This window comes from Manihot esculenta, chromosome 12, assembly GCF_001659605.2.
Source record: "Manihot esculenta cultivar AM560-2 chromosome 12, M.esculenta_v8, whole genome shotgun sequence".
NCBI lineage: Eukaryota > Viridiplantae > Streptophyta > Magnoliopsida > Malpighiales > Euphorbiaceae > Manihot > Manihot esculenta.
In genome coordinates, this window is record NC_035172.2 from 215,453 (window position 1) to 331,619 (window position 116,167).

The 116,167-nt window shown below is 40.6% G+C and overlaps 3 protein-coding genes and 1 long non-coding RNA gene across 12 annotated transcripts; 3 read left to right on the plus strand and 1 right to left on the minus strand.

Annotated features, from left to right (window-relative positions):
- Positions 1-883: 883 nt before the first annotated feature.
- On the plus strand, positions 884-9,491 carry LOC110628117 (type II inositol polyphosphate 5-phosphatase 15). 2 transcript variants are annotated; one of them, XM_021774617.2, is made up of 11 exons: positions 885-1,753; positions 2,304-2,556; positions 3,080-3,887; positions 5,173-5,297; positions 5,977-6,061; positions 6,257-6,422; positions 6,525-6,565; positions 6,878-7,145; positions 7,517-7,649; positions 7,892-8,252; positions 8,719-9,491. In XM_021774617.2, exons 1-11 carry the CDS (start codon positions 1,009-1,011, stop codon positions 9,076-9,078), a joined length of 3,345 nt encoding a protein of 1,114 aa, XP_021630309.1. In that variant the 5' UTR covers positions 885-1,008; the 3' UTR covers positions 9,079-9,491. The 2 variants fall into 2 exon arrangements, with proteins under 2 accessions (XP_021630308.1, XP_021630309.1); XM_021774616.2 differs by having other exon boundaries at positions 884-1,753; positions 6,257-6,565.
- Positions 9,492-25,056: 15,565 nt separating this feature from the next.
- LOC110627279 (acetolactate synthase small subunit 1, chloroplastic) lies at positions 25,057-48,795 on the minus strand. Of its 7 annotated transcripts, XM_043948890.1 has the most exons (12): positions 48,429-48,791; positions 47,743-47,956; positions 47,519-47,602; positions 46,717-46,785; positions 46,310-46,393; positions 40,434-40,610; positions 40,160-40,246; positions 39,181-39,285; positions 38,971-39,093; positions 38,261-38,413; positions 26,358-26,423; positions 25,057-25,980 (listed from the first exon to the last, which is right to left on the minus strand). In XM_043948890.1, exons 1-12 carry the CDS (start codon positions 48,656-48,658, stop codon positions 25,897-25,899), a joined length of 1,476 nt encoding a protein of 491 aa, XP_043804825.1. In that variant the 5' UTR covers positions 48,659-48,791; the 3' UTR covers positions 25,057-25,896. The 7 variants fall into 7 exon arrangements, with proteins under 7 accessions (XP_043804825.1, XP_021629225.1, XP_043804827.1 ...); XM_021773533.2 differs by lacking the exon at positions 26,358-26,423 and having other exon boundaries at positions 48,429-48,792; XM_043948892.1 differs by lacking the exon at positions 40,434-40,610.
- Positions 48,796-66,301: 17,506 nt separating this feature from the next.
- On the plus strand, positions 66,302-88,793 carry LOC110628224 (LETM1 domain-containing protein YLH47, mitochondrial). 2 transcript variants are annotated; one of them, XM_021774775.2, is made up of 16 exons: positions 66,306-66,502; positions 67,327-67,575; positions 67,672-68,100; positions 68,181-68,493; positions 69,135-69,281; positions 69,371-69,459; positions 69,564-69,656; positions 71,528-71,654; positions 72,170-72,234; positions 72,318-72,492; positions 72,991-73,185; positions 73,298-73,345; positions 75,808-75,954; positions 76,088-76,170; positions 87,797-87,912; positions 88,384-88,793. In XM_021774775.2, the coding sequence occupies exons 2-16, from the start codon at positions 67,394-67,396 to the stop codon at positions 88,476-88,478; spliced, it is 2,304 nt and encodes a 767-aa protein (XP_021630467.1). In that variant the 5' UTR covers positions 66,306-66,502; positions 67,327-67,393; the 3' UTR covers positions 88,479-88,793. The 2 variants fall into 2 exon arrangements, with proteins under 2 accessions (XP_021630470.1, XP_021630467.1); XM_021774778.2 differs by lacking the exons at positions 76,088-76,170; positions 87,797-87,912; positions 88,384-88,793 and adding an exon at positions 75,188-75,295 and having other exon boundaries at positions 66,302-66,502; positions 75,808-75,940.
- On the plus strand, positions 76,177-77,071 carry LOC122721356. Its single transcript, XR_006348000.1, has 2 exons — positions 76,177-76,349; positions 76,441-77,071. It is a non-coding gene; the product is annotated as an uncharacterized LOC122721356 (long non-coding RNA).
- Positions 88,794-116,167: the final 27,374 nt, after the last annotated feature.

Consider the following 116,167-nt stretch of genomic DNA (forward strand, 5'->3'; position numbering starts at 1 on the left):
ATTTATAAACAGTTAAAATATTTATGAGTAAACATTAAAATGTTATTTATTTATAATTAAATTAAGAGATTCAATTGTAGATTTGATTAAATTTTAGGGATTTTATTGTGAGATGAAAAATATATTAAAAAACATTTTAATCATCTTTATTAAAATTAATGTCTAAGTTAACTGTGATTCTAATGGAAGATATTAATTTCCAGATTATTTTGAATATTAAGAACACAATTATAAAATTTTAAAAGTTTGGACTATATTTAACATTTCACCAAATTGCTGAGATTAAGCTGTAGTTCAGCCAAAATTCAAACGTGTAAGACGTTCAGAAAAAAAAAAAAATTTAAAAATGAGGGGGCAGATTTGAACTTACCTTAAACAAATCCCAGTAAATTTTTATATTTTTATTAAAATATTAAATTTTATTAAGTATTAAAAATATTTTAAATATTAAATATAATTATATAATAAAATTATAAAATAAATGAAGTATTATTTTTTAATAATAAAATATTATTTTTTATAATTTTAAATATAAAAATTAGTATTTTAATTAATATAAAAATTTTAAAATATATAGAAATGATAAATTATTTTAAAATTATTATTAAAAAATATATTAATGGTTTGTTTGAAATAAAAATTTTATAAAAATTCAATTTAATTAATTTTTTATAAAATTTTTATTTGAAATAAAAAAATTTAAAATTTTTAATTTAAAAAATTTATAAGAATAAAATTATTTATAAAAATTTATTTTAATCTTTTTTTAAATCATTAATAATGCAAATAAGGGTGATTGAATTGATGAAAAAAAATTTAATTTTAAGCTTATTTGGTCTTTTGAGAAAAAATAATGGGGTTTAATTGTAGTTATAGCCGTTTACAGTTACAGGAAAAAGAAAGACTAGCTTTGAGCACCCTCAATTTCTCCTGGCTAGATTCTCTCATTATTTTCGGCCGTTCTGCTTTTGTTTGTTTTTAATAGCAGTAACTACAAATTAGTCGCAAATGGAACCACGGATGGACCTTAACGACGAATTATTGACCTCCGACGGTCACCACCGCCCCGATGATTCATCCGTCCATACGCCTAAAGTCTTCGATCGATACTTCTCCTCATCGTCGTCTTCTTCTGACGACGAATCTCAACTTTCCAATTCTTCCATGGCAGCCACAAGCAAACGCCTTGATTACATGATCCAATTCTTGGACCGCAAGCTCTCCACTTCGTCATACAGTAACCGCAATAATAGTGTTGCCGATCCTGCAGATAATGACGATTATAACTCTAACAGAAACAAGTCTTCTGCTTTGCCAGAATTCATAGGGAAAGGAGGCGGAACTGGAATTTTTAGACTTCCTGTTCGAGGAGCTGTCCACCCCGGCCGCCCACCTTGTCTCGAGGTTCGACCCCATCCCTTGAGGGAATCCCAAATCGGTTGTTCTTTGAGAACCCTTACAACTACGGAGACCCAATTATGGACCGGGAGCGACAACGGGGCCGTTCAGGTGTGGCAATTCAAGGATTTATACGGAGGATGTGGAGACTCTGCGCCGCATAAGGAATCTGTGGCGCTTGGGTCGGGGGTAATGTGTGTGGTCGGGGACGAGGGTAGTAGGGTGGTTTGGAGCGGGCACAGAGACGGGAAGGTTAGGTGCTGGAAGATGGATTTCTGTTCGGATCGATTCAGGGAAGTCTTGTCTTGGGTTGCTCATAGTGGGCCTATTCTGACCATGATCATCACTAAATATGGTTAGTCCATTCTCTTCCCATTTGCTGCTTCACTCGGATTTCTTCATTCTTTCGCCACTGCGGACTGTTTAATTGCAACTTTTTTTAATTCAGTCAATCCATCTCATCCATAAAAAACTCTGGTTCTGTTATGGAGGCAGGGATTACTTGATGCATATTAACTCTAATTTATAATTTATCAATCTTGTTATATCCGATGTTAAATTTTGAAAATCAAAATTCAAAACCTTGTCATCTCTTCAAATTTCGGTGAACTTCCTCGTGCCCTTCGAGGGAAATTGCTTGTTGCTATTATCTTTATGGTATGTATGTACGCTTTCATTTCTCCTCAGCAATCTCTTCAGACCTACAAGTAGTAGTTCATGGCTCTTCCTCTTTTTTAAATTTGTCATTTCCAATGACTACGGGCACTACCTCCCCAAGGTGTGTGAACCTCTAGGATTTTGGCAATTCAAACCGAACCAGGAACCAGATGAGATAATACTATATTCATTTGTTTGCTTTATATCACTGCCCTTGTTTGCCTCTCACTTTGTTCTTTCTGGACCAGGGGATTTATGGTCAGGTGCAGAAGGTGGTGCCCTCAAGATATGGCCATGGGAAGCTATTGAGAAATCTTTTTCTTTTACAGAGGAAGAAAGACACATGGCTGCCTTGTTAGTAGAGAGGTCATATGTCGACCCTAGAAGCCAAGTCACTGTAAACGGCTTCTGCAACTTGCCAAATTCTGATATTAGATACTTGCTATCTGATAATTCCAGAGCAAAAGTATGGAGTGCTGGTTATTTGTCATTTGCATTGTGGTATGTCTTCAATCTAACTACACTGTTTTAAGCTTAATAATATGTTGTATTGCATTGGTTGTTGAGGTACATGCATTGGTTGTTGGAAGATTTGTACTTCAAACTTACCACAATAACTGCAAGCATCTGACTAGAAACTGTAACAAGTTTGTCTACTCTCAGACCCAATTACCATTCTTTTACAAGGAAATGAAAATTGAAGCAAATAAAATCTCCTGATATATATTTTGATTTCATCCATGTTTATCTTAATAAACATAATCCCGATCACCCTTGCTTTTTTGGTAGTTTGGATGGGAGAAAGTATAAGGGCTTTCAAGAGAGGAAAACCCTTTTCCTGTTCTTATAGATAGTTGGACTAAAACTTTTACAATTCAAAGTACTTTGTTGATGTTCCTGCAGTATTAAATTTTGTATATTTCATATCTTTATAACTTTGCACTCTCCTGGTGCTTTGATGAATTCTCAATATTCGCAAGAAACAATAGAAGGATGGTATTATGCTGAGGGTTCTATTTTCCAGGGATGCTCATACACGGGAGTTGCTGAAAGTATTTAATATAGATGGTCAGATTGAAAGAATGGACATGTCATTAGGGCACGACTTTACCTTTGAAGACGAGGTCAAGATGAAAATTGTTGCTGGTCCAAAGAAGGACAAGATTCAAAGTTCTTTTGGTTTCTTTCAACGTTCACGTAATGCTATAATGGGAGCAGCTGATGCTGTTCGTCGAGTTGCTGCAAAAGGTGGATTTGTAGATGATAGCCGGAGAACTGAGGCATTGATTGTAACCATTGATGGAATGATTTGGACTGGTTGTGCAAATGGCTTACTTGTGCAGTGGGATGGAAATGGTAATCGTTTGCAAGATTTCCGGTACCACTCTTCTGCTGTTCAATGCTTTTGTACGTTTGGCTTGCGTATATGGGTGGGTTATGCTAGCGGTACCATCCAGGTCTTGGACTTGGAGGGTAACTTAGTTGGAGGTTGGGTGGCTCACAGCAGTCCCATAATAAAGATGGCTGTTGGGGATGGTTATGTTTTCACCCTGGCTAACCATGGTGGTATACGTGGATGGAGTGTCTTGTCTCCTGGACCTGTGGACAATGTGTTGCGTTCGGAACTAGCTGGCAAAGATTTTGTGTATACAAGGATAGAGAACCTGAAAATATTAGCTGGTACATGGAATGTAGCTCAAGGAAGAACATCTCGTGACTCACTTATTTCTTGGCTAGGTTCTGCTGCTGGGGATGTTGGTATTGTTGTTGTTGGGTTGCAAGAAGTTGAAATGGGTGCTGGTGTTCTAGCAATGTCTGCAGCAAAAGAAACTGTAAGTCTTCTTGATAAAATTTCTTGTAAAATTTTGTCATTGTTGTTTGAGCCTTCTAATAACGATTGCCTTTTTGGTGTGTACTACACAGAAAAGAGAGTTAACAGTATTTAATTCCTAGGCTAAAGTTTCCATAACTTGGAATAGAGTAATATTCTTATTCTCCAACCTTCAGCTGCAATGCAATTGGAGTTGAAAGTTGGTGTTGCTAAGTACCCCTTCATGCCAAATAATTGCCTGATGTTAGCTTCAAAATAGTCTGTAAATGTGATTAGAGAGTTATTAAATGAAGTTATTGTGGTTGTTTTGATGCGAGACGCTTTGAATTTCATCAACCAAGGAATTGTAAAAATTAATGAATAATGCAGTGATAAAACTATACTAAATGATGGTGAATCTGAGTTGAATGAGCAGTGATGTGCTATGCTGATGGATGATTAATGAATAACACCCACTAGAAGTAAATTATAGTAGCTTGACATTTTCACTGCTGTAGAATTGAAAGACCATGTGCAATTCTCTGATAAATGTAAAACTTGGAAAGAATTTTTTTTCTGGAAGAGAAACAGGTTTGCTTTTGTTGTGGGTGGTGGCTTGGTGAGGACTTGATGTCTAACAGAGCATGCCTATTTGTAGTTGTTCACGTTGTATAGATGCCGGTTTATCATATGTGTAGCCCTCAAATGTGTGGTTATGTGTTATAGGCGTTATGATCACATTAAATCTTTTCAGAACAATAACATTGTTAAATCTAAATTCTTGGCCGAGGAATTATTCAGGATAACTGAAAACAGCTCTTCTCTTACAGTGCAGCTGAAAGAACGGTGAAATGTTTTATGTAATTTTTCATGATTTGAAGATCTTTAAGAGCTGAACAACTTTTACATGAAACAATGACGCTGGGAAATAAACCCAGAATGGGCCTAAGAAATGTTTTGGGAAGAACAGACTGTCTGCTTTAATTATGATAGTTGGGCTCTGAATAAAATAGATCATAATCTAATTGTAAACCTCAAACCCAGATAAGGATTTTGCATGACTATGTGCCCTGCAGTCCATCTCAATATTCCAAAATTTTCTCATTGTCTGTAAATTGTTTTAAATATCTTTGTTGCACCTAATCTTTGCTTAAATGATAAAAAGAAAGATAAATAAATGGAAAGCAATGTGTTAAACATCTTATATCAACTTCATGTTAATGTCTTGTCAATTTTTCATGTTTATTAGCCCTCTATTTTTTTTCCCGCTACTTAGTTCCGTTTATAAGTTCTCTTCTTAAATTTAGGTAGGACTTGAGGGTAGTTCAGTTGGGCAGTGGTGGCTGGATATGATTGACAAAACGTTGGATGAAGGGTCAACATTTGATCGTGTTGGTTCTCGGCAGTTAGCTGGGTTACTCATCGCTGTATGGTTAGTATCTATGATGGTCGCTGTTGTTTTAACAGTTTTGATTTAGGTCTATCTTTTTCTGTTAGTCAGACTTTTATATGGCTGAATAAATTGAAAATTTTGATTGGTTACAACTCATATTTGAGATGCTTTTGTATTATTCACATTAAATCAGCAGTTCTACCTTTGTTAGACAATTGCCATTTGACACGTGACTAGTGCATAACATGCTTTCTTGTTAAGTTTATTCTTTTGAGAGCTTAATATAATCCTTGGTCACAAGTCGATAAATTTCAATCAGTAGCACTTGACTTCAAGTTTTCACATGAAAATTATTCACCTCTCCTTTGTGTTTCAGGAAGTTATTATAAATTTAAGATAAACTTAGCCATAGAGCTTTCAGATTTCATCTCTATATCAGAAATTCAGTGACTTGAATTAGTAACAGTGAACTTATTAAAAACACAACTAAAGTTGAAAGATTTTTTTGTGACAAATTGGAGTGAAAAATTCAGCAACCGTGGATGAAACAGTCCAGTTTTTATGTAAAAGGGGCTCAATGATGTTCAAGTTCCCTAATTGGTTCCTATGGATCACCTGTTTTCTAGTTGCATACAATATTCTGCTTCCCTTACACTTTTTATCTTATAGAATATAATAATCATTTGGATCTCATTACTTCTGATGGTTGAATATTCAGGGTTAGAAACAATCTTAAAGCTCACGTTGGTGATGTTGATGCTGCTGCAGTTCCATGTGGCTTTGGGCGTGCAATAGGTAATAAGGTATGCTCAACTTTGTTCTTTCTGTAATTTTCCCTTGTGTTATTTTGGGAAGTATATGTCTATTTTTGTAGGTTTTGTTTTATCCTTAGATTAAGCTCCAACTGTGACACAAAGCTCTTCTGAATGATATGCAGCTTGGTATATACTTATTCTGATTGTACTTATTGTTGGTATGGATAAATGTTGCGTGTGCAGGGAGCTGTTGGTTTGAGGATCAGAGTATATAATCGGATAATGTGCTTCGTAAATTGCCACTTTGCAGCACATTTGGAGGCAGTTAATCGTCGTAATGCTGACTTTGACCATGTATATCGAACGATGACTTTTGGTCGACCTTCTAATCTCTTCAATGCTGCAGCTGGTATGGTGCCATACCTGTTCTTGTCTTGTTCACTTGCCTGCTCATTGTATATATGTTGGCTTGTTTATAGATCTGGCTTGCCATTGCTCCTTTGTATTGCAGCTGGTTCTTCATCAGTAGTCCAGATGCTTCGTACTACAAATGTATGTACATGTTTACCTGTATTATGGAAGCTATCTTGATCTCAAGTTGCCATCTACATTTGTTCCATATTTATTTACCGTTTGTTTCGCACGATTCATTTTGCAAAAAAAGAATTTAAATGCATTCTTGCAAAATCATGCAAGAATTCAATTTTTTTTAAATTGAAAATTTTTTAAAGCTAATAAGAATTAAATTTTTTTTTCATTCCAAACAAGAGAATTTTTAGAAAAGAAATCAATTGAATTGAATTCTCATAAAATTCTTGCTTCCAAATAGAGGGTTAATGCGACAAATTGTTGATGAATGTACAGGTTATGGGTGCCAATACGGCAGAAGGAATGCCGGAGTTATCTGAGGCAGACATGGTCATATTTCTTGGTGACTTCAATTATCGGCTTGATGGTATATCTTATGATGAAGCAAGGGACTTCATTTCTCAAAGATGCTTTGATTGGCTTAGAGAAAGGGATCAGCTGCGTGCAGAAATGGAAGCTGGGAATGTCTTCCAAGGAATGCGGGAAGCGGTTATTAGATTTCCTCCGACATACAAGTTTGACAAGCATCAACCCGGTTTAGCTGGTATGTAACTGAATTGTATTAATTGGAAGAAAACTAGGTGCTAATTGAACTCTTTTGCAGGCTTTGATGACTGCATGATTTGTGTCAGTGTTATGACCCATGACTTGATGAGCGAGGCTACTGTTGTAGAACCTATTCTGAAAATAAAAGAGAAAAGAGAAAACTGATAATTAACTAATTCGCATCTGCAGTCTGACTTGCATAAAATTATTCTACTGTTTATGGAGCCATTTCTAATAGAAGAAAGAAATAAAAAAAAAAGTAAAAGGTCTTGAATGTGATAGGCAGTACAGTATCTTTTGCTGAGTTTTAATGCTATTGGATGCACAGGAGTTGCAGAACTTCAACTATTATGAATTATCTTTCTGCAGGTTATGATTCAGGTGAAAAAAAGCGTGTTCCGGCATGGTGTGATAGAATACTTTACCGGGATAGCCAGACCAACTCGTCATCTCTGGGGTCAGAATGCAATTTAGAATGTCCTGTTGTCTCTCTGATATCACAGTAAGGTTTTATTGTTTTCTGGCATAAGCAGAGCAGAGATGCCTGCAAAAGAAATAACTTGTTCCTGTCAATATGTTGAGTCTCATCTTGTGCCAAGACTATGTTTACTTGGATATAAGCTCACCAATCCATTTTGTGCTCAAGAACACTGTAATTTAATTCCCGTGTTTTTGTATACATGCATTTTCACTGCTGCACATATGCAAGCATATGCAACGGCTAACTTCTTGCTCATTCAATAGGTATGATGCTTGTATGGATGTCACTGATAGTGATCACAAGCCTGTGCGTTGCATATTTAGTGTTGATATTGCACGAGTTGATGAGTCAGTTAGGAGACGAGAGTTTGGGGACATAATGAAATCAAACGAGGAAATTAGACACAGGCTCAAAGAGCAATCTGAGATTCCAGAAACTATTGTCAGCACAAACAATATAATCCTTCAAAACCAGGATACAACCATTTTGCGTATCACAAATAAATGTGGGAAAAATAATGCTCTATTTGAAATCATCTGTGAAGGTCAATCTACAATTAATGAAGATGGACAAGCATCGGATCATCATCCAAGAGGTTCCTTTGGCTTTCCACGATGGCTTCAGGTAAATTTCCTTCTCATACAAAAAAAATTATGTATATATATAAATGCAACTCTAACAAAATAACACTGTTCAATTCACCTGTTGGCCTAGTTGTTCTTCAGATGATATTGCATCTGCTTTATTTTTTAGAATGTTAGACTTGGAAGAAAGAAATTCAGTTATTCTATTAACTACTATCTGAAATTATATTAACAAAAAAGATTGACCATGTGCACAAGCAATGGCAAACTTGTGGGCTCTAGGGAGGGTTGACCACAGCCTTTCCTTGCTTCGCAGAGGGGCTCTAATTTGAGGCTTGAAAACATGACCTCAGATCACAAGTGGAGTCGCATTACTGTGATATTAATAAGCCTGGCAAACCAAATTTTCATTTTATCTTAGAAGCACTATATTATCAATATTTGATGAGTTAACTTCACCAATTTGGGCGTTTTTGCATTTGAAAAACATGTGCAACTTGAACCAGGTCATTCCAGCAGCTGGTGTAATTAAACCAGATCATGTTGCAGAGATATCTGTTCGTCTTGAAGATTTTCCTACCATTGAAGAGTTTGTTGATGGTGTTGCTCAAAATTCATGGTGTGAGGACACCAGAGACAAGGAAGCTATATTGGTGATCAAAGTGTATGGAACAAACAACACAACTGACTCAAGAAATCATCGCATCCGTGTGCGCCACTGCTGTTCATCGCGGACAGTAAGGATGTACCCAAAAGGCAACCACTCTAGGCAAGTCCAAGGAAATCTTCTCCACCGATCTGATTATCAACAACTAAGTAGTTCCTATGATGTGGTTGACCACCTGCATAATTTGCGTAGTCCTTGATTCAAAAAACGACATGGAGTGGTTTGATGGTAAACACTGCGTGAAAAATTATGTTATCCCTACTCAACCATAGGGATTATAACAATGGACTGTCGAACAAGCATCTTGATTCAAGAGAGGAGCCATGTTGTGCCATTTGCTTTCACTGAGTTCAGTATTTTGTAACTGTTCCTTCAGTTTATAGTGATTATTTATGCACACGACCAGTCTGTCAAGTGAATGTGTCCAACCGTGTACAGAAAAGGGATTATAGCAAGCAACTCTGTACCCTTTGAAGGGTGCTCTTTAAAGCCACTGTTTTCTATTTAAATCTCCCAAATGCTGGGCATAGTCAACAAGTCGATGCTTATAGATATTTAAGCCTCTTGTATTATCTATTGTTTATTATTGTTACTATTTTTTTTTAAGACAAACATGATGAGTATCAATTAATTTGAAATTAAGGTTTAGTTGTTGCAAGGCCTAAACGAGGGTAAGCTATTCCACTGATGTCGTGAAGACGAAAAGGCAGGAGAAGGGCTGTGGAAAACTTGAAAATAAAAAGCGAAATTAGCCGTACTGGAAATGAAAATTATGCAACGTTTATTGCCGATACTTTTGCGGAGATGCAAATTTTTTGCGTGTGAAAATTTCAAGAGAAATTTAGTATTTATTTTTTAGGTTTTATTTCTAACAATTTGATCTTTATATTTTGCAAATTACACTATTTATTTCCTCCTTTTTGTTGTCCTTGCATAGCACTTTTTTTTCAGTTTTTTAGAAAATTAAAAAAATAAAAACTGGAAAAACATGTGTTGATATATATACTAGTTTTCGAAATTGAGAACGAGAAGGTCAATTTTCTAATTTTTCAATATTTAATTAAAATTATAAAGCAATTTTAATGTTTCACTTTTTTTATAAATTATAATAAAAAAAAACTTTTTGTAACAAGAAATATATTATAATATTTTTTATTTTATTTCTGAAATTTCTATGTACTAATAATTATTTTTAATTATAAAAATTATGAGTATTTCTTATTATTTTCAATTACCAAATGATTTTCTTATTATTGACACATGAACACCTCTAGTTTTCAATTTTTTTCATAGATTATAGAAAATGATTTTGTTCAGAAATATGTTTTTCATAAATAAACACACCCCTAATTTTTTTTTCATGCATTTTGATGATACTTTTTGATCACCACTGGGCTTTGGCAAGGTCAAACCTTAAAAGAAAAACGCAAGCCCAAGACCTACCAGGCCTTTCTCAAAACCAACTAATCCCACGTGGTGCGCTTCAGCCCTGCAACGAGAAGCAGGCCAGACAGGTCACACGCGCGGGCCCATCTGAAGAGAGTCTAGACCGGTGACGTGACAAGAAGTAGGGGAGTAGTCCAGTCACCTCGCAGTCCTGCCCGCATGCGCGCCAGGGAGAATTAAATGGCCGCCTAGCTTGGAGTGGGGCTCTGACACATCCGTACGTAAAGAGTTGAGTGACAGGGACAGGTGGCACTGTAGCAAAAAGACAGTTATATGTTACTAGCAGAGAGGGGGGTCTCTCTTTTCTTTCTTTTTTCTCGGCTCTAGATATTTTTTTCTCTCTACAGATCTTGCCTACTACACTAGTTCATGCACCTGACTTGAACGTCGGAGAGTCTCCACCGGGGGCATCTCCGGTAGATCCCTGACCATCTTTCCTTATTTTGCAGGTCCTTTCATCAAATCGAACATTGAGAGACCCATATGATGGAGCAAAAAGAAAACCAGATCTATCATGGAGTAAGAGGAAAATCAAATTTATCAAGTGGTGACGTTTGTGGGAACGAAAGAGATTTTTTGTAATATCCGGCTAGATTCCGGCATCGGAATCCCTACCTTCCGGCGGAGTTTCCGTTGAAATCTGGAATTCCGAAGATGCCAGAGTCTTCTAGAGGGGTAAAATGTGTTTTGTAAAATGTTTTTATATGATTTTAAGGTTTTGAATGCAAAGAATTTGAGTTTTGAAGAGAAAAGACCAAGGAGGCATTTGCCAGGTTCGGCCGCCGAAAGTGAAGTTCGGCCGCCGAACATTGCATGGTTTTGCTGCCTCCGAAGTCCATGTTCGGCCGCCGAACGTAGTAAAGGTTTGCATGCAGCTTTGGCCCCCGAAGGAGATGCGGTTGGCCACCTATAAAAGCCCCGTTGACCGACAATGGAGTGTGCATTCACTCTCTTTTCATGCAAGGGTAGGCTCATGCTCTCCTTTGGTTGTTTTCATGATGTTTCTTCAAATCTTTCAAAGTTTTCATGAGTTTTCTCCTTGTTTTGAAGAGTTGTGAGCTTTGAGCAAGGTTTTGAAGTTTGAAGACGTTGGAGCTTGGATTCTCCATATCTTCAAGTTTGAGATCGCACCAACTCTTGTTCTTCAAGAGGTAAGTGTAGATCCTTAGCTTTTATGAGATTTTAAATGAGTTTTATGAAGGGTTAAGAGGGTTTTTATGCATGAGTTGCATGGTATGCATGTTTAGGGTTTTGATACCCTTTGTGATAAAAGTATGTTAGTGTATGTTATGTGAGTTTTGTTGGGGGTTTAGGCTAGTTTGAGACCCCTATATGGTTGTTGTATGAGTTATGCATGTTTTGGAGAGGTTTGAGGCATGTTTTGGGAGTTTGGAAGGTTTGGGAGGCTTGAATGCATAAGAGGCTGAGTTCTGAATGAACTCAGGTTCGGCCGCCGAACATGCCTTTAAATGCTTGGTTTGGCCGCCTAACCTTGCCCCCGAAAGTGGACTTTCGGCTCTGGAAGGGACTTTCGGCCGCCGAAGGTGCCGCCGAAAGTGCCTGGCTTTCGTCTCTGGAGGAGACTTTCGGCCGCCGAACCTGCCTCCGAAAGTGCCTGACTTTTGGATCTGTGGGAGCATTCGGCCGCCGAATGTGCCGCCGAAGGTGCCCTGTCCAGCCTTCCTTTACCTGTTTTACATGCATATTTTGAGGTGTTTTAGAGGGGTTTTTGGGGAGATGTTTAGTATTATGTTAGAGTTGTTTGGTCCCTCATTTGAGTCCACCTGTGTAGGATCAGACCTGGGGAACCGAGGTGGTCAGCAGAGTTAGCTGCTTCAGAGGTAGTTGGTCCTGAGTTAGCCCAGCAGTTGCTAAAGGTGAGTAGAATACAACTTCTTTATTTTAAAGCAAATAAATTTTGGAGCATGATCCATGCATCATAAAATGCCATGATATGTATTAGGTTGTTTTGCATTAGAATTCACGAATATGATGCATTGCATAATATGTTGTTGATGTGGATGAATATTGGATGATCCTTAGCCCTTGATATGAGATGAGATGACATGATATGAGATATGACATGAGATAGAAAGACCAGGTCGCCCCTGGCACTATGATATATATAAGAGAAGTCCAGGTGAGGCCATATCGCCCCTGACGTAGTTGGACATGTTATGATATGAGTTATATAAGAGAAGTCCAGGTGAGGCCATATCGCCCCTGGCGTAGTTGGACATATTACGATATGTAGAGGGCTATTGGTGACAATTTCATCCTTGATGTGATATGTTTGTGATGTGATGCATTTCATGAGAGCATATGTTTTAAATGGATTTGTATTACTGTTCTGCTCACTGGGCTTTAGTAGCTCATCCCTCTCCAGAATTCCCAGTTTTGCAGGGCCAGTCAAAGTTAGCACGGGATAGCAGCTAGGGTGAAGTGTATGTAATAGATAGTAGTAGACATGATGTAATTCAAAGTTATGTATTGTAAAATGATATGATGTAATGTGTACAGAGTTATAGTATTGTGCTTGGCCCGAGTTGGATAATCCCTTTGTACATGAGTTTTATGTTATGTTTTTTATTGCTTTATGTGTTGGACCGAGTTTGACATAGGGTATGCTAACCCTAGGGGTTCTATGTGCTTGCACAGGTCAAGCTTGGTAAAGGAAAAGTTTTAATGTTTTATGGAAATGTTTGATCATGTATGGGATTATACCAGCTATACAGGATGCATAGCAGGCTTGCTACGTGTAATACCCGGCTAGACTCCGGTATCGGGATTCCTACCGTCCGGTGGAATCTCGGGTGTCGGAGACCTCTAGAAGGGTAAAACTATGTTTTCATAAAATGTTTTAATGTGTTTTATGTTTTAAGCATGAAAGAAAATGAGTTTTTGCATGAAAACAACCTTGGAGGAAAACTCAGGTTCGGCCGCCGAACCTCAAGTTCGGCCGCCGAACATGCATGCGTTTTGGGTGTGCCTTAGGCCCCCGAAAGCATAAGTGAGGGAAACCAGGTTCGGCCGCCGAACATGGCATGCATGCGGAGGCACTTTCGGCTCCCGAACGTGGCCTGGCCAGCCACCTATAAAGGGGTCCCTTAGCCGAAAACGGGCGAGCTTTTCTCCCCATTTTCGGCCAAGGTGAGCTCTCCGCCATCCCTCGCCGGTTTTGGGTTCCTTCCTTCAAATCTTTCTCGATTTTCATTAGTTTTACCCTTATTTTGAAGATTTTGAGCATTTGAGCAAGTTTTGGAGCTTGGAGGTTCAAGGAACTCTCTCTCTCTCTCCCATTTTCTGAGCTAGGGTCGTTCTCCTCTCGATCTTCAAGAGGTAAGGGCCGATCTTGAGCTTATGGCATGTTTTAAGTAAGTTTTAAGTAGATCTATGGGGTAGAATGCATGTTTAGCTTATGATTAGGTTTATAGGTTTATGTTATGTTTTTGGACAAGGTGGATGTTTGATGTGTTGTAGATGGGGTCTAAGATAGTTTGGAGCCCCTAGGAACTTGTATGCTTGAGTATGTATGTTGTAGATTAGGAAAAATGCATGTTTGGATGGATTTGGGAGGCAAATGTGCATGAGGAGCCAAGTTTCTGCCCTTTGGCAGAAACCAGGTTCGGCAGCCGAAGGACTTTCGGCCGCCGAACCTGCCTGGGAGGTCAACCTTTCGGCTGCCGAAGCCTGCCCCCGAAAGAGGACTTTCGTCTCTGGAGGGCAGTTTCGGCCGCCGAAAGTGCCGCCGAACCTGCCTGACTTTCGGCTCTGGAGGGACTTTCGGCCGCCGAACCTGCCGCCGAAAGTGCCTTGTCCAGCCCTCCTTTGCATGTTTTTCTATGATTGTTTCATGATGTTCTAGGGGGGTTTTGGGGAGTAGTTTAGAGTTATGTTCATGTATGTTTGGTCCCTCATTTGAGTCCACCTGTGTAGGTTCGGACCCGAGGAACCGAGGACCCCAGCAGTGAGTCAGCTGCTCCAGTGTCTGGTCAGAGCTATCCAGAGGTGAGTGGAATAACTCTTATGCTTTAAAATAAATAAACCAGTTTTAGCATGATTCACGCATCATGAATGCCATGAGATATACTAGGTTGTTTGCATTAGAATTCACGAATATGTTGCATTGCATACTTTATTGTTGTTGATGTGGATGAACGTTGGATGATCCATAGCCCTCGATCTATGATGTGACGATGTGATATGTACGGTACGGAATGTAAGACCAGTGGGACCCATTCTATGTTCGCTGGCACTATGTAAGAGAAAGACCAGGACCCATTCTACGTTCTGGCACATTGGAATGTTATGTTATGCTATGTAAGAGAAAGACCAGGACCCATTCTACGTTCTGGCACTATTGGATATGTAGAGGGCTACTGGTGACAAGTTCATCCTTGATGTGATATGTTTGTGATGTGATGCATTCCATGAAAGCATGAAATGTTAATATAATATTTTTATTATTCTGCTCACTGGGCTCTAGTAGCTCACCCCTCTCCCTTAACCCCCAGGTTTGCAGGTACAGGGTAGACCAGGAGGTCAGCAAGAGTATTGAAGTCTTGTCTATGTAATAGATAGTGTGGACATGATAAATGATTATGATGTTATGTAAAAGTACAGTATTGACTTGTAATGTAATGATGTTCATGGATGATAGAGGTGTGCTTGACCATAGAATGTTGTTATCCCTTTTAATACATAATCTTAGATGTTTTATGATGTTTATGTAAACCAACTCAACATATGTGATATCGCCCATTGGGGCACTGATGAGATCCCACAGAGGGGTCAATGTTTATGATTATGACGATGTATAGTGCATGCACAGGTTGAGTTTGATGAATGAATGTAAGCTAAAGTTTTAAAATTTTTATGTATGGTGTTGATCATGTATGGGATTTTACAGGTTGTATGTCAGGCTTGCTACGGGTCCCAGCGGCCTTAAGTCGACCTGGATCCTAGCGCCGGTAGCAGTCCGATTTTCGGGTCGTTACACTACGGGTCCCGGCGGCCTTAAGCCGATCTAGATCCTAGCGCCGAAAACCGATTTGTTAAAATTTATAAAACCGAAAAAACCGATTATGAAGGTATAATCGAATCGAACCGATAAAAATCGGTTCGGTTCGGTTCAAATCGAAATCTGTATTTTTTTTTTAATTTTTTATTTCTAATTTCAACAAAATAATTTAATAAACATTCTATTAAAAACCACGGCCTCAGGATTCAAAAGCGTTAAAAAAAGGGTGAAGGAATAACAAACCTCGCAGGCTGCAGTGGCTAATTGATTGAGGAAAAAACGAAGAAAAGAAAAAGACCCAGAAGTCGTAACAGAGATATGAATCAAAACCCAGATGAGAGAAACTCGCAAAAAGAGTAAAGATTGCAAATTTCAGAGGTTAATAAGCAAGTTCAGCTTTTAGCTGTAAAACAGAGGCGGCTGTGGCTTTTTCAGGTCTGTCTATATTATTAAATTTAATTTAAAAAAATAAAATTATACGAGGAAGCCGAAGAGGAGTCAAAGAGGAAACGAAGAGTGTTTTGCCAGTCCTCAGCCGCTGTGCAGATTTGCCTAGTTATCCATGATCCGTTTAATATCAGGCGGCTAAGGTTCTTCGCCATGTTGATCGGATTCATGGGACGCTCTGCAATCTGCTTGAATAGAAGGGTTTCTGCTAGGGCTTTTGCGGTACTACTGGAATTGAACTCAACCAAACGCAAAAAGTAACACAAATTGCCAAAAGCGGTAGTACCTCTACTCTCAAGAGATCAGTCCTCGGTCTTCGGTGTCCACGGTCTTCGGCGAAACTCAGCAAATCGACGGGAAAGAGGTTGATGGTCGACGGTCGGCGGTCGACGAGAAAAAGATTGACGATCGACGTGAAAGAGAAAGAGATTAATGGGATTTGATGATTGATTTGTTAAGGATTCAGATTCGACTATGAGAGTGTGGAGAGCCCAGGGGGAGGAATCGAGATTCGGGAGAATAGGGGTTTGGGGGGAATCGGGAGATTGGAGAATGTGGAAAATGGGATGGAGGGGTTCGGCGAAAGGTATGGAGGGGGTTGGGGTGCTGGCCTGCTGGGTTGGGTTGGGTTGGGTTGGGTACGATAGGCCAGCACCCCAACCCCCTGGGTTGTGTTGGGTTCGGTTTTTCGGTTTGATCGGTTATTTAACATGTTTAAACCGAACCGAACTGAAAACCGAATAATTTTAAATCTATTAACTGAACCAAACCGATCTTTCCGACTAACCGAACCGATAAACCGAATTTAATCGGTTCAGTTCGGTTTTTCAGTTTAGACCGAGAATTGCTCAGCCCTAGCTTCAGACATAGTGGCTCAGCCAGGAGCTCTAGCCATGGCGCAGGGCAGAGGCAGAGGGAGAGGGATAGCTTCCTCTTCAGCAGGTTCCCCAAGTGAAGGTCCATCAGCTCCAGCACGGATCTTCACCATGGTGCAGCAGGAGGCTGACACATCGAACATGGCGGTGACAGGTAATGTTCACTCCCTTATGTTTTGATGTGTATGCTTTTATGAACCCTGATGTTTCTCTTTCCTTATTGCTTTGAGAGCCGTAGAGAGTATGGGTTTGATAGCTTCTGGGATTAGAGTGTCCTCTTTGGGTCAATGGACCCAAGTGTGATTCATCAGTGGCAGAGTCAGTCTGCCAGTAGAGTTCAGTGTTTGTTGTGAGTAGGTGCCTTCCAGCTGACCTAGTGGTTCTAGAGTGACTGTTTGATGTCATTCTAGGGGTGGATTGGCTATCTGCTCATAGTGCTGCCTTGGATAGCAGAGGCAGGGTAGTCATGTTCAGAGATCAGGATGGATCAAAGGTAGTCTTTTGAGGGGACAGTGTAGAGATGCCTAGAGGTTTGATATCAGCCCTATAGGCTCGTAGGCTGTTCAGGAGAGATTGTCAGGGGTTTCTTGCTCGTGTCAGAGAGCATAGCAGTCAGTCAGATCGGGGGGGAACCAGTTTCAGTGCCCGTAGTCAGAGAATTCTTGGATGTTTTCCCAGACAAGCTGCCAGGTTTACCACCTGCTAGGGAGATAGAGTTTGGAGATTAAAGTAATGATGGGAACCAGACCCGTCTTTACCACTTCCTACAGGATGGCACCTGCAGAGTTAAAGAAGTAGAAAGAGTAGTTGCAAGAGTTGGTAGACAAGGGTTTCATCCGACCGAGTACCTCACTTTGGAGTGCTCTAGAGTTGTTAATAAGAATAAAGGATGAATCCTTAAGGCTTTGTATCGACTACAGGTCGTTGGACAAAGTCACTACCAAGAGTAAGTATCTGTTACCATAGATCGACGATCTATTTTAGACCAGCTAGTAGTAGCCGGTTGTCTTTCCAAGATAGATCTGAAATCCAGGTACTATCAGTTAAGAATGAGAGTAGAAGATGAACTGAAGATAGCGTACAGGATGAGATATGGGCACTATGGGTTCTTAGTAATGCCGTTCAGGCTAATAAATGCCCCTATAGCATTCGTAGATCTCATAAGCAGAGTTTTTAGTGGGATTCTGAATCACTCCGGTATTGACAATACCGTGGTGAGTTCCAGAGACACAGAGGAGAGTGCCCATTATCAGAAGATAGTGTTGCAGACCTTGAAGGAACATGGCTTGTATGCCAAGTTCTTCAGGTGTGAGTTCTGGTTGAGGAGTATTTCATTCTTGGGGTGCGATGTATCAGAAAAAGGAATCGAAGTGGACCCCAAGAAGGTGGAAGCTGTAGCTAACTGGCCTAGACCCACTACAGTAACAGAGATCAAGAGCTTTTTGGGTTTGGCAGGTTACTATAGGAGGTTCGTTTAGGACTTCTCTAAGATTGTAGCTCCTCTGACCAGATTGACCAAGAAGGACCAGAAGTTGTGTGGTCTGATCAGTGTGAAAAGAATTTTGAAAAGCTGAAGAAAAGGTGACGTCAGCACCGGTGGTAGCTCTTCCCACCAGTAATAAGGATTTCAAAGTGTTCTGTGATGCGTCCCTTATGGGACTAGATTGTGTGTTAATGCAAAGTGGCAGGGTAATTACTTATGTTTCTAGGCAGCTGAAGAAGCATGAGTTGAATTATCCTACATATGATCTAGAGATGCCAGTTGTAGCCTTTGCACTCGAGATGTGGAGGCAATACCCGTATGGGGTAAGATGTGAGATCTTTATAGATCAAAGGAGCTTGCGGTACATCTTGAGTCAAAAAGAGATGAATCTGAGGCAGAGGTAATGGGTAGAACTGCTTAGCGACTCTGATTTCAAGATTCAGTATCTTCTGGGTGAGGCAAATGAGATGTTAGCTGCCCTCAGTCGGAATTCGCTTGACAGTTTATCCTGTATTACAGTAGAGACAAGGTCGGTGGTCAGGGAAACAATCAGAACTGCTGTGAGTCAGCAGAAGTGTTAGGTAGATGTTCGCAGGAAGTGTGTAAAGTTCCAGAAGGGAGAAAAGTTTTATCAGAGTGCGCAGCAGAAGTTCGTTAAGGTTCAAGGGAAGGTTGTGGTATTGCTGGAGGTGTCTCCTAAAGAGAGGGTGCTCCGTTATGGGAAGAAGGGTAAATTAGCTCTAAGATACATTGGATCCTTTGAAATCCTGCAAAGGATTGGGAATGTATTCTACAAGCTAGATTTACCTACTTCAATGGAAGCGCTCCATTCGGTTTTCCATGTTCCTAAGTTATGTGAGTTCGTGTCGAATCCGAGTGAGGTTCTTGTGGAACCAGAGGTAGAGATCGCAAGGAGATCTCACCTATGTTGAGCAGTTAGTACGGATCACAGACACACAGATTAGAGAGTAGAGGAACAAGGATATCCCGATGGTGAAAGTCCCTTGGAATCACCTCAGTATGAAAAGTGCGTCTGGGAGACCGGAAGTTCGTACTCCAGTGGTACCGTGTTTCTTTTTAGGCTAGAGTTTATGAGTTTTTATATGTATGCATGTGTTAGTTGAGGAACATTCGGGGACGAACATTCTTAAGGGGGGAAGAATGTAATACCCGGCTAGATTCCGGCATCGGAATCCCTACCTTCCGGCGGAGTTTCCGTTGGAATCTGGAATTTCGAAGATGCCAGAGTCTTCTAGAGGGGTAAAATGTGTTTTCTAAAATGTTTTTATATGATTTTAAGGTTTTGAATGCAAAGGATTTGTGTTTTGAAGAGAAAAGACCAAGGAGGCATTTGCCAAGTTCGACCGCCGAAAGTGAAGTTCGGCCGCCAAACATTGCATGGTTTTGCTGCCACCTTTACTATGTTCGGCCGCCGAACGTAGTAAAGGTTTGCATGCAGCTTTGGCCGCCGAAGGAGATGCGGTTGGCCACCTATAAAAGCCCCGTTGACCGACAATGGAGTGTGCATTCACTCTCTTTTCGTGCAAGGGTAGGCTCATGCTCTCCTTTGGTTGTTTTCATGATGTTTCTTCAAATCTTTCAAAGTTTTCATGAGTTTTCTCCTTGTTTTAAAGAGTTGTGAGCTTTGAGCAAGGCTTTGAAGTTTGAAGACGTTGGAGCTTGGATTCTCCATATCTTCAAGTTTGAGGTCGCACCAACTCTTGTTCTTCAAGAGGTAAGTGTAGATCCTTAGCTTTTATGAGATTTTAAATGAGTTTTATGAAGGGTTAAGAGGGTTTTTATGCATGAGTTGCATGGTATGCATGTTTAGGGTTTTGATACCCTTTGTGATAAAAGTATGTTAGTGTATGTTATGTGAGTTTTGTTGGGGGTTTAGGCTAGTTTGAGACCCCTATATACTTGTTGTATGAGTTATGCATGTTTTGGAGAGGTTTGAGGCATGTTTTGGGAGTTTGAAAGGTTTTGGAGAGGTTTGAGGCATGTTTCCGGGTCATTACATTTTTACTATCTCTAAAGTTCCTAAATTCACCCATTGATATCCACATGAAAGTATGAAAGTTTATACAAAAAGAAAGCTGGAGGTTTACAATAACTGAGCTGAAAAGAAAAATTCATTATGTTCAGAAATATTTTGATAGTCTTTCAGATAGTTTGTTTTAATATTTATTGAATTTTATTACTACTAACTTTTTCTTTGAAACCTGGTGAAGTGAAACTTCATATCGAAATACTTATCTATAAGTATAAAATTTTAATATTTTCTATAGAAAGAAAAAAAGTGATATATATATTTGTTGAAATTGTGAGATTGGCCGTATATATGTTGTAAAGGTTAGATGGGCAGGTCGGCTATAGGATCCCAAGTTAGTAAATTAGAGGAAAAATTAATAAATAAAAAAAAGAAGGATTTGTGAGAAAAAATGAAGCAGGTTGGGTAGATTGGGCAGCTATCTGACTGGACAACAAATAAACGAGGTCGGACTGCACAACAAATGATGAAAAATATATTGGTAGAAGAGTTCAGGTGAAAAGACTCTAACTGTTCAAAATTGCATCTTGCTATGTATGCTTATTATTTTGTTTTAGAATTTCAAGACTACCTTTAGTTACTGGCAATTGTTTTTTATTAATTATTATTGAATACAAAACATTTCACTGATTATTAAAAAATATGTTTTATATGTAAATAATAATACTAAATTTAATTAAAGTATACTTATCTGATTTTAAATATCTTGATAATTGCTTACATAACATTAAAATTCAAGTATTGTCATGAAAATTTTATTATTAATGTTAGCACAGACAATCCTAAGAAAAAGATCATGTATTTTATAGATTAAAAAATCTTGAAAAAATTTAGACATGCAAAATATTATTTATTGAATCTATAAATTGCATGAGTTAATATTGTTAGTTAGAGTTAATATTTACATTCATCTTAAATATGAAGCTAAGTGTCATGTGCGGCATATTATTTATTGATGAACATTATTGAATTAACAACAAGTATTCTCATTATATACGCTCTGTGCAATCTCTTATTTTGCAGAAAAAATTCAGAAGAAAGAGTAAGGCCAATGAGCCTGAATCTTGCGCAAGGCCTCAGTGAGGTGAATGACCAGCCTCGAAAAATGACTCCCGGCACCACAAAACCGGCTGAGATGATGAAGTAACAGTAAGACCAATTAGTCTGAATCCCATGTAAGGCTAGAGAGCCTGGAAGCTACAGTAAGGCCATTGAGCCTGAATTTTGTACAAGCCCTCAGTGAGGTGGGTGACCATCCTCGGAAAATGACCCCCGGCACTACAAAACCGGCTGATATGATGAAGTGACAGTAAAGCCAATGAGACTGAATCCTATGCAAGATTAGAGAGCCTGAAAGCGACAGTAAAGCCAAATAATCTGAATCTTGCGCAAGACCTTAATGAGGTAGGTTACCGGCCTCGGAAAATGACCCCCGGCACCACGAAACCGACTAAAATGATGAAGCGACAGTAAGGTCAATAAGCCTAAATCCCATGCAAGGCTAGAGAGCCTGGAAGCGACAGTAAGGCCAAAGAGCCTGAATCTTGTGCAAGACCTCAGTGAGATAGGTGGCCGATCTCAAAAAATAAGTCCTGACACCACAAAACCGACTGAGATGATGAAGCGACAGTAAGGCCAATGAACTTGAATCCCATGCAAGGTTGGAGAGCCTAGAAGCGACAGTAAGGCCAATGAGCCTGAATCTTGCACAAGCCTTCAGTGAGATGGGTGACCGACCTCGAAAAATTACCCCCGGCACCACAAAACCGAGCTGAGAGGATGAAGCGACAGTAAGACCAAAAAGCTTGAATCTTGAGCAAGACCGATGAGCCTGGAAGCAACAGTAAGGCCAAAGAGCCTGAATTTTGAGCAAGCCCTCAGTGAGGTAGGTGGCTGGTCTCGGAAAAAGACCGCCCGCACCATAAAACCGAGCTGAGAGGACAAAGTGAACTATTCTTTCGCTTTTTATTAAAAAATACTTTATGCTCACAACAAACAACGGCATATGATAACAACGCACTTAAAAACACAGCTCCAACCTCATATAAAAGATTGGGGCACTAGACCACAAATGAAAAGTTAAAATCCGACCTCCCAAAGAAGCTCGGGTCATAAGGTAAAGAGACTTTGATCTCACACAATAGCCAAAAGCGTTAAAGCGCCATGCTGACCTCAAGAGGGTGCTGGAATAAAAAACTGAATCCGACCTCTCAAAAGAGCTCAGATTACATGCTAATAAGACCTCAATCTTGCAAAATAGCCAGCGTATAAAGAAATTAAACTAAAGCGCCCCAACGCCTGTATCATGTAGCAATGCGGCCAACTAAAAGCCAATGTAAGGCTCACGAAGCCAAAACGCCAAAGCGCCATGCCGATCTCAAGAAAATGAGCTCGATACTAGTAAAGCCAACAGGCAGGCCAAATTAAGGCGAAGCGAATCCAAAGCAAAATGCATACCGAGATAGAGAGCCAAACAAAGGACAAGGGGCAACCATACGAGGCACCGACCTCGAAAATTGACTGCTGGCACTAAACCAGCTCGCCTAGCCTAGAGAAAGATCTAAGCAGCAAAGAGCCCGCAAAACGCTTGAGGGTAGACAGTCCGAAAAGCACTCAGGAGCAAAAAAATCCAAATAACCGAGACATACCCGAGAACCAAATGCTCAGACAAAGAATAAAGGGGACAGGAGCAATGTAAAAGGCCAAGTGAACCATTCTGAATGATCGGACAAGGTAGTAGAAAGTCTTGACTCATTGGATACAAAAGCATCGAACCCCAATATGATCGAACCCAAAACAGATAGTCCAAGCTCTTCGACCCGGGGTCAATCTCCCCGAAAGCCTGGAGGGGCCAGACATACCTCCCTGCTGAGCCTTACGTCTGTATTGGCGAGGCTATAAGCCTATAAAAGAAGGAAAAAAATAAATAATTAATTAAAGCTGAACAAATAAGCAGTCAGGCTAAAATATAGCCTGTATAAGGCTAGACAAGAAAGCAAGAAATTAAGTCTGACTTCACAAAAGAGCTCGGGGCACCAAATTGAAGAAAGCCAAATCCCGAACTCTCGAGCTCATAGCACAAGCAGCATACAGGCTATAGGCATAAAAGCCTAAGCAAAGAACAAAAATTCGAGATTCCGAACTCGCAGTATGGACGGACTCACAACAAGTAAGTGACCAAACAGAATAAAGCTAAGTATGGAAGAAATAGCGAAGAGCCGAGCTCCCTACATGAAAAAGTCCACAAATGCGGAACGCACAAAAGGATAAACGAAAGCAAAGGGTAAACAAAAGCAAAGGGTAGTGCTCCCAGCTCGGATCAGCTCACAGTGAATAAAAAACTTAAATAAAATAATCTAAGTATAAATGAGGCACAGGCCGAGGTGAAATATCATTCATCATTGAATACACATCTCCAGATCGCCATACATTCAAACATCAAATAAAAGAGACAAAAAAATAAAAAGGCAAAGAAAGGACATTTTGACAAGAGTCGTTATAGGGCAGCGCGATCATAATGGAGCTTAGGGATTTACCCCCTCATCACTCATAGAATAACTGCTGAGGAGATAAAGAGGCACTTGATGACCACTAGGCTTTCTGTACCTGGGGGCAAGGCCAGGCCTTAAAAGAAAGACATAGGCCCAAGGCCTACCAGGCCTTTCTCAAAGCCAACCCACCCCACGCGGCGCCCCCCAGCCCTACAACGAGAAGCAGGCCGGACAAATCACATACGCGGGCCCATCTGAAGGGAGTCTAGCCCAATGACGTGACAAGAAGTAGGAGAGCAGCCCAGTCACCTCGTAGTCCTGCCTGCATATGCGCCAGGGAGAATTAAATGGCTGCTTAGTGTGGAGAGGGGCTTTGACACATCCATATTTACGGAGCCCAGTGACAGGGACAGGTGGTACTGTAGCAGAGAGGCAGTTATACATCACTAGCAGAGAGAGGGTCTCTCTTTTCTTTTTTCTCGGCTCTAGATATTTTTTTCTCTCTACAAATCTTGCCTACTACACTATTCATGCACTTGACTTGAACGTCGGAGGGTCTCCACCGGGAGCATCCCGGTAGACTTCTGACCATCTTTTCTTATTTTGCAGGTCGTTTCATCAAATCGAATATTGAAAAACCCATACGATGGAACAATAAAAAAACCAGATCTATCATGAAATAAAAGGAAAATCAGATTTATCATTTTAGAACTAAATTACATAATCCTTAAATACTATAATTATTTTACAGTAATCTTATAATTAATTACAATTTCATATATCATCAGATCAACAATCTCTCCAATGTCTCCCCGAATTTATTTTGGTCGGTGACGTACTAAAATTTGCCTTGGAGAGAATGAAAATGTGTAGAAGTTCGGTCCAGGGGGAAAAAGCCAGTCAACATGTAGATTTCCACATAGGTACTTGTGCTGTATTTGATACATTAGTGATTTGAATAACAGTTAACTGTATTATTAGCAGCAGTTAATTGTTTCATTATATTAGCTGTCGGTTGTTTATACAGTGATTCAAAATAAAAATATTTAATACAAAATAAATATTGAATCAGTTTTAAATATAAAACAATAATAAAAATAACAATACTCAAATGTTGATATAAATCTCAAACAAATAGTACAAAAAAAAAATCCTAAGACTTCTATTTTTATACCTGTTTCCCTTTGGAGTTTGGACTCTCTCCTTCGCGGCTTTGGGACGTTGAGAAGGAAAGAACACCACATTGATGTTCCCCTTGCATTTTTCTTTTGTTCAAATCAACTTCTACGCTTTCAGTTCAGTAATACTCACTTTTTCCTCATTTTATTTTTGCTGAACATTGAAATGATTAGTTGTTCCAAATAATAAAATAATGGGAAAGAGTACCATCCCACCAGCATCAAATTTCTATTTATAATTAAACTAATATCACCCTCGTGTTGTTTGAGAAACTGAATGTCCAAGTTTAATTAATATAAAGCATACAATCAAAATTAACAACTCAATTAATCAAGATATGTTAGGGAAAGATATCACTTCACAACAGAAGATGAAATGATGCTGCCATCCGAAACCGTGAGGCTGATTCTCCTGATGAATGTATTGCTGCTCAATGTGTAAAGGAGGCTCAAAGAAAGGAACGCAGAGATTATGATGCTAATATAATACAGCAGATGAAGATAACTTCTTGATGCTGCAGTATAGCGTTTAGGATTGTCCGTGATTTAGTAGTAACATTTGAAGCTCCTGTGTTCGCTTTTCTATTGATTGAAACGCCTACTTGCATATATTCTGCAAGACCTTTTACGCAAATTTCGCTAGTTTGCAATAACTGCCTTTTCTCCGTTCCACAATTATTGGGCTTTCCTATGGAAAACTCAAGCCACAGCACCATATAGTCGAGTACACAATCTTGTAGTACAATTCCCAGACAGAAAATACGTACCTAATCTGAAACTGTTGATAGTAGAAACCTTCTTCCTGTTTCCCTAGTACAAGATCACTGTCTATCTTTCTTTTTTCACCTCAAGGTACATAAACAACACTTCCATTTTCCTCAAGTTAAAACAACATCTCTATATGAGTCTTTGACATGCATATATATCATATTCAAGATGCATAACAGCAACGTGGCAACTAAAACATTGTTTCTTTCTCTTTCCCATCTAAGGAATAAGTAGAAAGAAACTACTAAGGATCTCAATATCATAATGGAAGAGGATATCCACGGAGGTACGTTGAATCCACGCCTGATTCCCGCACCAATGCAACCCTTCCAGTCCGTGCCACCTTCAAGAACAGAGATAGAAAGAGGAATTAAAAAAAAAAAAAAATTCATTGATACAAGGGAGGAGAATATATGCCCATCAGCTAAGCACAATGAAACTCCTTTGATTCTGACTCTATCCTTACATCCCATTTGGCAGATTACTTAAAACATTTTAAGGACTGACATGTAGAGCAACATAGAGAACACAGTTTGAAAGTTTTGTTTTAAACAAATATGAATAACCCAGTCCATGCAGGATCACCAAATGGAATACAAAATATCCAAACCATTTCAGAAATCAACAAATGAACCAAGTCCAGCAGGATTCACGAAAACAGGTTAAAGCTCCTTTGCAATGGAACAAAACTTGGTAAGATAGGAATGAGAGAGGACGGACCTCACAAATCCCATATGGTTCCAATAATCTCTGCAGGGCAGCCATCTTGTTTAAATCACCAGTAAGCTGGGTAGAAACAAATACGTAAAGGATTTATAAGGGCACAAAACACAAATAAAAGATGATGAAGACAATCAATAGAACAGGCATCCACTGTCATGGCAATAAATGTGGAGCTCCTATATGGTGGGTATTCCAAGTATCTGACCCGCAGCCTAGTAATTTTCACTGCCTTGATCACTATAATCTGATTTTAATCAACTCGTAAATGGTTAGCTTTCAGCTCCTAGATTAATGCTTTGAATAAGAAGGTAAATGTTGGGACATAAAAGAATTAAGCAACCGATCGACTTTAGCAAATTGTTCAAGGTGTGCAGCCTCCACCACAGAAAGGAAAACAGACCTCAAGGCTCAAGCCAACTAACTAAATGATACTTGAACTTGAGAATTATTGTCACGGAAGAGAAATATTTAAAAATAGAAGGAATTAGGGAGATTAGAGGAGTTTGGAGGGAAAATATAGAGAGGAAGAGTGAGAGAGAGAAGGGAGAGAAGAATTAGGGAGAAAATGAGAAGAGTTCAAATTCATTCATATTTTGGAATGCCTAGCAGACTCTTCTAGCTCCCTTTTTTGGCTACTCTTCTAGCTCCCTTTTTTGGCTTTCTTTCAACAGAATAACAAACTATCTATTTCTCGCCTTTCTAGAATACTCTAATTATTTCTTCCAAAACTATCATTCTTGAATCTATTCCTCTTATATGTAATATGCAATGTTGACTTATTTGCTGATTTTAGAGATATGATTTGATTTGATTAGAATTTTTAATTATCTTTATAGTCATTATTTGATTATTTGCTTTCTATTTAATTATAATTCTTTATTTATATTTTCATGTAAACCAATTATAAAGATCAAGAGTGAAATACAAAAATACTCTAAAATTCTCTAAAATTCTTAAATTCAATTTTTTCTCTTTAAAATTTCAAAACTCTAGAATTATCTTTTTGGTACTAACCCATCTAGCAGCATTTCCACCTCTCACCGCTGGCACCAAGAGAATCGCCGGACCGTCGCCAGCCCGACTGCCCAACTCCGACGCTAGAAAAACCCGCCCGTGAGGCTCACGCGTTCTCCCTTTCCGGCGCGTGATACGTTGCCCGATGCTGCTTCGCCGCTCCGATCACTCCGGCGATGATTCCGACAGTTATTCCGGCCTTCCCGTATCACTACCCGGTCTTTTGGTGATTCGGTTAGGCTCTCTCGTGTGTACAACCTTGGGTACTTCCTATTTTTCATGGTTCATTTGTCTTTACCATGGCAGAAAGTAAAAGGGTCTCGATGGCAGAAAATAAAAAGGTCTCGATTCCTAACTCTGATAATCCTTCCTTACAAATTAATCCCGTAAAACTTGATGGAACCAACTATCTTGCTTGATCAAGGTCTTGTTTGTTATTTATCAAGGCTAGAGGACTGCAGGGCTATGTCACTGGTAATAAGAAGCAACCGGATGAGAGTGATCCAGATTTCCTCAATGAGACTCAGATAATTATCTTGTTATAACATGGTTACTTAACTCTATGTAACCTCATATCTCTAAGTCCTATTAGTTAATTGATACTGCTACAAAAATATGGAAGACATTGTCCTTAACTTATTTCAAGATTGGGAATGATGCTCAAATTTATGATAATCGAAATAAGATCCATGATATTAAGCAAGGAGAAATAACTATCTGCCAATTTTATTCTGAGTTATGTGATTTATGGTAGGAGCTTGATTACTATCAAGACTTCCGGGCAAACTGCACTGGACATGCAGTCAAATTTCAAAGAATGATTGAAAATGAATGAGTCTATGATTTTCTTGCAAAGTTGAATAACAAATATGATCCAATTCAGGTCCAAGTGTTGGGAAAAAATCATTTTCCTTCTCTAGAAGAGGCCCACGCCCATGTTCAACAAGAGAAAAGTCGTCGACATGCTATGCTTTATATTGCACCAGTTGAAAAGGCAGGGTTGGCTACTAGTTTGAGCACACCGCAGCCTCCTAATTCTAGAAAAGATCACTTGCATTGTGACTATTGTGGGAAACCAAGGCATACTAAGGAGACTTATTGAAAGTTGCATGGTCGTCCTACTAGAGGCCATGGGGGAAAACGAAATACCTCCAGAACTCAAGTTAATTTAGCAGAAACTGTGGATGAGACTTTTAAGGAGACAGCAGCAGTTGAGTTCCTTTCTCCTAAAAAAATTCAGTTTCAAGCGCCTCCTGTCTCATATTGACACCTTTCGTCCTCTGGTATCACATCTAATTTTGTAAAGTCAGGTAATATTTCATTTCTTGATAATATTTTATAGATTATTGATTATGATGCGAATAGACACATGACAGACTCTTCTAAACACTTTCTCAACTATTTTCCTTCTCTAACCAAAGATAGTATCAAAATTGCTGATAACTCTTTTACTCTCATATCCGGAACAGGTTATGTTATTTGCGCACCCAATATTAAATTATCATCTGTCCTTTATGTTCCCCGCTTTCTTATCAACTTTTTATCTGTAAGTGCTATCACCAATGCTCTTAACTGTAAACTTGAATTCTTTCCATATCATTGTGTTGTTCAGGATCTTCCTACAGGGAAGAGATAGGCAATAGTAGGCTGCATGATAGCTTATACATGTTGGAAGGTGATTCAGATTCTCCAATATCTCAAGCCTATTTTAGAGAAAATAAGGATGTCAATCAGGAATTAATACGATGGCACAAGCGGTTAAGATATCCATCTTTTTTATCTTAGAAAAACTTTATCCTAGTTTGTTTGCTAGAACTCAGTTTGATTCTTTATTTTGTGATACTCGTGAGTATGCTAAGTACACTAGAACCTCCTATCATTTGAATCATAATAAAAGTCAAATTCCTTTTATAACTATGATATCCATCTTTTTTATCTTAGAAAAACTTTATCCTAGTTTGTTTGCTAGAACTCAGTTTGATTCTTTATTTTGTGATACTCGTGAGTATGCTAAGCACACTAGAACCTCCTATCATTTGAATCATAATAAAAATCAAATTCCTTTTATAACTATTCATTCTGATGTTTGGGGCCTATTCAAACAGTCTCCTTATCTGGTAATCGATGGTTTGTCACCTTTATTGATTGTTGCACTCGAATGACTTGGGTCTATTTGATTAAAGCTAAAAATGATGTCTTTTCTTGTTCTCAATCCTTTCATAAGATGATTTCTACTCAATTTGAAGCTAGAGTGAAAATTTTGAGAACTGACAATGAAAGAGAATACATGGATAGTAGTTTTTCTACGTATTTGGAGAATAATAGGATGGTACACTAAACGAGTTGTCCTTATAATGCTCAAAATGGCGTTGCTAAAAGGAAAAACAGACATTTATTGGAGGTAGCTCAATCTCTTATGTTCACCATGAACCTAACTAACGCATATTGGGGAGATGCAGTCCTTGTATTTGCTTATCTTATCAATAGAATGCCCTTTAAGGCCCTTGACTTTATGAGTCTTTTAGAGGTTCTACAAGGGAAGAATTCATACACTGTTCCACAAAAAGTATTTGAGTGTATTTGCTTTGTCCATACTAGGACGGCGGGAAAGTTGGACTCCAAAGCTTTTAAATATGTGTTTGTTGAGTATTCTCCAACACAGAAGGGATACAGGTGTTATCACCCTCCATCTAGGAAATACTTTGTCAGTATGAATGTTACTTTTCGAAAAACTGAATTCTACTTCAGTACCACCCACTCACCTCTTCAGGAGGAGAATAATGAGCAAGAAGAGGTGATCCTGAATTCTATGATTCTGAATGATATGGTTCAGCTAAAGAGTTCAAGTTCTAGTAGACAGGGGGAGATGTCCAATAGGGGGGAGAGAATTGGACATTTGGACAAGCCAGATTTGAGAAGGTATTCGAGGAGAGACAAGGTAGAAGAAACCATTATACAGTCTACTCAAAGCCAAGAATCTTCTTCTGTTGAGTTACCCACAACTCTTAAATGCTCCAATGACCTAGATAAACCTATTACACGAAGAAAAAAGGTCAGATATTGTACTAAGCACCCTATTTCCAACTTTGTTTCTTATGAATCATTGTCTCCCTCCTATAGAGCTTTTATCTTGTCTATTTCCTCTGTGTCTATTTTACAGGATTGAAATGAAGTTATTGCAAATCCTAAATGGAACAGAGCAATGATTAAAGAGATGAAAGCATTGGCCAAAAATAAGACCTGGGAGCTTATTACTCTCTCACCTGAAATGAAACTTGTTGGTTGTAAGTAGGTGTTTACAGTGAAACACAAAGCCGATGGCACAATTGAATGGTTTAAGGCCAAATTGGTTGCTAAAGGATTGACCCAAACCTATGGAGTAAGTTATCAAGAGACGTTTGTCTCATGAACTCAATCAGAGTTCTATTATCTTATGCGGCCAACTTGGACTAAGACTTACAACAGTTTGATGTGAAAAATGTTTTCCTCCATAGAGATTTAGAGAAAGAAGGATTCATGGAGATTTCTCCTAGGTTCGCTGATGAGAAGACACAAGAAAAGGTGTGCAGATTAAAAAAAGCTTTGTATAGGTTAAAACAATCTCCCAAAACTTGGTTTGACAGGTTTAGCAGAGCCATAATGTCCTTTGATTACCAACAGAGTAATGTTGATCATACTCTGTTTATCAAACATCACAAGGGTAAGATCACCCTTCTTATTATGTATGTTGACGATATAGTCGTAACAGGTGATGACAAAGTGGAAATGGCTTAACTAAAAAGGTTGTTGGCTCAAGAATTTTGAATAAAAAATCTAGAAAAACTGCAATATTTTCTAGGTATTGAGGTGACTAGATAAGAAAAAGGAATTGAAAGTAACTAAAAGATGCAAGCAGGAACTGGTGAGTATGTGGATATTAGAAGACACCAGAGATTGGTAGGGAAGTTGATTTATCTCTTACACACTCCACTGGATATAGCCTATGCTGTTAACTTATTCAGCCAATTCATGCATGACTCTCGCGAAACTCATATGCAGGTTGTACTTCGCATCTTGAGATACCTAATTTAGATTGATTCTTTATGTATAAATACTCAAACATTGTAAAGATCAATTCAATTGGAACATAATAAAAAATTCCTCCTAAAATTCTTTATGGTATCAACTGTTTTCCTAATTTTAGGGTTTAAATTCATTTTTTCTCTTAGCTTTTTTTTTTTTCATCTCACCGCCGCCACCAGCAGGGTTGCCAGACCGTCGCCGGCCAGCCATCCAATTCTGATGCCAGAAAGCCACGCGCGAGGCTCGCGCCCTCGCAAGATTTTGCGTGTTTCCTACGCACCACCGCGTGACGTTTTCCGGTGGTCTTTTTCGATAGCGATTCTTTCCCGCAGACTCGCCTTCAAGTCACACTTCTAACCTATGCAGACCTGTGACTTGGTTCACCTTTTTCTGGCGTGGGAGACATTTTCCGGTGGTTTTTCCAGCATTGATCCTTTCCGGCAAACTCGTTGGACCCGTGCCATTCTCGCCGGTGAACAGTAATTTTTTTCTTCAGTAATAATAATTTTTCAATGTTTTTTATAGAAAAAGGGTGATTTTTCTTGAAATGGCAGCGACTTGTATGGGTAATGTAAGGACTTCTGATGATACTTTTGTTTTGTCTCTTGATTCTACTCCATGGATTATTGATTCTGGTGCAAATAAACATATGACAGACTCCTCTGAAGGCTTTATTATCTTCCATATCTACAAAAAGACACTGTCAGAATCGCAGATGGTTCTTCCACTCCAATATCTGAAACCGGTTTTATTATTTGTACTCCAAATATCAAGCTATCCTCTATTCTTCATATTTCTTGTTCCCTGTTGATCTTTCCAAAGCACTTAATTGTAAAATTGAAATTTTTTCCTAACCATTGTGTTATTCAGGACCTTCAAACTGGAAAGAAGATTAGCAATAGTAGACTGCATGATGACTTATATATATTGGAAGAGAATCTGAGTTTGAATTCACCTCGGGCTCTTTTTGGAAAAAATCAGAATGTCAACCAGGAAATCATACAGTGGCACCAATAGTTAAGACACTCATCCTTCTTTGTTTTAAAGAAACTTTATCCTGATTTATTTTCCAAGACTCAATGTGGTTCTTTAGTTTGTGATGCTTACTAGTATGCTAAGCATACAAGAACCTCTTATCGCTGCAGTGATAATAAGAGTATGATCCCTTTTTTGACCATCCATTCTGATGTATATAATCCCTTTTTTTACCATCCATTCTAATGTTTGGGGACCTACTCAAACGGTCTCACTATCTGGTAATCATTGATTTATTACTTTTATTAATTGTTGCACTCGCATAACTTGAGTTTATTTAATAAAGGCAAAGAGTGATATGATTTCTTGCTTTCAATCTTTTCACAAGATGATTTTTACTCAATTTGATGCTAAAATAAAAGTTTTGAGAACTGATAATAGTACAGAGTACATGGATGGCCATTTTTCTGCTTATATAGAGTCTAATGGAATACTGCATCAAACTAGTTGTCCTTACACTAGTGCCCAAAATGGTATTACTGAAAGACAAAAATACTCTTGTTGGAAGTAGCCCAATCTCTCCTTTTCACCATGAACCTTCCAAAAACCTATTAGGGAGATGCAGCTTTAGCCGCAGCTTATCTCATTAATAGAATGTCTCTTAAAGCTCTTGCGTTTAAAAACTCTTTAGAAGTACTACTAGGGAAAAATGCTTATATTGTTCCACCAAAGGTATTTGGATGCACATGTTTTGTTCATCCTAGGACAAGTGGGAAGCTTGATCCGAGGGCTATTAAATGTGTGTTTGTTGGGTACTCTCCCACACAGAAGGGTTGCAAGTGTTATCACCCTCCATCTAGAAAATACTTTGTCAGTATGGATGTTACATTTAGAGAAACTGAACCTTACTTCATTATTACCCCATCACCTCTTCAGGGGAAGGACAATGAGAGAGAAAAGATGATTTTTAGTTCTATAACTCTAGAACATTTTACTCTAGAGGATATTACTATACAGAAGAAGACTATTGGTGACCAAATTGGGCGTTTGGATAAATCAAAGTTAAGGAGATACTCAAGAAGAGACAAAACAGAAGTAGAAAAAGCCATTGTGCAGCCTACTCAGTGTCATGAATCTTCCTCTTCTCCATCTGGTGAGTGCCTAAACCTTGAGCCATTTGATGATCTAAATAAACCAATTGCTCAAAGAAAATAAGTTAGATCTTACACAAAGCACTCTATTTCTAACTTTCTCTATTATGATTCTTTGTCTCCATCCCATATAGTCTTTACCTTATCTATTTCCTCCGTGTCTATTCTACAGAATTGAAAAGAAGCTCTTGCAGATCCTAAATGGAAGAGAGAAATGATTGAAGAGATGAAAGTACGGGCTAAAAGTGAGACTTGAAAGCTTGTCACTCTCCCACCTAGAAAGAAACTTGTTGGCTGCAAATGGGTGTTCACTGTGAAACACAAAGCAGATGGATCAATTGAAAAATTCAAGGCTAGACTAGTGACCAAGGAATATACTCAAACCTACAGAGTAGATTATCAGGAGACATTTGCTCCTGTTGCCAAAATGAACTCAATCAGAGTATTGTTATCTTGCGTTGTCAACCTTGACTGGAATCTACAACAATTTGATGTGAAAAATGTACTTCTCCACGGAGACCTGGAGGAGGAAGTGTATATGGAAATTATATGAAAATCCCTTCTAGATTTACTAATGAAAAAACATAAGGTAAGGTGGGCAGGCTAAAAAAGGCTTTGTATGGATTCAAGCAGTCAACCAGAGTTTGGTTTGACCGATTCAGTAGAGCTATTATTTCCTTTGGCTATCAACAGACCAATGCTTACCATACCATATTTATCAGACATCACAAAGATAAAATGACTATCCTTATAGTCTATGTTGATGACATAGTAATGACAGGAATGACACTAAAGAGATGACTCAACTGAAAAAGCTTTTGGCTCGAGAATTTGAAATTAAAGATCTAAGAAAACTGCAATATTTCATGAGAATCGAAGTTGCCAGGTCAAAGAAGAAAATCTTTATTTCTCAAAGAAAATACATTCTGAATCTTTTAGAAGAAACTGGTATGTTAGGTTGTAAACCAGCAGAAACTCCCATTGAGAGCAATCACAAGCTACAAGCAAGGATTGGTAAATCAAGTTGGCAGGCAGACTGATTTATTTGCCTAATTTTTCACTGTTTTTGACGGAAAAAAGTTTTTTTTTTTTTTGAAATGGCATGACTTGGGTGGGTAATGTAAAGACTTCTGATAATGTTTTGCTCCATGAATTATTGATTCTGGTGCAAATAGACATATGACGGACTCCTCTGAAGGCTTCCTTAATTATTTTCCATGTCTACAAAAAGACACTGTTAGAATCGCAGATAGTTCTTCCACTCCTATCTCTAGAATCAGTTCTATTGTTTGTACTCCAAATATCAAGCTATCCTCTATTCTTATGTTCCTCGTTTTTCCATATTAATATTTTATCTGTTGGTGCTCTCAACAAAGCACTTAACTATAAAATTGAATTTTTTCAAAACCATTGTGTTATACAAGACCTTCAACCTAGGAAGAGGATTGGCAATAGTAGACTGCACGATAGCTTATATATATTAAAAGGAACTCTGAGTTTGAATTCACCTTGAGCTCTCTTTGAAAGAAATTAAGATGTCAACCAGAAAATCATACAGTAGCATCGATGGTTAGGACATCCATCCTTCTTTGTTTTAGAGAAACTTTATCCTGATTTATTTTTCAAGGCTCAATGTGACTCTTTAGTTTGTAATGCTTATGAGCACGCTAAGCATACAAGAACCCCTTATCTCTCAAGTAAGAATAGGAATATAATCCCTTTTCTGACAATCCATTGTGATGTTTCGAGACCTACTCAAACAGTCTTACTATTGGGTAATCGTTGATTTGTTAATTTTATTGATTGTTGCATTCGTATGACTTGAGTGTATTTGATAACGGCAAAAAGTGATGTGTTTTCTTTTTTTCAATCTTTTCATAAGATGGTTTGTACTCAATTTGATGCTAAGATAAACTGATAATGGCACAGAATACATAAATGGACGTTTTTTTGCTTATCTCGAGTCTAATGGAATATCAAACTAGTTGTCTTTATATTAGTGCTCAAAATGATATTGCTGAAAGAAAAAATAGGCACCTATTGGAAGTAGCCAAATCTCTTTTCACTATGAATCTTCCAAAAATCTATTGAAGAGGTACAATCTTAGCCGCAGCTTATCTCATTAATAGAATGTCTCTCAAAGCTTTTGCCTTTAAAAGCTCTTTAAAGGTACTGCAAGGAAAAATTATTATATTGTTCCACTAAAGGTGTTTGGATGCACGTGTTTTGTTCATACTAGGACAGGTGGAAAGCTTAATCTGAAGGCTCTTAAATGTGTGTTTATTAGGTACTATCCCACACAAAAGAGTTACAAATGTTACCACTCTCTATTTAGAAAATACTTTGTCAGTATGGATGTTACATTTAGAGAGACTGAACCTTATTTCAGTACTACCCCCAAAAAATACTATCAGTATGGATGTTACGTTTAAAAAGACTAAACCTTACTTCAGTACTACTCCCATCACTTCTTCAGGGGAGGACAAAGGACAATGATCTCTTCAGAGGGAGACAATGAGAGAGAAGAGATGATACCTAATCCTATAACTTTAGAACGTTTTACTCTAGAAGAAACTACTATAGTATATAGAGGACTATGGTGATCAGGATACTGCTATAAGGGGAAGACCATGGGTGACCAAATTGGACATTTGGATAAAAATACTCAAGAAGAGATAAAACAGAAGCAGAAAAAGCCATTGTGCAGTCTACTCAGTGTCATGAATCTTCCTCTTCTCCATCTGTTGAGTCATTCCTAAGCCTTAAACTCATTAATAATCTAAATAAACCAATTGCTCAAAGAAAAGGAGTTAGGTCTTGCACAAAGCACTCTATTTCTAACTTTCTCTTTTATGATTCTTTGTCTCCATCCTATAGAACATTTGCCTTATCTATTTCCTCTGTCTATCCCACTTATCTATTTCCTCTGTGTCTATCCCTCAGAATTGAAAGAAAGCTCTCAAAGATTCTAATTAGAAGGGAGCAATGATTGAAGAAATGGGTGATGTCTCTTCCACAAGGAAAAAAAACCAGTTGGCTGCAAATAGGTGTCACTATGAAACACAAAGCAGATGTATCAATTAAAAGATTGAAGACCAAACTAGTTGCCAAGGATACACTCAAACCTATGGAGTGAATTACCAAAAGACGTTTGCCCCTGTTGTCAAAATGAACTCAATTAGAATATTGTTATCTTGCGTTGTTAACCTTGACCGGAACCTACAACAATTTGATGTGAAAAATGTATTCCTCCATGGAGACTTGGAGGAAGTGTATATGGAAATCTCTCTTGGATTTACCTATGAAAAACCACAAGAAAAGGTGTAAAGACTAAAAAAGGCTTTGTATGGATTGAAGCAATCACCCAGAACTTGGTTTAATCCATTCAGCAGAGCTATGATTTCCTTTAGCTATCAACAGAGCAATGCTGACCATACTCTATTTATCAAACATCACAAGGGTAAAATTACTCTTTTCATAATCTATGATGATGATATAGTAATGACAAAGAATGACATTGAAAAGATGACTCGATCGAAAAAACTTTTGGCTCAGAAGTTCAAAATTAAAGATCTAGAAAAATTGCAATATTTTCTGAGAATCGAGGTTGTCAAGTCAAATAAGGAAATCTTTATTTCTCAGAGAAAATACATTCTGAATCTTTTGAAAGAAAATGGTATGTTAGGTTGCAAACTAGCAGAAACTCCCGATGAAAGCAATCACAAGCTACAAGCAGGAATTGGTGAATCCGTGGATATTGGTAGATATCAGAGGTTGGTAGGCATCTTTCCCATACTCGACTAGACATAGCATATGCAGTAAGCTTAGTCAATCAGTTTATAGTCATTTTATGCATGATGCTCGTGAGTCCCACATGAAAGCTATTTTTCACATTTTGCGAGACTTCATTTCGCATTTTTTGATACTTGAAGTCTGCTCCTAGAAAAAGTCTGTTATTCTCTAAATCATCTCTACATAAACACATTCACAGATGCAGATTGAGTTGGATCCCTTGATGATAAGAGGTCGACTAGTGGTTACTGCACACTTGTTGTGGGAGGAAACCTTGTTACTTGGAGAAGCAAAAAACAAAGTGTTGTTGCTCGATTAAGTGCTGAGGCGGAATATAGAGCAATAGCACAAGGTGTTTGTGAACTCCTATGGTTGCAGAGATTGTTGGAGGAATTGAAATTGTTCTCTTGTACTGTGACAACAAAACTGCCATCATTATAGCTCACAATCAGTCCAACATCACTGAACAAAACACATAGAGATTAATCGACAGTTCATTAAAGATAAATTAATAAATGGTGTTTTGAAATTAGATCATGTGACTTTCAATGACCGACATATTTACCAAAAGGCTCAACAACAAGACCTAGGTTTGCAAGTTGGGCATGTTAGATATCTATGGACCAACTCGAAGAGTGTTGACCAACATAAAAGATTCCTAATCAGGAGGATTCGGATCTTTGGGATCCTAATTAGGCTTAATTATAGAAATTTTATTCTTATCGTAAATATTCCTAATTTAGGTTGATTCTTTGTATATAAATACTAAAACCTTGTAAAGATTAATTTAGTCATAATAGAATCAAAATTTTCTCTCAAATTCTTCAAAACTCCTAACAGAATTTTCAGGAAAGAAAATTTTGATATAACAAGATACTATTGGATTATGAATATGGGAGGAATTACCTCGAGGGTAATAGTGTGATCAGAAACATCAACAGCTTTGGCCCGAAATATGCTAGCAATATCAAGGACATCTCTCCTAGCAGCAGTGTTCACAGCTATCTTTATCAGCATCAATTCTCGTTCCGCAAATGGCAAGTGTGTAATATCACGTACCTGAATAAACCACCAAGCTTGTTTTGTCATCGTATGCTCATTCAAATATGAACTTATCCACAAAACTAAAATGATCCTCATGATGAGAACAGGCAGCTATTTCAAAATTAATGGGGATTCGGTTCAAGGATATAACAAAACTTTTCAGAAATTATATACTGAAGCTAAATTTTTGGCCAAGAAACAGGATTAGTGCCAAAAACCAATCTCATCCTCCAACACCTTATTATGGTAGGATGATAATTGCTTTGTGTTCTAGATTGAATCATCCAGAGCCTTAGCATATAGAACCTGAGATTATACCTGCAAGTTTATAAAGCTCAAATTCTTCAGGACAATTAATGCACAAGATACCTGAGTTGCCTCATAAGAAAAAAACTGTGGTTCCAACTTTAATGCGCAACATAAAGGCCACTCATTTGATTTTCTCCCACTTCAAGCTCTTTTTTCTCTTTTTGCCCTTTTCCAATCTTTATTTCAAAGGTCACATGGTTACTTGAAATTTAGTGCTTTAAAGTGAGAGCCTTAAGAGGCATGATCAACTCACGGACTCTTACCTCATGCATATCTATCAACTTGTGAAGATGGAGAACCAACTTGCCAATTGACTCATCAGTTCCAGGAATGACAGTCGTAATGCGGGAAAGTCGTTCTCTTTCAGCCGGACCCACAGCAAGACTCTGAGAGGTTGAAATTTGAAAAAGAAATAACAATGATAAAAATAAGTCAAAATAGTTAGAAAAGAGAGATGAGCACAGGCTACAGACCTGAATGTTATAACCTCTTCGTGATATGACCCCAGTAACCATGTTGAGAACACCAGGAGAGTCATTCACGAGCATAGATAATGTGTGTGACCGAAGTCCACTTGACTGAAATAGTATATTAACAAAGAAGGTCAAGTGCATATGAGAATGACAGGTTTGGCAACTACTAGAATGCAGCTGCATGATACCACCAACTCTAGGCATTATAGATCAAGCGAATAATAAAACCACTTCTCTCATAACAATTTAATAGTCAATAAGCTGAGAAGATTCTTATCTTAAATATCAGATCGAGTTAATGTTAATTCACAATTTTTATGATATAGAAATGGCATGACAAAGATAAATGGATCAATCAAAGAAAAAATCGCGTTGACCATGGCATCTGCACTCAATAAATTTCAATTTGATCTGATACTCATTCACAGCCTAGCACTATGGATGAGATGAGAGGAGGGTAATTAAGAGAAGGATACAGGAAAGGTAAAGAGCCTCAGAATAGGAAGAGTTACAACAAAAAATAGAGAAAGGTGAACTAATGGGAGGGTAAAGGAGGGTAATGGACAAGGAATAAAAATTTTCATACCCCCCCCTTTCCCTTACTTATCTCTTCTTCACCTCCAACCAAACATAGTATAAAGCGCACACCACGCAGACCAGGGAACCAATGTTCACTCGAAAGCAAGCATAAACCAGAAAAAGATTGTATAATGTCAAAAAGAAAACAAAATTTTGATGCATGAATATGTATTCCAAGACCGCAAATATTTATTCCAAGATGGTCTCACATTTCATATGTTTACACCTAATATAGGTACAATATTTTGAACAAATTAATATTATTATTCACATGCCTCATACACCTCGTGTAGTTGTGCAGACAATTATTTATTCTTTAGTGAAATAAATTGCCAATATATGGCATGTAAAACAGCAACATGCGTATGTGGATCTTGAATGTGTCAGCCAAGTGCCTTACATCATCATCATAGATAACACCCCAATGAGCATCAAGAACTTGATTGACTGAGTCATCATTGTAAGGCTCCACAGGATATACATCACCCTTCAATCAGAAAAAGAAAATTAATTAAATAAATAATTCAAGAAGATATATGACTCTTTATTTTGAAGTGCAACAAATTGATGGCAAGCAGCAATTTGCAAAGAAGACAGATAACATATCTGTTTAGAATGTTAAATGACCTTACAAAATTTATCATGAAAACTATAATTGTCCAGGACATATATACCTTTGAGGATGAAATCATGCTGCCATTAATTGATCCATTTGAATTCCATGTAAAACTATTTGTGGGGTTACTGGATAAGACATCATTAGGCTGTGCCTTGTCAAGGTCAGGATAAGCAGCTGCAGAAAATCTCCAAAATGGAGCCGTCTCACCCATCCTTTCCCGTCTTACAGCAATCTATAATTAGTAGAAATCCATACTTCATTGCGCAAAAAATATTCCTACACTTCAGCATAGGAAAAGAAGCTTTTTTATTTATCTTCATGTTACATATTTTGAACTTAAATACCCATGAATGACCTTAGTACCTCACATACAGAAGAATAGACATTCCCTGATATTTCTTATTACAATTGTTTTGCATGCCCTAAAGGCAACTCTTATATACAAGGAAGACCAAATAATATTATTTATTCCCTTTCTACTAAACAATGAGAAAGAAGCTAATTCATTCCTTCGATGAATCATAAATATCATAATATTATAGCTTCAAATGAGGTCAATCTTATCATGTTGAATTTATCTCAGTATATACCATGTTAAACCACAATTAACGAAAGGCTGAGGTTGGAAAGTTTTGGGATCTCATAGACCACCTCTTATGATATGTGTTGAGATATATTGAGATTATTTCTGTAAATAGTCTAGATTTGCAGTGATAATTAGGATATGATTGTGTGATATGATTGGGATATGATTAGAATATAATTAGGGAATTAATTTATTTTCTTACCTAGCATGTACTCTTGTAAGTAGTATATATACCCCAATTGACTTGATGGGAATAATCAAGCATTTTCTCTCAAATCTTCTACTCTCTTTTTCTTCTTTTAATCAAAGTTTCATGATATCAGAGCCAAGAAATTTGGTTCACCTTTGAGTGGCAGACCTGCCACCTTACTTTGGTGACTTTCTGGAAATCAGTCAGTCTCACCACCCAGCCCATTCCCCACGCCGGTCTCCGATCTATTTTCCGGCGAAGCACCGCCTCCGGACGCGCCACCCTGCACAGATGGCTTCCGGCCATGCGCCGGCGCGTGCACCACTTTCCGGCAACCATTTCACGACGGCGACTCTTCCTCCAGCCTTGCCCGACGCTGGCGACCCCAGCCCAATAGGTCCAGTTGTCATATCAGCTCGCCTTCACACATCCGTCATCCACGCGCGGACGCGTGCACATCCTCCGGCGACCGTTTCACGCCAGCGACTCTTCCTCCAGCCTCGCCCGACGCTGGCGACCCCAGCCCAATAAGTCCGGTCGTCAGATTTACTGTTCACAGGCGCTCTTTTTGGCAGATTCGGCTCCCTTTTTGCAGATTCGGGTCTCTATTCAGTCCCTTGTTGTTTCAGAATCTCTCTCAACATGTCTAAGAAGCAAAACACCCTCAATACAGGTTCTGAGTCTCTTAAACCTTTCTTTTCAATTGCTACGGTTAAGTTGCAAGGGAATAATAATTATGTGCCTTAGGCTGCATCCATAGAATTATGGTTTGTGGGACAGGGATATAATGATCATTTAACAAAAAATGCCATTGATATCACTATCACTGATAGACCCAACTGGGTTAAGATTGATGCTCAACTATGTAGTCTTTTGTGGCATTCGTTGGATCCAAAATTGCTTGCTTTGTTTCAATCTTGTAAAACTTGTTGTAAGGTTTGGACTAAGGCCAAAACATTATATACTAATGATATACAACGCATCTATAAGCTTGTGTCAGATATGGTTCACTTACAACAAAATCATCAAGATATGGCTAGTTACTTGGGTCAAATAGACACTCTGAAAGATGAATTTAATTCTTTTATGCCCCTTACTAATGATGTTGATGCGCAAGAAGGACAACGTGATAAATTTTTTATGGTTTTGGCATTAATTGGATTGCGATCTGATCTGACCTTTGCTCTGTGAAATATCAAATTTTGACTGGTTCAGTTATTCCAACTTTAGAAGATGTGTCAGCTAGGATCTTACGGATTTCCCTTAGTAAGAGTGATGCTACAGATATGGAATCCTCAGTTTTGGCTGTACAAGGAAATCAAGGACAAGGAAGCAATCACAAAGGTAAAGGAAAGAAATTTCATTGCACTTATTGTGATAAAAAAGGTCACACACGGGATGCATGTTGGGCACTACATGGCCGACCACCACGGTCCAATCAAGCAACATCCTCCATCTACCAGCATTGCTCACTCCGGTAATTCCTTTGCTTGTCTAACTAAGTCTTCACCTGTTGGTCCATGGATCCTAGACTCTGGTGCTTCTGATCACATCTCTGGTAATCACAATCTTTTCTCTACTCTTATTTCACCTTCTACACCATCTAAAGTTTCCCTAGCTAATGGTTCACAAACTCAAGTTAAAGGAATAGGAGATGTACAACTTCTTCCTTCTATTTCCTTAACTACCGTCTTGTTCACTCCTGAATGTCCATATAATTTAATCTCCATTACCAAATTGACCAAAAACCTTAATTGTTCAGTAACCTTTACTGCTAATTCTGTTGTTGTGCAGGACCGGAGTACTGGGAGAATGATTGGAACAGGATCTGAGTCACAAGGATTGTACCACCTTTCCACCACTTCAGTTGCTTTTGTTTCTACTACGTCCGCTGAGCTTATTCATAACCGTTTGGGACATCCTAGTCTTCTCAAATTGCAAAAAATCGTCCCCAGTCTTTCTTCTTTATCATGTGAGTCATGTCAACTTGGGAAACAAACTCGGGCTTCATTTCCCAAGCGAGTCAATAACAGGGCCACTTCGATATTTGATATTGTTCATTCAGATATTTGGGGTCCAAGTCGTGTCAGTACAACTTTGGGATTTCAATATTTTGTTACTTTTATTGATGATTATTCTCGTTGCACTTGGTTGTTTTTAATGAAGAATCGATCTGAGTTATTCTCCATTTTTCAAAAATTTTGTGTTGAGATACATAATCAATTTGGTGCTCGCATTAAGGTTTTGCGTAGTGATAATGCACAAGAATATCTTTCCTCCTCTTTTTCTCATTTCTTGTCTACTCAGGGTATTACTCACCAGACTTCTTGTGCCCATACTCCTCAATAAAATGGTGTTGCCGGACGCAAAAATCAGCATTTGATTGAAACCGCCCGCACCTTATTTATACATCATAATGTTCCGCTGCGTTTTTGGGGCGAGGCGGTCCTTACTGCCTACTATGTGATCAACCGTATGCCTTCCTCTGTTTTGTAGCATTAGAGTCCTCATTCGGTTCTCTTTCCTAACCAGACCTCCAACCAATTGTCACTGCGAGTTTTTGGATGTATATGTTTTGTTCATGATCATACCCCTGGTAAAGACAAACTCCAGCCCAAATCAGTTAAATGCGTCTTTCTTGGCTATTCTCGGCTTTAAAAAGGTTACAAATGCTATGATCCCACTACTAACAGATATTTTGTCTCTGCAGATGTCACCTTTTTTGAAACCTCCCCTTACTTTTCTTCTAGTTCAACGCATAAAACCTTTGTTCCTAGCGCTTTGCCTGTACCTACACCTCTTATATCTCCTTGGCCTCATGTCAGTCCACCCCTTCAGGTCTACACCCGTCGACCCCGCCCATCTGCTACTAACACTGATACTTCTCTCCCTGATGCAGATACTTCTAGTGACTCACCTCCAGTTCCATCTTCACCTCCTTCGGTCATGCCTTCAGTAGCAACAGCTACTCCTCTTGCTCTCCGAAAAGGTATTCGCTCTTCTCGCAATCCTCATCCCATTTATAATTTTGTGAGTTATCATCATTTGTCTTCTTCCTATTATACTTTTATTTCCACCATGTCTGCTGTTTCTATACCCAAGACAGTTAGAGAAGCACTGGATCATCCTGGTTGGTGTAATGCAATGGTTGAGGAGATGACTGCTCTTCATAATAATGGAACTTGGGAACTGGTCTCTTTACCACCTGACAAGTCTACTGTTGGTTGTCGATAGGTTTACACAGTTAAGGTGGGACCTGATGGCAAAATTGATCGCCTTAAAGCTCGCCTTGTAGCTAAAGGTTACACTCAGATTTATGGGCTTGATTACAGTGATACTTTCTCTCCAGTAGCCAAAATAGCTTATGTTCGTCTCCTTATCTCACTGGCTGCAATTAATCACTGGGCCCTTCATCAACTGGACATTAAAAATGTCTTTCTTCATGGAGAACTCGCCGAAGAAGTCTATATGGAGCAACCTCCGGGGTTTGTTGCTCAGGGGGAATCAGGCTTAGTATGTCGTCTTCGACGCTCATTGTATGGTCTAAAACAGTCTCCAAGAGCATGGTTCGGGCGATTCAGCAATGTAGTTTAACAGTTTGGAATGTCTCGAAGTGATTCTGATCATTCCGTGTTTTTTCGATATAATGGCAATAGATGCATCTACTTGGTGGTCTATGTTGATGATATTGTCATTACAGGAAATGATCATGATGGAATCTTTCAGCTTAAGCAACATTTGTTCAGTCATTTCCAAACTAAAGACCTTGGAAAATTGAAGTATTTCTTAGGGATTGAAGTGGCACAGTCTAAAACAGGTATCGCAATTTCTCAACGAAAATATGCTTTGGACATATTGGAAGAAACAGGCATGTTAGACTGTAGACATGTGGATACTCCCATGGATCCAAATGTCAAACTGGTTCCTAAACAGGGGGAACCACTTAAAGACCCTACTAGATACAGAAGATTGGTCGGCAAGCTCAATTATCTCACTATCACTCGACCGGATATTTCCTTTGCTGTAAGTGTAGTTAGTCAATTTCTTCAAAATCCATACAGTAGTCACTGGGATGCAATCATTCGCATTCTCAGATATGTCAAAGGAGCTCCAGGACAAGGACTACTCTATGAGGACAAGGGTCACTCACAAATTGTTGGCTATTCTAATACAGACTGGGCAGGTTCTACTTCAGATAGACGATCTACTTCAGGATATTGTATTATGATTGGAGGGAATCTTATATCCTGGAAAAGTAAAAAACAGAGTGTGGTAGCAAGATCAAGTGTAGAAGCAGAATATCGAGCTATGGCTTTAGCGACATGTGAACTCATTTGGTTGAAGCAACTCCTTCAGGAATTAAAATATAGCGATACTGGTCAAATGAAGTTGATATGTGATAATCAAGCTGCCCTCCATATTGCATCAAATCCAGTTTTTCATGAGAGGACGAAGCATATAGAGGTGGATTGCCACTTTATTAGGCAAAAGATTGAGTCCGGATGCATTTCTACTAGCTTTGTCAACTCAAATAATCAACTAGCTGATGTGTTCACAAAATCACTTCGAGAATCACGAATAGAGTATATTTGTAACAAGCTTGAATGATATGATATGTACGCTCCAGCTTGAGGGGGAGTATTGAGATATATTGAGATTATTTCTGTAAATAGCCTAGATTTGTAGTGATAATTAGGGATATGATTGTGTGAAATGATTGGGATATGATTAGGCTATAATTAGGGAATTAATTTATTTTCTTACCTAGTATGTACTCTTATAAGTAGTATATATACCCCAATTGACTTGATGAAAATAATCAAGCATTTTCTCTCAAATCTTCTACTCTCTTTTTCTTCTTTTCATCAAAGTTTCAATATGTATTACAATTTTCATTTTATTTTCTGTTTTGCATCCTGGTCCTTGCAGAAGAAAAAGAATCAATTAATTAAATACTTCAGGGGTTATAGTCAACCTAATCTAGAATTCAAGACATGCATTTGGAAACTTTGCAGGCGTGTGCACTCTTCCGTCCATATGCTAATCCTTGAATTAATTAACAGCTTCATAGTCCAAGCATTTCATTATGTAGCATGTGAATGTATGCATGCCTAATCCATACATTCATGCAAAGCATTGAAAGACATATTTGTACCTTCCCAGTTCTACTGAGTTCTTTTATTCTGAACTTGCTTAAGTTCCTTAAAACAGCAGACGTCTTTCCAGGGTCTCCAGTGATCTGGGACATCCACATCAATAACATACACACCAATAATAACCCAAAAAAAAATACTAGCATATATCATGTTGATGTACAGTAGAAGTTTATAGAATACAGAGACCTTTCAGATTTAATACATAAAAAGTTAACTCTTCCCAATGCTCTAACAAAGTGTAATAGAAAAATGTTGTTTAAGATGCCTAGGCAGTTAAAGCCACTGAAATCATCACATTTCCCATAATTATCATTTCAGGTTTATGTCAATCATATATCAAGTGTCAGTCATAGGACGAAATTGAAGAATGAAGTAACATATATTCAACGATCTGACTAAAAATCACCTCAATAGTCAGTGTATGCTCTGAGATATCAACAACTTTTGCTCTAAAGATGTCCACCAACCACATGATCTAAAATTTAAAGCCAATTACGAAAGATCAGGTATTGAATACAAAGCCATGAAGAAAAACACCAATACCCTAAAACTATATGAGTTCTAAATTTTCTTAAAGCATAATTTTGTAGGCCGACTCAGCCAAATTCCACATATTAGGTCAATAACAGATAGAAAGCAGTCCTGATTGGTGATAATTGCTTCACACAGAACAACACATATGAAACCAACAATTGTAACCATAGAGTTGATAGCACAGCAAATGTACAAAAGATGCACAAAGAATTATGTGCAAACACCTGGTTGGCATTTAAAATAATTGAAACATCACACTCTTCTTTGTGTTTAAGGAATCACCCACTAATTATGAAACGGCCATCTGATAATAATAAGTTTTCCAACAATACACAAGAACAAAATCTTTGCAAGCTCATTGACATTATTTATACAGTTTTCCTGGGAGGCAACAAACATTAGCTTAACAAAGACAGGAAAAAATTACAGATAATAACTTAAATTGAAATAAACATGTAGAAGCGACCACAAAAAATTTAAAATATTTTTATAGGCTTAAATCTGAAGGAGCTTTAGATAAAGTTTTCACATTTCATCAGTGACAAATAGCATAAGAATATCCATAGCCTATAGAACATAATGGCTACATGAACAGCTTATCTTTCTTAAGATTAGAGGAGTCATGCCTGCCTATTTTTACTAGATAAAGAACAAACTAAATGCTACATCATTACCTCAGGACGTGTACTTGGATCCACATTAAGTTTTATAAGCATCAGTTCACGTTCTACTTGTGGTTCCCTAGAGATATCTTCCACCTGGTGCATCCAAACAAATTAGTAAAAGAAGTGCAGAATAAACAGTCAGAGAGAATTGCTTCAAGAGGACTATGCTTATGTTAAGAATAACTTCATTGTCCAGCAAAAAAGTTACAGGCTAATGCGGATGAGTCTTATACCTTTATGACATTCACAAGCTTGTTAAGTTGTTCTACTACTTGCTGCAGAACGTTATCAGTTCCACGGACAACTATGGTAAAGAGAGCCTTATCCTTGTTCAAACCAACTGCAAGGGACTCGATGTTGTAACCCCTTCTAGCAAAAACGCCCGCAATCCTGTTTATTATTCCACTTTCATCGCCAACGAAAACCGATATCGTGTGCCATAGCAGCCTGAAATTAAAACCATATGACAAATTTATGAAATTTTTTTCAAAAAGATTACTTCTTGAAAACCAATACAATGGAAGTTACTTCTTGAAAACCAATACAATGGAAGTATCTACTCTCTTCATCCCCAAGACACAAAGCTCAAAACTTTACCATGAAACAGAAATGAGGAAACACTTATCCAATTTAATGCGTATAACAAATATGATACAGAAATGGTAAAAAGCAAAAACAGTATGCCATACAATCACAATAAGCAGCCCAAACAGAAAAATTAGTAAAATTTGTCGGCTAAACCCATCAAATGAAAGACAAGAAAACAACATCAAACAGTACCCTTTCACGTCAACCTGTATAAGGGGAAAAGAAGAATCCATATTTGCAGGCGACATGAATGGAGACGAGAAGGCAGAGAGAAACATAAATTAAAGACAAACAGAAGTAAAAAGAAGTTGAAATAGAGGTAAAACCCGACTTGGGGGGAGAAAAAGCAGACACTGAGCGGGTAACAGGGGCAGCATTTCCATTGTCTTTCCTAATGCTAGCAGAGACCTTGACCACGGCATTAGTCCTCCGAGTATGTGGACGGAGAAAATGAAGAGAGACAACGCTGCTGCTAGCTGAAAAGCCATTACTAAAATCCAGTCTGAAACATGGTTCTCGGGTTGTGGTTGAAGTTGAGTAGGGTAAAATGGAAGCTGCCATGTGCTTTTTTCTGTACTATCCTAGCTTTCCCCTTCAGAGAGACAAAAAAAGAATAAGTGAGAGGAGAAGAAGCCGCGGTGCATGGAGGCTAGATATTGATTGATATTGATAACCAGGACAGAGTGAGGCGACTGTCCATTACGGTCACTAGAGGACGTGGTCCTTTTTTTCGAGAATTGGGAGAACATACATGTCCACAGGAATACACGTGACACGTCCCAAGATTTTTCTTGAATAAATTAGTTTTGGTTTATGAAAGTTGATAAATATATTTAATTGTTGAAAGTTTTCGTACGTTGTCCTTTTGTACTTCAATGTTTTTATCTTTTTCTCGTTTTTAAACCTAAGTGTTTTTTTCCTTTTTCGATTATTAATAAAGTGAAATATTTTTTTATTTCTGTTAAAAATTCTAACAAGTAAAAATATTTTTTACATATAATTTAATTAATTTTTAAAATATACAAATATATTTAACAGATTTATAATAACAATTTTCGAACCGTTAATATATTAAATGATTTAATTTTCAATTATAAATCTAACATTTTATTTTTAATAAAAATAAAAACTCTTAATTCTCGTATTATTTTAATAGTTATTTCTTATTCAATAAATAAAAATTGAGAGGAGACTTTTTATTAATGTAAAAAACTTATGTTCTTTAAATTTTATTGATTCGACTATTTCAAAATATAAATTTTAATAAAAATTTATTAGTTATTAGGAATTTTCAAAATTACAATAACGATATTAATTTTAAAATTTTATTCGAACTTTATCTCATAAAATGTTTTTTTTGACTTTATTCAGAAAATTTTAATAATTTATACTCGAGAGATAAAAAAAAGAAAAATGAGTATTTTTATCAAATTATCTTATACATAAATTTGATTTTAAATAATTATAAATTTTTATTAAATTTTAGAATTGATATTTTTATTAGATTGGTTCGTTATAATATTACTCTAAATGCTCATACTTTATTTATAAAATCTATTAAATATAATCGTCTCTATTTAAGACTACATCTCTCATGACTTAATAAAATTTTATTAATATAATTAATAAAATTATTTAAAAAAATATTTATTTATTTTTAAAATTCAAAAATTTATTGTCTACTCTATCACTCTGTTCCTTCATGCATCCTTAAAAAAAAAAAAATATATATATATATATATATATATATAATAGTACTCACAAATTTGACCATAAATGTAAGTGTATCGTATTAAATTTAAATGTAAGTGTATCGTATTAAATTTTAGAAGTTTTTAATTTTTATTTTTTTATTTTTAATGTTTAGTTAAAAAAATAAATAATATATTTTAATTTATTATATTTTATATAATTAACAAAAAATTAAAAATGAACAATATTTAATTTGATATAGTCAAAATATAAATAATTATATTAAATATATTCTGTTATACTATCATTTGATTTTTATTATATATTAATAATATTATAACTATTATATTAATGTTTTTATTATTTAAGGAGTACTTGAAATTAATAAAATTGTTTTTTATGATGATGGGAGTAGTTAAAACATGTATTTTTAACCGTTGATTATTTTATTTATTTAAATTTAGTTTATAAATTCTATGATTTTATAATTATAATAATTATTAATTTTTTTAAAGAAAAACAAATAATTAAATATTTAAAGGGATATAAATTAATTAATATATTTTTTAAAATAGATCAACAAGATAAATAATTTAAGCAGTGAAGTAATAATTTGTGGGAAAAATATTAATATAACAAAAATAAGAGACACTGCATGGCAAAACTTTCTTAAAATATACTACATGGCATCTAAAGAGTTTCTTAAAATGTGGGGTGAGCATTTGGTTCAAAAATGAACGGATCTCGATAAATTAAAAATGAAATTTGAGTAGTTATAAAAATTAAATCGAATCGAATCAAATTGATTCCATTTCATTTAGTTTAATTTAATTTTATTTTATTGATTTGAATTTTTAATATTTTTTTATATTTTATTTTTAATATTTTAAAATTTTATTAAAATATTTTAATTTTAATATAATATAATATCTATATTATTAAAAATAATATATTATTATTAATAATCGATTTGATTCAATTTTTTTAATTTTTTTTATTCAAATCTAACTGAACGAAAATAATCAAAATTTTTGAAATTGAAATCGAATCGAACTGAAATGAATAAAAAACTGAATTGAATTTTCAAATTAATTTAATTTGATCGATGTTTTCAATTTAAATCTCCTAACTACAACTTTATTTGCTATATAATTTATGCACCTTAGTAGGATTTTTAAAAAAAAAAAAACAATAGATAAAATATTGCAATAATAGATGAATCAAAATTTATTCAGTAATTATAATATTTTAATCCATTGCAAATTCAATAAGTAACTAAATATTCATCATAGCCGAGGTTTATTTATCATAAATTATGATTACTATTAGATGAATATATTTCTTATGTTTCAATTAATAATTATATAAAAATATTACATCTAAATTCTTGATAATTTTATAAAAATATTTAAAATTTATTTATTTACGATTTTGATTCAAGCATCCAAAAATCAAATTACTCTCTAAAGATTTCCTGTCAATTTGTTTTGGTTTTTTTTAAGATTGCAATTTAGTTAGAGTTTTTATGAAATACAACAATAAAAACTGATGACCGCTAAGCCTCATCCACTCTGGGCAAGGTCAGACCCAAGTGAACTAACTGGTCTAAAACCCACAAAACTCCTTAGGCTGACCGACTCAGCATTTTAGGTCTCAACCCAAATACGTCGGGCCGGATGGGTTACCCGCGAGCTCAGGTCCAGTAAGAAGAAGCCTAGCCCGGTGATGTGACGTGAGGGAGAGGAGCTGGTCCAGTCACTTTTCAGCCCTGTCCGCACGCGCGCCGGGGGAATTAAATGGTTGTCTGGCATAGAGAGGGGTCTGACACGTCTGTACATACGGGCCTGAGTGACATAGACAGCTAGCACAATAGCAGGGAGGTAAAAAGGAGAAGGGATCTTCTTTTGAAGGGGTCTTCTTCTTCCTTCTGGAGGAGAGCTCCAGATTATTATTTTTTCTCTCCAACCCTGGCCTTTCCAGACTACACCAGTTCATGAACCTGACTTGAACGTCGGAGGGTCTCCACTGGGGGCATCCTCGGTAGACCCCTGACCATCTTTCTTTATTTTGCATGTCCTTTCATCAAATTAAACATTGAGAGACCCATATGAAAGAGCAAGAAGAAAACCAGATCTATCATGGAGTAAAAGGAAAATCAGATCTATCAAATGGCGCCATCTGTGGGAACGAAAGAGATTTTACTATCTCTAAAGTTCCTAAATTCATCCATTGAGATCCACGTGAAGGTATGAAAGTTTGTGCGAAAAGGAAGCTAGAGGTTTGTACTAACCCAGCTGAAAAGAAAGATTCATTATGTTCAATAATATTTTGATAGTCTTTCAGATAGTTTATTTTAATGTTTATTAAATTTTATTACTACTAACTTTTTCTTTGAATTCTAGTGAAGTGAAACTTCATATCAAAATACTTATCTATGAGTATAAAATTTTAATATTTTCTATAAAAAGAAAAAAAATGAGTGATATATGTGAGGTCGACCGTATATATGTTGTAAAATTTGATTGGCAGTTTGGCTATAAAGTTCAAGTTAGCAATTTAGAGAGAAAATTAATAATAAAAAAAAAGAAAGGGGGATTCGCGAGGAAAAATAAAGCAGGTTGGATAAATTGGACAACTCTAGACAATAAATAGGCGAGGTCGGACTGCACAACAAATGATGAGAAATAGGTCGGTGGAAGAACTTGAGATAAAGGTCGATGGAAGAACTCGGTCAAACTCCTTAACAAGTTAGAGGAAGAATCCGACCTGGCAACCCTCAACAAGTCAGTGGAAAGGCTCGAGCTAAAGATTGATGGAAGAGCTCCGGCTGGTCCTCCTCGAGAGATCGGTGAAAGAGCTTGGGCTAGTCACTTTCAGAAGATCAGTGAAAGGAATCGAGCAAGACGACCTCGAGGGACCAACAGAAAAAGTTGGCAAAGGAACTCACTAGGTCGACTAGCTCGCGAGCTCAACTAGAGCAGGTCCCAAATAATCGTGGTCGACAACACATACTCCAACTGGTCGGACCAACTGGATAACCTCTTAATGATAAGAGCAGACTGGAATTTCAGCAGACCAGATAAACTAATTTAGGAGAACCTTTGCTGAACATGTGGGTCAAAAATTGAAGACGAGTTGCATGTCGGCGGACTGAAAGATGACCCAAGTTAATGGGCGGTTGGATTCGCAGAGTTCGAAGTCAAGATTAGCTCTTGAAGAACCAAACATCGAAGTGCAACTTTGAAAAATTGGGCGAGGTCGATGATGGAGAATTCGAGAACCCAAGTCCAGTCTTAGAAAGAGATTAGTTGAGGTTAGCTAACCATGTTAGAGAGCTCCAAAAGCTTGTAAAGCCATGAATTACACAGAGCTGGTCACGCATGGCCTTAGGAAGAGGACAACAGATCGAGCGATCCCAGTGAAGCTGGAAGGCTGTAGTGGGACAAGGTGATCACAATTGATTAATGTTAACTCACACGCATAAGACGGTCTTAGACGTGTTGAAAACCTTGAGCACGACCAGGATAAAAAGTTTGGGCCTATCTAGACTGCAGAAGATCACGAGTGAGGAGCTCGGACTACAGTAGGTCAGCCAAATACCAAAATTGTCAATTTTTCAAGATTGAGTTTGATGGGATTGGAGTAAAGCCATGCGTCAACACAATCCATGCAAAAGTGGTCGATGTGGCCCTTGATCACTGGGAGATAAGTACCCAAATTCTTTACAAATATTACAACAATGCCATTGTAAATGATTTTCTAAAATTAGCTTACACACAATCCACACCTACCGCAAACAATTAATTATTATCGATCATCACAACTAGATAAACTTCAAAATCAAGAGTTTTTACACTACTTTCATTTTATTTATCATTTTTTGCAATCATTATTGATTACAGAATTATAAAGTTTAAATAATACTTAAACTTTTTACAATATTTTACATGCTCAAGCATAATATTTTATAAATTCAAAATTGAAATATAAAGTTAAATGTCTTGCGTGATACATTATCTATTGATAAATATTATCAAATTCACAACGAGCATTCTTGTTATATATACTATGTGCAAGCTCTTATTTTGCATAAAAAATTCAGAAGAAAAAGCAAGACCTTAGTGAGGTAGGTGACCGATCTTGGAAAATGACCCCCGGCACCACAAAACCGGCTGAGATAATAAAGCGACAGTAAGGCCAATGGGCCTGAATCTTGCGCAAGAGCTCAGTGAGGTAGGTGACCGGCCTCGAAAAATGACCCACGGCACCACAAAATCAGCTGAGATGATGAAGCGACAATAAGGCCAATGAGCCTGAATCTTGCGCAAGACCTCAGTGAGGTAGGTGACGGGCCTCAGAAAATGACCCCTGGCACTAGAAAATCGGCTAAGATGATGAAGCGACAGTAAGGCCAATGAGCCTGAATCCCATGCAAGGCTAGAGAGCCTGGAAGCGACAGTAAGGTCAATGAGCCTAAATCTTGTGCAATACCTCAGTGAGGTAGGTGACCTACCTCGAAAAATGACCCCCAGTACCACAAAACTGGTTGAGATGATGAAGCGACAGTAAGGCCAATGAGCCTAAATCTTGCGCAAGACCTTAGTGAGGTAGGTGATCGGCCTTGGAAAATGACCCCTGGTGTAACAGCCCGGACGTGATCCCCGGCACTGTTACCGTTCACGGCCCGGACGTGATCCCCGGCCCCGTGAACAACTCTTAACATCCCTTCACCCTCACGGGTTCCAGGCAGGATTTGTCCCTCGGGGGAGCCATTACGGCCCGCCCTAGCCCGAGTGGATTTGGCCCAATTCCTTCCTCTGGGAATTAGGTCGCCTCCCCCACTGCTCGATCCCTTGACCTCCCACTTTAAGGGAATAGTCTGGTGAGAGTGAGTACCAATTGTTCCAATTAGTGGAAAGCCCGAGGTGGCAAGAGGCCAGGCGAGGGATAGCCCTGGGCCGTGAGCGATAACAGTGCCGGGGATCACGTCCGGGCTGTTACATAAAAAGGCGCCTTTTTATGTAACAGCCCGGACGTGAACCCCGGCACTGTTACCGCTCACAGCCCGTGACCTTCCTCTGGGCCCAGCCACTGTGAGCAGCTCTTAACATCCCTTCACCCTCACGGGTTCTAGGCAGGATTTGTCCCCTTGGGTTCTCGTCAAACGCATCCTTCCCCAAGTGGATTTGGCCCCAATTTCCCTTGGGAAATTAGGTCGCCTCCCCCACTGCTCGAACCCTTGACCTCCCACTTTAAGGGAATAGTCTGGTGAGAGTGAGTACCAATTGTTCCAACAATTGGTACTCACTCTCACCAGACTATTCCCTTAAAGTGGGAGGTCAAGGGTTCGAGCAGTGGGGGAGGCGACCTAATTTCCCAAGGGAAATTGGGGCCAAATCCACTTGGGGAAGGATGCGTTTGACGAGAACCCAAGGGGACAAATCCTGCCTGGAACCCGTGAGGGTGAAGAGATGTTAAGAGCTGTTCATACGCCAGTGGAAAGCCCGAGGTGGCAAGAGGCCAGGCGAGGGATAGCCCTGGGTGTGAACGGTAACAGTGCCGGGGTTCACGTCCGGGCTGTTACATAAAAAGGCGCCTTTTTATGTAACAGCCCGGACGTGATCCCCGGCACTGTTACCGTTCACTGCCCGGACGTGATCCCCGGCCCCGTGAACAACTCTTAACATCCCTTCACCCTCACGGGTTCCAGGCAGCATTTGTCCCTCGGGGGAGCCATTACGGCCCGCCCTAGCCCGAGTGGATTTGGCCCAATTCCTTCCTCTGGGAATTAGGTCGCCTCCCCCACTGCTCGAACCCTTGACCCCCCACTTTAAGGGAATAGTCTGGTGAGAGTGAGTACCAATTGTTCCAATTGGAACAATTGGTACTCACTCTCACCAGACTATTCCCTTAAAGTGGGGGGTCAAGGGTTCGAGCAGTGGGGGAGGCGACCTAATTTCCCAAGGGAAATTTGGGCCAAATCCACTTGGGGAAGGATGCGTTTGACGAGAACCCAAGGGGACAAATCCTGCCTGGAACCCGTGAGGGTGAAGGGATGTTAAGAGCTGCTCACAGTGGCTGGGCCCAGAGGAAGGTCACGGGCTGTGAGCGGTAACAGTGCTGGGGTTCACGTCCGGGCTGTTACATAAAAAGGCGCATTTTTATGTAACAGCCCGGACGTGATCCCCAGCACTGTTACCGCTCACGGCCCAGGGCTATCCCTCGCCTGGCCTCTTGCCACCTCGGGCTTTCCACTAATTGGAACAATTGGTACTCACTCTCACCAGACTATTCCCTTAAAGTGGGAGGTCAAGGGTTCGAGCAGTGGGGGAGGCGACCTAATTCCCAGAGGAAGGAATTGGGCCAAATCCACTCGGGCTAGGGCGGGCCGTAATGGCTCCCCCGAGGGACAAATCCTGCCTGGAACCCGTGAGGGTGAAGGGATGTTAAGAGCTGTTCACGGGGCCGGGGATCACGTCCGGGCCGTGAACGGTAACAGTGCCGGGGATCACGTCCGGGCTGTTACACCTGGCACCACAAAACTGGCTGAGATGATGAAGCGACAGTAAGGCCAATGAGCCTGAATCTCATGCAAGGTTAGAGAGCCTGCAAGCGACAGTAAGGCCAATGAGCCTGAATCTTGCACAAGACCTCAGTGAGGTAGGTGATCGGCCTCGAAAAATGACCCCGGCACCACAAAACCGACTGAGATGATGAAGCGACAGTAAGGCCAATGAGCCTGAATCTTGCACAAGACCTCAGAGAGGTAGGTGACCGGCCTCGAAAAATGACCCCCGGCACCACAAAATCGATTGAGATGATGAAGCGACAATAAGGCCAATGAGCCTGAATCTTGCACAAGACCTCAGTGAGGTAGGTGATGGGCCTCGGAAAATGACCCCCGGCACTACAAAATCGGCTAAGATGATGAAGCGACAGTAAGGCCAATGAGCCTGAATCCCATGCAAGGCTAGAGAGCCTAGAAGCGACAGTAAGCCCAATGAGCCTGAATCTTGCGCAAGACCTTAGTGAGGTAGGTGATCGACCTTGAAAAATTACCCCCGGCACCACAAAACTAGCTGAGATGATGAAGCGACAGTAAATCCAATGAGCCTGAATCCCATGCAAGGTTAGAGAGCCTGCAAGCTACAGTAAGGCCAATGAGCCTGAATCTTGCGCAAGACCTCAGTGAGGTAGGTGATAGGCCTCGAAAAATGACCCCCGGCACCACAAAATCGACTGAGATGATGAAGCGACAGTAAGGCCAATGAGCTTGAATCTTGCGCAAGACCTCAGTGAGGTAGGTGACCGGCCTCGAAAAATGACCCCGGGCACCACAAAATCGGTTGAGATGATGAAGCGACAATAAGGCCAATGAGCCTGAATCTTGCGCAAGACCTCAGTGAGGTAGGTGATGGGCCTCGGAAAATGACCCCCGGCACTACAAAATCGGCTAAGATGATGAAGCGACAGTAAGGCCAATGAGCCTAAATCCCATGCAAGGCTAGAGAGCCTGGAAGCGACAGTAAGCCCAATGAGCCTGAATCTTGCGCAAGACCTCAGTGAGGTAGGTGATCGGCCTCGAAAAATGACCCCCGGCACCACAAAATCGGCTGAGATGATGAGGCGACAGTAAGGCCAATGAGCCTGAATCTTGTGCAAGACCTCAGTGAGGTAGGTGACCGGCCTCGGAAAATGACCTCCAGAATCACAAAACTGGCTGAGATGATGAAGCAATAGTAAGGCCAATGAGCCTAAATCCCACGCAAGGCTAGAGAGCCTGGAAGCGACAGTAAGGCCAATGAGCCTGAATCTTGCGTAAGACCTCAGTGAGGTAGGTGACTGGCCTCAAAAAATGACCCTCGGCACCACAAAAACGGTTGAGATGATGAAGCGACAGTAAGCCAATGAGCCTGAATCCCATGCAAGGCTAGAGAGCCTGAAAACAACAGTAAGGCCAATGAGCCTGAATCCTGCGCAAGACCTTAGTGAGGTAGGTGACCGGCCTCGGAAAATGACCCTCGGCACCATAAAATCGGCTGAGATGATGAAGCGATAGTAAGGCCAATGAGCCTAAATCCCATGCAAGGCTAGAGAGCCTGGAAGCGACAGTAAGGCCAATGAGCCTGAATTTTGCACAAGACCTCAGTGAGGTAGGTGGCTAGCCTCGAAAAATGACCCCCGGCACTACAAAATTGGCTAAGATGATGAAGCGACAGTAAGGCCAATGAGCCTGAATCTTGCGCAAGACCTCAGTGAGGTACGTGACCGGCCTCAAAAAATGATCCCCGGCACTACAAAACTGGCTAAGATGATGAAGCGAAAGTAAGGCCAATGAGCCTGAATCCCATGCAAGGCTAGAGAGCCTAGAAGCGACAGTAAGGCTAATGAGCCTGAATCTTGCGCAAGACCTCAGTGAGGTAGGTGACCGGCCTCAAAAAATGACCCTCGGCACCACAAAACCGGCTGAGATGATGAAGCGACAGTAAGCTAATGAGCCTAAATCCCATGCAAGGCTAGAGAGCCTGGAAGCGACAGTAAGCCCAATGAGCCTGAATCTTGCGCAAGACCTCAGTGAGGTAGGTGATCGGCCTCGAAAAATGACCCCCGGCACCACAAAATCGGCTGAGATGATGAAGCGACAGTAAGGCCAATGAGCCTGAATCTTGCGCAAGACCTCAGTGAGGTAGGTGACCGGCCTCGGAAAATGACCTCCAGAACCACAAAACTGGCTGAGATGATGAAGCAATAGTAAGGCCAATGAGCCTAAATCCCACGCAAGGCTAGAGAGCCTGAAAGCGACAGTAAGGCCAATGAGCCTGAATCTTGCGTAAGACCTCAGTGAGGTAGGTGACTGGCCTCAAAAAATGACCCTCGGCACCACAAAAACGGCTGAGATGATGAAGCGACAGTAAGCCAATGAGCCTGAATCCCATGCAAGGCTAGAGAGCCTGAAAACAACAGTAAGGCCAATGAGCCTGAATCCTGCGCAAGACCTTAGTGAGGTAGGTGACCGGCCTCGGAAAATGACCCTCGGCACCATAAAACCGGCTGAGATGATGAAGCGACAGTAAGGCCAATGAGCCTAAATCCCATGCAAGGCTAGAGAGCCTGGAAGCGACAGTAAGGCCAATAAGCCTGAATTTTGCACAAGACCTCAGTGAGGTAGGTGGCTAGCCTCGAAAAATGACCCCCGGCACTACAAAATTGGCTAAGATGATGAAGCGACAGTAAGGCCAATGAGCCTGAATCTTGCGCAAGACCTCAGTGAGGTACGTGACCGACCTCAAAAAATGATCCCCAGCACTACAAAACTGGCTAAGATGATGAAGCGACAGTAAGGCCAATGAGCCTGAATCCCATGCAAGGCTAGAGAGCCTAGAAGCGACAGTAAGGCTAATGAGCCTGAATCTTGCGCAAGACCTCAGTGAGGTAGGTGACCGGCCTCAAAAAATGACCCTCGGCACCACAAAACCGGCTGAGATGATGAAGCGACAGTAAGCCAATGAGCCTGAATCCCATGTAAGGCTAGAGAGCCTGAAAGAGACAGTAAGGCCAATGAGCCTGAATCTTGTGCAAGACCTCAGTGAGGTAGGTGACCAGCCTCGAAAAATGACCCTCGGCACCATAAAATTGGCTGAGATGATGAAGCGACAGTAAGGCCAATGAGCCTGAATCTTGTGCAAGACCTCAGTGAGGTAGGTGATCAGCCTCGGAAAATGACCCCTGGCACCACAAAACTGGCTGAGATGATGAAGCGACAGTAAGGGCAATGAGCCTGAATCCCATGCAAGGCTAGAGAGTCTGGAAGCGACAATAAGGCCAATGAGCTTGAATCTTGCGCAAGACCTCAGTGAGGTAGGTGACCAGCCTCGGAAAATGACTCCCGGCATCACAAAATCAACTGAGATGATGAAGCGACAGTAAGGCCAATGAACCTGAATCCCATGCAAGGCTAGAGAGCCTGGAAGTAACAATAAGGCCAATGAGCCTGAATCTTGCGCAAAACCCTCAATGAGATAGGTGACTGATCTCGGAAAAAGACCGCCCGCACCACAAAACCAAGCTGAGAGGATGAAGGGAACTATCCTTTCTCCTTTTATTAAAAAATATCGTATGCTCACAGTAAACAGCGGCATACGATAGCAACGCACAAAAACAATACATAAGAACAAAGTTTCAACCTCACATAAAATATTAGGGCACTGGACCACAAATTAAAAGTTAAAATCCGACCTCCCAAATGAGCTCGGGTCATGAGGTAAAGAGACTTTAATCTCACACAATAGCCAAAAGTGCCAAAGCACCATGCTGATCTCAAGAGGCTGCTGGAATAAAAAATCTGAATATGACCTCTCAAAAGAGCTCGGATTACAGGCTAATGATGTAATACCCGGCTAGAGTCCGGCATCGGAATTCTTGTCGTCCGATAGACTCCAGGATGTCGGAATCCTCTAGAAGGGTTAGATTTATGTTTTTCTAAAAGGTTATGATATATTTCATAGTTTTAAAGCATAAGGAAATGAGTTTTTGAGTGAAATGAACCAAGGCAGAAAAGCCAGGTTCGGCCGCCGAAGGTGAGGTTCAGCCGCCGAACATGCATGGCTTTCGGTTTCACATGTGGCCGCCGAAGGTGGTCTGGCCAGCCACCTATAAAAGGCCCTCAGTCGGTTGAAAGGATAAGGCTCGCTGATTCCTTTCAATTTCTGAGGTGAGACTCTGTCCTTCTTGAGTATTTTACATTTTTTTATCAAATCTTACAAAGGTTTGATTAGTTTTTATGTTCTTTTGAAGGTTTTAAGCTACAAACTCAAAGTTGTGTATTTTGGAGAGTTTGAAGGAGAGTTGCTCCAAAACTTCACGTTAGGATCGTTCATCTTCGTAGTTTCAAGAGGTAAGTGAAGATCCTGAGTCTGTTTTTATGTTTTCTGAAGGTTTTATGAGGTTTTGGGGGAGAGTTGCATGAATAGGGTTATTTTTGAAGTTTTGGTGATTTTGTGAGAAAAACTTGTATATGTGTTATTTGTTTTGTGTGTTTGGGGTTTTCAGGTATTTTCTGACCCCTTTGAGCATAAACTTGGGTGTATGCATGTTAAGGAGTTGAGGTGGTTGAGTGTGAGGAAGATTGGAGCTTTTTGGCGAGAGGCAGAGCAAGTTTCTGCCTTGCTGATGAACTCAAGTTCGGCCGCCGAAGGTACATTCGGCCGCCGAACCCATGAGGAGGTGGCTTCGGCTGCCCAAGCTTGCCCCCGAGCTTTTGGACTTTCGGCTTTGGAGGGGAGTTTCGGCCGCCGAAGGTTAGAGACTTTCGTCTCTGGAATGCCTTTCAGCCCCCGAAAGGGTTCGGCTGCCGAAAGTTGAGATTTGGCTGCCGAAGGTGCATGAGTTTCGTCTCTGGAGAGGACTTTCGGCCGCCGAACCTGCCGCCGAAAGTGTTCTGTCCAACCTTCTTTTGCATGCTTTGCATGGATGTTTGAGTGAGTTTAAGGGGATTCTTGGGGAGTTTAATAGAGTTAGTCATAAGCTAGTCTGGTCCCTCATTTGCGTTTATCTGTGCCTACACAGACCAAAGGAACCAAAGAGAGCAGCAGTGAGTACTGCTCCAGTGTTTCAGAGCCTGCAAAGTCAGTCCAGATAGCCAAAGGTGAGTGGAACTAAACTTAATTCTTTTAATTGAGAAATGGAATGTTTTTAGCATATTTCATGCATCATGGGTATGCAGTAGGTTGATTGCATTAGAATCCACGAATATGTTGCATTGCATAGTTATTTATTGATGTGGGTGAATGCTGAATGATCCAATAGTCACTGAGATAAGTCCAGGAGCCTTTGCCTACGCCCTGGCAGGTATAGAAGTCCAGGAGCCTTTGACGACGCCCTGGCAGGTATAGAGGTCCAGGAGCCTTTGACTACGCCCTGGCAGGTATAGTTAAGTCCAGGAGCCTTTGACTACGCCCTGGCAATGGTAAGTACAGGTGTTATATACACATATACATATATGAGACAGGAAATCCAGGTGCCTTTGAATACGCCCTGGTATGAGATACTGGGACTATTTGGTGACAGGTTGACCCTTGATGTGGATTGTCTGTGTTATGATGCATTCCATAAGATCATGTTTTAATGATATGTTTTCCTGTTCTACTCACTGGGCTATAGAGCTCATCCCACTCCCTTAACCTCAGTCTTGCAGGTTCAGTGTACAGTGTACAGGGGAAGTCCAGCAGAGTACAGGAAGAGAGAAGAGTTGTGTAATAGAATATAGTGGACATGTATTATTAAAGAGATGTAACAGTTGTGTATAAAGTTAGAATTGTGCTTGACTTAGTGATGTTTGTGTTATAAATATTTTGTTATGTACATGATCTGTATATGTATATGTTTTACAGAGTATGTGAAAAACCAGGCTTAACAGGTATGAGTTAACCCATCTAGAGCAAGCTCTAGTCAGGGGTACAGAGTACTGAGTACAGAGTACAGAGTACAGAGATAGTGCATGCACAGGTTAAGCCTTGGTACAGAGAAAAGAGTTTTTATTTTCACAAAAAATGTATGATCATGTATGAGATTTACAGGTACACAGAGAGTATAGCAGGCTTGTTACGGGTTCTGGCGGCCTTAAGCCGACCTGAATCCTAGCGCCGATAACGGTCCATTTTGGGGTCATTACAAATAAGACCTCGATCTCGCAAAATAGCCAGTGTATAAAGAAATTAAACTAAGGCGCCCCAACGCCCTTATCATGTAGCAATGCAGCCTACTAAAGGCTAGTGCAAGGCTCACGGAGCGAACAGCCAAAATGCCATGCCGATCTCAAGAAAATGAGCTCGGCACTGGTAAAGCCAATAGGCAGATCAGATTAAGGCGAAGCGAATCCTAAACGAAATGCATACCGAGATAGAGAACCAAACAAATGACCAAGGGCAATCATAAGAGGCACCAACCTCGAGAATTGACCGCTAGCATTAAACCAGTTCGGCTAGCTTAGAGAAAGGTCTAAGCAGCAAAGAGCCCGTAAAACGCTTGAGGGAAGACAGCCCGAAAAGCACTTGGGGGCAAAAAACCCAAACAACCAAGACAGACTTGAGAACCAAATGCTTAGATAAAGAATCAAGGGGACAGGAGCAATGTAAAAGGCTGAGTGAACAATTCTGAATGATCGGATGGGGGAGTGGAAAGTCTTGACTCATTGGATATAAAAGAATCGAACCCTAGTATGGTCAAACCCAAAACAGATAGTCCAACCTCTCCGACTCGGGGTCGATCTCCCCAAAAGCCCAGAGGGGATAGACATACCTCCCTATTGAGCCTTATGTCTGTACTGGCAAGGCTATAAGCCTTTAAAAGAAAAGTTAAAGCTGAACAAACAAGCAGTCAGGCTGAAACATAGCTTGTATAAGGCTAGACAAGAAAGCAAGAAATTAAGTCCGACTTCGCAAAAGAGCTCGGGGCACCAAAGCAAAGAACAAAAATCTGAGATCCCGAACTCGTAGTACGGACGGACTCACAACAAGTAAACAACCAATGAGAATAAAGCTAAGTATGGAAGAAATAGCGGAGAGCCAAGCCCCCTATATGAAAAGGACCGCAAATGCGAAACACACAAAATGATAAACGAAAGCAAAGGGTCATGCTCCCAGATCGGATCAGCTCGTAGTGAATAAAAAACTTAAACAAAATAATCTAAGTATAAATGAGGTACAGGCCGAGGTGAAATATCATTCATCATCGAATATACACCTCCAGATCATCATACATCCAAACATCAAAGTAAAGAGACAAAGAAATAAAAAGGCAAGGAAAGGACGTTTTGACAAGAGCCGTTCTAGGGCAACGTGGTCATAATGGAGATTTAGCCCCTCATCACTCCTGGAATAACTTTTGAGAAGGTGAAGGGGCAATTGATGACCGCTGGGCCTCATCTACCTTGGGCAAGATCAAACCCAAGTGAACTAATTGGCCCAAAACCCACAAAATCCCTTAGGATGACCGATTCAACATTTCAGGCCTCGACCCAAACACGTCGGGCCGGATGGGTTACCCGCGAGCCCAGGTCCAGTAAGAAGAAGTCCAGCCCGGTGATGTGATGTGAGGAAAAGGAGCTGGTCCGGTCACTTTGCAGCCCTGCCCGCACGCGTGCCAGGGGAATTAAATGGCCGCCTGACATGGAGAAGGGGTCTGACACGTCCGTACATACGGGCCTGAGTGACATAGACAGCTAACACAATAGCAGGGAGGCCGTGAGACGTCACTAGCAGGTAAAAAGGAGAAGAGATCTTCTTTTGAGGGGGTCTTTTTCTTCCTTCTAGAGGAGAGCTCCAGATTATTATTTTTTCTCTTCAACCCTGGCCTTTCTAGACTACACCAGTTCATGAACCTGATTTGAAAGTTGGAGGGTCTCCACTGGGGGCATCCCCGGTAGACCTCTGACCATCTTTTCTTATTTTGCAGGTCCTTTCATCAAATCGAACATTGAGAGACCCATATGAAAGAGCAAGAAGAAAATCAGATTTATCATGGAGTAAGAGGAAAATCAGATATATCAAAAACCATTTTATTTTAATTTTGCTCATAAATCAAATTAGCATAATTTCATTCCAATTTTATTTTAGTTAAATATCAATATAAATTTAATTTGATTTAAGTTTTAATCGCCTATCGGTTATTAAGTTATCAATTTTTTTAACCTTTCAATATTGGATAAGCGTCAATTTCTCTATAAAATCATAAGATTTTATAAGAATTTATAATTTTTTTAAAATAAAAATTAAAAATTAAAAGAATAAATTTGAAATTTTTTAAATTTATTTAAATATATTTATTATCATATTAAATATGTGAATACGACTTTATAAAAATTTATAACTTTTATAAATAATTACTTAAATTGGGTCTACTGCAACCTTTTATGAGGAGTCGCTCCTTCTCCAAAATTACGAAACTATTTTATTGTGTTATTTTGAGAGAGTTGAAATCCACGGGAATCAGAAACTACGTAAATACTCTTTTTTTTTTTTTTTTTTTTTTTGGTTATATTCTATACAAAAATGTGCTAAAAGTACTAACAACATTTATCCATCGGAACCTAAAAAGCAGTTGCACGTCAAAAAAACGTGCGGGGCACTTGGAGTCAGCTGAGCTTTTGGTCTTTTTGGGGTTTTCCTTAACGCGAGAATCCAACTAAACAATTTATGTGGGTCCGCCGCCGCCAACGAAATATTCTCACTGCTGTTTAGAATATTCCGGCGACTCTTCACCCGCGGAAATCTAAGATGCCCGCTGGCTCTTGTAACTGTGAGACAGCTCGGTGCAGGGGAGGGGATATTGCTATAATTCCAATTAGATTTGCTCCACATATTAGTCAGTGTGAATAACATAAATTAATATTTAATTGTATAAATTGTATTTTTTAAAATAAATTCATATACATAATATATTTTATTATAATTATTAATTTAAAAATTATAATTATTTTTATTAAGCACTCTAAATTTAACCTAATAATAAATATATTTTAATAAATTTAAAAGATTTTAAATTTTACTTTTTCAATTTTTAATTTTTATTTAAAAAAAAAATATTTTCGCAACGTAACATTACACATTTTTTAAACTTATGTATTAATTAAATTTTACAATTTAATTTAATATTCAGAAGACCATAAAAATTCTTATAAATTTGACAATACCCAAAGTATCTGAGTAATTTAAGTTAATATTTATATTTCATGCTTTGTATTTTTTTAATAATTTTAATTATATATAATTTGATTTTTAATTTTACATATAAAATAAAAAAATAACTTTTTATTTTTTAAATTATTCTATTAAATTTAAGCATGCCATAGCATGTTGTTTTATTTAATAAAATTTTAAGATAGTAATTAATGATTAAGTTGATCAATTTTAATTAAATAATTCATTATATATATATATATACACACACGCACACAAATTTAGAAATACAAAACATAATTTTAAAGGTAAAATGAACACTATTTTATAAATAGACTTCAACCTTTAATTTTTTTTATTAAAATTTAATATTTTTATTATTATTTATGAATTCTGTGTAAAAATCTTAATTAAAAAAAGACAGGGTACATAGTAGAAATTAACTCTATCAAACAAAAAAATCAAAAGTTTTATTATGAATTAATATTTATAGTCATTGTATGCAATAAAATTAAGCCTTCCTGATATACCTTAACCATTGGTTAAATAAATTTGAGAAATCAATAATAAATTACAATATAAGTTTTAAAAATTTATTTTATTAATAAAATAAATCTTTAATTTAACCTCAATAAATGTAAACATATTTTAATTAAAAAAAAGGAAAACATATTTTCTATAATAAAGATTTCTATAAATGAGTATCTATTATGATTTATAAAAATATTTCATTAATGTTTATCAATTCAACGGTTCAACGCCAATCATCCTTTGAGGAAAAAAAATAAAAAAAAAACGCCAATCATCCGAGGTAACAGTAATCCTACGGTTCAGAACCGTAGGGCGCCAGTCTTTTCCTTGCCCCTATCTGCACGACGCATACTTGAAAATTTTTTCCATTTGTCGAGGAAGGACACGCCCAGCCTCTTTTCTCTCTTCTGACTGACTCCATTACCACTTTCGTTCGCCAAAAGCTCAAGCAAACAACATACTTCTCTTTCTCTCTCTCTCTCTCTGTGTAGATTGGAACTTTTAGCAGGTAAGATTGTTTGGGTAAATTCTCCAGTTTGATCCGTTCCTGCATACTTAAAATCATATGGATGGAACATTGTAGATGCTAACGATGCTTCATTTGCTTATTAGAGCTCTCAAAGCTATGACTGGTTCATCATTCTAGTTTTAGTTTTCTCGATAGCTATTAGTTCTTTCTTTGATTTCGCCATTAAATGCTTTTGTGTTTCACAATGATTTATTATTCAATGCAACCATTGTGTATGTCGTATGTCTGATCGACAATTATAACCGGTGTACTTATAGCGTATTAGTCGTAATTTGGTTGCTTTTCACTTAAAATTGGGATTCTTTCGTGACCTTTGTTTTCTCAGAAAATGGGAGAATTAGGCAATGGATTTGAAACATTTTGTGCTTTGTATGCCATCATTTCTGAAATCAAATTTTGTTGCTGTTTAAGAAATATATAAATTATTATTGGGTTATTGGAATGTCGGATATTTTCTGGCTTGAGAAAGAAAAGGAGCAAATCTTTTGACTCTAATATGTTGTTGCTTCCTCTTGTGGTGCGCACTGATCTCCTGGAAGAGCTGGAAGATTTCTAATGATACTTGCCCCCAAAAAAGGAAAAAAAACGCCTTAACGTCTAAGACATGAAAAAAGGGCTTTTATTCTTAAATGAAAAACAAGTTAAAATGCATAAGATTAACAATTCATTATGCTAACCCTGTTTGTATGCTGATCAATTGGTTAGAAATTGTACTGATAAGAATTTGTGCTCCACACTACACGTTTATCAAAGCTCTTACTACCTTTTCTTTCATTTTTTATGGTTATTTTACCATTTTGCAGAGGCTGGCTAAGTCTTCTGGATGAATCAGACGTATCACTATTATTCTTTTTTTTAGAGACTGAAATAATGGCTTCAAGGGCTATCTTGCGGAGGAAGAGATCCCTCTTCAGTTTCCTGAATCAACCAGCTTGCTTGGTTAGGAGCTTTTCAAGTTTTGAACATGGGCAGCCTCCCCAATCAAGTGTCTTGGAGGGATCAAGCTGGATTACCAGTCACCCATCTGAAAATAATGATAGTAGATATAAAGGGTATTTTATCTTCAGTTCTTAGAGATGAAACTTTGTCACATTTAGCTGCAGGTTTTTTTAATCTAACTTTATTGGATCTTCAAATTCGGATTACAGGAACAGGAAGGCAGATTTTGATTCTTCTTCAGGAATTAGGTGGTTTTCACGGTCTGTTCGTTTTTCTTCAACTGTCACAGCTGGTCAACCTAAATTTGGCAGTGGTAATAGCAGAAAGGCAGATGTTGATTCTTCTTCAGGAATTAGGTGGTGTTTGCAGTCTGTACATTTTTCTTCAACTGCTGCAGATGGTCAACCTAAATTTGGCAGTGGCAATGACAGAAATGAACAACAGGCTGCTAAGCAGGTGAAGGAAGCTTCACCAGAGGAGTGCGACGAAGCTGTTGAAGATTTAAGTGAGGTAAAGGCCAAGGCAAAAGCTAAGCAGGTGCAAGAGTTACAAAAGAGTTATAAATCAGTAATGCAGAGGATGTGGGCTATGCTTCTGGGTATTGGTCCTGCTTTGAAAGCTGTTGCTTCAATGGGCAGGTCAACTTTTACTCCTTGTTGCTTTTAGTTTGATTTGAGTCTAGTCATAAGTTACTTATACCATTCCATTCTTTCCGTAGGGAAGACTGGGCTGAGAAGTTGCACCATTGGAGGGATGAGTTCAAGTCTACAATGCAACACTATTGGTTGGGCATAAAGCTACTGTGGGCTGATATTAGGATAAGCTCAAGGTTACTGGTGAAACTTGCCAATGGGAAGGGTCTTTCTAGAAGGGAAAGGCAACAGCTTACACGCACCACAGCTGATATATTTAGGCTAGTCCCTTTTGCAGTTTTTATTATAGTTCCATTCATGGAATTCTTGCTGCCAGTATTCCTAAAATTGTTTCCCAACATGTTGCCATCAACCTTCCAAGACAAGATGAAAGAACAGGTAGCAATCTCTTTTTTAAGCTATGTTGTCCAGTTTGTTGTAGCATCAATAACTTCAGAGAAGAGTTTGTGATCCTATATCTGTAGTATGTCTATGTAGCTGTTTATCTAGTGAAACTTTTAATTTATTTTTATAATTGATCCTAAATTTTGTCTTCTAGTGTAGTTGATGCTCTATCCATGTATCCATTTCTTGTTAAGGCCACTAAGTGGAATATTCAGCCATAAGGTTGGCTAAGATAATAGGTAATGTTGTTTATTGGCAGTTGAAGTAATTCCTTCTTTTATTAAATATATGATGACACGACACCAACATGTTTAAATTTGGCATGCTATCTAACTTTTATCTGCAGTTAGCTAAAGTTTGTTGACATGTGAATTAGGTTAAGTAGCAACTAGCAATATTACTATAACTTGATCCTTAGTTGTGCAATACAATGCCATGCATGTAATGTGCCAATTTGCCATTTCTGTTCTACGGTGTCAAGGCACTTGAAATGGGTTATACTTACAATATAATCGCTTTCTAGTACAAAATAATGATATGTATATATACATGTACATTTATATTTTTCTCTGGATGTTGCCAGAGTTCCCTTATGAGGAAGATTATTCATTTTGTATAAATGCTTCAATTTGTAGGAGGCATTGAAAAGGAAGCTGAATGCTAGAATGGAATATGCTAAGTTTCTTCAAGACACTGTTAAAGAAATGGCAAAAGAAGTCCAGAGCTCAAGAAGTGGAGAAACTAAGAAAACAGCAGAAGATCTTGATGAATTTATGAACAATGTAATATTCTTTTGGTCCTGCTTTCTCCAAATAACTAAAGTTCTTTTCTATGAAACTAAACATTAGGTTTAACATTTCCATTTAAACAGGTTAGAACAGGTGCACGTGTTTCCAATGAAGAAATTTTAGGCTTTGCCAAGTTATTTAATGATGAGCTTACTTTGGATAATGTCAGCAGGTTTCTCTGTTGTCACTTGAATATTTTAGGAAGTATCCCTGCTTACTTATTAAAATCCTGATGCTTGATGGATCAATTTGACACTTTTTGTTTGTTAAATACAGACCTCGATTAGTAAATATGTGCAAGTATATGGGTATCAGCCCTTATGGAACTGATGCATATCTACGTTATATGCTTCGGAGGAGACTGCAAGAGTAAGATGAATTTCTTTAAATTTTCTTTGGGTCTTGCTTGAACTCATGTTATGAAATAGAAAATTTGTCCGAGTGATAAATAGTGGCTTATGATCTGGAATATTTTCTGCGCAGATGATGCAAAGATTCCTCAAGCTTCTTGATTTATGGAAATTTCTTTTTGGGTTGTGGATTTATATTCTTTTAATGCTTGCTTTTGTGAGAGTTACAATAGAAAAGAATGCTGTATGCTACACAAAGAACAAATTTCCCCCTCTGTATGTGCATTGCAATTTATCTAAAATGTGGGAAATAAGGTTAGGCATCTGTTACAATACTTGAATTTCTTAGTTAAATATTTTTGAGAGATTTCAAGTCATTAGCCAATGATCTTTTACCACACACTTTTCTGCTTTTCAGCAGGTTTTGTTTGAAATATATTTTTCCAATAGAAAATGGTTTTTAGGTGAAGGGGTATTCTCATTTGTTTTTCTTATCATATGGTTATACCAATGAAAATGTTTAGCCTCAAGAACTGCACAAAACTACTGGATGACCATATCTGTCCTGAAGTCAAATGGAAAGTGATACGCTGGAAAAGCAAAGAAGCCATTGTTCATCAATGTCCTACATTTGATGTAAAATGTTTTCTATTTTGTGTGAAAAAATACATGAGTATATATTATTGTCTATATACCCCATATTTGTCAAATCTAGATTCGAATCGAGAATCGAAATCTTCATTTCATGAATCGAGAATCGAATCGAATCATAACATTTGCTAAAATTTCAAAATCAATTAAAAATAATGTATATTCTAAAAATTATATCATAATGACACATTTTGATAAATATATAATTATCATTTATCTAATTAGAAATATCCTTCATAATATATTAATATGTATGCATTATTTTATGTAGTTTTATGTTATAAATTATGAACTTTAGAATTACGTACAATAGTTACACATACTGAAACTCTCATTTAAATATGATTAAATAATTAAATAGTTAAAAAAGATAGCAAATTATAATATTATTAATATAAATTGTTATAACTTGACAACTATAATTAGTTAAGTAAATTAATTAAAAAGAAAGAAGAGGGAGAGGAAAAAGAACCAGGTTTAACTAAGAAGGGGTTTGATATACACTTTTTTATAGCAAAAATGAATAAGATTCTTAAAGTTTTAAAATATAAGATCTAACAAACTCTTTATAACTAATTAATTGAATTAGGTGAAAATTCAACCGGTTCATATTGATTCACCTGATTTAGATCGAGTCACAATTCATCTACCCTATAGATTTTAATCACTAAACTGTAGAATCGAATTGAGAATAGTAAGATTCAAATCAAGAATAGTGAGATTCAAGTATATTTAAGATCCACCCTATAGGTTCAAATCGATTTGATAGAAAATAGATTCGAATTGTAAGATTCTAACAATAGTGATGCCCTTTTCTTACATGGGAAATGTATTGTGATTTTGCTTCAAACAAATATTGTAAAATGTTCGATATATATTAATCTCAACTCAACTAATTTGTCCACTCAACTAAACATGTTTCAGAAGTTTCTAATTGATTCAGAGATGTTAGTGACGATGCATATGATAATTAAAAAAAATCATTATGTGCGGTTGGTCTGGTTGTTCCTGCCTTACAAAGATGGTGACATCAACTCATCTCAATTAAGCCTTAACTCCCAAACATGAAAAATGATGTGATTGATTAAATTTCTGTATTTTGGCTGAAAAATTTTATAGCTTTTTTAGCAGTTCAAAGATGTGGCAAAAGATAGAAAATATTATTAAATGATTAGCTAAATGTTTTACTTCTGATTGATTAAATGTAAATATCATAGAACTTTTAAACTGCTTTGGCAGGATTAAGAATGATGACAAGATGATTCGAGCTGAGGGTATGGAGTCCCTTTCAGAATCTGAGCTTCGTCATGCTTGTAGAGATCGAGGGTTACTTGGAGTGCTTTCAGTTGAAGAAATGCGGCAACAGGTTAGTGGTTATTATTAGTACCTATTATCTATTTTATAACTTCCTTAGATTTCACAGAAGAACTTGTGCTGTTTTGTTTTACCCGACAAGATCAAACAGCCAAATTATGGTTATAAAGTTGTGTCAGAAAATCCATTTTTCAAGGCAATTGTATTTTTCCATGAGTGTACTCTTATTTAATTTTGTAACTCAGTATTAAGCAGTTAACCAGATATTTCCGGTCTGTCAAGCCAAGCTACTATGAGAAATGCTGAACATTTTCTTATCTTGTTGCAAAGTTCCTATAAAATATAGAATTTCTTGGTTTTGAAATTTCTAACATCATGCAGTAGTCTCACATTAAGGTCATACCTACATATTGTAGTGAATCTCATGAATAAGATTTCTGAGATACTGTGCCCAAAGAAAGCAAACTTGATGGTTTGCAGCAATTGATATAGGGTGTTCCTCATAGTGGGTAGAGGAAGAAGGGCTTCATGTTGTCCTGGCATGCAAGTAATAATTTCTCTGTGCAGCTACGTGATTGGCTGGATTTGTCTCTGAATCATTCCGTTCCATCTTCTCTGTTGATTTTGTCTAGGTAACTTAATACTTCACGTGTCCATTTTAATCTCAAGACATGGGAGCATATCCTAATTTTTAATCTTTATCGACCCTTTGCAGAGCCTTCTCTGTCTCTGGAAAGGTTAAGCCAGAAGAAGCTGTTCAGGCTACAATCTCATCTCTTCCGGATGAAGTTGTGGATACTGTTGGGGTTACAGCTTTGCCATCTGAAGATTCAGTTTCAGAGAGGAGAAGAAAGTTGGAGTTCCTAGAAATGCAGGAAGAGCTGATCAAGGTTGATTTTGTTATATTATGCCTGTTTGAGCATTTCTCTATCCTTCTTTCCCGTGAGATCCCAATCCATAGGGTTGTAATTGCTGTTGTGGTGATTGTTGGTGGTTCTTTTTATATTTTTACTTTGATGATCTTCTTTGAGTTGAACATAGATATATGTAAAGTGTGTCCGTGTTACAGGGATCCTCTGCTACAGTGACTTTAGTCTTTTAAGAGCATAGCTTGTTACACTCTTTTGTGTGTTGAAAGAACCATTTGCAAGGTCCTGTCAGTAATTTTCAAAGAAATGGCTGCATTAAGATAATACGATCATTAATTTGCAACTGAAGTTGGGAGTCATGACATTTTCAATTGCACATGGCTTATTTCATCAAACTCTCTGGAATGCATTTATTCTAATTATCTTGTATACAGTATGCAGATAAAATGTCTAGCTCTTTGTTGTGTGACATTTAGTACTTTGCTTTTTATTGGTGGTTAAAAATAAATTAATATGTAGGAGGAGGAAGAGGAAGAAGAAGAGGAGCAGGCCAAGATAAAGGAATCTGTTGGTAGCCAAAAAGATGTAGCTTTGGAGGAGATGACTATTCCAACAGCTAGAGAAGCTCAAGAACAAGCCAGAGCAAACACATTGGAGAAACATGAGCACCTTTGTGAGCTTAGTCGTGCATTAGCTGTTTTAGCTTCAGCATCTGTAAGTGCCAGAAACGTGTGTGTTTGTTTTGTATATATATATATATATATTAATTTGATGTAGTCTATTCTGAGTTTGGACTTGTTACATACTTTTCTGCTACCTATTCCAGTCCGTCAGCAGAGAGCGTGAAGAATTCTTGAAACTTGTTAAGAAGGAGGTATGATGACCAACTTCTTTCTGCTGTGCGCACATATGCATTTTATTCTTGGATTACAAAAAACAGTGTGAAAGTAATCTTTTTTCATTCTCTTGCATGTTTCAATGAACTTAGGGTTACATTATTATTATTTTGTTATACTAAAAGAGGGAACACTTTTACTGTTCCTAGAACAGTAAAAGTTCCCCTTTCTCCGTTCTCTTTTTAAAATTACCTTATTTGTCCTTCTTTATACTTTTTATTTGTCTTCTCTTCTAAAGTCATCCATGATCCAACAACACACATTTTAATTTTTTATTTTACTCTTTTTGTTACTGTCATTTTAATTATTTTTAATTATTTAACTATTTAGTTATTAAATTTGCATTAATTATTAACATTTTTTAAATAATTTTTTCATTTTTACCCTGATATCATATTAATGGAATATCAAACTTTCATCTAAAATTTTCATCTTTTTTAGCAGTATTTTTTAAACTTTTTTTAAAATGTTTTTGCTATAAGCTTTGCTTTAATTTATGGTAATATTGTAATAATACTCTATCAACAAACTTTTGTTGTATTATAAGCAAAGTATAATAATATCAAAATTTTCATCTATTTTAGCATTATCTTTTTTGCCTTTTCTTATAATATCTATTCAGAGTTGGCATTAATTTTTTGCCTCGTATCTTTGAGTTAGCATTGTTTGTATGTTTCAATTTTGCGATTTTAGGTCTGCGTGGATGAGTCCGATGTTGTTTCAGCTCATCTTTGTACCCTGGCAATTGGATCTGATGAGTTACACTGTAATTATTCAAACCTAGTGCATTATGCTGGTTTTCAGAGATCTATTTTTGTAGACATGGCCACGGTCCGGTTCGGACCGTGAACCGAACCGGAACCTTAGACTAGGGGGCTAGTTACGGTTTTTCCTTCTGTGAACCAGAACCGGTCGGTTCGAACCGGCAGTTTGGTTCGATTCTGATTTGATTTTTTATTTCTTAAATAAATCATTTTTAAAAATTGTGTCACTTAAAATTAATGCATAAACAAGTAAATTATCAAATAATTAAGTTTAAATTTATTTTTAACTTGTAAAAAATATTATTTACATTTAAATGTAACATTATTTTATTTTTATATTATATATATATTATTTTATTTTTTATATCATGTAAATGGATACATTTTACAATTTACTTATTTAATAAAATATATATTCAATAATATTTAAGACTTATATTTATTTCTTTACATTTTATTTAAGTTTTTTACTTTTAAATTTTTTTTCAAATCGAAATCGGATTAACCATTTATAATTTGGATTTAATTGAAATCGGAACTGTGAAAAGCGTAACTTCTTTAAAACCGGACTGGACTAGAACCGTTAAAAAACTAAAACCGTGTTGAACCGTTTTAAATTGGACCGGTTCCAGTTTGGTTCGAAAAATAAATCGAACTGCTGGTTCCATGGCCATGTCTATATTGCTGTAATGCTTTAAAGAAGTTTCTGAAGAAGTTTTTTTTTTTTTTTTTTTTTTTCTGTTTTGTTTTTCTTCTTCTTGCTTTTCTTTTCCGCCCTTTTTCTGATGTTCTTGGTGCAAGCTGTTCACTAGGAGTAAACTTGATCCATGCATATCGTTTTTGTCATTCAAGGTATCTTTGTGAATTATGACAATGGTACTTCACATATAAGTATTTATGTCTATTGATATGTGTTAATCTTCAGTGCATGCCTTTCTTCGATATTTTAATTACTTGTGTTCTCCATGTTGACAAACCCAGAATGCAGCAACAATTTGTCAAATTGCATTTTTCTTTTTTCTGACTTCACTCTTTGTTTGCTGCTTTATTGCTCAGATACCCACTGTTGTAGAACCAAAAAGATTAGAGGATCAAGAGAAGCTAATTCTTTATAAAAATGAGAAAGAAATTCTCAAAGCAAGATGAAAGAGAAACTGATTCTCAGTAATTTTCTTAAACTCGTAATAATCACCATGGGTAAATTGCATCAACCATCCCCCAATTTAGGAGATTATTTCATTGCAGTCGCTCCACTTCAATTTATTAAAGATAAATCCCTCAACTTTTATTTTGTTTCGGAAAAGTCATCCTGACTTGTAGTAGCAGATTTTAAGATTAAAAAGAACAAAATTAAAGTTGAATGACTGAAATAAAATTACTACTTAAGTTAAGGAGCGGTTGATGCAAATTACCCTAATCACCATATTCAAAAACCTCCGAGTAATAGACAACTACCCTATTTATAGAGCTTGCATGTTACATCCATAATCAAATTAGGATCAAGAAACCCTAATCTATAGGAATATTAAATAAGATAAACTTCCTATATAAAATACTAATCCTAATATACTAAGCAATAAAACTAATAAACTTTCTAATTTTTACAGTTAAATTAAAGCAACCTAAGTTATAAATATAACTCTAAGCTTCGTATATCGCATCATGTTCATTTCCAGATAGTCCTCTATAATAGCATGGTGGACAAAGAAGGGACAGAAGAGGAAGAAGAAGCTAAAAAGGCATACAAAGCTGCCAGAGAGGAGAGTGACCATGCTGTGGAGACAGCCATAGCCGACAAGGTTTCTTCAGCACTGATTGATAGAGTAAGTAAATATTAAAAAAATGTCCTGTTTCTATAAGCTTTCTTTTTTCATTTTTGCTTATGACAAATTCTGCTTATTCATTATCTCCATCCTGGATTCTAATGCATTAAACTTATGATCTGACATATTTCAGGTAGATGCTATGCTTCAAAAGCTTGAAAAAGAAATTGATGATGTGGACGCAAAAATTGGAGATCGATGGCGCTTGCTTGATAGGTTTGCTCATTGCTTCTTGGAACTTGTCTAAATTTATGGTTGTAGAACTTACTGCAAAATTTGCATGTTCGTGGTGTAGGCACCTGGAAATATTTTTAGACAAGTCCATAATAAGTTTAAGGATAATTGAATTGAAATCTGATCAAGAGATAATGAATTGCAATTTGCTTAAAAATGAGGTTAGTATTATGAATTGTGAAACCTTAGAATCCATGAACGTAAATTGGTAAAAATTGATTGTAATGCCTCCTTTCACACTTTCAATGGCAGCATTATAGGTTGGCTACTGGTTCCATGCCTTAATGCCCCTGGAAAAGAAGGCTTATCTGTCTTTAATCTCTAGTCTTAATTTGGTGGTACACAAAACAGCGTGAAATCAAAGTAAATTGCTAACCTAAGGCTTCATTTCTTTCATATATAAAAGTTTCTTGGAACACTTTTATTTATTCTTTTGCCTTTACCTGATTGGGCACATAAAAATTTGGTCAACACAAATATTTTTCAGGTGAAATGGGAAAACCTGAAATGAGATGTTTTGGAATGGGAATTCATTTTAACTTGTAAAATTGGAAAAAACTTTACCAAAAAAGCCACATAGGCGCATTGTCACTAGTCTATTGACCATCATTGGTGGTTATTGGTCATTGTTGGCACTTGGCAGTTGCCAATTACCTGTGACCATCACAAGTTACCCTTGTCTTTGCATGATCTCTCTATAGTCAAACATTCTTATGGTCTATTACCACAAAAAGCAAATTAATTTTCTTAGATGTACCCAAAACGGCTAAATACTGGAAAAAAAATTTAACGTTTATTTTCTATGTTGCGAGTAAACAATGGAAAATAGCTCAGAGAATGTTTTCCATGAAACATTTTCACAAACAAGTTTTTTTTTTTTTTTCTGCAAACCAATATCGGAAAGCCTTCAAGTCTCCAGCTTCTGGATTCTGCAATTTGTGTACCAAGCAATTGAATGTGAACAGATAATGGCTTAAAGCAGCCCACATGTATGATGGTGCTAGATCAAACAGGCTACCTGATCTGATATTTCCCTAACATAAAAACCTTCTATTTAAAGAGGATACTGAACATATAATTTCTCTGAATAACTCCAAAGAAGTCTCCTCTTGTCCACATTACCTCCAGTCTGGTGTGGAATGACCTGAAACAAAATGCTGATTGATCTATCAAAAGAAACATGGGATTTATCAAAATTTGTGTCTCCAGAGCTTCAATTGCAGCAACTGCTGTTTTCATTAACAGGCAAACATGACGAACATGCCAGTGTCTTCTGCTAGATGTACAAAATACAAGAATCTAGTCTCATGATGACTGTATTCTTCATTTGTCCATTCATTTACTGTGTTCTTCTATTTTGGAATCGTCATGTTGTTCTTTTCTGGTTTAATCTCCTTCTGGAATTGTGACGACCCAGAAATCCGACCCGTTACCGGCGCTAGGATCCAGATCGGCTTAAGGCCGCCGGGACCCGTAGCAAGCCTACATACCTCCTGTAAACCTGTGGAATCCCATACATAGCAACATATACATGATCTGTAAAAATTTTTCTTTTCTCTTATCCAAGCAAAACCTGTGCATGCACAAAATCATACATAAACCCCACACTGGAGTCCTCATCAAATACTCCAATGGGGTATCATCATCATACATATTAGCTTGGATAATCATGGTCATTAACATCATTACTCATTAAACACTCTGTACATAATGGGGATTCACACACCTCTAGGTCAAGCACTACTATAATCCTCAATACATCATCATATCATTCATTACATTACATGGTCATAAATACTCATTACATCATGTTCATGTCCACTACTATCTATTACAACATACATGACTTAACTTCCCTCTAGCCGACTTCCTGATCTATCCTGTACCTGCAACTCTGGGGATAAAGGGAGTGGGGTGAGCTACTAGAGCCCAGTGAGCAGAATAATAAAACATCAATTTAAATCATGCTTTCATGTATGCGCCATAACACAAACATTTCACAACAAGGATGAACTTGTCACCATTTAGCCCCTATCTTTCTTACTTATACATGCCGGGGGCGTAGAGCCGTAGCAGGCACACCCGGACTTCCATAATCTGTCATAGTGCCAGGGGCGTAGAGCCGTAGCAGGCACACCCGGACTTCCATAATCTGTCATAGTGCCAGGGGCGTAGAGCCGTAGCAGGCACACCTGGACTCACATAGGCTATCATGACATACAAGGGCTAATGGATCATTCAACATTCATCCACATCAACAACAAAGTATGCAATGCAACATATTCGTGAATTCTAATGCAAACAACCTAATATATCTCATGGCATTCATGATGCGTGAATCATGCTAAAACATTTCATTAATTTGCTTTAAAACTTAAAGTTTATTCCACTCACCTCTGGCTAGCTCTGAAGAGACTCTGAAGCAGTTGGCTCACTGCTGGGGGTCTCGGTTCCTCGGGTCCGAACCTACACAGGTGGACTCAAATGAGGGACCAAACATACATGAACATGACTCTAAAATACTCCCCAAAAACCCCCTAAAACATCCTGAAAACATCACATGAAAACATGCAAGAAATGGCTGAACAGGGCACTTTCGGCGGCAGGTTCGGCGGCCGAAAGTCCCTCCAGAGACGAAAGTCAGGCAGGTTCGGCGGCACCTTCGGCGGCCGAAAGTGCCAGACAGAGACGAAAGTCTCTTTTCGGGGGCACCTTCGGCAGCCGAATGCTGTCTCCACAAGAGGGGTTCGGCGGCCGAAACTCCCTTCGGCTGCCGAACCTGGTTTCTGCCAAACGGGCAGAAACTTGGTTCAAATGAACCTCCTGCCTCCCAAAACCATAAATCATGCATAAACTTGATCTACAACATGCATACTTCACATACATCACACCTAGGGGTCTCAAACTATCAAATACCCCATCTACAACACTTCCAACAACACATAAACAAGCTACATTGTTCATCAAAGCATCAAAACCCATAAACTCAACATATACCCTAACATGCATTTCTACCCATAGATCTTGCATAAAACTTAGTTAAAACACATAAGGAGCTTAAGATCGGCTCTTACCTCTTGAAGATCGAGAGGGAGACGACCCAAACTTGGAGATCCACGAAAATGAGCTCCTGAGTTCCCAAAGCTCCAAAACTTGGTTTAAATGTTCAAAACTTGCAAGGTGAGTTTAAAACTCAAGAAAAATGGAAGAGATTTGGAGGAAGAACACAAGATTTGCTAAGGGAAGGTCGGAAGCTTGCTGTGGCCGAAAATGGGAGAAAACCTCGCCCATTTCGGCTAAGGGTCCCTTTTATAGTGGCTGGCCAGGCCACGTTCGGGGGCCGAAAATGCCTCCGCATGCATGCAAGGTTCGGCGGCCGAACTTGACTTTCGGCGGCCGAACCTGGACTTCCCTCACTCATGCTTTCGGGGGCCTAACGTGCCTCCAAAACGCATGCATGTTCGGCGGCCGAACTTGACTTTCGGCGGCCGAACCTGGGTTTTCCTCCAAAGACTTTTCATGTAAAAACTCATTAAATTTCTTACTTAAAAACATGAAATACATGAAAACATTTCATAAAATCATAGTTTTACCCTTCTAGAGGTTTCCGACATCCGAGGTCCCACCGGACGGTAGGGATTCCGATACCGGAGTCTAGCCGGGTATTACATTCTCCCCCCCTTAAGAACATTCGTCCCCGAATGTTCCTCAACTAACATACAAAGCATGGCATCAATCATAACATACAACATAGCATACAATATATCATACATGCAACACATAGAACAACTAACACTCACCTCAAAACAGATGGGGGTATTGCTGGAGCATGGACTCCCGTGTCTCCCAGGTGCATTCTTCAATATTGTGGTGGTTCCAAAGGACTTTCACCATCGGGATTTCCTTGTTCCTCAGCTTTCTGATCTGAGTGTCTAGGATCCGCACTGGCTGTTCTACATAGGTGAGATCCTCTTTTATCTCTACATCAGGCTCACTAAGAACCTTGCTCGGATCTGACACGTACTTCCGTAACAGAGAAACATGGAAAACCGGATGGATTCTCTCCATCGAAGCAGGCAAGTCTAGCTTGTACAACACATTACCGACCCTCTGAAGCACCTCGAAAGGACCGATGTACCGTGGAGCTAACTTACCCTTCTTCCCGAACCGAACCACTCCTTTCATAGGAGACACCTTGAGCAAAACCAAATCCCCCTCCTGAAACTCTAGCTGTCTTCTGCGGACATCTGCATAACTCTTCTGCCGACTAGCAGCAGTCTTGATCCTCTCTCTGATTATGGGTACCACCCTGCTGGTAAGCTCTACTAACTCCGGACCCGCAAGAGTCCTCTCTCCTACTTCCTCCCAGCAGATAGGTGATCTGCACTTCCTCCCATACAAAGCTTCATATGGAGCCATCCCTATGCTAGCATGATAGCTGTTATTGTAGGCAAACTCCACCAAAGGTAGATGCTGCCTCCAAGAACCGCCAAAATCTAGCACACACATTCTGAGCATATCCTCTATTGTCTGGATGGTCCTCTCTGACTGTCCGTCTGTCTGTGGGTGGAAGGCAGTACTGAAGTCTAATCTGGTACCCATAGCGTTCTGCAGACTCCGCCAAAACCTGGAGGTGAACTGGGGCCCTCTATCTGACACTATAGATACCGGGACCCCATGCAGTCTGACAATCTCTTCTACGTACACCTGCGCCAACTTGTCCACAGAGTAACCACTCCTGACAGGGATGAAGTGAGCAGATTTGGTGAGTCTGTCCACAATCACCCATATGGAGTCCAATCTGTTGGACGTCGCCGGTAACCCCACTACGAAGTCCATAGCTATATTCTCCCATTTCCACTCTGGAATCGGTAGTGGATTCAACATTCCAGCCGGCTTCTGATGCTCTAGTTTCACCCTCTGACACACATCGCAGGCTGACACGAACAGTGCCACGTCCTTCTTCATAGCTGGCCACCAATACACTCTCTTCAGGTCCTGATACATCTTGGTGGCTCCAGGGTGAACACTATACCTGGTATTATGGGCTTCCCCCATAATATCTCCCTTCAGACCAATGTCATCTGGCACACATAATCTGTTCCCGTAGCGGAGGATCCCCTTATCATCAAACTTGAACTCATTACTCTGGCCTGACTGAACCGTTCTGGCTATCCTGACCAACTCTGGGTCCTCATGCTGTTTCTGAGCTACCTGCTCCAGAAACACGGGTGTCACTCTCATCTGAGCCACTAAGGCACCTGTGCCAGACAATTCCAACTGTAATCCCTCACTCATAAGTCTGTGGAACTCCTTCACCACCGGCCTCCTCTCTGCTGAAATGTGGGATAGACTGCCGAGTGATTTCCGGCTTAGGGCGTCTGCCACAACATTCGCCTTACCCGGATGGTACTGAATCTTGCAATCATAGTCACTCAACAGCTCTACCCATCTCCTCTGCCTCAAGTTCAGTTCTCTCTGACTCAGGATGTACTGCAGGCTCTTATGATCTGTGAAGATCTCACACTTTACCCCATAAAGGTAATGCCTCCACATCTTGAGTGCAAAGATCACTGCTGCCATCTCTAGGTCATGTGTGGGGTAATTCAGCTCATGCTTCTTCAGCTGCCTAGAAGCATAAGCGATCACCCTCTCATTTTGCATTAGCACACAACCCAGTCCCACACGGGACGCATCACAATATACTGAGAAGTCATCATCACTTTTTGGCAGAGCTAACACCGGTGCCGAAGTCAACCTCCTCTTAAGCTCCTCAAAGCTTTCCTCACACTGATCGGTCCATATGAATTTCTGATTCTTCTTTGTCAATTTGGTCATAGGAGCAGCAATCTTTGAGAAGTTCTGAACGAACCTCCTGTAGTAACCTGCTAAACCTAGAAAACTCTTGATCTCGGTCACTGTGGTGGGTCTAGGCCAGTTAGCTACAGCCTCTACCTTCTTGGGGTCTACTTCAATACCCTGTTCTGACACAATGTGCCCCAAGAATGAAATGCTCCTAAGCCAAAACTCACACTTGGAGAACTTGGCATACAAGCCGTGCTCTCTCAAGGTCTGCAAAACTGTCCTCAGGTGATGGGCATGCTCCTCTGCATTTCTGGAATACACTAAGATATCATCTATAAAGACAATAACGAAGTGATCCAGATACTGACTGAATACTCTGTTCATGAGGTCCATGAATGCTGCAGGGGCGTTGGTCAACCCAAACGGCATCACAAGGAACTCATAGTGCCCATACCTGGTCCTGAAAGCTGTCTTCGGTACATCTTCATTCCTTATCCTCAACTGATGGTACCCTGATCTCATATCTATTTTGGAGAAACAACCTGCTCCTGCTAGCTGGTCGAATAGATCGTCGATCCTCGGCAAAGGGTACTTGTTCTTGGTAGTGACCTTGTTCAACTGTCTGTAGTCGATACAAAGTCGGAGGGATCCATCCTTCTTCCTCACAAACAAAACCGGAGCACCCCAAGGTGAAGTACTCGGTCGGATGAAACCCTTATCTACCAGCTCTTGCAACTGTTCCTTCAGTTCTTTCAATTCAGCTGGTGCCATCCTGTAGGGAGGAATAGAGATCGGTCTGGTACCAGGCATTAACTCAATCTCGAACTCTATCTCCCTAGCAGGTGGTAACCCTGGCAGCTCGTCTGGGAAAACATCTAAGAACTCACTCACCACAGGCACTGAGGCGGGCTCTCTGACATGACTATCTAACTCCCTCACATGAGCTAGAAACCCCTGACATCCCCTCCTAAGCAACCTACGAGCCTGAAGAGCTGAGATCAGACCTCTAGGCGTACCCCTCTTGTCTCCTCTGAAGACGACCTCTGACCCATCCTGATCTCTGAATTTGACTACCTTGTCTCTACAGTCCAAGGTAGCACCATGGGTCGATAACCAATCGATCCCTAGAATGACGTCAAAATCTGTCAAATCTAGAACCACGAGGTCGGCGGAAAGGCATCTTCCCTCTATGAAAACTGGACTACATTGGCAGACTGCCTCTGCCACTGACGGGTCACACTTGGGTCCACTGACCCATAGGGGACACTCTAACCCAGAGACCATCAATCCTACCCTCTCCACGACTCTCGGAGCAACAAAAGAATGAGATGCACCCGGGTCCATTAAGGCATACACATCAGAACAACCAATGATGAGATTACCTGCCACCACGGTGTTGGATGTGTTGGCCTCCTGCTAAGTCATAGTGAAGATCCGTGCCGGAGCTGATGGACCTTCACCTCTGTATCCTGCTGATGAAGAGGCTGACCCTCTCCCTCTGCCTCTGCCACTGGCCTGTGTTGCAGCTGGAGCTACTGGCTGCACCACACTGCCGGAGGCTGTCTGCTGAGACGGTGCTGCAAAGGCTGCTCTAGGACAGTCTCGAGCCAAATGACCCGCCTGTCCGCATCTGAAACATGTGTTTGTCCCTGCCAGACATACTCCCTTGTGTGGTCTCCCACATCTCATACATGCTGTAACCTCTGCGCCAGAGCTTGAGCCACTGCCTAAACCCAGACCTGACTTGATCTTGTTCCAGAACTTACTCTTCTTAGATTTTCTGTGGCCTCTGTCCCACTTCTTACTGCCTGCAACTGCTGCACTCAGAGAAGAAGAGTCTAACCTTTCCCCACCTGGGGTCTTGGAACCAGAAGACTGTGCCACTGACTGTTTTATCTTCCCCTCAACGATAGCACTAGCCTCCATTCTCCTAGCCATATCCACTATGGCATGGAAACTCTCCCTCTCTGCTGACTGTATCAAAGAGGAATACCTGGAGTGCAGCCTCATAATATATCTCCTTGACTTCTTTTGATCTGTGTCCAAATTCTGCCCAGCATATGGCAACAACTCCAGGAACCTGTCTGTGTACTCCTCCACACTCATCTGTTCAGTCTGCCTCAACTGTTCGAATTCTATCATCTTCTGCTCTCTAGAGCTCTCAGGGAAAGCCCATCCTGCAAACTCATTTGCGAACTGCCCCCAGGACATACTGTCCGCTCTCGGGTTCACATAGTTTTTAAACCAATCACGTGCCTTCTTGCACTCCAATGTGAACCCAGCCATCTGAATGGCTCTACTGTCATCAGCCCCTATCTCATCTGTAATAGTCTTGACCCTGTTCAGATACTCAAATGGGTCATCGCCTGCTCTGTACTGAGGAGCACCCAACTTCATGTAATCGGTCATCTTGACCCTGCTCCCTCCAGATGAGGTAGGTTTGGGTACTTGTGTTTCCGGGACAGTAGGTACTGGTGGTGGTGGAGGTGCAACATTCCCTGGGGTAGGGTTTGCTGTACTGGTATAGGGAGGTGGAGGTGGGTACATGGGGTACTGAGAGTATGGTGGGTAGTAAGGTGGGTATGGCATATGTGGAGGATAAGGGCTAAAACTGGGGTTATCCGATGTACCTCCCATCGAATACCCTGGATGGTGTGAATAGGGTGGGTAGTGATGTGGCTGGACATAACTCGAGGCCTGAGTGCCTCCTTCTGATTCTCCCATGCCCTCTTCCGGCATGCTCACACCGAGACTGCCATCCCTCCTCTGATCTACTTCCATATCCTCAGACATTCCTCCCTGCACTGTTCCCCTTACTGATCTGCTTCTACCCAGATCCAAAGACCTTCTAGGGTCTCTAGCTACTCTGTCTCTGTTGGACCTACTGGACATTGCCCTAGGCAAAGCTGAAGGACGGGCATCAGTGCCCTCGTCCTGAGGTGGCACTCCAGTCAATCGTGCAGATCGACGAGTTCCTCTCATTCTATCTTCTGAAAAACAGCACATAACACAAGCAATCATTAGCATCATATGGTTCATGTGGAAACACATGAACCCTCATCACATACATAGCATCACATCATAGCATTTATGCACATGCATATCATCATGGCATATCATATCATCATATAGACAGGACTCTACATCCTATCCTAGTGGACATGATTTTCCTAGTGTGCTTGACCTTCTAGAACATCTATGAGCCCGACACTCTAGGTCCGACCATATGAACCTAGGGCTCTGATACCACTCTGTGACGACCCGGAAATCCGACCCGTTACCGGCGCTAGGATCCAGATCGGCTTAAGGCCGCCGGGACCCGTAGCAAGCCTACATACCTCCTGTAAACCTGTGGAATCCCATACATAGCAACATATACATGATCTGTAAAAATTTTTCTTTTCTCTTATCCAAGCAAAACCTGTGCATGCACAAAATCATACATAAACCCCACACTGGAGTCCTCATCAAATACTCCAATGGGGTATCATCATCATACATATTAGCTTGGATAATCATGGTCATTAACATCATTACTCATTAAACACTCTGTACATAATGGGGATTCACACACCTCTAGGTCAAGCACTACTATAATCCTCAATACATCATCATATCATTCATTACATTACATGGTCATAAATACTCATTACATCATGTTCATGTCCACTACTATCTATTACAACATACATGACTTAACTTCCCTCTAGCCGACTTCCTGATCTATCCTGTACCTGCAACTCTGGGGATAAAGGGAGTGGGGTGAGCTACTAGAGCCCAGTGAGCAGAATAATAAAACATCAATTTAAATCATGCTTTCATGTATGCGCCATAACACAAACATTTCACAACAAGGATGAACTTGTCACCATTTAGCCCCTATCTTTCTTACTTATACATGCCGGGGGCGTAGAGCCGTAGCAGGCACACCCGGACTTCCATAATCTGTCATAGTGCCAGGGGCGTAGAGCCGTAGCAGGCACACCTGGACTCACATAGGCTATCATGACATACAAGGGCTAATGGATCATTCAACATTCATCCACATCAACAACAAAGTATGCAATGCAACATATTCGTGAATTCTAATGCAAACAACCTAATATATCTCATGGCATTCATGATGCGTGAATCATGCTAAAACATTTCATTAATTTGCTTTAAAACTTAAAGTTTATTCCACTCACCTCTGGCTAGCTCTGAAGAGACTCTGAAGCAGTTGGCTCACTGCTGGGGGTCTCGGTTCCTCGGGTCCGAACCTACACAGGTGGACTCAAATGAGGGACCAAACATACATGAACATGACTCTAAAATACTCCCCAAAAACCCCCTAAAACATCCTGAAAACATCACATGAAAACATGCAAGAAATGGCTGAACAGGGCACTTTCGGCGGCAGGTTCGGCGGCCGAAAGTCCCTCCAGAGACGAAAGTCAGGCAGGTTCGGCGGCACCTTCGGCGGCCGAAAGTGCCAGACAGAGACGAAAGTCTCTTTTCGGGGGCACCTTCGGCAGCCGAATGCTGCCTCCACAAGAGGGGTTCGGCGGCCGAAACTCCCTTCGGCTGCCGAACCTGGTTTCTGCCAAACGGGCAGAAACTTGGTTCAAATGAACCTCCTGCCTCCCAAAACCATAAATCATGCATAAACTTGATCTACAACATGCATACTTCACATACATCACACCTAGGGGTCTCAAACTATCAAATACCCCATCTACAACAATTCCAACAACACATAAACAAGCTACATTGTTCATCAAAGCATCAAAACCCATAAACTCAACATATACCCTAACATGCATTTCTACCCATAGATCTTGCATAAAACTTAGTTAAAACACATAAGGAGCTTAAGATCGGCTCTTACCTCTTGAAGATCGAGAGGGAGACGACCCAAACTTGGAGATCCACGAAAATGAGCTCCTGAGTTCCCAAAGCTCCAAAACTTGGTTTAAATGTTCAAAACTTGCAAGGTGAGTTTAAAACTCAAGAAAAATGGAAGAGATTTGGAGGAAGAACACAAGATTTGCTAAGGGAAGGTCGGAAGCTTGCTGTGGCCGAAAATGGGAGAAAACCTCGCCCATTTCGGCTAAGGGTCCCTTTTATAGTGGCTGGCCAGGCCACGTTCGGGGGCCGAAAATGCCTCCGCATGCATGCAAGGTTCGGCGGCCGAACTTGACTTTCGGCGGCCGAACCTGGACTTCCCTCACTCATGCTTTCGGGGGCCTAACGTGCCTTCAAAACGCATGCATGTTCGGCGGCCGAACTTGACTTTCGGCGGCCGAACCTGGGTTTTCCTCCAAAGACTTTTCATGTAAAAACTCATTAAATTTCTTACTTAAAAACATGAAATACATGAAAACATTTCATAAAATCATAGTTTTACCCTTCTAGAGGTTTCCGACATCCGAGGTCCCACCGGACGGTAGGGATTCCGATACCGGAGTCTAGCCGGGTATTACAGGAATCATCAGCCTCTGATATGTCAATTTCCCATAGTAAATGTTGTTTCGATCTTCATCCCAATGTAATTACTTGCTTGTTTATATGAACTCTTCAGAAATTTGGCATACTTGTTTCATTTGCATGAATTTTTTCCCCTTCTGTCACCAGACAAGTTATGTCCACTCATTATCATCATATTTACATGATTAATCATTGTTATAAATTTTGTCATTACAAACACAAAGATTACTTAAGTCTTACTAATAAAGAGCATTATTTTTCCATGAAATGGATTTTTAAAAGGTTGAATCCAGTTCTGTTTCTTTAGTAAATTTTACCCTTTTCATTGTGTTGCCAGGGATTATGATGGAAAAGTGACTCCAGAGGAGGTTGCATCTGCTGCTATGTACCTTAAGGATCACTTGGGCAAGGAGGGTATCCAAGATCTTATAAGCAACCTCTCCAAAGATAGAGGTTTGTGACAAACTTCTCTCTCTCTCTCTTTCTATACTACTAATATCTCTTATGATCCATTGGTGGGATTATACGTGGATGATCATGGGTAGATCAATGGGGAGATAAACAGTGCTATTCATTGTATAATTACCGATTATTAGGTGTACCTTTTGATGTCACGTCCAGATGAAATGCTCTGCAATACCTTAGAAACTTTTGATGTGCATTAACATCATATTAGAGCCATAAACAGCAAATGGCTTCCTAAACCAACCAGAGATAGTAATGTAGAATAAATGGATAAATGATAAGCGTGTCTACTTTGGTTTTTTGGTAATAATGCAGAATAAATGGTTAAACGATCTTATTGCAATAGGTTTACAGGTGTCAATCTGCCAATTTATTTTTTTATGTTATTCTAGAGCATTGTTCATTGTATTTTTTATCCAGTAAGTACAACTTGTTAGTGCTCTATTCTGCTTTGAACAGAAGGAAAAATCTCTGTTGAAGATATTGTCAAGCTAGGCAGTGAAATGGAAGATGATGAAACTACCGAGGAAGGAAAAGAAAAGCATAGAATATAGCATCTGGTGTTGTAAAGGGGTTTACTGCATTCTGTGTGAACATTTTGTAACAAGATCTCAAAAATAAAGGGGGAGAAAGCAGATTGGAAAGAGCGAAATTTTCTTGGTTGGTATCTATAAAAGCAAATAAAACATGTGGATAACAACTCATTGGTACTAGTATTTTTCATGTGGGCTGCGGTACGCTTGTGAAATTTTTGAGATGAGTACCTGGCTATATTGGGATAGTGCAAGAATGTGATATGTATACTACAGAATATAGAAGGAGGATATACGAGTATCTTGTTGTACTTTCTCTCCTTTTTGCTTTTGACATGAAGGCAGTTCTCAATGACATGGCCAAGGTAGGGGGCCATTGGAGCTGTGGCTACCCTTCCTCTCCCACACCCCCCCCCCCCAAAAAAAAAAAAGGAAAAAAAAACTTATTTCTCATTTTTAATAAATTTTAATAATATTTACACCTTAATTTTTTTTAGCTTAAGCATATTTTATTATTTTGTTTTTAAAATATTTAACATTGACGTTATAATACGCCCTTTCCATGTTACATGACATTTACTTGTTTTTGCCAGTAGTTAGATTAAAATCGATGGTTTTGATTTGAGGTTTAAGTGATTGAAACATGAATACATAGTTCGTTTTAGGGTTCGTTTATTTCACATATTAGAATCAAAATTAGTATGGAATTGGAAAACAGCGAATCCAAAACAGAATGGTATTTGTTTCAGTACGGAGTCGAAATTAAATTTCTGTTAAGGTGTTTATTTGCTTAAATTTTGTATTTAATGAAAGGTAATTTAAAATTTTCGTTCGTTTTAAATAATGTCATAATCTAGAAATAAAATTTCTTTATTCAAATAAAATAAAAATAAAAAATATGTTGAAGCCGATATTATCATTCAAATTCTTATAAAGATAGATGAAGTAGAATCATCTCAAAGAAAAAAAAAAGTGTGATTTACCTTTAAGAGGTCTCTAAAGAAGAATTGGCCTCGCGTCAGATATGGTTGCGCGGATCCGCGGCTTGCAACATGAGTCTGGGACGACCGATCTATAAATTTAAAACTTCATTCGTAGAAAGACGTCCAAAAAGCTTGAATAAGATTGTCAAGAAGAAGACATTGTTGATATAGTTGTGCACATTTATTCGTCGAGATTGGGTTGGTCTTTCCGTAAACGGAAAGGGTATCTTCCTCATTGAAATTCTCAAAATTCTCATTTTGATAAGTCAAAATATAGTGAAAAAGAACAACTTTGAATTGTCGGAACCCTTTCTATAGCTTCTAGCTAAGTTGTGACCTTTAAAGATGAATATATTATAATTTAATTTTGATGTCCTGATATCTAGTAAAAGTAAAATATAGGTTCAAGATGTATTTTGGTGAGTTTAGTCTGATTTGTTCCCCTCTACTTCCTTTATTGATGCGTAACCACCGTTTTATACCCGTACCTCTTACCATAGTCACGTCTATACGTACGGACGTACTACACTTTTTTCTATTGTCAGGTGGTTATTTAATTTCATACGGTACTATGTGGACACGATCTCGAATGTTACGGGGTCGTTGCTCCACGAGTTCAATAGATTAATCGAGTTGAGCTTCACATATGTAGGTCTGAGGCCGGTTCAGTCTGTCAAAGTAAGTCCTGGACTTATATGTGAAGCAGACTTATGTATTGAGCCTTAATAGAGTTAAGGTCTAGCATTTTCAGTATGGGCTCAACCATAGCTAGGGTATCCAGAGCCCGGTTATCATTTAGTGTCCATTTACCCGTTCATTAATTATTCTATTATTAATGAGGGTAAATCCCGAAACTCCAATTATTACTGCACGGCTCTAGGAGAGTTTTTGTCTCTTCGCCTTTATCCATTTCAAACTTACGTTTTTTATTTCACTTGTTGTTTTGCCTCTTGTGATGTTTTTGTTATCTTGTCCATTCTCTTCTCTGTAATTTCTGCCTTTCTGATTAAATATACGTCCTACTCTTCTCATAGCTTCTGCTAGAATTTTCAATGTAGTGGGTATGGTGTCCTCTATCATCTCTTCCTCTTTTATCATTACTTTTTCAGCGACTATTCTGACACCACCATCTATAGGATTAGGGTACCCCTTCGTAATGAGAGAATTGTTCTCCCCTACTCACGTCTAGCAAGGGCGCAACCTGATCTTTTTTATCAAACAATGCAATTTCGAACTGACATTTCCTTTTACCTCTTTCTTCATTGAGGTCTTTTGTCATTTTAGGGTGACTCCTTGAATGCTATCCCCTAATTTCATCTTGTTCATGTACTGTTTCAAGTCCATTTGCCTGTACTGAGGTTTTGCCCTTTCTATTGAGCTATTCTGCACTTTTTTCCGCCTCATTAGGTCTACCCATAAATTTTATTATTTTGGTCCCCAGATTGGGTTGTCCATATTTGCTAGTATAAGAACTCGATAAAAGATTGGGCCGAGGCTTTCATCATTATCGAGTTAAAAGAGAGTTCGGGGATCAATTGGGATGTCGATCTCTCCTAGGGGGAGGTCCCCTAAGGCTGTAATGACTTTTGTAATACCCGGCTAGACTCCGGTATCGGAATTCCTACCGTCCGGAAGAATCTCGGATGCCGGAGACCTCTAGAAGGGTAGAATCATGTTTTATAAAAATGTTTTAATGTGTTTTATGATTTTAAGTATGAAATTAAATGAGTTTTTGCATGAAAAGTCCTTGGAGGAAAACCCAGGTTCGGCCGCCGAAAGTCAAGTTCGGCCGCCGAACATGCATGCGTTTTGGAGGCACGTTAGGCCCCCGAAAGCATGAGTTAGGGAAGTCCAGTTTCGGCCGCCGAAAGTCAAGTTCGGCCGCCGAACATTGCATGGATGCGGAAGCGCATTCGACCCCCGAACGTGGCCTGGCCAGCCACCTATAAAAGGGGCACTTAGCCGAAATGGGCGAGTTTTCTCCCATTTTCGGCCACAGCAAGCTTCCGACCTTCCCTTTGCAACTCTTGTGTTCTTCCTCCAAATCTCTTCCATTTTTCTTGAGTTTTAAACTCACATTGCAAGTTTTGAGCATTTAAACCAAGTTTTGGAGCTTTGGGAACTCAGGAGCTCATTTTCGTGGATCTCCAAGTTTAGGTCGTCTCCCTCTCGATCTTCAAGAGGTAAGAGCCGATCTTAAGCTCCTTATGTGTTTTTAAATAAGTTTTATGCAAGATCTATGGGTAGAAATGCATGTTAGGTTATATGTTGAGTTATGGGTTAATATTGATGTTTTGAACAATGTGTGTTGATTGTGTGTGTTTGAAGTGTTGTAGTTGGGGTATATGACTGTTTGAGACCCCTAGAAACTTGTATGCATGTTTTGGTGGAGATTTATGCATGATTTGAGGTTTTGGGAGGCAAGGGGTTCATGTGAACCAAGTTTCTGCCCTTCTAGCAGAAACCAGGTTCGGCCGCCGAAGGGAGTTTCGGCCGCCGAACCCCCTTGTGGAGGCAGCATTCGGCTGCCGAAGCTTGCCCCCGAAAGAAGACTTTCGGATCTGTCTGGGAGGTTCGGCCGCCGAAGGTGCCGCCGAACCTGCCTGACTTTCGGCTCTGGAGGGACTTTCGGCCGCCGAACCTGCCGCCGAAAGTGCCATGTTCAACCATTTCTTGCATGTTTTTATGTGATGTTTTCATGATGTTTTAGGGGGTTTTTGGGGAGTAGTTTATAGTTATGTTCAGGTATGTTTGGTCCCTCATTTGAGTCCACCTGTGTAGGTTCGGACCCGAGGAACCGAGGACCCCAGCAGTGAGTTCAGCTGCTTCGGTGTTGTCAGAGTCAGCCAGAGGTGAGTGGAACTAAACTTAATCTTTTAAATTAAATGTTTTATCATGTTTCATGCATCATGGTTGTGCAATAGGATGATTGCATTAGTTTCCACGAATATGCCGCATTGCATCGATTGTTGTTGATGTGGGTGAATATTGGATGACCCAATTAGTCCATAACAGGAAGACCAGGACCCCATGCTACGGCCTGGCACTATGACAGGAAGACCAGGACCCCATGCTACGGCCTGGCACTATGTAAGGAAAGACCAGGACCCCGTTCTACGGCCTGGCACGGTTATGAGACTCGAAGACCAGGAGCCCAGAGGAGGCCCTGGGAAAATGGTAAGTAATGTATGTTATGACAGGAAGACCAGGACCCCATGCTACGGCCTGGCTGTAACGACCCGAAAATCGGACCGCTACCGGCGCTAGGATCCGGGTCGACTTAAGGCCGCCGGGACCCGTAGCAAGCCTGACATAAAACCTGTGAACCTGTATAATCCCATACATGATCAACAACATGCATAAAAATTAAAACTTTTCTTTTCATAAACATCAACCAAACTCAACCTGTGCGTAAATATAAACATAACTTTGATCCCTCTGTGGGATCTCATCTGTGCCCTCAATGGGTGACATATCATCTGTTGAGTTGGTTTACATAAACATCATATGAATCTCTACGATCATGTATAAAAGGGATACAACAATCTATGGTCAAGCACACACTAATATCCATAAAACTCATTACATAACTATACTGTACTTTTACATTACAATTTGATCATGTCCATTGCTAGCTATTACATAAACATGTCTTCTCTACACTATCCGGACTCCTGCTATATCCTGTACCTGCAAGCCTGGGGGTAAAGGGAGAGGGGTGAGCTAAAAGCCCAGTGAGCTGAACTATAAAACATTTTAACACTATGCTTTAATGAAATGCATCATAACACAGACAATTCACATAAGGGTTGGGTGAACTTGTCACCAAATAGTCCAAGTTAACTCTGTGCCAGGCCGTAGCATGGGGTCCTGGTCTTCCTGTCATACATACATTACTTACCATTTTCCCAGGGCCTCCTCTGGGCTCCTGGTCTTCGAGTCCCATAACCGTACCTTACTCTGTGCCAGGCCGTAGAATGGGGTCCTGGTCTTTCTGTAACTCTGTGCCAGGCCGTAGCATGGGGTCCTGGTCTTCCTGTCTTGGACTAATTGGGTCATCCGACATTCACCCACATCAACAATAATTTATGCAATGCGGCATATTCGTGAAAACTAATGCAATCATCCTATTGCATAATCATGATGCATGAAACATGATAAAACATTTAATTTAAAAGATTGAGTTTAGTTCCACTCACCTCTGGCTGACGCTGACAATACCGAAGCAGCTGAACTCACTGCTGGGGTCCTCGGTTCCTCGGGTCCGAACCTACACAGGTGGACTCAAATGAGGGACCAAACATACTAGAACATATCTCTAAACTACTCCCCAAAAACCCCCTAAAACATCCTGAAAATATCACATAGAGATATGCATGAAGTGGCTGAACAGGGCACTTTCGGCGGCACCTTCGGCGGCCGAAAGTCCTGGACAGATCCGAAAGTCAGGCACTTTCGGCGGCACCTTCGGCGGCCGAAAGTCCCAGACAGAGACGAAAGTCTCTTTTCGGGGGCAACTTCGGCAGCCGAATGCTGCCTCCACAAAGGGGGTTCGGCGGCCGAAACTCCCTTCGGCGGCCGAACCTGGTTTCTGCCAGAAGGGCAGAAACTTGGTTCACATGAACCCCTTGCCTCCCAAAACTTCAAATCATGCATAAATCTCAACCAAAACATGCATACAAGTTCCTAGGGGTCTCAAACAGTCATATACCCCAACTACAACACTTCAAATACACATAATCAACACACATTGTTCAAAACATCAATATATACCCATAATATCAACATATACCCTAACATGCATTTCTACCCATAGATCTTGCATAAAACTTACTTAAAACACATAAGGAGCTTAAGATCGGCCCTTACCTCTTGAAGATCGAGAGGGAGACGACCTAAACTTGGAGATCCACGAAAAAGAGCTCCTGAGTTCCCAAAGCTCCAAAACTTGGTTTAAATGCTCAAAACTTTCAATGCAAGCTTAAAACTCAAGAAAAATGGAAGAGAGTTGGAGGAAGAGCACAAGAGTTGCAAAGGGAAGGTCGGAAGTCTGCTGAGGCCGAAAATGGGAGAAAGCTCGCCCATTTCGGCTAAGTCCCCTTTTTATAGGTGGCTGGCCAGGCCACGTTCGGGGGCCGAATGTGCCTCCGCATCCATGCAATGTTCGGCGGCCGAACTTGACTTTCGGCGGCCGAACCTGAACTTCCCTAACTCATGCTTTCGGGGGCCTAACGTGCCTCCAAAACGCATGCATGTTCGGCGGCCGAACTTGGCTTTCGGCGGCCGAACCTGGGTTTTCCTCCAAGGACTTTTCATGCAAAAACTCATTTAATTTCATACTTAAAACCATTAAAATTCATGAAAACATTTTTATAAAACATGATTCTACCCTTCTAGAGGTCTCCGACAACCGAAATTCCACCGGACGGTAGGAATTCCGATACCGGAGTCTAGCCGGGTATTACATTCTTCCCCCTTAAGAACATTCGTCCCCGAATGTTCCTCACTAGCACACATAGCAGGCATAAAACATAACACATAAACACATCAACACATAGGGATCTAACCTCTAAAAGAGATGAGGGTACTGCTGGAGCATAGACTCCCGTGTCTCCCAGGTACACTCCTCAATATTGTGGTGGTTCCAAAGAACTTTCACCATTGGGATTTCCTTGTTCCTTAGCTTTCTGATCTGGGTGTCTAAGATCCGTACTGGCTGCTCAACATAGGTTAGATCCTCTTGGATCTCTACATCAGGCTCACTAAGAACCTTGCCCGGATCTGACACGAATTTTCTCAACATAGAAACATGGAAAACCGGATGGATTCTTGCCATAGAAGCAGGTAAGTCCAGCTTGTACGATACATTCCCAATCTTTTGCAAGACTTCAAAGGGTCCGATGTACCGCGGAGCCAGCTTACCCTTCTTCCCGAACCGAACCACTCCTTTCATTGGAGACACCTTGAGCAATACCAGATCCCCCTCCTGAAACTCTACTAGTCTTCTGCGGATGTCTGCATAACTCTTCTGTCTGCTTGCAGCTGTCTTGATTCTCTCTCTGATTATGGGTACCACCCTGCTGGTGATCTCTACTAGTTCAGGCCCTGCCAAGGCCTTTTCTCCAACTTCCTCCCAGCAAACAGGTGACCTGCACTTCCTTCCATATAAAGCTTCATATGGAGCCATCCCAATGCTAGCATGATGGCTGTTGTTGTAGGCAAACTCCACCAAAGGTAGATGCTGCCTCCAAGAACCGCCAAAGTCCAGCACACACATTCTTAGCATATCTTCTATGGTCTGGATGGTCCTCTCTGACTGTCCGTCTGTCTGGGGGTGGAAGGCAGTGCTGAAATCCAACCTGGTACCCATGGCATCCTGCAGACTCCGCCAAAACCTGGAGGTGAACTGGGGCCCTCTATCTGACACTATAGAAACAGGAACCCCATGCAGTCTGACTATCTCATCAACGTACACCTGTGCCAACTTGTCCACAGAATAGCCACTCCTGACAGGGATAAAGTGAGCAGATTTGGTGAGTTTGTCCACAATCACCCATATGGAGTCCAATCTGTTGGACGTCGCTGGTAACCCCACTACGAAGTCCATAGCTATATTCTCCCATTTCCACTCTGGAATAGGTAGCGGGTTAAGCATTCCAGCCGGCTTCTGATGTTCCAGCTTCACCCTCTGACATATTTCCCAGGCTGACCCAAACTGTGCCACTTCTCTCTTCATAGCTGGCCACCAGTAAACTTTCTTCATATCTTGATACATCTTGGTGGCTCCGGGGTGAATGCTGTATCTTGCATTATGAGCCTCTCTCATAATGTCTCCTTTTAGCCCAATGTCATCTGGTACACAAAGTCGACTCCCATAGCGGAGGATCCCCTTGTTGTCGAATCTGAACTCATTGTCCTTGCCTGACTGAACAGTCCTGGCAATCTTCACTAACTCTGGGTCCTCATGCTGTTTCTGAGCCACCTGCTCCAGAAACACGGGTGTCACTTTCATCTGAGCGACCAAGGCACCTGTACCAGACAACTCCAACTGTAGACCTTCCTCAATGAGCTTGTAAAACTCCTTCACCACTGGTCTTCTCTCTGCCGTGATGTGGGATAGACTGCCTAGTGACTTCCGGATTAGGGCGTCTGCCACGACATTCGCCTTACCCGGATGATACTGAATCTTGCAATCATAGTCACTCAGCAGCTCTACCCACCTCCTCTGTCTCAAATTCAAATCTCTTTGACTCAGGATGTATTGCAGGCTCTTATGATCTGTAAAGATCTCACATTTAACCCCATAGAGGTAGTGCCTCCACATCTTGAGTGCAAAGATTACTGCTGCCATCTCAAGGTCATGTGTGGGGTAATTCAACTCATGCTTCTTTAGCTGCCTAGAAGCATAAGCAATCACCTTCTCATTCTGCATAAGCACACAACCCAGTCCTACACGGGACGCATCACAAAAGACTGTAAAGTCCTCTCCACTAGATGGCAGAGCTAAAACTGGTGCTGAAGTCAACCTCTTCTTGAGCTCTTCAAAACTCTCCTCGCACTGGTCGGTCCACAGAAACTTCTGATTCTTCCTGGTTAGTCTGGTCAGAGGAGCTGCTATTTTTGAGAAGTTCTGCACGAACCTTCTGTAGTAACCCGCCAAACCCAAGGAACTCCTGATCTCTGTCACTGAAGTGGGTCGAGGCCAGTTAGCCACAGTTTCTGTCTTCTTGGGGTCTACCTCTATACCATTCTCTGACACTACATGCCCCAAGAACGAAATGCTCCTTAGCCAGAACTCACATTTGGAGAACTTGGCATACAAGCCATGTTCCCTCAAGGTCTGTAGAACCAACCTCAGATGATGGGCATGCTCCTCTGCATTCCTGGAATACACCAAGATATCATCTATGAAGACAATAATGAAGTGATCCAGGTACTGGCTAAACACTCGGTTCATGAGATCCATGAATGCTGCAGGGGCGTTAGTTAACCCGAACGGCATTACAAGGAACTCAAAATGCCCATATCTGGTCCTAAAAGCTGTCTTTGGTACATCCTCTTCCCTGATCCTCAACTGATGATACCCGGACCTCAGATCTATTTTGGAGAAACAACCCGCTCCTGCTAGCTGGTCGAATAGATCGTCGATCCTTGGCAATGGGCACTTGTTCTTGGTAGTGACTTTGTTCAACTGCCTGTAGTCGATACAAAGTCTAAGGGATCCATCCTTCTTTCTCACAAACAAAACGGGAGCACCCCAGGGTGAGGTACTCGGTCGGATGAAGCCCTTGTCTACCAGCTCCTGTAACTGCTCTTTCAACTCTTTCAATTCTGCTGGCGCCATCCTGTAGGGAGGGATAGAGATCGGTCGGGTTCCAGGCATCAGTTCTATCTCGAACTCTATCTCCCTAGCAGGTGGTAAACCTGGCAGTTCGTCTGGGAACACATCTAAGAACTCTCTAACCACTGGCACCGAGGCGGGCTCTCTAACCTGACTATTTAGCTCTCTCACATGAGCCAAATACCCCTGACATCCCCTCCTGAGCAACCTACGAGCCTGAAGAGCTGAGATCATACCTCTAGGTGTACCCCTCCTGTCTCCTCTAAAGACAACCTCAGACCCATCCTGTCCTCTGAACCTGACTACCTTGTCCCTGCAGTCCAAGGTAGCACCATGGGTAGATAGCCAGTCCATCCCTAGAATGACGTCGAAATCTGTCAAATCTAGAACCACTAGGTCGGCGGACATGCATCTGCCCTCAACAAACACAGGACTACACTGGCAGACTGACTCTGCCACAGATGGATCACACTTGGGTCCACTGACCCAGAGAGGACACTCTAACCCAGAAGTCATCAGACCTAACCTCCCCACGGCTCTCGGAGCGATAAAAGAATGAGATGCACCAGGGTCCATTAAGGCATATACATCTGAACAACCAATAATTAAGTTACCTGCCACCACGGTGTTAGATGCATCTGCCTCCTGCTGTGTCATTGTGAAGATCCGTGCTGGAGCTGATGGACCTTCACCTCTGAAACCTGCTGAAGAAGAGGCTGCTCCTCTCCCTCTGCCTCTGCCACTGGCCTGAGTCATGGCTGGAGCTGCTGGCTGCACTACACTGCCTGAAGCTGTCTGCTGGGACTGAGCCATCGGGGCCGCTCTTGGACAATCTCTAGCTATATGCCCCTCCTGACCACATCTGAAACAGACGTTCGCCCCAAACCGACATTGTAACGACCCGAAAATCGGACCGCTACCGGCGCTAGGATCCGGGTCGACTTAAGGCCGCCGGGACCCGTAGCAAGCCTGACATATAACCTGTGAACCTGTATAATCCCATACATGATCAATAACATGCATAAAAATTAAAACTTTTCTTTTCATAAACATCAACCAAACTCAACCTGTGCATAAATATGAACATAACTTTGATCCCTCTGTGGGATCTCATCTGTGCCCTCAAAGGGTAATATAACCTGTGTTGAGCTGGTTTACATAAACATCATCAAAATCTCTAAGATCATGTATAAAAAGGGATACAACATTCTATGGTCAAGCACACACTAACATCCATAAAACTCATTACATAACTATACTGTACTTTTACATTACAATTTTGATCATGTCCATTACTAGCTATTACAAAGGCATAACTTCTTTACTCTATCCGGACTCCCGCACTATACTGTACCTGCAAGCCTGGGGGTAAAGGGAGAGGGGTGAGCTAAAAGCCCAGTGAGCTGAACTATTAAAAACACATTAACACTATGTTCTATGAAATGCATCATAACACAGACAATTCACATAAGGGTTGGGTGAACTCGTCACCAATTAGTCCAAGTTAACTCTGTGCCAGGCCTGTAGAATGGGGCCTGGTCTTCCTGTCATAACATACATTACTTACCATTTTCCAGGGCCTCCTCTGGGCTCCTGGTCTTCGAGTCCCATAACCGTGCCTTACTCTGTGCCAGGCCTGTAGACTGGGGCCTGGTCTTTCTTACTCTGTGCCAGGCCTGTAGCATGGGGCCTGGTCTTCCTGTCTTGGACTAATTGGGTCATCCAACATTCACCCACATCAACAACAATTTATGCAATGCGGCATATTCGTGAAAACTAATGCAATCATCCTATTGCATAATCATGATGCATGGAACATGATAAAGCATTTAATTTAAAAGATTTAGTTTTAGTTCCACTCACCTCTGGCTGACTCTGACAACACCGCAGCTGAACTCACTGCTGGGGTCCTCGGTTCCTCGGGTCCGAACCTACACAGGTGGACTCAAATGAGGGACCAAACATACTTGAACATAACTCTAAAGTATTCCCCAAAAACCCCCTAAAACATCCTGAAAATATCACATAGAGATATGCATGGAGTGGCTGAACAGGGCACTTTCGGCGGCACCTTCGGCGGCCGAAAGTCCTGGACAGAGACGAAACTCAGGCAGGTTCGGCGGCACCTTCGGCAGCCGAAAGCTGCCTCCACAAGAGGGGTTCGGCGGCCGAAACTCCCTTCGGCTGCCGAACCTGGTTTCTGCCAAACGGGCAGAAACTTGGTTCACTTGAACCTCCTGCCTCCCAAAACCACAAATCAAGCATATACTCCAACCAAGTCATGCATACAAGTTCCTAGGGGCCTCAAACATGCATATACCCCATCTACAACACTTCAAACATACTCAAATAACACACATTGCTCAAAACATCAATATATATCCATAACTCAACATATGCCCTAACATGCATTTCTACCCATAGATCTTGCATAACACTTACTTAAAACACATAAGGAGCTTAAGATCGGCTCTTACCTCTTGAAGATCGAGAGGGAGACGACCTAAACTTGGAGATCCAAGAAAATGAGCTCCTGAGTTCCCAAAGCTCCAAAACTTGGTTTAAATGCTCAAAACTTCAAAACCAAGTGAAAACAAGTGAAAATATTGAAGGATTTAGAGGAAGAACATTGAAAATGGGTGAGGGACGGCGGGAAGCTCACCTTGGCCGAAAATGGGGAAAAAGCTCGCCCGTTTTCGGCTAAGGGACCCTTTTATAGTGGCTGGCCAGACCACGTTCGGGGGCCGAATGTGCCTCCGCATCCATGCAAATGTTCGGCGGCCGAACATGAGGTTCGGCGGCCGAACCTTGACTTCCCTCACTCATGCTTTCGGGGGCCTAACGTGCCTCCAAAACGCATGCATGTTCGGCGGCCGAACTTGACTTTCGGCGGCCGAACCTGGGTTTTCCTCCAAAGACTTTTTCATGCAAAACTCATTCAATTTCATACTTAAAACCATTAAAATTTATGAAAACATTTTATAAAACATGTTTCTACCCTACTAGAGGCTTCCGACAACCGAAATTCCACCGGACGGTAGGAATTCCGATACCGGAGTCTAGCCGGGTATTACATTCTGGAACAACTGGTACTCACTCTCACCAGACTATTCCCTTAAAGTGGGAGGTCAAGGGTTCGAGCAGTGGGGGAGGCGACCTAATTCCCAGAGGAAGGAATTGGGCCAAATCCACTCGGGCTAGGGCGGGCCGTAATGGCTCCCCTGAGGGACAAATCCTGCCCGGAACCCGTGAGGGTGAAGGGATGTTAAGAGCTGCTCACGACGCCAGTGGAAAGCCCGAGGTGGCAAGAGGCCAGGCGAGGGATAGCCCTGGGCCGTGAGTGGTAACAGTGCCGTGCGAGAAGGGCCGGGCTGTTACAGACATACTCCCTTGTGTGGTCTACCACACCTCGCACAAACTGCATTATCCGCACCAGAGCTTGAGCCACTCCCAAATCCCAGACTAGACTTGACCTTGTTCCAGAACTTATTCTTCTTACCCTTGGGTTTACTCCATCTCTTACTGCCTGAAGTTGCTGCACTCAAGGTAGAGGGATCTACCCTTCCCCCACCCGGAGTTTTAGAACCAGAAGCTTGTGCCACTGTCTGCTTAACTGTCCCCTGAATGATGGCACTAGCCTCCATTCTCCTAGCCATGTCTACTATGGCGTGAAAACTCTCTCTATCTGCTGACTGTACCAAGGAGGAATACCTGGGATGGAGCTTCATGATATACCTCCTCGACTTCTTCTGGTCTGTGCTAAGGTCCTGCCCAGCAAATGGCAGCAACTCCATAAACCTGTCAGTATATTCGTCTACACTCATGTCATCAGTCTGCCTCAACTGCTCGAATTCTATCATCTTCAATTCCCTTGAACTATCAGGGAAAGCCCATCCTGCAAACTCGTTTGCAAACTCTTCCCAAGTCATGCTGTCCACTCTCGGGTTCACATAATTCTTGTACCACTCCCGTGCCTTCTTGCACTTAAGCGTGAACCCGGCCATCTGAATGGCTCTACTGTCATCCGCCCCTATCTCATCTGTAATTGCCTTGACCCGCTCCAAGTACACGAACGGATCATCACCGGTCTCAAACTGGGGAGCACCCAGCTTCATATAGTCTGTCATCTTGACCTTGCTCCCACTGGCTGAGCTAGGTCTAGATGGCTGAGCAACCGGGGCTGCTGGTTCTGTAGGTGGTGGAGGTGGTACAACATTTTCTGAGGTAGGGTTTGCTGGACTTGGATAGTAGGGTGGAGGTGGATACATTGGGTACTGAGAGTACGGTGGGTAGTATGGTGGGTATGGCATCTGTGTGGGATAAGGGGTGAAACTAGGGTAATCCGATGTACCTCCCATCGAATACCCGGGATGTTGTGAGAAATGTGGGTAGTGAGGTGGCTGTACAAATCCCGAGGCCTGAGTGCCTCCTTGGGACTCTCCCACTCCTTCTTCTGACATACTGACTCCCAAACTGCCATCCCTCCTCTGTTCTACGTCCATATCATCCCCCACGTCCTCTGACGCTCCTCCCTGAACTGTTCCTCTGACTGATCTGCTCCTACCCAGATCCAGAGACCTTCTAGGGTCTCTTGCTACTCTGTCCCTGTTGGACCTGCTAGACATTGCCCTAGGCAATGCTGGAGGACGGGCGCTCATGCCCTCATCCTCAGGTGGTACTCCAGTCAATCTGGCTGATCGACGAGTTCCCCTCATCCTGTTTTCTGAAAAACAGTACATATCACAAGCAAACATTAGCATCATATGGTTCATGTGGGCACACATGAACACGCATCACATACATCACGTATTATAGCATATCATTAATGCACATGTATAAAGTCATGGCATTTCACATCATCATGCAAGACAGGACTCCACATCCTATCCTAGTGGACATGATCTTTCCTATTGTGCTTGACCTTCTATAACATCTATGAGCCCGACACTCTAGGTCCGACCATATGAACCTAGGGCTCTGATACCATTCTGTAACGACCCGAAAATCGGACCGCTACCGGCGCTAGGATCCGGGTCGACTTAAGGCCGCCGGGACCCGTAGCAAGCCTGACATAAAACCTGTGAACCTGTATAATCCCATACATGATCAACAACATGCATAAAAATTAAAACTTTTCTTTTCATAAACATCAACCAAACTCAACCTGTGCGTAAATATAAACATAACTTTGATCCCTCTGTGGGATCTCATCTGTGCCCTCAATGGGTGACATATCATCTGTTGAGTTGGTTTACATAAACATCATATGAATCTCTACGATCATGTATAAAAGGGATACAACAATCTATGGTCAAGCACACACTAATATCCATAAAACTCATTACATAACTATACTGTACTTTTACATTACAATTTGATCATGTCCATTGCTAGCTATTACATAAACATGTCTTCTCTACACTATCCGGACTCCTGCTATATCCTGTACCTGCAAGCCTGGGGGTAAAGGGAGAGGGGTGAGCTAAAAGCCCAGTGAGCTGAACTATAAAACATTTTAACACTATGCTTTAATGAAATGCATCATAACACAGACAATTCACATAAGGGTTGGGTGAACTTGTCACCAAATAGTCCAAGTTAACTCTGTGCCAGGCCGTAGCATGGGGTCCTGGTCTTCCTGTCATACATACATTACTTACCATTTTCCCAGGGCCTCCTCTGGGCTCCTGGTCTTCGAGTCCCATAACCGTACCTTACTCTGTGCCAGGCCGTAGAATGGGGTCCTGGTCTTTCTGTAACTCTGTGCCAGGCCGTAGCATGGGGTCCTGGTCTTCCTGTCTTGGACTAATTGGGTCATCCGACATTCACCCACATCAACAACAATTTATGCAATGCGGCATATTCGTGAAAACTAATGCAATCATCCTATTGCATAATCATGATGCATGAAACATGATAAAACATTTAATTTAAAAGATTGAGTTTAGTTCCACTCACCTCTGGCTGACGCTGACAATACCGAAGCAGCTGAACTCACTGCTGGGGTCCTCGGTTCCTCGGGTCCGAACCTACACAGGTGGACTCAAATGAGGGACCAAACATACTAGAACATATCTCTAAACTACTCCCCAAAAACCCCCTAAAACATCCTGAAAATATCACATAGAGATATGCATGAAGTGGCTGAACAGGGCACTTTCGGCGGCACCTTCGGCGGCCGAAAGTCCTGGACAGATCCGAAAGTCAGGCACTTTCGGCGGCACCTTCGGCGGCCGAAAGTCCCAGACAGAGACGAAAGTCTCTTTTCGGGGGCAACTTCGGCAGCCGAATGCTGCCTCCACAAAGGGGGTTCGGCGGCCGAAACTCCCTTCGGCGGCCGAACCTGGTTTCTGCCAGAAGGGCAGAAACTTGGTTCACATGAACCCCTTGCCTCCCAAAACTTCAAATCATGCATAAATCTCAACCAAAACATGCATACAAGTTCCTAGGGGTCTCAAACAGTCATATACCCCAACTACAACACTTCAAATACACATAATCAACACACATTGTTCAAAACATCAATATATACCCATAATATCAACATATACCCTAACATGCATTTCTACCCATAGATCTTGCATAAAACTTACTTAAAACACATAAGGAGCTTAAGATCGGCCCTTACCTCTTGAAGATCGAGAGGGAGACGACCTAAACTTGGAGATCCACGAAAAAGAGCTCCTGAGTTCCCAAAGCTCCAAAACTTGGTTTAAATGCTCAAAACTTTCAATGCAAGCTTAAAACTCAAGAAAAATGGAAGAGAGTTGGAGGAAGAGCACAAGAGTTGCAAAGGGAAGGTCGGAAGTCTGCTGTGGCCGAAAATAGGAGAAAGCTCGCCCATTTCGGCTAAGTCCCCTTTTTATAGGTGGCTGGCCAGGCCACGTTCGGGGGCCGAATGTGCCTCCGCATCCATGCAATGTTCGGCGGCCGAACTTGACTTTCGGCGGCCGAACCTGAACTTCCCTAACTCATGCTTTCGGGGGCCTAACGTGCCTCCAAAACGCATGCATGTTCGGCGACCGAACTTGGCTTTCGGCGGCCGAACCTGGGTTTTCCTCCAAGGACTTTTCATGCAAAAACTCATTTAATTTCATACTTAAAACCATTAAAATTCATGAAAACATTTTTATAAAACATGATTCTACCCTTCTAGAGGTCTCCGACAACCGAAATTCCACCGGACGGTAGGAATTCCGATACCGGAGTCTAGCCGGGTATTACACTGGCACTATGTTAACTTGGACTAATTGGTGACAAGTTCACCCAACCCTTATGTGAATTGTCTGTGTTATGATGCATTTCATTGGAGCATAGTATTAATATGTTTTTATAGTTCAGCTCACTGGGCTTTTAGCTCACCCCTCTCCCTTTACCCCCAGGCTTGCAGGTACGGTATAGTGCGGGAGTCCGGATAGAGTAAAGAAGTCATGCTTATGTAATAGCTAGTTATGGACGTGATCAAATTGTAATGTAGAAGTACAGTATAGTTATGTAAGGATGTTTATGGATGTTAGAAGTGTGCTTGACCATAGATGGTTGTTATCCCTTTTATTACATGATCTTAGAGATTTTATGATGTTTATGTAAACCAACTCAACAGATGATATGTCATCCCATTTGGGGGCATTGATGAGATCCCACTGAGGGATCAATGTTATGTTTATGTATATGCACAGGTTGAGTTTGGTTGATGTGTATGGAAAGAAAAGTTTTAATTTTTATGTATGTTGTTGATCATGTATGGGATTAAGCAGGTTACAGGATGCATGTTAGGCTTGCTACGGGTCCCGGCGGCCTTAAGTCGACCCGGATCCTAGCGCCGGTAGCGGTCCGATTTTCGGGTCGTTACAGAATGGTATCAGAGCCCTAGGTTCATATGGTCGGACCTAGAGTGTCGGGCTCATAGATGTTATAGAAGGTCAAGCACAATAGGAAAGATCATGTCCACTAGGATAGGATGTGGAGTCCTGTCTTGTATGATGATGTGAAATGCCATGATGATATGCTATGATATGTGATGTATGTGATGCGGGTTCATGTGTGCCCACATGAACCATATGATGCTAATGTTTGTGCTATGTGTGCTGTTTTTCAGAAAAACAGGATGAGGGGAACTCGTCGATCAACAAGATTGACTGGAGTACCACCTGAGGATGAGGGCATGAGCGCCCGTCCTCCAGCATTGCCTAGGGCAATGTCTAGTAGGTCTAACAGAGACAGAGTAGCAAGAGACCCTAGAAGGTCTTTGGATCTAAGTAGAAGCAGATCAGTCAGAGGAACAGTTCAGGGAGGAGCGTCAGAGGATGTGGGGGATGACATGGACGTAGAGCAGCGGAGGGATGGCAGTTTGGGAGTTAGTATGTCGGAAGAAGGTATGGGAGAATCCCAGGGAGGCACTCAGGCCTCGGGATTTGTTCAGCCACCTTACTACCCACCCTTCTCACAAAACCCCGGGTATTCGATGGGAGGCACATCGGATTACCCTAGTTTCACTCCTTATCCCACACAGATGCCATACCCACCATACTACCCACCATACTCACAGTACCCAATGTATCCACCCCCACCTTACTATCCAAATCCAGCAAACCCTACCTCAGAAAATGTTGCACCACCTCCACCACCTACAGAACCAGCAGCCCCAGTTGCTCAACCTTCTAGACCTAGCTCAGCCAGTGGGAGCAAGGTCAAGATGACTGAATATATGAAGCTGGGTGCTCCACAGTTTGAGTCAGGAGATGACCCGTTTGTGTATCTTGAGAGGGTCAAGACTATTACAGAGGAGTTAGGGGCTGATGACAGTAGAGCCATTCAGATGGCTGGGTTCACGCTTAAGTGCAAGAAGGCACGAGAGTGGTTCAAGAATTATGTGAACCCGAGAGTGGACAGCATGTCCTGGGAAGAGTTTGCAAACGAGTTTGCAGGATGGGCTTTTCCCGATAGTTCAAGGGAGTTGAAAATGATAGAGTTTGAACAGTTGAGACAGACAGAGAATATGAGTGTAGAGGAGTACACCGACAGATTCTTGGAGCTGTTGCCTTTTGCTGGACAGAGTCTGGATACAGATTCGAAGAGGTCGAGGAGGTATGTCATGAAGCTTCATTCCAGGTATTCCTCCTTAATCCAGTCAGTGGACAGGGAGAGCTTCCATGCCATAGTAGATATGGCCAGGAAAATGGAGGCCAGTGCCATCGTTCAGGGGACAGTTAAGCAGTCAGTGGCACAGTCTTCCGGTTCTAAAACTCCGGGTGGGGGAAGATTAGATCCCTCTACCCTGAGTGCAGCAGCTTCAGGCAGTAAGAGATGGGGTAAGTCCAAGGGTAAGAAAAATAAGTTCTGGAATAAGGTTAAGTCCAGTCTGGGATTTGGGAGTGGCTCAAGCTCTGGTGCGGATAATGCAGTTTGTGCGAAGTGTGGTAAGCCACACAGGGGAGTATATCGGTTTGGGACGAACGCCTGTTTCAGATGTGGTCAGGAGGGGCATATGGCTCGAGATTGTCCAAGAGCAGTCCCGATGGCTCAGTCCCAGCAGACAGCTTCAGGCAGTGTAGCGCAGCCAGCAGCTCCAGCCATGACTCAGGCCAGTGGCAGAGGCAGAGGGAGAGGGGCAGCCTCTTCCTCAGCGGGTTTCAGAGGTGAAGGTCCATCAGCTCCAGCAGGATCTTCACAATGACTCAGCAGGAGGCAGATGCATCTAACACCGTGGTGGCAGGTAACTTAATCATTGGTTGTTCAGATGTGTATGCCTTGATGGACCCTGGTGCATCTCATTCTTTTATTGCTCCGAGAGCCGTGGGGAGGTTAGGTCTGATGACTTCTGGGTTAGAGTGTCCTCTCTGGGTCAGTGGACCCAAGTGTGATCCATCAGTGGCAGAGTCAGTCTGCCAGTGTAGTCCTGTGTTTGTTGAAGGAAGATGCTTGTCCGCCGACCTAGTGGTTCTAGATTTGACAGATTTTGACGTCATTCTAGGGATGGACTGGTTATCTACCCATGGTGCTACCTTGGACTGCAGGGACAAGGTAGTCAGGTTCAGAGGTCAGGATGGGTCTGAGGTTGTCTTCAGGGGAGACAGGAGGGGTACACCTAGAGGTCTGATATCAGCTCTTCAGGCTCATAGGTTGCTTAGGAAGGGATGTCAGGGGTATTTGGCTCATGTGAGAGAGCTTAGCAGTCAGGTTAGAGAGCCCGCCTCGGTGCCAGTGGTGAGAGAGTTCTTAGATGTGTTCCCAGACGAGCTGCCAGGTTTACCACCTACTAGGGAGATAGAGTTCGAGATAGAACTGATACCTGGAACCCGACCGATCTCTATCCCTCCCTACAGGATGGCGCCAACAGAATTGAAAGAGTTGAAGGAGCAGTTGCAGGAGCTGGTAGACAAGGGCTTCATCCGACCGAGTACCTCACCCTGGGGTGCTCCCGTTTTGTTTGTGAGAAAGAAGGATGGATCCCTTAGACTTTGTATCGACTACAGACAGTTGAACAAAGTCACTACCAAGAACAAGTACCCATTGCCAAGGATCGACGATCTATTCGACCAGCTAGCAGGAGCGGGTTGTTTCTCCAAAATAGATCTGAGATCTGGGTACCATCAGCTGAGGATCAGAGAAGAAGATGTGCCAAAGACAGCTTTCAGGACCAGATATGAGCATTTTGAGTTCCTTGTGATGCCGTTCGGGTTAACCAACGCCCCTGCAGCATTCATGGACCTCATGAACCGAGTGTTTAGTCAGTACCTGGATCACTTCGTTATTGTCTTTATAGATGATATCTTGGTGTATTCCAGGAATGCAGAGGAGCATGCCCATCATCTGAGGTTGGTTCTACAGACCTTGAGGGAACATGGCTTGTATGCCAAGTTCTCTAAGTGTGAGTTTTGGCTGAGGAGCATTTCATTCTTGGGGCATGTGGTGTCAGAAAATGGAATAGAGGTAGACCTCAAGAAGGTAGAAGCTGTGGCTAACTGGCTTAGACCCACTTCAGTGACAGAGATCAGAAGTTTCTTGGGTTTATCAGGTTACTACAGGAGGTTCGTTCAGGACTTCTCGAAAATTGCAGCTCCTCTGACCAGACTAACCAGGAAGAATCAGAAGTTTCTGTGGACCGACCAGTGCGAGGAGAGTTTTGAAGAGCTTAAGAAGAGGTTGACTTCAGCACCAGTGTTAGCTCTGCCATCTAGTGATGCAGAGTTTACAGTCTTTTGTGATGCGTCCCGTGTGGGACTGGGTTGTGTGCTTATGCAGAATGAGAAGGTGATTGCTTATGCTTCTAGGCAGCTAAAGAAGCATGAGTTGAATTACCCCACACATGACCTGGAGATGGCAGCAGTGATTTTTGCACTCAAGATGTGGAGGCACTACCTCTATGGGGTAAAATGTGAGATCTTCACAGATCATAAAAGCTTGCAGTACATCTTGAGTCAGAGGGATTTGAACTTGAGGCAGAGGAGATGGGTGGAGCTGCTAAGTGACTATGATTGCAAGATTCAGTATCATCCGGGTAAGGCGAATGTCGTGGCAGACGCCCTAAGCCGGAAGTCACTAGGCAGTCTATCCCACATCACGGCAGAGAGGAGACCAGTGGTGAAGGAGTTTTACAAGCTTATTGATGAAGGTCTACAGTTGGAGTTGTCTGGTACAGGTGCCTTGGTCGCTCAGATGAAAGTGACACCCGTGTTTCTGGAGCAGGTGGCTCAGAAACAGCATGAGGACCCAGAATTAGTGAAGATTACCAGGACTGTTCAGTCAGGCAAGGACAGTGAGTTCAGATTCGACAGTAAGGAGATCCTCCGCTATGGGAGTCGATTGTGTGTACCATATGACATTGGGCTAAAAGGAGACATTATGAGAGAGGCTCATAATGCAAGATACAGCATTCACCCCGGAGCCACCAAGATGTATCAAGATATGAAGAAAGTTTACTGGTGGCCAGCTATGAAGAAAGAAGTGGCACAGTTTGTGTCAGCCTGCGAAGTATGTCAGAGGGTGAAGCTGGAACATCAGAAGCCGGCTGGAATGCTTAACCCGCTACCTATTCCAGAGTGGAAATGGGAGAATATAGCTATGGACTTCGTAGTGGGGTTACCGGCAGCGTCCAACAGATTGGACTCCATATGGGTGATTGTGGACAGACTCACCAAATCTGCTCACTTCATCCCTGTCAGGAGTGGCTACTCTGTGGACAAGTTGGCGCAGGTGTATGTAGATGAGATAGTCAGACTGCATGGGGTTCCTGTTTCTATAGTGTCAGATAGAGGGCCCCAGTTCACCTCCAGGTTTTGGCGGAGTCTGCAGAATGCCATGGGTACTAGGTTGGATTTCAGCACTGCCTTCCACCCCCAGACGGACGGACAGTCGGAGAGGACCATCCAGACTATCGAGGATATGCTTAGAATGTGTGTGCTGGACTTTGGCGGTTCTTGGAGGCAGCATCTACCTTTGGTGGAGTTTGCCTACAATAACAACCATCATGCTAGCATCGGGATGGCTCCATATGAAGCTTTGTACGGGAGGAAGTGCAGGTCACCTGTTTGCTGGGAGGAAGTTGGAGAAAGGGCCTTGGCAGGGCCTGAGCTAGTAGAGATCACCAGCAGGGTGGTACCCTTAATCAGAGAAAGAATCAAGACTGCTGCAAGCAGACAGAAGAGTTATGCAGACATCCGCAGAAGACTAGTAGAGTTTCAGGAGGGGGATCTGGTATTGCTCAAGGTGTCTCCAATGAAAGGAGTGGTTCGGTTCGGGAAGAAGGGTAAGCTGGCTCCGCGGTACATCGGACCCTTTGAAGTCTTGCAAAAGATTGGGAATGTATCGTACAAGCTAGATTTTCCTGCTTCAATGGAGAGAATCCATCCGGTTTTCCATGTTTCTATGTTGAGAAAGTTCGTGTCAGATCCGGGCAAGGTTCTTAGTGAGCCTGATGTGGAGATCCAAGAGGATCTCACCTATGTTGAGCAGCCAGTACGGATCATAGACACCCATATTAGGAAGCTGAGAAACAAGGAAATCCCGATGGTGAAAGTCCTTTGGAACCACCACAATTTGGAAGAATGTACTTGGGAGACACGGGAGTCTATGCTCCGGCAATATCCTCATCTCTTTTAAGGTTAGTCTCTATGTATTTCATGTATGTATGCTATGTTGTTTGCTATGTATGTACTAGTTGAGGAACATTCGGGGATGAATGTTCTTAAGGGGGGAAGAATGTAATACCCGGCTAGACTCCGGTATCGGAATTCCTACCGTCCGGTGGAATCTCGGATGCCGGAGACCTCTAGAAGGGTAGAATCATGTTTTATAAAAATGTTTTAATGTGTTTTATGATTTTAAGTATGAAATTAAATGAGTTTTTGCATGAAAAGTCCTTGGAGAAAAACCCAGGTTCGGCCGCTGAAAGTCAAGTTCGGCCGCCGAACATGCATGCGTTTTGGAGGCACGTTAGGCCCCCGAAAGCATGAGTTAGGGAAGTCCAGTTTCGGCCGCCGAAAGTCAAGTTCGGCCGCCGAACATTGCATGGATGCGGAAGCGCATTCGGCCCCCGAACGTGGCCTGGCCAGCCACCTATAAAAGGGGCACTTAGCCGAAATGGGCGAGTTTTCTCCCATTTTCGGCCACATCAAGCTTCCGACCTTCCCTTTGCAACTCTTGTGTTCTTCCTCCAAATCTCTTCCATTTTTCTTGAGTTTTAAACTCACATTGCAAGTTTTGAGCATTTAAACCAAGTTTTGGAGCTTTGGGAACTCAGGAGCTCATTTTCGTGGATCTCCAAGTTTAGGTCGTCTCCCTCTCGATCTTCAAGAGGTAAGAGCCGATCTTAAGCTCCTTATGTGTTTTTAAATAAGTTTTATGCAAGATCTATGGGTAGAAATGCATGTTAGGTTATATGTTGAGTTATGGGTTAATATTGATGTTTTGAACAATGTGTGTTGATTGTGTGTGTTTGAAGTGTTGTAGTTGGGGTATATGACTGTTTGAGACCCCTAGGAACTTGTATGCATGTTTTGGTTGAGATTTATGCATGATTTGAGGTTTTGGGAGGCAAGGGGTTCATGTGAACCAAGTTTCTGCCCTTCTGGCAGAAACCAGGTTCGGCCGCCAAAGGGAGTTTCGGCCGCCGAACCCCCTTGTGGAGGCAGCATTCGGCTGCCGAAGCTTGCCCCCGAAAGAAGACTTTCGAATCTGTCTGGGAGGTTCGGCCGCCGAAGGTGCTGCCGAACCTGCCTGACTTTCGGCTCTGGAGGGACTTTCGGCCGCCGAACCTGCCGCCGAAAGTGCCCTGTTCAGCCATTTCTTGCATGTTTTTATGTGATGTTTTCATGATGTTTTAGGGGGTTTTTGGGGAGTAGTTTATAGTTATGTTCAGGTATGTTTGGTCCCTCATTTGAGTCCACCTGTGTAGGTTCGGACCCGAGGAACCGAGGACCCCAGCAGTGAGTTCAGCTGCTTCGGTGTTGTAAGAGTCAGCCAGAGGTGAGTGGAACTAAACTTAATCTTTTAAATTAAATGTTTTATCATGTTTCATGCATCATGGTTGTGCAATAGGATGATTGCATTAGTTTCCACGAATATGCCGCATTGCATCGATTGTTGTTGATGTGGGTGAATATTGGATGACCCAATTAGTCCATGACAGGAAGACCAGGACCCCATGCTACGGCCTGGCACTATAACAGGAAGACCAGGACCCCATGCTACGGCCTGGCACTATGTAAGGAAAGACCAGGACCCCGTTCTACGGCCTGGCACGGTTATGAGACTCGAAGACCAGGAGCCCAGAGGAGGCCCTGGAAAAATGGTAAGTAATGTATGTTATGACAGGAAGACCAGGACCCCATGCTACGGCCTGGCACTATGTTAACTTGGACTAATTGGTGACAAGTTCACCCAACCCTTATGTGAATTGTCTGTGTTATGATGCATTTCATTGGAGCATAGTATTAATATGTTTTTATAGTTCAGCTCACTGGGCTTTTAGCTCACCCCTCTCCCTTTACCCCCAGGCTTGCAGGTACGGTATAGTGCGGGAGTCCGGATAGAGTAAAGAAGTCATGCTTATGTAATAGCTAGTTATGGACGTGATCAAATTGTAATGTAGAAGTACAGTATAGTTATGTAAGGATGTTTATGGATGTTAGAAGTGTGTTTGACCATAGATGGTTGTTATCCCTTTTATTACATGATCTTAGAGATTTTATGATGTTTATGTAAACCAACTCAATAGATGATATGTCATCCCATTTGGGGGCATTGATGAGATCCCACTAAGGGATCAATGTTATGTTTATGTATATGCACAGGTTGAGTTTGGTTGATGTGTATGGAAAGAAAAGTTTTAATTTTTATGTATGTTGTTGATCATGTATGAGATTAAGCAGGTTACAGGATGCATGTTAGGCTTGCTACGGGTCCCGGCGGCCTTAAGTCGACCCGGATCCTAGCGCCGGTAGCGGTCCGATTTTCGGGTCGTTACAACTTTTTAGGTTAAGCCTAGTGGACCAAATCTGTCTTCTCCGACTGACTTCTATAAAGAAGAAGTATGACTTCAAAAAGTGTATATTTATGTCCAACCTACGGGACTGCTAGGAAGTTGGTATTCTTTTCTGATTTTTTTTCTTTTTATGTTTTTCTTTTGTTGTTTCGGGATCTAGCTTAATCGGTATTTTCTTTTCAACTTTTGCTATATCAATGGACACCATCAAGCTTCTCAAGATTTTCACCTTGTCCTAGAAGAGCATGAAGGTGACTCTGGTTGCTTTTAAGGCCAATAAAACTGTAGCTGATGTGACCCGAAAGGTCCTTCAGGCCGCGGACCTTGCATCCACAACTCGTCGCTCTGCCCCTGCCCTTGCGCATTGTAACGATCCGGAATCCGGTGACTGCTCTGATACCAATCTGTAACAGCCCGAAATCCGATACCCCTCTGTAACGGTCCGAACCGCTACCGGCGCTAGGATCCAGATCGGCTTAAGGCCGCTGGGACCCGTAGCAAGCCTAACATACCTCCTATCTCACTGCTAATCACCTCAGGTCCGATCCTACACAGGTGGACTCAAATGAGGGACCAAACATACTCTAACATGACTCTAAACATCTCCCCAAAAACCCCCCAAAACACCATAAAACATGCATATAAAACAGGCAATGGAAGGCTGGGCAAGAGACTTTTGGCGGTAGGTTCGGCGGCCAAAACTCCCCTCCAGAGTCGAAAGTCCAACTTTTGGGGGCGAGTTTAGGTGGCCAAAACTGCCTCCCCTAGCAGGTTCGGCGGCCGAATCTTGCTTCGGTGGCCGAACCTGGATCCTTCTGAGTGGCAGAATCCGATTCTGCTATTATGTCCCAAGCCACCAAAACTCCCACATCATGTATCCAACTATTCTAAAACATGCATAAACACATTTTCAAGCATATAGGGCATAAAACTAGCCTAAACCCCAACAAATAACACATAAACATCACATTTAGCAACAACCTCACACAAACCCTAACATTATAGATCTACTCTAAACATACATTAAACACTCTTAAAACCCCTTAAAACTTACTTAAAATATGAAAGAAGGTATGGATCTACACTTACCTCTTGAAGATCGAGAGGAGATGTGATCCAAACTTGAAGATTAGGAGAATAGGTCTCCGAAGGTCCCCAAACTTCAAAACTTTGATCTTAGCTTAAAAATCTTCAAAACAAGGTAAAAACTTATCAAAAACTTGAAGGATTTGAAGGAAAACATAAAATCAACCATGGGAGGGCGAAATCTCACCTATGCCTGAAAATGGAGAGAGAAAACTCGCCCATTTTTGAATAAGGGGTCTTTTATAGGTGGCTGGCCAGACCACCTTCGGGGGCCAAAAGTGCTCCTGCAAGAGAGCCATGTTCGGCGGCCGAACATGAGATTCGGCGGTCGAACTTGGGCTCTTCCTCCATGGTGTTTTCTTTCAAAACTCAATTTTCTTTCTTCATTAAAACCATAAAAGCATTAAAAATATTTTATGAAAACCTTATTTTACCTTTCTAGAAGGCCCTGACGTCCGAGAAATTTCGGATTCCAACGGAGATTCCGCCGGAAGGTAGGAATTCTGATGCCGGGGTCTAGCGGGTATTACACTCAAGGTGTATTTTGGTGAGCTTGATCTAGTCTGTCTCCCTTCTACTTCCTTTATTATTGTAGAAAGATAATATTTGTTGTTTATCACAATAGAGATTACAACCTATTTATACATGAGAGACAATATCTAAATAAGAAGGAAAATCAAGCCTATGATTATGCAATCCCTAAGATTAAGTAACTAACCCATCTATCAATATTTACTTCCTATATTAACATATTTACTTCCTATAACCTATAACACTCCCCCTCAAGTTGGAGTATAAATGTTAATCATACCCAACTTGTTACATATATAATAAACTCGAGTTCCATTTAGAGTTTTAGTAAAGATATCTCCTAATTGTTCTCCAGTTCGGATATGTCCTGTTGATATTATCTTTTGTTGGACCTTTTCACGAACAAAATGACAATCAATCTCGATGTGTTTAGTCCTCTCGTGAAATATTGGATTGGAGGCAATGTGGATAGCTGCTTGATTATCACACCACAACTTAGCAGGCACCGAATTTGTGAACCCAACTTCTTCTAATAGTTGACGTACCCACAAGACTTCACAAACGGCTTGTGCCATGACTCGATATTCAGATTCAGCACTAGAACGAGAGATCACATTTTGCTTCTTACTTTTCCATGAGACCAAGTTACCTCCCACAAAAACACAATACCCAGTAGTTGACCTCCTATCAACCTTCGAGCCTGCCCAATCAGCATCAAAAAAGCATTCAATATTTGAGTGCCCATGGTTGCCATAGAATAGCTCTCGCCCTGGGGCCCCTTTAAGGTAACAAAGAATCTGTCCCAAAGTATCCCAGTGGGCAACAGTAGGAGATGACTTAAATTGACTCACCACACTCACTGAATATGCAATATCAGGACGAGTCACCGTCAAATAATTCAACTTGTCAACTAATCTTTTATACCTTTCAGGATCTGCAAATGGCTCACTGTCTTTTGTGGTAAGTTGAAGGTTAGGGGTCATTGGGGCACTACAAGGCTTAGCATCCAATTTTCCTGTTTCTGCTAACAAATCAAGAACATATTTTCTTTAAGACAATAAGATGCCTTTCTTACACCACATAACTTCGATTCCCAAGAAATATTTCAATGAACCTAAATCTTTTGTATGAAACTGTGTTTTAAGAAATTTTTTTAGGGATGTGATGCCAGCAATATCACTTCATGTGATAACGATATCATCCACATATACTACAGGTAGAATTACTCCACTATCAGAATTTCTATAAAACACCGAGTGATCACACTTACTTATTTTCATTCCAA

What these genes read in the sequence shown, in the direction of transcription:
- LOC110628117 (XM_021774616.2), top strand. Translation starts at nt 1,009, where the DNA reads ATGGAACCACGGATGGACCTTAACGACGAATTATTGACCTCCGACGGT. An exon ending in GCATCAACCCGGTTTAGCTG is followed by an intron (nt 7,146 to 7,516) that starts GTATGTAACTGA and finishes ATCTTTCTGCAG; the next exon opens with GTTATGATTCAGGTGAAAAA. An exon ending in GCTTTCCACGATGGCTTCAG is followed by an intron (nt 8,253 to 8,718) that starts GTAAATTTCCTT and finishes AACTTGAACCAG; the next exon opens with GTCATTCCAGCAGCTGGTGT.
- LOC110627279 (XM_043948890.1), bottom strand. Translation starts at nt 48,658, where the DNA reads ATGGCAGCTTCCATTTTACCCTACTCAACTTCAACCACAACCCGAGAA. An exon ending in ATCCAAGTACACGTCCTGAG is followed by an intron (nt 46,786 to 47,518) that starts GTAATGATGTAG and finishes TTTAAATTTTAG; the next exon opens with ATCATGTGGTTGGTGGACAT. An exon ending in ATCACACTATTACCCTCGAG is followed by an intron (nt 26,424 to 38,260) that starts GTAATTCCTCCC and finishes GTTTCTACCCAG; the next exon opens with CTTACTGGTGATTTAAACAA.
- LOC110628224 (XM_021774775.2), top strand. Translation starts at nt 67,394, where the DNA reads ATGGCTTCAAGGGCTATCTTGCGGAGGAAGAGATCCCTCTTCAGTTTC. An exon ending in GCTGTTGCTTCAATGGGCAG is followed by an intron (nt 68,101 to 68,180) that starts GTCAACTTTTAC and finishes TTCTTTCCGTAG; the next exon opens with GGAAGACTGGGCTGAGAAGT. An exon ending in AAGACAAGATGAAAGAACAG is followed by an intron (nt 68,494 to 69,134) that starts GTAGCAATCTCT and finishes TTCAATTTGTAG; the next exon opens with GAGGCATTGAAAAGGAAGCT.